General features: G+C 40.0%; 9 protein-coding genes across 12 annotated transcripts in view; 4 read left to right on the top strand and 5 right to left on the bottom strand.

The window, feature by feature from the left end:
• The first annotated feature begins 10304 nt into the window (after positions 1-10304).
• Positions 10305-17632, top strand: ptgs1 (prostaglandin-endoperoxide synthase 1). 2 transcript variants are annotated; one of them, XM_080499521.1, is made up of 12 exons: positions 10305-10411; positions 11858-11917; positions 12016-12081; positions 12830-12946; positions 13314-13454; positions 13962-14105; positions 14177-14358; positions 14487-14570; positions 14787-15033; positions 16017-16303; positions 16670-16817; positions 17117-17632. In XM_080499521.1, the coding sequence occupies exons 2-12, from the start codon at positions 11911-11913 to the stop codon at positions 17464-17466; spliced, it is 1773 nt and encodes a 590-aa protein (XP_080355647.1). In that variant the 5' UTR covers positions 10305-10411; positions 11858-11910; the 3' UTR covers positions 17467-17632. The 2 variants fall into 2 exon arrangements, with proteins under 2 accessions (XP_080355647.1, XP_080355648.1); XM_080499522.1 differs by lacking the exon at positions 10305-10411 and having other exon boundaries at positions 11710-11917.
• A 1817-nt stretch (positions 17633-19449) lies between these two features.
• On the bottom strand, positions 19450-27903 carry LOC308132768 (prostaglandin G/H synthase 1-like; the record flags this gene model as incomplete). The annotated part of the gene is made up of 11 exons (XM_080499950.1): positions 19450-19799; positions 20109-20256; positions 20764-21050; positions 21800-22046; positions 22857-22940; positions 23201-23382; positions 23460-23603; positions 24336-24476; positions 24899-25015; positions 27722-27796; positions 27897-27903. The coding sequence occupies 11 exons, from the start codon at positions 27901-27903 to the stop codon at positions 19450-19452; spliced, it is 1782 nt and encodes a 593-aa protein (XP_080356076.1).
• Positions 27904-46420: 18517 nt separating this feature from the next.
• On the top strand, positions 46421-52513 carry pmpca (peptidase, mitochondrial processing subunit alpha). Of its 2 annotated transcripts, XM_080500074.1 has the most exons (14): positions 46440-46503; positions 47488-47690; positions 47789-47868; positions 47956-48038; positions 48142-48236; positions 48327-48427; positions 48582-48845; positions 48976-49068; positions 49145-49263; positions 49644-49734; positions 50215-50277; positions 50728-50872; positions 50950-51075; positions 51880-52513. In XM_080500074.1, the coding sequence occupies exons 1-14, from the start codon at positions 46457-46459 to the stop codon at positions 51954-51956; spliced, it is 1587 nt and encodes a 528-aa protein (XP_080356200.1). In that variant the 5' UTR covers positions 46440-46456; the 3' UTR covers positions 51957-52513. The 2 variants fall into 2 exon arrangements, with proteins under 2 accessions (XP_080356201.1, XP_080356200.1); XM_080500075.1 differs by having other exon boundaries at positions 46421-46503; positions 50950-52513.
• A 358-nt stretch (positions 52514-52871) lies between these two features.
• On the bottom strand, positions 52872-58114 carry inpp5e (inositol polyphosphate-5-phosphatase E; the record flags this gene model as incomplete). The annotated part of the gene is made up of 10 exons (XM_080499951.1): positions 52872-53565; positions 54278-54414; positions 54574-54689; positions 54768-54929; positions 55429-55536; positions 55687-55806; positions 56246-56370; positions 56441-56538; positions 56616-56739; positions 57306-58114. 10 exons carry the CDS (start codon positions 58112-58114, stop codon positions 53433-53435), a joined length of 1932 nt encoding a protein of 643 aa, XP_080356077.1. The 3' UTR covers positions 52872-53432.
• A 1993-nt stretch (positions 58115-60107) lies between these two features.
• LOC308131953 (gamma-crystallin M2-like) lies at positions 60108-61323 on the top strand (the record flags this gene model as incomplete). The annotated part of the gene is made up of 3 exons (XM_080498862.1): positions 60108-60140; positions 60716-60958; positions 61045-61323. The coding sequence occupies 3 exons, from the start codon at positions 60108-60110 to the stop codon at positions 61321-61323; spliced, it is 555 nt and encodes a 184-aa protein (XP_080354988.1).
• A 2180-nt stretch (positions 61324-63503) lies between these two features.
• Positions 63504-64604, bottom strand: LOC308132134 (gamma-crystallin M2-like; the record flags this gene model as incomplete). The annotated part of the gene is made up of 3 exons (XM_080499107.1): positions 63504-63791; positions 63878-64120; positions 64572-64604. 3 exons carry the CDS (start codon positions 64602-64604, stop codon positions 63504-63506), a joined length of 564 nt encoding a protein of 187 aa, XP_080355233.1.
• A 3288-nt stretch (positions 64605-67892) lies between these two features.
• On the bottom strand, positions 67893-69472 carry LOC308132135 (gamma-crystallin M3-like; the record flags this gene model as incomplete). Its single annotated transcript, XM_080499108.1, has 3 exons — positions 67893-68171; positions 68258-68500; positions 69440-69472. 3 exons carry the CDS (start codon positions 69470-69472, stop codon positions 67893-67895), a joined length of 555 nt encoding a protein of 184 aa, XP_080355234.1.
• Positions 69473-73098: 3626 nt separating this feature from the next.
• On the bottom strand, positions 73099-74031 carry LOC308132353 (gamma-crystallin M3-like; the record flags this gene model as incomplete). The annotated part of the gene is made up of 3 exons (XM_080499422.1): positions 73099-73377; positions 73464-73706; positions 73999-74031. 3 exons carry the CDS (start codon positions 74029-74031, stop codon positions 73099-73101), a joined length of 555 nt encoding a protein of 184 aa, XP_080355548.1.
• A 41739-nt stretch (positions 74032-115770) lies between these two features.
• The window catches only part of notch1b (notch receptor 1b), a 48773-nt gene continuing 45023 nt past the window's right edge, over positions 115771-119520 (top strand). For both annotated transcript variants that reach the window (XM_080500104.1, XM_080500105.1), the window contains exons 1-2: positions 115771-116039; positions 116594-116669. In XM_080500104.1, coding sequence (XP_080356230.1) covers positions 115982-116039; positions 116594-116669 — 134 coding nt within the window. In that variant the 5' untranslated portion in view covers positions 115771-115981. The remainder of the gene's footprint in view (positions 116040-116593; positions 116670-119520) is intronic.

Raw genomic sequence — 119520 nt, forward strand, 5'->3', positions numbered from 1 at the left:
CTGTAGCCAAGGTTTTCAGGAATTGTGGTTTTTGGTGAGTCGTAGGCCACGTTTACATGTATCCGGGTTTGTAAAAAAGATTTGGATATTTCCTCCTCTACGTTTAAAATAGAATCATGATTTACATGGACCGCATTTACACCTGGTTCAGAGCTGCTATGAGCATGCCAAACCTGTAGGGGTCAGTGTAGGGAGTAGCATGAAGCCATGATAGCCAATCACAATCCTGGAAAAAAACAGTCACGGATGTTGACGTTAAAGTTTGTTGTTAAAGTTTTCAAGAATCATCGTCTGTGGTGAGTCGTAGCTGCATTTATGCCCAAACAGAGCAATGTCACATTGACACAATGCAGTCATTTCCAAAACATTAAATCAATAAATCCAGTGATAAATCTTCACATATCCACGTGGAAAACTCTGGAAGGTTCCACAAAATGGTAATTGAGCTCATCAAGAGCAGTGTGTCAGACACAAAAGGCTGTGATCAGCCGCTAAATGGCAGATGTTTAAATCGGTCTCCGTGACGTGTGCGAGAAAATTAAAGGAGGGAGAAACTGCCGGGGATGTGATGATCCATGAAGAGAACCAGAAGAAGTGAGACCCCTGTTCCTCCGCCAGCTTGTTGTGGATCAGCGTGACGCTTGAAGACTCACCGTCCAGCAGCGTCCAACGTTCAACTGGCTGCATGTTGCCGGAGATCAAGATCGTCTAGATTACAGTCCTGCAGCCAAGCTTTCAACAAACAAAGGAAACGGCACATTACACCATCCCTCTCTGTGAAAAATTGCAGAGAGAGAGAGCGAGAGTGAGAGAGAGAGAGAGAGAGAGAGAGAGAGAGAGAGAGAGAGAGAGAGAGAGAGAGAGAGAGAGAGAGAAAACCCTAACCCTTTGCAGTTATTTAACAAATACAAGTTTATTTGAAGTACAGACAAGGAAAAATGAAGCACTTTTTCTGGACTTGCACTCCATATGACAGCAATTTGGGAGTATTGTGTACTTTGGCCCAAGCGTGTGGTCTATGATAGATGACAGGAGAGAAAATCACAAGCCGCTGGCTCGAGCACAGACATGCAAATTGCTTTCAGCTGATTGCCTTATTCTCCTTGATATTTATCAAGTGCATTACAGTATGCCTCTTTATTTACAGGCAGGAAGCAGCTGATCGATTCCACCATGTTTTCCCCTCCCCTGGGTTAAAGTACGAACCCATCAAGTGGTCAGTGAGCGCCGTAACATTAAATGCATATTCTCTTATGCATCTTGTTTCACCACAGCAAATAACATCCAGACACAGATGTAGCAGAAGGATTCCAAAAATATTATCGAATTTACAAAAACACATTTTAGGGGATTAGTATAAGCAGCTGTTACAGTAAACACACAATTTCTATTTACACACCCAACACACCAAGGAAAACATTTAATTTAGTTTTTGGGCATGTTAGTCCATTTGAAGAGGGCTGCAGTATGTTCGCTCTATGTTAGCTCAGTTTAAGTGTGTTTGACGGTGCACTTGTCGTTTAGTGTATTTGGAGGTTAAATGACTAAACTTCAAATAAGATGTCTTTTTTCGTGCTTGACATGGTGGTGGAAAGACTCTGCAGCATAAAGTCTGAATTTCATCCATCCTAGTCTAATTCATCTGCTGGTGTGAGGACAAACTGACTCACTCCACCTTCATGTGGCAGCAAGTGGTATGACACAGCCTTTAAACAGGTTGGTCAGCGAGCTATAGCGTAATAGATTTTTCACAAATGATTAAAACGTAGTTGTCTATTTGGCAGAACCAAAGTGGAACCTGATTAAACCACATTTTGAGATCCAAATTTGACCCAATTGAATAAATGCCAGTGCTGTGGAAGTATGGAAACGTATATATATATATATATATATATATAATAATGTATCCTACTAGATTGCGAATTTTATGCAGAAGAAAGAAAAAGATTTAGAGTTAAAGTCAGATAAATGAAATGGGATTGACGGGTATTTTGCAATCAGTAAGAGAAATATGGGGCCCAATTTTAATTCCTAAAATTGATAATGAATGATAAATCTGATCAACAGAATATGCAACACTGGGAATTTATGTTTTCATGTGTATTTTAAATGTGGACTTCTTTGACAGAACGAACAAAAAAGCAGGGAGATCAGAAACCTCTACTGCTCTTATTCTCTGAGTTTACTTGTCATGAAGGGTGATTTAAGTTTATAATGGCAGTTCTGACACCCGAGAGGGTTTTGCTGAATCCTGGGGAACTGACCTCATTGATATCATCAAGTTTTGGCTTCAGCTTTCAAAAAGCTGGCTTATCCATTAGGAGGACGTTGAGGATTTTTCTGGGCTCTTGATGAATCTGACCTACAACCTCCTTTTATAGCACTTAAGTGAGTTTGACCCTTCACCTCCCAGAAGTGAGTTTCTTTGAACGGCTTGTTATTTTGTATGTTGTCCTCCCTGCTGGAAATGACAAACACATGTACACATATCTATGTGAGGGAGAAGAGAAGTTCCTTTTCCTTACTGCCAGTTTGTCATGACATGAAATGAGCCTCGAACAGAGAACTGGTTTACAATGTAGTCCAGGGAAGGATTTCGAGGTGTAATAACTCCACATCTCTCTATGTAACATGGAAAATATACCAATTATAAAATAAACGCTCAATTTCACAAGTACAACAGATTTAATTTCTCTCTGATCAGGGTCCAGCTCTTTTCCTCGGCTCTGGATAGGTTTGCAGACTCAGGTCAGTGTCAGAGATCAGCTACTTACCCAATCAGGTAACCAGCTCCGGGAGGAAAATTACTTCCTTCCGACCACTTGCGCTCACCTGTAGTGACCCGGAGCAATCAGAGGTGAACAGTGCTCCTAATCATGTAAAATAAAAAAATAAAAAATAAAAACCTCTTTAGGTCAGCACACGCACACGCTCACCCACGGCCCACCCAGCACTCCTCCAACGACAGGCCAGCACTCCAGTTCGAGTGTTTAAGCTGTCACATCAAATAGGCTCAATGCAGAGATTACTTGTGCAGGACGCATTGAGTGTTTAGTTTGATGCCGACTGCAATATCCTGCTGTGGCGCTGATCCCAGCGACTCCGGGTGCGGGGCGGCACAGCCAGGCTGTGTCAAGTCGAGGTTGAGCGCTGATCAGCCCAGGGGATGTATGAGAGGTCAGAAAGGAAACCGGGGAGAGTTTCAGCAAAGACCACTGGCATGGACCTCTACCTCGGTGTTTGTTTTGGTAGCTGCGCGTGTTCAATGTGCAAGAGGAGACATTCTGAACTTGCAGCTGAAATCCCACAACGCTACACCGTGCAAAGTGTAAATAAAAGAAACTGTTATCATAGCGAGACCGTTTAAACAAACTATTTAACTGAAAATGGTAGAAGATTCAATATGACTTCCAGTGTCATTTTGCAATGGATATATAATGCAAGCTGAAGAAAAGGGAAAATACAGCATATCAAACACTGAAGCAGAGACTTTGTTTGAAAATTATGGGCCGATTTTCGGATTTCATGTTGGAAACAAGATTCTTGATGTGTTTGTTTTAAAAATGAAACATCTTCTCATGCTTGCATGAAGGCAATTCTTGACGGATCTGAACTCGCTGGCAGGCCAATTTTGGCACCCGGACTCCTCAAACTTGGAGCAACGGTGTTGTGATACGTGCAAAATGTGGTTTGGCATTGTATTGCTGAAATAAAAATTAAGCCTTTGTTGAATTTGTTTGAATGGCAGTATGCTGCTTCAAAACCTTTGAGTATTGTTCGACATTGACCGACTTCCAGTCAAAAAGTTTGCCAAGTGTATGTGTGAGACTTTCCTCACTCTGATAAGTTCAGTTTTTACCCAAAAATGTTTTTATACTGTGCGACTGTGAGTTTCTAGTTAATAAATGTACTGATTTAATACAGGTATTGTTTGTCCACAGGTTTGCAGCTGTTGTGGCCAATTCATTGACAGATTGATTGTCGTAATTGACCAAAATCACAAGCCGTGGGGATTAAGGCAAAAAGTTTCATATATAAATATGAATAAGTTGTGAATACACAGAAAACACTAAATCTTTTTTGAAGCTTTGACACCAGAAAACAAACCAGTCAATATGTCCACTCTCCTATGGAAACAATGAACTCTAATGACGTTGGTAGAATTGTTGAATTGTTTCAGAATGACAACAACAAATCTTAAGTGTTTACTTGGCCTCCAAATTCCCCAGGTTTCTTTATAATCATCTTTCGGATGAGCCCAATAAATGGTCTTATTAAGGAGTCCATGTCTCAACAGGTTAGAGCTGTTTTGACCGACACAATATTACGCAGGTGGTCATACTGTTGTGGCAGATGATCATGTGTTTCATGAGAACACTTCAGAAGCTGTTTTCTCTTCGCACTGCAGAGTTTACCATCTCAAAGTGTCCTAAGTGAAAACGGTTGAAACATCAAATCATCTGTGGGTGTCGATGAGGCCGAGCGACCAGCCAACCAGCGTCTGCACCACAGCCACAAAACGACTTTCTGTTTCACAGGGATGATCGATACGAAAAAGAATGAGGCGCATGAGGAACTAATTATCAAAACATTTTCTTGCCTTACAAGTGGCCGAAAAGCCTCCGATCTGCGCATGGCCTGTGGAAGTGCCGCTGGTTGCCATGGCGCTCGCTGCCGGGGCCGAGGCTTGCCGCTTCCGATAGACGAGCATCTGATCTCAATTACCAGGAATTTGTGAGTGGGACCTGGGCCGGGAGTAACCTGGAAGCATTTATTTTATGGAGGAGATGTTTAGTTAAGCCATGCTCCTGCTCTGAATGAGCCGCGGTCCGGCTCCGGTGATGAATACGACTGGTGAAAGCACTGAAGGCCCGTTCCTGACTTCTTCCTTCCCTCCTGGTTCAGGTTACAGATTAGCAGACTTCCTGTCCAGTTGTGGAACGAGCCAATCCGGCTGACGGAGCAGTGATAGGTGCGCGGTGTGAGGGGCATCATGTGTTATCTCGGATGGGGCCTGCGACAGAGCCACACGGCGGTGGTCCTCTGAAGGGTCATTTGTTAAAGCTGTGAGGTGACGCAGCTGATTGTGAAGAAGCACAGACCTCCTCTGGAAACATCTGGTGGTCCTACTCTAAAATAAAAACCTACAGTGTTTAAAGCTCCTGTAATTTTGTGGCCGTAAACAATAAAGGAAATGACAATATTTAATGAACAAGATATATAATAACGTGTTACCATTATGCCTCTATTGGCAGGAACATCCTAAATATTCAGAAAATAGTCCCATAATTACTGAATTTCACAGACAACTTAATATTGCTGTCGGTGAATATCTGTACAGTAACCCGAGCGCATAAAATATTTGACTTCATGTACCTGGAACTGAAAAGTATAATAGGCTAGTTCATCTCATGGTCAGAGAAACTGGCAAAAATAGATTTAATGTTGACACATTTCTACATCTGTGTAGAAACCCTGATCACCTGAATTGACTCGTCACAAAACTATACAGACTAAAGTGCGCCCCTGGTGGTTAACAGTATGTATTGCGCCTAATGCAAAATTTCTCACTGGCAAATGTCATCTTGTAGCCCATATTGGACTCTGGTGGGCCGTATATTTGACACCCCTGCTTTAAATGGATTAAATGTTTTATTGGAGGTCTTTTGAAATAAATCTGATGTCTAATACCCTACATGTTGGTTCATTATTTCTATGTTTATAACATGTTTATATTTATTCTTATTTTGTATGTCTGTGCAAAGTGGATCTGCTGCAAATAATGAATTGATGATTAATAAAGTAGTCTTAGTACCTTAAAAAGGTACATTTTAAAGAAACAAGAAAAAATCATGAAGATTTAATAATATATCTTTATTTTCCATTAACTATAGATGTTACAGTACTTTTTTGAAAAAAAGAAAAAAAAAGTCACAGTTTTATTTAAATACTTATTGTCGCTGCCCTTGAAGGAAGATAATCTGGCTCCACTTCATCAAACACGTTCTGATGTGAATGTATATATATGTACCTTTGCCAAGCGTTCGGAGCTCATGACGAGTTGTGATGTTGTGAGAGGGTCTGACAATGACGATGCTAATCACAGGGCCACAGAGTACGTGTCTCCCTGCGAGCCCAGCAGGGCTTTTTACTCTCTACCACATGTGAGCCCATTGTGTCATTGTCTAATATAATAAAGACCTCAATGGTCCCGAACCCAAACTATGTTTGCCCGTTGCTTCAGGCGTTTAAAAGTGAAAATCTAAAGGCTGAAGTAAATTTGTAGCTTTGTGTTGTCTTCGTGCCTCTGAACATGTGTTTGTTTGATAGAAGTGAACCAGCATTCAAGATCCTCCCCTCCACTGATGGTTTCCCAACAAAAAACTGTTTTTATACATTTGCATGGGAGTTGTCCCAGAGTTGTGTGTTGTGTGTGTCTCTCTTGTTCAGGCGGGCAACCCTGAAGCAGGTTTAATGCATACCATGCAAGCCATCTCAAGTTTTATATGTTTTTTAGACAATTTAAGCCTAATAGGTCACACATTTAATGGATGGCACTTAGTGAAAAGTCAAGAGACGGAAAAAAAGGTTTGATCAAAATCAAGGAAAACTTAGTCCACATCAAGAACAAATCTAAAACTGAAGAAACGATTATCGAGAAGAAGAGGTAATAATACTCAAGAGAAGACAAATGGCACTGTTGCTACACTTATATAGTCAGGGCTGCTTGTTGTTATGATACAAATCATGTGTAAACACACAGAGCTGATTTGCTGCAATTCTATATAAAACATGCAGAATTGCATTCTCATGCAAATACAGTATGTCATGCATCTCATCGCAATGAGAGCAGCATCTCTGGAAAAAGCCAGACCTGTTCAACACCTCCTTCCAAAAACAAAACAAAACACACAGTCATAAACAACATAAATGTTTTCAGATGTTGTAAATCACATGAATCTACAAGCATGAACTCTTTACAGTATTCTGTACAATATGTAGTAATATTAATTGTGTTATTTTGTGTTTGCTATCATCAGTGAGTGATGTTAATTTGCGTCAATCTTTCGTAGAACAAAAATGTATCACTTAATGATGCATGAAATCTAATAAAGTTACGCAGTGACAAAAGTTCAGATTCAAGTGTGGCTGTAAATATTGAGCTCAATTAATCGGTTTCTGCCTCTGAGATCCATCAGTTGGAACCAAACTGAAATATAAAGACTAGCTAGTTTTTATACAGGTAAGTTTGCCGGTTCAAAACCTGGTGGCTTGTTGTTATCAGTACCTGAGGTCAGCTTCTCTTGTAATCACAGTGGATAAAACATGTTGGTCACATGATTTTCGTCAGCACCATAAGCCCTTTGTCTCAAATACATCCCCAAACACACCTACTTAAAAAAAAATTAAGTAAAAACCGCAAGACTCAACATAATTTAAACATGTACTGGTGTATTATCATGTGTTGCACAATATATAATCCCCCACCCCCCCTTTTTACATTATAATGGGGGAATTTCAGTTAAAAACAGTATCATCATAATTAACTATGTTATTGGAGCCAAACGTGTGTGAGTCAGGCTTAGGTGCTCCCAGTGCTCTGGCCTTTTTACACTATATGCCCAAATGGTCTGAGATCTGTGGGAGGGGCCAGATGTGGAGTCATCCATCAGCTGTCAGGAAGCTGGCACAGTTCAACTTAGAAAAACACAGTGAGTCCCCTCACTATAATGTAATCGCTCTGCACGCAGACCACATTTAAAGTGTTTGGAGTTTCACGTGAGACAGACTCGCCCTGAGCGTTCAGGCTGCGTCAAAAACAAGCAACATTCATCACTTCAGCAGAAGCTATTATCATGCAATCACAAAGAAGATGCAATGTTGTGTCAGACATAGATGATCAAGTGCAAATTATATGAAAGTTATATTTGACCAGAAGCTGTACAACGTCGACTTGTGTAGTATTGAAACCAGAACTAACAAACAATGCAAATGTTGTAACACGCTCTTGAGAATTGAGCCATAGGCTTCCTCACAACTGAAAATCAAGTTTGGTCACTTTGTTTCGCAATGGCGTTCTTTTTAATATATGCATGAAACTTCCTGTATATTTTGCACGTGAGTGATGGATGCTGGTTTGCAGGCTGAAGCACATGTTGTGGCTGTGTGTATTTCCTCGATATTCTGCTGAGACTCACGTTTCCTCCAACAATATTGCCAATGTGACTTTTTTCATTGTACGTTAATCATCCAACAGGAGTTTAAAGCACAGAAAATATGTTTGGCATTGGCTGAAAGGTGCACACAGCACATACTCAGCTCTGATGCTCATACTACAAATCCATAGTCCTAACAAATGTGATCACATTTAAGATAATCTACCAAACACAGATGTCCTGTGTGAATTTATGAAATCAATCAGAAGTGCCTGCTTCAGACAAAGCACCATTTAAATCACAGTGAATTCATATTTAAATAATTATAACCTCATTTGAGTAGATCACTAACACATTTTGCATAATTTTTTTTTATTTTTTATAAACCAACAGAAACTGACTGGGCTCCCCCTGCTCATTACAATGGTTTAGTCTGAGAGTTCAAAAGCAGCTGGTCTGATCTGTCTCACTCTTTTGTCCCTGAGGTCGACTGAAGAAATAAGTGAGGCCTGATTACAGACATTTCATTTGTAGTCTTCACATTGTGCTGCTGGTGCAATTACAGAAGACTTTTAAGGTCAAGTTTCCCTGAAGGTGATTCTCTGTTTCGAATGTTTCGATACAGTTTAAATAGTGACATCAGCTGGTTGGCTTAGATACTGCAGGTGAAGAAAAGACCACACAATAGTTTTAATGGAAAATCTGTAATATTCCGTTCTTATCAACTGGATAAAATGTTGTATATGTATATAATGACTTAAATGAGGCCTAACCTTATGCAACAAGAATATTGTTTATTGAGGGACAAGGTGCAACCACCAGTAATGTAACAATTTCGGCCTTTTCAATGCAGTAAAACCCATCAAAACAATACATTTCCAATAGTGTAATAAAGTATTCAAACCTTTATCTGAATATCAGTTTGCCAATAATGCAAAACACCATTACATGATTCATGACTGATGTGGTGTCAACAAAATCCTCAGAACTAACAAAAATAGGTGCAGTGGACGAGATAGCCTTCATATTCATTCATTGAGGATACAAACTCTGCAACACTCTGTTATGGTTGTAAACAATAATCTACTATTTTACAATTATCGACTACTTTAGCACACAGTGATTAAGATGTGAAAATTGTCCTAAAATATTCCTGGACGTTTGTCTCCACTGTTTTGTTGCTGCTTCTAATAACATTAAAAAAAAACCATAAAACTGGCTGACGTGCAGATTTTGGAACATCTTGTTCCCATTAGCTGATGTAACTTTAGCTGGACTTGATGACAGCTGTGCTAATGTGTCACAACACAACTTCATTCACACAGTTATGTGCACATAAAAAATATCCTTCTGGGATTGCTAAAGTATTGATATTCTATTCTATTCTATTCACAAGGCAGGTATAACAGTGAATAACACAAGTCAAGTGGTTTTACAAATGAAGCACTTTACATTCGTGACTTTTTTCCCCCCAAATGGTATTTCTATGTAATCAAAACTGTTGATAAATGTGAAACTGACTAAAATTACATCGCCTTTCACGACGTATAATTTCTTTTCTTTTTTTTTAAACCAATGAAAGGTCTTCAAAAAAGCTTTCATAATCTTGCAAGAAAATTAGTTTTGATCAGAATTATGATATGTTTAACACCACTTGTCCAGACAAACCATACCTGATCTCCATGACCGTCTGTTTAAAGCGGTGCCGCTGTGATGAATGAATGGATGATTAATAAAGTTTGTGTTTATGCTGAATCTCTGTGTATTTTGGGTAGCAACAAAAGCACAGATTTGACACACGACATTTTCAGGTCAAGTTAAAAGTGCTCTAGAGTCATCTCCAAATTGGAAGGAAGGTTGCAGGTTCGATTCCCATCTCCACCTGCCCACTTGAGCAAGACACGTGAGAAAGGAATTGCGACAGCGCCTGGCATGGCCGCACCTTCCAATGGCATGAGAATGGGTGAACATGATGCACCATGTAATGATGGGCTGTTTGCATGGTAATAAATTCACTAGTCACTATTTCCCTAACAGGTAAACATTGACGCAATACATTACCACTCCACCCGATTCCTGAGAACCGCTCCACAATTGTCTAATGGCACGAGGCCGAGGCTGTTCCATAAATGGGATCTTTTTACAAGGATCAAACCACAGCCTGTTGATATTCCCCTCACTGACATTGTGTCGAGAAGACGGTTCTCAGGATTAACATCACTACTTTCAACTGGTTCTTTTTTCTTTTTCACCAGGTATGGTTGTCAGCTCTGTTCTCCTCACTTTACCTGGATTAGCACCTGTGAGTTAATCCTGTTTAAATAACTAGGAATCAAACGATGTACAGGTTTCCAGAGCGTTACATGCCTTGGCATTAATCTGATAGTTGGTCGTTTAATCCCCATTATGTAAAAAACAGGTGAACACCTTCTGTTCTGTATTGTATTGAATTGTTTTGTTACATACTTTTACAATAATTGAAGTAAATTAAACTAAACTAAATCTACAGACACCAACAATTTCCAGTCTAGTTGTAAAATTCCAATTTTGAATGTATGTGGATATTTTCTCTCTCTCTCTCTCTTTATCCATATATATATATACACACACACCTTCTTGAACTCCATCAGTTCAAGAGGTTCAAGAGGCTCTGAGGTGATTAATGTGAGTAGAAAGAAAAGGCACAAATCAGATGTAAATCTGTTTTGAGCCCCCCCCCCCCCCCCCCCCCCCCCCCCCCCCCCTCCAATCTGTGATTTCTGGAGAGATATTGACTTCTTTGAAGATTGAAATGAAACCACATGAGAAGTTTAGAGGGGGAAAGCATCAGTATTTGTCCAAGGAGTGAACAGCTCACAGACTGAAACATGACCCTGAGTGCAAAATGTTACTTGGAGATGTCAGAAGCGTGAAAAGATAATAAACCTGTGATATAAATCTATATTTAAAAGAACACGCAGGTTATGTCAGCCATTGCGTTGAACTCTTCATTATTAAACTATTTTAGAAGCAATTCAAGGTGTGAAATGAGGAACATTACTTCCTGCTCAAATGTGGCAAAATAAAGTACATAAATTCTTAATTCACATCTCTGTTAACAAACATTTCAGGTTTGTACAATTGAGTAAGTTCAAATTAATAATGAGGAATGTTGATGAGGTCCGTGATGTTTTCCATTTATTGGTGTAGATAGAATTTGCAACGCAAGCTCTCTTAAGTCAACGTGTAAGTGTAGTTACGTCAATATACCAGCAGGAGGAGGTGATGTTCTTTGAAAAGGCCACTCAGCCTTAACTTGTTTCCTTTGTCGTCAGCCATCAAAATGTAATATAAAAACAATGCTCATGATTTAATTTATTTTTTAATCTCACCAATAAAAGAAAACTGGGTATATTGAATGAATCAATCAATCAATCTCTTGAAATAAAGATAGAAATAGAAAAAAAAGAAAAAGAAAAAAGAAACATTAACATGAATAAAACAGAAAAAAGAAAAATTAACATGAATAAAACAAAATCAAAGAAACAACACAACTTACTTGATCTACATTTGTATGAATGAAAAGGAGAAGAAAGAAGTAAAAACGTATTTATTCCTACCTGTCTTATTGAACAGTTGACAACAGCTTCCTTGGCTGAAATGATCAGATTTTAATAGGTTACCTCTGAATATCTCTGATGTTGTCTCAACTGCCTCTGCAGAAACAGAGTGACACTGTGAAGTCCTTCTATATATGACCCTAATCTGAGGGACGATGAAAGGTGAGTCCTGAAATAAATGTAACAAAGTGTTTATCGAATCTGATGTTTTCACCTGAAGTTACAGTGATATTGTGATGAGTTTTGTCTTTTGTTATTAGCGTTATTCATTTGGGGGATCCTGTTGCTGCTAAAAAGCTCATCATGTGCACGTGATTCAAAAGTTGGTGAGTGGTTTTCTCATAACAATAGAGCACATGTTGATGACTTTAACTGGTTTTATGATAATCTTATTAGTTTAGACATTTTGCAAATGATTTTTTTTTAAGTCACAAACAATTCTTCATTGATCACAGTGATCATAAAACAATGAAAGAGTTGTGTTCTTGAGGAAACAATTGATGTAGAACTTTGAATGTTCTCCCTCGGACTGTCTTCATGTTGTTCATGATGCAGTATTGTACTTTGAGGGGTAAATGTCAGCTGTGTGTTCAGCACTGACACTCCCACATCACCTGATTTGAATTTCCAGAATAAAGTCAAAATATGAGGATTGGGTATAAGGTATTAGATCTTGTCACAGAGAGAGTAAATTATTTGAAATGTCTCTGTGAATAGATGTGTGATGACACATTGGATTGAGTTGAAATAAACTACATAGAGAATTAGCATGTATTATATATTTCTTTGAATGAAGGGTAGAGTGTGTATCAAAAAGAAATACACTCTAATCAAAAGGTTATTTTAAGAACCATGAATAGTACATATAGCTTGTCACATGAGAAACCTAAATCTATTTGATTTTCTTGTTGGAGAGGCTGCTGCAGATACACCAAACTGAAAAAGTCACTTCACTGTCTGTACAGAGACTGTATTCTGGATGAAGAAAACTCATGCATGTTCAGGGACAATATGCGAATGCCACACCCCAACATGAGACCTCAAATGAATTATAATTATCATTCTGTTTTTCAGTGAATCCATGTTGTTACTACCCTTGTCAGAACTCAGGAGTGTGTGTGCGGTTTGGTAACACTTCCTTCAAATGTGACTGCACACGTACTGGCTTCTATGGAGACAACTGCACTATCTGTAAGTATGGCCACATTTCTGACTTTACGGCATATTATGGCTTCTGCATTTTTACAACAACATTAATTCAGTTTCTAATTAAAAAAAAAAAAGAATTCTGTTTAGATTACACCTATAGCTGCCACATGTTACAGACGAGACTCAACAGATTCATTATTAGAAGACAGTCGCTTCAATTTCTAAAGTATATGAAGAATCATTCACATTGTATTAAAGTTGTCAAGTTTTCTGTTTGTGCACAAAACATTGCACTAAATATTGAATTTCCCACATAGAAATCTCAATTAGTCAACATTACAATCCCACTGAAAATATACGTTTCCTTAAGATGTTACAAAAGTCTTGAGTTTACCTTTTTTTGGAGCAGTGGAGATCGGGACCAGATTTCGTCTCATGGTGAAGCCAAGCCCTACGACAGTCCAGTTCTTCCTCACCCATTTCTACTGGTTCTGGGACATGGTCAACAACTCTTTCCTGAGAGACGTATTCATGAGATTGGTGCTGACAGGTAGGTCAAATCATTGAAACCACGAGGATCAGCACATTCACAGTGTAAAATAAACAGTTCAACATGTTGACAGTGTTTACTTCAAGGAGGGTATTGAAATAGATCGTCCAGAAGTCTAAACCAATAGCAGAACAAATAAGAAAATACTCCTGGGTGACAAAGATGGTTCAAGATATAAACATTATGGGAGTTGTGAAAGTAGAGGCAGATGGGTGAGTCGAGTTGAGAGTCCTTATTTGTCCACACACAGACTGTCATGCCAAACATTCCACAGGTGTGCTGCACTTCCTCTTACGTAACCTCCCAAGTCAGTGCAGTGCACACCACAACATTATCAAATAAGAAAATTCAAAGACATGTTCAACACACCCTAACCTCTATCACTGAAGGAATCAGGGGCAGCCTTGTACAGATTCATATCCCTTCGTAACTAAGAATCCCTGCACTTTAAAAAGAAACCTTTTAAGATCATCATGAAATTTGTTGACTTTCACCTTCTTCCCAAAGTTAGGACTTCCCTTATTCCAAGCCCTCCGACCTACAATACCAAATATGGATACCTCAACTGGGAATCGTACTACAACACCTCCTACTACACCCGGATCCTCCCTCCTGTACCTGAAGACTGCCCTTTACCCATGGGCACTAAAGGTGAGACCCACGCCAACGAGTATCCATGAGTCTGGGTTCGAGAAAAGCGTCACACCTGTCTTTCCCTGCAGGTAAAGCTGTTCTCCCTGAACCAAAAGTGTTGGTCAAGAGGTTTTTCAAAAGAGAGAAGTTCAGACCGGACCCCCAGGGAACCAACTTGATGTTTGCCTTTATGGCTCAACACTTCACTCACCAGTTTTTCAAGACAGACCAACAAGTGGAAGGAGGTTTCACTAAAGCTTTAGGACATGGGGTGAGAGACACAATACTTAGTGGACACACAGTGAACAAATAAAGCTTAACTGGAGAACAATGAGCAGTGACTGACAACACATTTCTTGGAAACCTTTGAAACTTTGTGGTTTTTCCTAAATTTCTCAGGTAGATGCAAGTAACATCTACGGAGACAATCTTGTGAGACAGCATCAACTCCGTCTCCATGTTGATGGAAAACTGAAATATCAGGTAATTAAATCATTTTTACAATATTAAAAAAAAAAAATTAGGGCATGATTTACTTAAGATGTGAATGAAAAGAAACAGGTGCATTTTAAAAAAATTTTAATTACAGGCACAAACAGATCTATCAAAGCATGGAATTGAGGATTGCATTGGACAGATGTGGATAATAGAACACACTGTCAATTTTGGGATATTTATCAATATCTTCTTCTTCTACAGCTGATAAATGGTGAAATATTCCCACCTACAGCAGACAAGGTCCCTGTGTACATGCAGTATCCCAAAAGTGTGCCCCCTGAGCAGCGCCTGGCCATTGGTGACGAGTCATTTGGTCGCCTGCCCGGTCTCACCATGTACGCCACGATCTGGATCAGGGAGCACAACAGGGTCTGTGACATCCTGAAGGCTGAGCATCCCACCTGGGATGATGAGCAGCTCTTCCAGACCACTCGGCTCATTGTCATCGGTGAGCGGGTTTGATAATGGAAAATGTTGGAAATCGTGATGTCTTGAGGTAAATTGCAAGAACAACATCTGTAAGGTTTTGAGAGACTAAATACATTATATGTTATGATTAAAAAAAAGGGGACTAGGGAGGAGTTGGGTAATCACATGGAAGGAAGGCAGACAGGAACCCGAAATGAGACATGTGAGTTTCAAAATAAAATGAAAAGTGCTCAAACTGAAAAAAAACAAAACAAGACAGGTAAGAAACATAAACTTCACACAGGCTTGAGTGAGTCCTGACCAGGGCAGGCAGAACTCTAACCTCAGACTCCAAGGATGCAAAACAAGGATGGGTGGTATCCTACGATGCTCTGAAAGGGGGTAGTCCGGTGGAGGAGCATGATAGAGAATTGTGGACGAACTCGACCCACAGCAGCTGTTTGGACCAGAAAGTGGGGTTTCAATATCTTCTTCAAGCTTGTCCGGCATTCGATTTTCAGGCCGATCGAAGATATTCAGAGCTCTTTTGATCCGCTCAGATGATGACGGGATAATCAGTTCCCACCCGAGACAATGTCTCCGTTCCTCCAACACAACTTTCTGTGACAATAGTTCTCTGTTACCGATCTCATAATTCCGTTCAAATAACTTTTGGAGAAGGTTTTCTGGAGAAATAAGCACAGAGATGAATGTGGCTGTCCTTGGTGCTGTGCTGGGGGAGCAGCTCGTCAAGCTCGAAGTGAAAAAGATGATCCAGGTATCGTAGAACAACTTAACCAGAGCTAGCGCAAGTCCTGACAAATTCCATCCAATAGCTTCTTCAAAAAACGTTTCTATTTGTCAGTACCGTGCCGAGCAGCACACAATACTGTTTTTTTATGCAGTCATTAATCAGAGCCATCTGACAGATTTCCACCCCGAACTCCACCGAACACGTCACATTAAATGGCACTAGATGTTAACTGATGTTTCATTAATGACGTCAACCAATTTTACCAACAGGTGAGATGATGAAGATCATCATTGAGGAGTATGTGCAGCAACTGAGTGGCTACAGACTGAAACTTAAGTTCGATCCTACGCTGCTGTTCGAGGAGCAGTTCCAGTATGGTAATCGCATCGCCCTGGAGTTCAACCATCTCTACCACTGGCACTCGCTCATGCCCGACAGCTTCCTCATCGACGGCACAGAATTCACCTACTCACAGTTTTTGTTCAATACCTCCATCCTCACGCATTACGGTGTGGAGAAACTGGTGGAAGCTTTCTCTCGACAACCTGCAGGACAGGTAATGCTATACAGACGTCCACTATTAGGAGTTTGGATCTGCTCTTCTAAATGGGTACAATCATGCCACAGATAACAGATGAGAAGCAGTACAATTGTGTCAGACTTGACACTCAATATAATAACTGTAAAAATGCCCATGGTGTAACAAATGTTATTTGCTGGGTTAGCTTGGATGCGCTGCATCACAATAATAGAATAAAAATGGAATGAATGATGAGGTGAATGCTAGAGAGTGATACAAATTATTTTAAGCTCTTATTTCAAGTGATTGGCATGAAACATTTTAGTACATCTCCCACAAACAGCTGTTGAGTCATGGTGCTGGTATTCTAGGTGTGCTTCACACTGATTTCATGTTTTGCAGATTGGAGGAGGTCGCAACTTTCATGAATCGCTGCTTATCATATCAGAGAAGGTCATTGAAGAGTCCAGAATGACTCGCATCCAGCCTTTCAATGAATACAGAAAGAAGTTTAATTTGAAGCCTTATGCATCCTTCTCTGAATTCACCGGTGAGCTGCGATCACATGATGCTTGTTCTTTTGTTAGGTTATACTGTACACATATGTAAGGTACAGAGGATATTAAAATATCTGCAATGATTTAATTTTTTGGGAAATTCTGTGTGGCAAATGATTAATTATAAAATGCTTGATGGCTGATTTTCTGAGATCTCCCTGAATCAACATGGCTCATCTCGCATGTGTACTTTTGTCTTGTATTTCACAGTCATTTAACTCATGACACCGTTCAAAGGACAATCAAAGTGAAATGATCTTATTACTTATTGTTTTTACTTTTTTCCAAACAGATGATGTGGAAATGGCTCGAGGTTTAGAGGAGCTCTATGGCGACATAGACGCTCTGGAGTTTTACCCCGGCCTTCTGTTGGAGAAAACTCAACCCGGCAGTATATTCGGACCGAGCATGATAGAGATGGGTGCCCCCTTCTCCCTGAAGGGCTTGCTCGGAAACCCCATTTGCGCCCCTGATTACTGGAAGCCCAGCACTTTTGGAGGAGAGACGGGATTTAACATTATCAAAACATCCACTCTGAAGAAGTTGGTGTGTCTCAACACGAAGTGGTGTCCCTTTGTCGAATTCCACGTCCCTCCTAATGAAGAGCCTGGAGAACAGAGTACTCCATCCACTGAGCTGTGATTACCTGTTAATTACACCTTAATGCGTGACTACAGAAATATGGTCAAATGAGTGGGTCCAAAAAGGATTCCACTCTAATGGTGAAAACTATGGTGTCATTAATGGGATCAATAAATGGGATACTTTTGGAATATTGCACTTATTTTATCCATGTCAATTTTATTGAAGCAAGTATAGGCTGTACTTGACTATTTTTGACTTGAAATGATTAAAAAGACAGCAAATATTATGATTGTCTTGTCTTGGCTTGTCTTGGTAGAGAACGTTAGCCCCGTGGTTAAATAAATTAGATTTATTTAATGAATATCACTTACCAAGTGTTAGAGAAGGTGACTGATAAGACTGGTTTAAATATACAACAGAAGCCAGAAGGCATTGATTCCAGCTTAGCAAAACTAACTGAGGCAGTCAAGCCCTGTTCAAATATTGACACCAGAGATGTACATGGACAATCAGGAAGCGGGGAATGAATCCAGTACCTCTCGTCAACAAAACATCTTATTTCCAAAATGTGAAGCTCGTCTTCAGCCTCATCACACCGGCTAATATATATAAACACACAGATATTTACTTAATTTTTTGATCATTGACTTCACAGATTATATTAATCTAAATTTCTCTCTCAGTTGTATATTTTTTTTAAGAGCACGTCAACATAGAAGACAAATTCTAAAAACAATCCTGTTTGTATTGAGGAGAATGGTGTTAGTAAAAAGTATCCTCACTGTGGTGTTGTTATGATGAAGTTCTATATATAGTACTGTATATCTGACGTCAGGAAGGAAGAGCCCCCATAGAACGGAATGGAAATGTGTACAAGTCAAATACTCCCATATGTGAGAATTATCAAGTGCCTTCAGATTGGCTGATCTAGAAGCAATGTAAGCTGCAGCCTCCTGTATAACAGAAAAAAATATATTCTACAAAACTTTTAGTAAAGGTCACAAACGTCAGAATACCAAAATAAGTATTATTAATGTCACACCATTTAATATTACGTATACATCATTCACAACACTGATGAGAAGAGCAACATGTCATCAAACCTTGAATGAATGTGCCATTGACACGATGCATAATTATGTTGAGACTGTTTTGCTTTAAAATAAACCACAGTGACACATTAAAACACATATTGCAGAATGTGAATGTTATTTTATTCAGTTGTTTGTTTACTGTCTTTTGCACTATGACATGACAGTATGTGATTATAAAGAACATGAAAGCCACCATTTTGAGAGCGAACACACCAAGCAGTAGTGACAGTTACAGCTGGAGCTCGGGACAGAGTCGCTGTGTATCATCAGCAGGGGGAGGCAGTTACATATTATTTGCCCTGCAGCATATGCAGGACATATTTTAGATGCCATGAGGAGTTTCAGCTAATGGGACTTTGCAAAGTGTGCTTCTTCTCAAGGTTAACCACAAACGCCTCGCTTTGAGGACGACGGCTGTTTTGGAAAAGGCCTTATGCATTATTATGAGACTGGCCACATAAAAAAAACACACACACACACACACACACACACACACACACACACACACACACACACACACACACACACACACACACACACACACACACACACACACACACACACACACACACACACACACACACACACACACACACACACACACACACACACACACGTGAAACCTGTGCATTTAAATGCATTTTAATACATTTTTGTTTTGCACCAATATAGCAATGCACCAAGTCATAAAGTCTTCACGAAATGTGACAAACATTGCATCGAGCTTCTAGCTTTAGAGGAGCTGCCTTTTGAAATGCCAATAGTCAACACTTTATTCAACCAATTTAGCTTGGGGTGGAACTGCTCTCATGTGCAGGACCTCAATAACTGCAGGCAGGATTTATATGCACTGAATTCCAATTGTTATGATTAAAGCTGATTTTATTTTTTGTCCTGAGTCATAGTACAATTATTCTGATGACACACATTAATGTCAAACAGGTGGTTAGAGTTCAGGGGGTGGGGTACTCTGTTGTCCAGGCTCTTCATTAGGAGGGACGTGGAAGTCGACAAAGGGACACCACTTCGTGTTGAGACACACCAACTTCTTCAGAGTGGACGTTTTGATAATGTTAAAGCCCGTCTCTCCTCCAAAGGTGCTGGGCTTCCAGTAATCAGGGGCGCAAATGGGGTTCCCTAGTAAGCCCTTCAGGGAGAAGGGGGCACCCATCTCTATCATGCTCGGTCCGAATATACTGCCGGGTTGAGTTTTCTCCAACAGAATGCCGGGGTAAAACTCCAGAGCATCGATGTTGCCATAGAGCTCCTCTAAACCTCGAGCCATTTCCACATCATCTGTTTGGAAAAAAGTAAAAACAGATAAATGATCAAAGGGTTACAATTAAACTATGTTTTCTAATCCAGTGTGTACACTAATGTGGTCATATACCGCATGATTTCTAAAAAATAAAAACCTTACATTTGTGAGCTTAGCCCTGGATTCAGAGAGATTTCATTAAATCAGCCATTAAGCATTTTATAATTCATAATATCTAAAAAAAAAAAAAAAAAAAAAGATTGCTGATATTCTTATATCCTCTGCACCTTATGTAGGTGTACAACATAACCTAAGAAAAGAACAAGCATCATGAGATCGCAGCTCACCGGTGAATTCGGAGAAGGATGCATAAGGCTTCAAATTAAACTTCTTTCTGTATTCATTGAAAGGCTGGATGCGAGTCATTCTGGACTCTTCAATGACCTTCTCTGATACGATAAGCAGCGATTCATGGGAGTTACGACCTCCTCCAATCTGCAAAACATGAAAACAGTGTGAAGCACACCGAGAAGCTTGTAGGAACAAATTTGATTGTAATTACTTTTTTTGCACCAATATAACAATATAATTTAGTGATCTGGATCTGGACTCCTTGCAAACATTAATAAGACTATGCACGCCGTTCATGATGCTGAAAGATTGTATCTGAGAATATTGGCACTCATTTAGGAAGTATTGAGAGTGGAAGTCTTCATTGGCGTCATTTAACCTGCTCTTTGGCGGTTAACAGAATGGGTCATGTTGCATACGACTGACATCACGAAAACAAGTTGGACTTCCCTTAAACTATAGGCAGCACTCAAGCAGGGAAATGCTGAATCTTTACCTACAGCACTAAACTGAGCATCTTGTCTTCAATTACAGATTTATGCATGATACACCATGTCAAGTCTTACCTAATTATACTACGTCTCATCTGTTATCTGTGGCATGATCATCCATTTAGATGAGCTGTCATAGTGGACGTCTGTATAGCATTACCTGTCCTGCAGGTTGTCGAGAGAAAGCTTCCACCAGTTTCTCCACACCGTAATGCGTGAGGATGGAGGTATTGAACAAAAACTGTGAGTAGGTGAATTCTGTGTCGTCGATGAGGAAGCTGTCGGGCATGAGCGAGTGCCAGTGGTAGAGATGGTTGAACTCCAGGGCGATGCGATTACCGTACTGGAACTGCTCCTCGAACAGCAGCGTAGGATCGAACTTAAGTTTCAGTCTGTAGCCACTCAGTTGTTGCACATACTCCTCAATGATGATCTTCATAATCTCACCTGTTGGTAAAATTGGTTGACGTCATTAATGAAACATTATTTGTCTCATGTTCAGAAGTCAGTGATTGTTTAACATATTGTACAAATGCAAAGAAGTTATGGTGCAAATATCACAAGAAAGCTGAAGTTCATGTAGCTGAGAAAAACCTAAGTGACTGTGTGCTTTAGTTTACCTGAAATGGTGTCAATTGTTGACATTTTCGTTGTTTTTCTCTAATACTGTATGTGAGGTTTGTGTGAATGAATATAGAAAAATTTGTGAATGTCTCTGGTTATTGAGTATTTTATACAAGTGTTACACATATTTCGATAATTAAACAGAAGCCAGCATGTATATCATATTTATTATCACAAAGTATCAGAGACAGGAGAAGTATCCTCATCTGCTAATACATTTAAATACAAATTTAACATTTTGCTGGACTTATTCACTGTGAAAAAGCAGAAAATGCTCTCAAGCCAAAGCTTGAATAGGAACTAATAACAGTCATTATTAGTTTGTTGTGTTATTGTTCCTGATGTAATTTACAATGTACCTTGCAGTCACATTGTCTCATTAGAGCGTCGCAATAATTTAAAGAAAAACATTTACGTTTTTGCAATATGCACCATAGCATGCTCATTATTATAGCATGTAATGTATTTAGTTTCTCAACTCCTGACTGATTTTTTTTCATGTTGTTCCTGCAATTTACTTCACATGAGATGTCACAATTTCCAACATTTTCCACTCCCAAACATGTACTCACCGATGACAATGAGCCGAGTGGTCTGGAAAAGCTGCTCATCATCCCAAGTGGGATGCTCAGCCTTCAGGATGTCACAGACCCTGTTGTGCTCCCTCAGCCAGATCGTGGCGTACATGGTGAGACCCGGCAGGAGGCCAAATGACTCGTGGCCGATGGCCAGGCGCTGCTCAGGGGGAAGACTTTTGGGGTACTGCATGTACACGGGGACCTTGTCTGTTGTAGGTGGAAATATTTCACCATTTATCAGCTGTGGAAGAAGAACAAGAATGAAGATCAATTTCATCTTCATCTGCAGGACATCCGTGCTGGATTTTTATGAGGTACTGTTGCTCTGTGTCCCTTTTTGTCAGAATCTCAGTCTTTAACTAGAAATCCTAATTAGATTTTTCTCAATTTTGAATTCAGTAAATAAGTATATAAAAACAATACTTCTTCATTAATTAGCTTCGTTTCCACCATGAACACCAATTTTTGCAAGGAAACAAATGCCAGTTCTGCTAGCCAAGGTGCTAGATAACATTAAAAATGTAACAATGATCAAAAATATCAAACAATATAACTATTTTAGGGATAATAAAACCAATAATAACAGTGAATTTAATTTCATTCAAAATTTGCCAGTGACACACTGGGGGCCAGTCAGCAGAGCTAAATGTTTGCCATAGAGTGAATGAATGGAGCACTGATCCTCCACAAACTCAACATGACACGACACCATGTGCTGGTGGAGGAAGTTATCGAATTTAAAATAAAGCACACTTTGAAGATTATGGTGTTTGAGGAAAAAACACCATGCTCTCTTACAAAGTCAACCTCTCGGAAAATGAAAAGCACCAGATCAAATTCAGAAAGAATACAAGACCTTTAAAGGGGTACAGTACAATAAACATTTTCAAAATAAAGTTCACATGTCACATGCGAATGTTTTCTGTATCTGTCCAATATAATCCCCAATTCCACCAGTTGGTAGATCTGTGTTTGTGTGTGTAATAAAAAAAAAAAAGTAAATCATACCCCAAGTGTTTTTAAAAGTATTGGGAAAAAATGATTTAATTACCTGATATTTCAGTTTTCCATCGACATGAAGACGGAGTTGATGCTGTCTCACAAGATTGTCACCATAGATGTTACTTGCATCTACCTGAGCAATTGAGAAAAAAAGTTTCATTACTGTCGTCTGTACTGCCGAGTCAGGCTGGGCCGTACTTAAATTGCTGGGAAAAGAAGCACCACCAATGATACTACCTACAATTTGCATAAACAAAGCCTGGTTTGTTCAAGTTGGCAATATTATATAAGACTTGGGATAAATGTTTCCAAGAAATGTGTTAGTCACTGCTCATTGGTCTCAAGTTAAGCTTTATTTTTTTCACTGTGTCCACTAAGTATTGTGTCTCTCACCCCATGTCCTAAAGCTTTAGTGAAACCTCCTTCCACTTGTTGGTCTGTCTTGAAAAACTGGTGAGTGAAGTGTTGAGCCATAAAGGCAAACATCAAGTTGGTTCCCTGGGGGTCCGGTCTGAACTTATCTCTTTTGAAAAACCTCTTGACCAACACTTTTGGTTCAGGGAGAACAGCTTTACCTGCAGAGAGAGAGAAAAACATGTGTGACGCTTTCCTCGAATCCAGACTCATGGATACTCGTTGGCGTGGGTCTCACCTTTAGTGCCCATGGGTAAAGGGCAGTCTTCAGGTACAGGAGGGAGGATCCGGGTGTAGTAGGAGGTGTTGTAGTACGACTCCCAATTGAGGTATCCATATTTAGTATTGTAGGTTGGAGGGCTTGGAATAAGGGTGCTCCTGACTTTAGGAAGATGATGAACGTTAACAAATTTCATGATGATTTCAAAAGTTTTATTTCCATAGTACAAGGACTGTTATGCTATGACGGTGCCAATGTGATATTAGTCTATGTACACGGCTGTCCCTGATTCCTTCTGTGTTTGAGTTAGGGTGTGTTGAACATCTCTCAGTTAGGGAGGCTAAAATATTCTCCACTTTCAAAATCAGATTTAAATTTTCCTATTTGTTAACATTTATATTTCAAACTACCTCAGTCACCCAGGAGCATTTGCTCAGTCTGCTATAGGTTTAGACTTCTGGAAGATCAAATTCAATTCCCTCTTCTCTTCACTCCTTATATCTCACTTTTGTCAATAAGAGTGTCAATAAGTTTTTGTCTCACTCTCTCCTCTAGTATCCATAACTCTAGACCTGGGACTTTGAAATCTATTGTCTCACACGTAATTGACGTGATATAAATATAACTAAATCGGACTGAACCAAACTGATTTAATCTAACTGATTCCCAATTTATTGCATTGACCTGAATTGAAAAAAGCCAGACTTGCATGGCCTTTTCTTATCAATTCCTGGACAAGTTCAGCTGTTCAACATATTGAAGTACATTCACATGTACCTTCATGTGTATCAGCTAATCAATGACAAACCTGAAGTAAACACTGTCAATACTGTTTATTTTGCACTGTGAATGTGCTGATTGGGGAATCCTCATGGTTTGAATGATTTCACCTACCTGTCAGCACTAATCTCATCAATACGTCTCTCAGGAAAGAGTTGTTGACCATGTCCCAGAACCAGTAGAAATGACTGAGAATGTACTGGACTGTTGTCGAGCTTGGCTTCATGGAGAGATAAACTCTCGTCCCGAACCCCGCTGGTCAGAACAGGCCAAAATAAACACATTTATAACATCTTAAGGTAACACATATAAGTATTATACAATTTCAAAATTCAGTGAATTTGTTTTCTTGATTTACTGAGACTTTTATCTGTGGATTTCAATATTTAGTACAATGTTTTGTGCACTAACAACACACTTGACAACTTTATTACAATGTGAATGACTCTTCATATACTTTTCAAATTAAACCCATAATTGTATACCAAAATGTGTATTAATTTAATCAATGGCTATGTTATTAAAAAAAGTAAACTGAAACAATCAATGTTGATGCAAAAATGCAGAAGCACGGGCACTGGTTGACAAAAATAAAACATGAAGACCAGCAGGTTCAACTGGAGGAGTGTGGTATTTAGGTTAATAGGCCATAAAGTCAGAAATGTGCCCATGCTTACGGGTAGTGCAGTTGTCGCCATAGAAGCCAGTATGTGTGCAGTCACATTTGAAGGAGGTGTTCCCGAACCGTACACACACTCCTGAGTTCTGACAAGGGTAGTAACAACATGGATTCACTGAAAAACAGAAATATAATCATAATTTATATGAGGTCTCATGTTGGTGTGTAGCGTTTGGCACATTGTCCCTGAACATGCATGACTTTTCTCCTGCAGCCTAAAGACATGTGCTTTGTGAAATCGCTTCACATGCACAGGCTTCACCTGTGTGTGTGTGTGTGTGTGTGTGTGTGTGTGTGTGTGTGTGTGTGTGTGTGTGTGTGTGTGTGTGTGTGTGTGTGTGTTCGTAATTTACAATGATTTCTTCTTAAAATGTTAAAGATGCAATGTTTCACAATGTGAAAATGTAATAATTCCCCTCATCTAAATATTTTGCACGTGTCATGTCACTATTTTCTGTTGTACTCAAGTACATGTCTGAACTTGAAATTTCCCCTTCACTTAAGTAAAAGAGTCAATGTGAGTCTACCCCTGTGTGTCTGGCCTCATGTGTCCAATTAACCAATGATCTTCTCCGCCTGTGTTCACCCGATGTGTTCCACCTGTGTCCACCCCTTCCCAATGTATTTAAACCCTCTCTCTCTCTTGTCTTGTCAACACGTCGCTCCTCTTGTTACCTGTCTTTCCTATTTTTTTTGTGTTCCCTGGTCATTTCCATCAATGAACTCTGTGTGTCTGCGTTTGGGTCTACCTGCAATCCCCGACAGTCAAATCATTTTTTTAATGTTTTGCTAATTTGCGTAAAGAATTGGAGTACTCTGACAGTGCTCTGTCATGTTGCTAGAATAATTACTCAATCTTTGTTCCTGTAAGTGTGTTGATGGCTGTTAGGTTGTCTAAACCACTTAGATGGAAGCCAAATGGCAAGTAAATAAACTGAAGTTCAGAAAAGGATACCTAAAGCATTGGGTTAAAGAACTATGGAGTGACCGCAAAATATTCCATTGTGATTCAAAACACAAAACTACCCTGAAAAGCAAGGGAAGCTACAAAAACTCCACTTGCAAATCTAAAACAAATACAATGTGAACTGCAAGAATGGAATATATGAAATTACTTTAATGAGGTAGCACTGAAACATCTGCAAAAAAAACAACCAGATGAATAATAAGGTGAAGAGAGTGATTATAAAGAAACACAGTTGCACTGTGTGAGTGTCCGGTTTCAAGTTTTGCACCTTGCAGATGTGAATGTGCCCGTTAGGCTCCGGTTCCAAAAAAATGGAGGTTCGAGTGGATGTGTCCCCTTTAACTCACAATATTGTCTCTTTACAGAAAGACACTTATATTTGAGGTCAGAGTGTCTGCAGCAGCCAGCCCAGTCTCCTCCCCATATCTTCAACAAGAAGCTGTAATAAAACTTCCTGTGCACTCTTCACACACGCACATAAAAACACTGAGATAATGCAACACTGCAGTGTTTTCCTCTTTGTGAGCCTTGCAAAATGAGATAGATAAGGATTCTCACTCAGCTGGAAAAACAAATAGATTTAGGTTTCTCATGGTTTCTCAAATGCATAAATTGATACTTCTTAAAGGAGACATCACCTGGAAATTAAACGTTTCCTTGTTAAAATGTATATTGGTGTTGCACCTCAGTTGAAATTTGAACATTGTTTGGGCTCTTTCTTTCTCAAACTGGTATCGCCCACGAGAGCGTGCACCCCAAAACAGGAGATTTGGATTGTTGAGGTTACCTCCTACCACTGTTAAATTTAGCGTTGCTTGCCGCTATCGGTTCTCTGGTTCATTTGGACAGTTCTGGATAAACCAGACAGCACAGGCCAGCACCCAGTGTCTGGCCTCATCACCGGTGAAGAACCAGCCCACGTTTTGCCTGGGAGCCAAGAACGACACACACAATCTCTTTCTCTTCTACACAGCAAATTTCATCCACATTTCTTCAGACTTTACTATTAATTTTGTTAATTGTATTTAGTTGAACAATTCATTAAAATTCCAAATTAGTAGTTTAGGACATTTTATGAGACTGATATAAACACATTTCTAACAATTTCCTGTTAAACAGGTGGTGCCTGATGAATGAAATGCTTTTTTTTGGATTATTAATTAGTAACTATATAAATAATTATTACTGATAATTATTAATCATTATTGAGAGTGAAACTGCTTATGAAGACGTTCCCAACACAATGGTATCCTGATGCCCAACCACAGTTCACCACACAATATATGGGAGAGACGATCATAATTAAAATGTCCAGATATTTGATCCAACCAGTGACCTGCGTAGTGCCAATCTCATGCATCAGTCTGCGCATGTCTGTACAGTTATCTGTATTTAATCCTACTGCCTGAATCCATCATCCAGTAGTTTGGATGACCCTGATAGTGAGCCCCACCCTGCCTCGATAAACAGTACAAATATTCCATCAGTTAGTCATTGCACACATACTACACAGTTTGTCTGTGTTCAGTGTTTGCAGTTGTCACGTTTACAAGTGAAGGAGTGTGTCAATAATCCTGAACATAATTAGTCAGGACAGCAGCATGAAAAATGTATCGACTGTAGATTTGATCCATTTGACTTCCATTTGACGTCTTGGCAGCTTTGTCATTCGTAACACAGGAGTTGCTTTCTCAAATTATCAGTGACTATTTTGTGGTAAGGAGTAAAATAACTCTTTAATTTTCCATGTAACTGGGATCAATTAATGATTTTCTGTGACTTCCATTTGTAATGTTTGTTTAGTAAATGTCCAAACTTATAAAATGATCATAAAACCAGTCGGAGTCAACTTACCGACTTTTGAATTATTTGCACACGATAAGCTCTCCAGCAGCGAGAGGATGACCCAAAGGAAGAAGAAGTCAAACACTATTGACAAAAAAATACCCGAAAGTAATCACAATCTCACTGTAACTTCAGGTGAAAACATCAGAACTTGTCAATAGATGAGAATTATTTCAGAACTCACCTTTCATCCTGAGTCAGATTAGAGTGATCTATAGAAGGACTTCACAGTGTCATTCTGTTTCTGCAGAGACAGTTGAGCAGCAGCCGTCCTCTCTCCACAGCAACCCTCCTGATGTGTTTTGACAGGCTCTTGTCACAAACTATTGAGAAGAGCCGGAAACTTTGCTTCCTCAACTTCCTCCATTTAGACTTGAGGCGAATGCATGCTAACCCTCTGCAGCTGGCTTTCAAATGTTTTCATTTCATCTTTTCAGATGTGGTGATGACATTTTTGCAAATTAAGCAATTAATCTTATGAGACAGAAACTGTATAGCTGATTATTGTTTGTGATTGGCTTATTTTTTGATATTTTTGATATATATTGTTTTCCTTCTAAATTGTCTTTTGTCTGCATCATAAATACAATTAAATTGTTCTGATTTGGATTTTCAGGGAAGGTGTGAGAAGACAGTTCCTGATGTCAAATCAGTCCCGTTGATTTGATCAAAGTGAAGAGATTTTCACAGTGTGCCAAAAAGCATAACACACAAGTATAGAGTGCTGCTTTTTTATTGTCAATGGATCCCAACAGCTGTTAACAGAAATGTGTTTTAATGTGGTGAAAAAGACAAAACAAAAATAAAATAAAAAAAAACACGTGAAGATGCCTAGCATTGAACACTTTTATCGTTAAATTCTACTGATTACTGACTACTGATCGTCCTTTGGTTTCAGTAAAGGTGTAACAGTCCTTATAAGTAGCAGTGACATTTGATACATGCTGCGTATAGGCAGTCACATAAATTGCACGTGGTATCCTTGGCTGTTTTACTAAAGAAGACACACATTTAAATCATTTCACTTAAACTTACCTAGAAACAGTTACACTAACTGAAGGTCGACACAAATTACAACACGTATTAATAAAAGTCACCTGACATCAAATGTATCTTTCATATTTCAATAATAAAATAAAAATAAAGTGAAACACAAAAAACTGTGACCAGAACAGGAAGTAATACAGAAAGTGCCGTGCTAAAGCTATGAAATACACCTTAACAAAGATATGTCGATATTTGTTGAGAATGTTAGCTCCGTGGTTAAATGAATTAATTGAATTTGATGAACTATCACTTTCCAACTATTAGAGGTGACTGATAAGGCTGTTGTAAGTATGCAACCAAAGCCAGAAAGCAGTTATCCCAGATTAGCAAAACTGACTGAGGCAATCCAGCCCTGCTCAAATGTTGAACACAAATTATAGTAGACTGAGATGTACGTCGACATGCAGGGAGCAGGAATCAAATTCTGTATCTCTCATCAAGAAAACATCACTTTTCCAAAATGTTAAACTGCTTTCTCACATCAAGCGATGGTTGATGACACTACATCTTACTTTGAAGACTGAAACCTGGCGGTCGACTGGTCATTCTCCTGACTGTTGACTAACGGTGGACTGAACAGCGGCGCTGTCATTGAAGTAGAGTTCGAGGCCGAGCTTATGCGAGCGCTGCTTCCCACCGCCATGGAAGCAGCGGCTGCTGGGTAGAAGTGGACATCAACAGCGATGGTGGTGAGGCCCATGGAGACGTGGTGGGACAGCAGCAGCGGAGGGTTGCCCCTCGAGATGCTGAGGCTGTGGTGGATGGGCGCTACGCACGGCTCGGCACTGTGCAGGGTTAAGGAGGAGCGCAGCCCCTCCTCGCGTCTCGACGGCGGAGACGGGGACGGAGAACGGGAGGGCAAGGACGAGGGAGGAGGCAAAGTGTGGCAGGGACTGTGGTTCTCGTCTCGGCTGCTGCCCCAGTCCTCAGCGCAGTGCAGCTGGATGCTGGGCTGGGAGAGACTGCAGCCCTTCTCCTCCTCCAGGACCGGGTCGATCTATGAGAAGAACACACTTCTTGAAGGCAACTAACATATACTTTATCCACATTTATCAGACAGAATTACACTGGAGTTATAATATTAAAATCATAAAGATTATTATCCATGCATAATCTATGGGTGCACAATGACCTCTTGAGGGTTCCTGAAGCAGGGAATCTGTCAGTTTGTGGAGACAGGGGAAGAAAACATAGAAACTGTAAGTAGGAACACCGAACACCATCACAAATACTTGATATGAAGCAGGAAGTAATATGGAGATTGAACAAGTCTAAAGAACATACATGAAGAGGCTCAGACAGATGATATATTAACTATTAACAGATTAAAAAACTTTGGAAATCGTATGATTTTGCTATTCATTTCAGTATGATATATATACTGATCAAACCTCCCTCTCATAAGTAACATGACACAAAATAGTCATTATGTGTTAAGCCACTCATTTTACTGAAAAAAACAAACACAGCGATTATCTTCATTGTTTAACCTTGGTGTCAGCAATGGGCTCTGGATGAGTCTCTACAGTGACAGAGCGGTTGTCCAGAGCGGGCTGTATCTCTTTGTGATGATCCTCAAAGGTGGGCTCCATCTGCACCGTGACCAGGCTGGGTCCCGGAGGTCTCGCTCGGGTGTCTGACGTGTTGGGACTCTGCTCAATGACTGCAACACACTCATCATCTTCAAAAGCTCTGGATGAAACAAATCACGTGGAGACAAACATATCAGCGCAAAAGCTCTTGCTTTTGTACTGGTTTGTGTAGTAGTGTGAGTACCTGTTTTCATATGTCCGTCCTGCAGTCCATCGGTCAGCGTGCCGTTTGGGGACTCCGAGATGCCTCTGGGCTGTACAGGACAGGTAATGTGATTATTGGTTTAATAGTCTCATAGTTTGACATGCAGATACAAGTATCAGAATGATAGGAGATCACTAACTTTGTAAGCATGAGCCCAGTTGATCTAGTTCATTGTCACCTTTATAACCAAGAGAGGTGTTTTTGTCACTTTCCACCAAATCAAATTTAACTGTTGCCACAAAACATTTCCAACCTTTAAAGTGGGGCTAACAGAGCTTAAAAAGTTCCATTGACAGTTTTGATATATCAACATAAACTGTGTCTTATGTTACATTTTTTCCAAGTTAAACTACAATTTAGCATGTAAAGATTTCATTACATTTTCTGCTGTTTTTGCACTTAATTTCTTTAGCAATTTCAGCCTTCTTTTTCAGCATTTGCAGCACAGAGGATTCCTTACCTGCTCTACAGGTTGGTGCAGGCTCATTTTTCTGTACAACAGAATAAAAGGAAACTGTAACAAAGATGAAGGCCAGAGATACACCAACTCCCACCACAATGGGGATGTCATGTTTCTCCAGCACAGGCAGCCATGAGGGCGACTGCTGCGTAACTCTGGAAAACAAAACAAACAAACAAACAAACAACCAAACAAAAAGATAAAACACTTCTCATTTCTATGCTTTGCCAGATTTGGATTTTACCGACCTGGGATCATTGCTGGTCATGGGTGATTGTGAGGTGTTCCTCTTCAGCAAGTCTGTGAGCTCTGTGTCATTGGCTGATTTAACCGACTGTATCGGGTGACCTTTCCGAGTAACATTTAGCTGATCGGACCTGGTAACCTGATGGGTAATCTCAGAGGGCAGTGTTGAGGAACTGGGTGTCTCGTCTGGAGAATGAGTGGTGGAGAATGACAGCCGTGACTTTTGCGTTGGAGAAGATGTTCTTCGGGTTCGCGGCAGTGCAGAACTGGAAGATGTCGATGAAAGTGCCCTGTGACCTTTGGACGGTGGAGGTTTGGTGATTGGAGACTGTGTAGGTTTAATGGAAGGCAGATGTTGCTGGATTGTTGAAAGCTCAGGATGAAACTTTGGTATGAAATTTAAAGTAAAGGGTTGTTGAGCATGTGTTTGAGATGCTTGGGATGAGGGCGCCAATGGCAAGAGATGAGTTTCCTGGGTGGGAGGAGACTGGATCAAGGATGTGTCATGGTTCGATGGAGAAAAATATGTTTCTTTCACTTTAGATGGGTATGATTCATCTTGTGTGGTGTCTAAAATTGAATATCCCATTGAAGTGTTGGATACAGTGCTCTGTTTTGTTGACATAGTATACGAATCCACCTTACGGAACCTATAGGGTCCATCAACTGGAAGCATCAATGAGGATTCTGTGATTTGACTGACACTTGAGCTGTGAGAATCACCTTCTGTGAAGAATTTCTCACTAGTCTGGTGCTGGGTTTGTAAACCTAAAGACTTTAATGTCAAATGAGATTGACTTTCAGCGTATGGCGACTGAAAGGTTGAGCTCGAATCTTCCTTTGTGACGACGGATCTTGGACTGTTTATTACCGGTGGTTGAGTACTTGGTGCCAGCTTGGAGTAGAGATCTACTAACTGGAAGTTGGGATGGGGAGGAGGTGGCAATATAGGAGGTTGCATCTGTGTAATTAATGGCTGAGTTGGACTGGTGGTTGTTGTTCGATTTGGGCGGTGGTGTAAAGCATGGCTGAGAGACCCTGATGGCATCCTCAGTTCAGCAACATCTTTTCCTGAAAATGGGGGAAAACTACTTGCTCTGATGTGGGAAGAGCCTGGAATAGAAATGAAAAGAAGAATGAAAAGAAGTAATGATTTAATGTCGATATAAAGCCATTAATTTTATGAATTACCATTGTGCACCTCTTGAAATATTTTCCCATATAGATAAATTGGTAATAAAAATAGAACTATTGCGCACCATGTCAAAAATGCAAGGTGGAGTCATTTAGTAAACTTGGATTTAGGGTTAGGGTTAGGTTTAGATTTAGGGTTATTTGATTAGGTTTAGAAAATATCTTGGTCATTATTTTGATCACTACATTGATAGAGCAGCATAAAGATGAAGATCCAGTGATTAAAGTGAAGAAGACATTTCCTCACGTTGTGCCTGTGCATATGGATGTTTCGTCTTCAGATGTTGTTTCGCCAACGAGTCACTGAGCTGGGATATTGGAGGGCCTTTGCTCACAATAGTGGTCTGTAAAACATCAACAGGTTCAAACAGCCTATTTTGATGCTGTCAGATATTAAGTAGGCCGTAAAACAAATGATATGTAGGTAATAAGCCACAAATGAGAAATGACAATGTAAAGTTTGCATTGAACTGACGGAACACAACAAATGACAAAGAGATGTAGCTCGTCCAAAGACTGATTTGAAAACAAAACAGCTTCACAAACCACAGCAGAGATATTAATCATGGTATTGCTCACAGCAGACAGAATCACTCCCCTCTGGTCGCTTCTATCAGCTGGATGGTCTTCAGTTTAGGACAGGGAAGAGCAGGGGTGAGAGTTGGCAGGAGAAAAAGAAATCAAGTGAACAAGAAAAATGAATTGAACACATTATCTATACAAACACAGAAGCTTAAACAAATAGGAGCGGTTATTAAAACCAACACATTTTCATATCATCTGTGTGAAGTTATCCAGAGAAACAATTTATACCTGCATGGATGCAGATCCTGACACTACTTGTATTTATACATTTAATGTTACTTCATTTGAACCAAACATACATAATTCATGGTGTCTCCCATTTGTTTCAGTGTTTAAGATTAGCGTTGGAGTCGCAGTTGGAATTCAGAGGCAAAAAAAGCATAACTCCATTTAGTTACATTTAATGTAGAATATCTTGTATGTCGGCGATAATTTTCTTGATTTAGAAACTAACGCCTAGTTTACCATTTTAATTAATCCTCATTATAGGTCTAATTGAAAAAAGAACTACCAAAAACATCAGTTTGACACTCTCCTTGGTAATTTTTGATCTGATTTTTTTCCCCACCTCCTTAACCCTTAAATTTTTTTTTATCTCTAATGTCCTCCAGGGCTGATTAATCCCACACTTTGAAGCCTGCTTAAGGAAATGTCAAGACGTGACAACAAGCCCAGATGAGGGTTACCTGTGATGGTGAGAAGGGTTCGTCTCTGATGTCGTCCAGCTCGGTTCTCTGCTGTACAGTAATACTCTCCTGCGTCAGAGAGCTGGACACTGGAAATGTGCAAGGCTCCATCCGCTACACATGAAGTCACAGCGTTGAGGCAATCAGTTCAGTTCATTTCAGTTCCCATGTGTCTCCGTCTACATATATCAAGAACTTCAAGAACTTTGTGCATATTAAAATTGGCATAAAACATTTGGGAGATGATCTATTTAGATAGAGGTCACACTGAGGAGTGTGTCTCACAGATACATAATATTGGCTCTTGTGGTGAGTCATTTTCTCAGCTGACACACCATGATTTTTATTAGAGGACTATAATGAGATATTTTCAATGTTCTACTTAAAACATCTCAAAAACACAACTCATATTGAGGGATTTTCGAACCGAATTTTAATATTTGCATTAACGATTGAATATGTTTGCATGTTGAATGTCCACTTCCGTGTTGTCATCATCACCAACAACTGAAAGAATACCGTTTCAAGCAGATTGTTCTTGCATCAACAGAGCCCCATGCGTGCAAAACCCTCATTTAAATACTTCAGTTTGTGTTTCACTCATAGCATCATTTGTAGTAATTCACCCAAGAAACATAAATATGTTTGCGTTAACATGCAGTTTAAGTAAATTAATCTCTCATTGAGAACCTACTGTCTATTTCTGATGATCACTTGACCCACCGTCAATGACTCTGTGTTCCGTAGGGGTGACGGGGGACTGTGTATCCACCCTGGTCCAGGTATATGTGATTGGCTGAATCCCCATGGCTCTGCAAGGCAGCACCACTGAAGCCTCGAGCCTGCAGTTGACCTGGCCTACGAAGGTCACTATTACTGGGCTAACTGATGAGGGAAAGACACATGATGAAGGAAACATTAATGAACATCATCTTGACAGTGTCTAATTTGATTTTCATCTTCACAATCAGTTCAGTGCTTGTTTTTACTTTCCATAGAACAGTGTTGTCCTGTGTGGTTTCTAAAGTTCACTCCGACACATCTTTTTTGTAATGTGTGGTTGTGATCAGGGTTTTTGCAAAGCTGAAGATGTAATAGTGTTGTAGCAGTGACACATAAAAAAATATGCAGGACTTCAGTGGAGACCTGCGAGTAGACAAATCAAGCTCAACTTTAAATACCCGTCCTGTCACTTTGACAATTTTATAACTTCATTCTTAAATCTTTTATTAATTAGTTAGAAAATTATTATTTTACTGAAGGTTAAATAGTCTATTACTTTCGATTTACTATTTGATCCAAATCATTTAGCAAACGATGTATTGCTTTCATTGATGCAAAGTATGTCAAATATATTGATTACCTTTTCAAACTTTTTTTTGATCATTTATGATGTGGCATTTCACTTATATCAACTCAACTAATTTCTCACAGTTTGTTACTTTAAGTTAACCATTCACTGCTTTTTTGCTGATCAACAGCTTAACAATTTAATATGTTCAATGTGTCAGACTTGTTTTTTTATTAGCTCTTTGCACTATTTATTACCTGCATATTACAATTGTGTCTTTTCTTTTTAAGGCATTATATTTAGCTAATAATTTATTCATTAAAGCTTTCATGTTTTGGTAATTACTTACATGTAACTAAATTTAATAATCCATTAACTACCAATTTGGATTTCTTCGGGTTTTAAAGCCTGATTTTACTAAATACACTCTAAATCCCCACATTTACACTTGAAACACTGAAAAAGCTAATAAACACAAGCCAGGCCAGTTGTCTACATCATCACGGCAACAAACGTGATGCACGTTCTTGACTTGCCCTCAACTCTCGTGTATATTTTTGTACACACTAAACTACAGTCAGGTTGCGACATGAATTACCAGCGACTCTCAGCACTGCTGTGCTGCGACTTTGTCCCAGGGTGTTGGAGGCTTCGCACACGTAGACGCCCTCATCATAACTCCTGGCTGACTGAATGTAGAGAGTGGCATTTCTCGCGCTGACGGAGAAAGACGGAAAAGAGTCACGTCGCAGTTATTGTAGCAAAGCTAAGTTATCGTTTAGGAAATTACCCTGATGTTATCTTTCCTCCAGTCTGCTTGGAGTAGCCTCTCTTCACCCAGGTGATGGAGGGTTTAGGGTGACCGGACACTTGACACTCCAGGACCACCCGAGCACCCACAGGTACCGTTAATGTCTGGGGCCACAGCTTCACTTCTGGAAGGGCTAGAAAATGACCAGTGTGGTTGACCTTGGGGGTCATTGAGAGAAATTGTCTATGCTGTTTTGCTCAGCTGTAACATCGTACCCAGAACTGTCAGTGTCGCTGTCTGAGAGGTCAGAAATCTCTGAAGGTGGATGTTGGAGGCCCTGCAGAAGTAGCTGCCGCTGTCATCCTCCTGGACACTGCAGACAAAATAGGCATATTACAAGAACAATCCTATTTTCTGAAGCTAATATCAGCTAAAGACAGGTGATGGAGATGAGAAGTGAGATGATCATGATGTAAAAAGTCAGAAAATAATGACACATTCTGTTGAAAGTTTGGCTTACAAACTATTATTTCACGTCAGTGACTGAAACCTCAAAAAATTAATGTCCTGATCAGGAGTCGCTGAGAGAGAGCGCAGAAACATGTCAAGTCATTTTAGAGCGTTGTTCTTTCATTTCCCCAAGTGCATCACATCATATAATCATGTGTTGATAAAAACACAAACCTCTGCAAGGAAAGGTCTCCGCTGGGAAGTACAGTTGTGTGAGTTGTGAGGGTGAGCAGCTGGTTGTTTCTGAACCAGGACACCAGAGCTGCTGGTCTGCTGGAAGGAGGTCTGCAGATGATTGTAACATTGTCTCCTCTCGTCACTGTCATATTCACAGGCTGCTGAACAAAACTCCAGTCCATGTCTGAAAACACAACACCCAGCACTGCTTAAATGTTCCAACTTTTACACAAGAGCATGTCAAAGGAGTGTGTGATAAAGGATTCTCTTATTAAGAAACTTCACATGGTGCCATATCGTACCGGCTGGATGTAGGAAAGCTGGCGGTGACTTGATTGTCTCCTCCTGGTTGGAGGCTTCACAGTGATACAAGCCCTCGTCATCTCTGGTCACATTTCTGAAAAAGACAGTTAGAAGTAAGAGTTTAAAGCTACACCTTGATAAACCCAGTGGTACAGAAGGAATGACTGTCAAACATTATAGTTTGGTAGAAAAACAAACATATGGTGTCGTTCCAACACAGTGAAGAATGAATGTGCCTGTTGCACGTGCTGTGGGACCTGAACGTGAGCAGCTGTCCATTGTTCTGCAGGCTGAATGAGGCCGAGCAGTTTGTCAGGTGGCAGCCGTCTTTGAACCAGTGCACCATGGGAACAGGGAAGCCGCGGACGGCGCATCGTATGGAGACCTCTGTTCCCACGGCAACAGTGATGTTGTCAGGGCCGTGGATGATCTGCAGCCTCCTCGGGACCCCTGCATGACATTGGTTAGAAATGAGACAGGAAAAGGATCGTTCCTGTGTTTCTCAATGATCAATCAGAAAGAAAAAACAACACCTGCTTGGTTTCAGTGCTATCATAAAATACAGAAAGAACTAGAACTCTATCAGGACAAAAATGTATTTTTTTTTAAATGCAAATATAATTGTACAAAATAAATCATGTGTATGTACACACCTTGCACGGTTAGCGTAGCTGGGTTGCTCTTCTTGCTGAAATTCATCAAAGCGTTGTGCGTGACACAAATATAGATCCCGTCATCCTCTAACGTTACATTGAGAAGATGCAGAGTGGCTGAAGTTTTCTTCTGGTGACCTCCGCCGTACTCACCCTGCAACAATAAACAGCAAGACGGCAAGGGCATGAAACTCCAAAGTCTAAAGCTGCAATGGTATACTTTCTCTTTCCTGTTAGTACTGCTTCAAAACTAGACTACACAGCATATGATAGCTGTAGTGAAGAGCACGCTCAATACTGACGCGGCTTACGCGGACATTTAATTCTAATGAGGTTCTAAGAGTCCTCTCAGTTAAAAACCAAAGCAAAACAAATATTTATCTCCTAATATATCTCCCCTAAAATAGTTGAGAACTGCGTCATTGATTAGTGCCCTTGTCTCATAGATAAAATTCCAACAAGTCAGTGTACATGAAAAAAAATCCTTATGAATGCTTGTTCTATCACAAGTGTTAACACCACTCAAGGATGATAGAGATGTATTTCTGACTTGGTTGTCATTAATTGGGAGTGGCAGCAGAGAGCTACCCTCTCACAAGGTTGTGTGTTCTTTAAAGGAGTAATTTGGTGTCTTTTCACACAGTTTTTGCTGTGATTCACCTGAATCTGTCGGCCTTTTGTGACCACAATTCCATCTTTGAGCCAGGTGATGTTTGCAGGAGGTGAGCTCTCCCCCGAAACACACTGCAGGAAAACTGCCTCTCCTTCACTGACTGTCTGATCCTGAGGACTGAAGAAAACATCTTCCAAACCTGGAACACATGTCAGAAATATTTAACAATAAATATTGTGCTTTGTGTGGCTGCATCATACACTCATTCATTGCTATGCACACTGTTTCAAGCTTTGAGTAAATGCTGGAAAGAAGAAGTTAGAAAGAAGAAAACATACCGGAATTTCATGACTATAAAATCTGATGAAATATAACTCAATAAACCTAACAGATAAACGAGTACCTCTCATTATTTAAATGAGATCAATGAGTTCAAGCTTCAAACTTTTTCTTGAGCTCAGTTCCACAGTATTGTTTTTTCTGCTTCCAGTGCAGTTATTATTGTGCAATGCTTTGTGCGTCCTGAGCTGACTCTGTATCTTGAGGTCGCAGTGACAACGAGAGACTCGCGAACACACCCAGTTGGGATGACGCTGTCAAACCAGACAGGATGAGCAGGCAGATGTGGGAAGTCATCAGTGGGAGTGAACAGTTGGAGACGCACACTCGCATGCTACTGCAGAGCTCCCTTCTGTGTGGCGCGAGGAAACCGGCGTCCGACTTCACCCATGCTGTCAGCTGGGAAAAGTAATTAACAGTTGGTAAGGAGTTTTAATGGGCTTGTTGAAAACAGGCACAGAGCTGCTTAATTTTGCTGTATTGTTCTCATACAGTTAGCATTTGACGCTTTGGTTTGCACTGAAGAGCAGCTTTGTTACTATTTGACTAAAATCTTGCTTTGAGATGAAGGAGCCCCTCATGATTCCTGAATCGACTTTGAATCTCAACTGAAATTTTACTTATGTAGAGCCTGTCTGCATGTTGGTAGTTCATCTAAACTAATGGTGTCAAACACATTTTAGTTCAGGGGCTACGAATAGACCAATTTCATCTTGAGAGGGTCAGACTGGTAAAATAGTGCCATGATAACATTTAAATTTAAACATTTAGGTTTTTCTGAGTTGTGACGACAGAGTATAGGTCATGCAAACGTTGTCATGTAAATGAAAAATACTACACTATAAACCCAACACCAATTTTAATGATACTTTATGGCACAAAATACAGTGAAATGTCAAAACAATGTGTTCTATCATTGCAAGAATTTACATGTATTGCGTTCACAGAGCATCTTCCTCTCTGTAAGTGATGTAACCCTTATCTGACTTGAATGTGTCAGAACTACCCTTCCATCATGCAGCCTGGTGCACATTAATAAGACATTAGACATCCGTTTTATGTGAAGAGAAGCACACTTGGGATCAGAAGATTGTAGGGTCGAATCCCACTGCTGGCATGTTAGCTCTATGTGTCACTGAACAAGACTTTTGACCCCCGCTGTTGCCCAGACACACCGTGGCAGCCCACTGGCCCCAGCCTATGTATTTAAGACTAAAGAAATCAGCCATTAGGATCAAAGCCATGGCAAATTTTGATGAATCAAGACAAAAAGAAGTGCTTTTTTGCCATATTTTGGCTCTCATGCGACTGGCAACTGTCTGAATTTTTACCTTCTTTATCTTCTCAGAGGCAAATACAGAAGGGTTTTCAAAGTAACAACAAACTATGCATATAATTGGAAAGTATAACTGTTGTGCTTTCCAGACATAGGTTACTTTATATCAGGATATTCTTTTTTTCCCTGAAAAACTTTGTTTTGTCTGGTGAAGTTTTGCTCTATTCTGTAACAATGAAACTGTAACAAGGCCATTTCTTCACCACGAACCCCGATCTCACTGTATGCACACATCCACTTATGATCAGTCTCCAAATGTATTCAACAAATGCATTTAACTCGTCCGCCTCGTGCCCTGCCCTCCTCCTCCTCCTCCTCCTCCTCTCTCCCCTTGGCTTCATTCCTATTTTGGTTGTGTCACCACAGAGAGCTCAGCTTTGTCCTCTTTAGTTCATTGAATAGGGCCAGCCACTTTATAGAGCTTGCACCGTGGCCCTCCACTCAATGAAAGTGACATGAAAAGAGGCTGCGGAGCTTTGTACTGTGAAGATCAGTTATTGGTCTGCGTGCGGGCAGATCACTTGTCTGATCATATGGCTTTCATGATCCTCAATATGGCCATGTAAGGCCTGATGTTTCACTGTTTGGATGCATCGTGAAATCTCGCTAATGCACTGCTGAAGTTGCAGAAGTGCAACACTCATTTGATCTTGAAAGGCTTGATAAACTGGAGAGGCAGTGATGGGGGGTAAAGAGCAGCACTGTGATTCCTGTAGAGTGAGAACGGTGACAAATTCTAATGTTTTTATAAGGATTAAAACTGTTTCATCCCAATGTATGCACCCTGCTGAGCAATAATAGGCATGTCAGTACAATGAAGTTGTTATTGTAATGAACATTTTGTCAGGTATTGCGACCGAACCTCAGCTGAATCTCAAGCAAATATCAGTCACAATTCTTAGCAGGAATTGTTGGACCAACGTACGATGGATCACCTGTTTATAATAGCTGATCATTATAACATGAATATCGGGGAGAGATGGATCAAGTAAAATTTTAAAGCCATTATAAGAACTAATTCATATGAAAGGGAGCTAATTAAACCCAAACTCCCTGGACTCTGTGCTGCTGGATGGAGTGGGGTTTATTTTTTCTCTGGCCTGAGATTTTATGCAGCAGGAGAAATTGTTGTTTGCAGCAAAGTGAAATGGCTAAGTTGGGCTTGAGACATGACAGGGAGTGAACTGTTGATTCATGGTGGGAGTACACATGATAACCTGAGTAGTTTATGCATTTTGCCCAAATTCAATGAGAAACAGATTAAAAAAAAAAAAAATTTCAATGAAAGGAACAATATATATGTAATAAATATCCCATTAGTGTTGGGAGTGTGACATATTTTTTCCAAATTTGAGCTTAATTTATTAGTTGTACTGAGCTGAATATTTCCCAGAACCCTTATTTTGCCAATGCCTTTACTGGAGCTGATCTTCACTTTCAGCTTTTCTCTCTTGCCAGAATGAGGACAGATTAGAGTGATTTATAAAACCACCTTAGTTGACAAAGTGGTGCAACATGACTGAATTGGGTGAGGCTCATTACTTCATTGATGTCACAATGCTGGAAAATATCAAAAGTGATGTTAACTGGCATTTAGTTTAGTAGTTTTCCAAAATCAGATTTACATTTTCATTCTAGATTTGTTCCACTCAGACAGATGGATGGGCCTCTACTGCAGTTCTGCACTGCCAGGTCCTTGAAAGTAGATGATAAGGTGATAGTGTAACCCATTTTACCAGAACTCCAGATGCTTCTTGAGCTACCCTAAACATAAAGAATGTTTTTCCCTGGAAATAATAAAACTTTTAGTCCATAAAATTCAGGATTCTTCAAATTGAAATCCCAACTTGGAAATACATGAAGTTACTATAATTTCAATACAGTCACTGTCCCAGCTTATTGATAAAAGTCCAAATTATACAACATAATAGATAATACATGTGGCACACCACCAGTGTATGGAAAAGACAGGCTTTTGTTTCTATGGTTTATAACAAAACAACTAACCCTGCTTCATATTATCAATAAAAAGTTCTGGAATCAAACAATGTGATCAAATTACATTTGAAAATTGTTCGCAGGCCCCCAACAACATACCTCTGCAGAGGACAAAAGACATGGCCTGTTATGATGTGCTTGAGCCCGTGACTAAACCAGACCGGTACATTAGTGGTTGATTTATACTCACAGAATGCCAAGAGGCCAGGGGTGTGAATCTGTCTGACTCACACCAGATCATTTACACTGTTTAGCATGTCATTAAGATGTTTGTAGCCCACACAACCACTTCTATGCTTTTCTTTTTTTCTTTTTCTCGAATGGACCAATCGTCAACCATGATATTCATGGTTGAGAATCACAATATTACTTTTTTGTTCTTTAATTTGGAATGTGCATAACCTGAATCACAAGCTACAAACTCCTGGGAACTTACGATACTTTAGATAAAGAGCTTTGAGAAGATGGATGAATCAATGGCTCCGATAATGAGAGTTTCACATGGGTGACACTTATTTTCTATTGTTTTACTTGTTGCTGGTTAGAATAACAACAGCTGCTGATCAAAGTGGTGTTCAATCACACGGTCAAATAAAGCTACTACAATAAAATTATAATGACAGCAAGAATGAAGAAACTAAGCAATTCTTGCGAAGAGTTAAAACCAAAAAAATAATGTTTACTGATTAAATGACCTATAATTACAACTCTATTTGTTTTTCTTCATTTAAGTGTTCTTTGATGAAGAATAGATAATCAATTCAGAAATAAATGCACAGTTAATTTGCACTGCTAATGGATTTGCAAACCGGTTGTGAGCTAAAATATGAATGTAATGATGGTTACTTCCTGCACACCTTGATTAATATACAACAAATCATAGTATCTGCAATACAAAACACTGTCAGTTGCATTTGAGCTGCAGTTTAAAGGTACAAGCAGTAAAAAAAATAAATGCATCTTTCACAAGACTTGAAATGATTTAAAACATTGATACTTACTCTACAGTAGTCCAAGGATTGTCTTAGTGTTGGTTTAATCAATCCATTCAGTCAGAAGTGCATCTGCTGTGAGCTCCCCTCTGGATCTGCATGTGCACACTGGGCTTCTAGAGAATGAACAACAGCCACACGTGTACAGCACCCCCCCCCCCCCCCCCCCCCCCCCCCCCCCCCCCCCCCCCCCCACACACACACACACACACACACACACACACACACACACACACACACGCGCAGGGCTTTCTCATTCAAAGCCAGCAGCTGTAATGAAGCACAAAACCCCTTCATGTCCTTTATGTAAACAGAAAACTAACTGATCCATGCTCTTTTTAGCGAAACATTAAATTACATAATAAACCCAAATGTTCACAGATGATAGCCTCAGACAGACTGAATGCATAACTATACTTTGTCCATTACAGTAAGGAAACAAGTGTTTAAAATTGCATGTGTCTGTTTGATGAATTTGAACTGGGTACGAGTTGATATTTTTAGAAGCTTGAGTCTTAGGGGATCTTAGACTTTGCCTGCTCTGAGGTTGGTAGAAATGAGTTGTACATGTCAATAAAACCACTGAAACACCTTTGGTACATCATTGGGACTGGATGTGTCCACCTGTATACCAACACCACTGGTCCAGTCAACATATGGCACCAAATAACTGTAATTTGACACCAGCCTCAACATTCAACCTCTTTATAAGCCTGGAATGAGCTAAACTCACAAAGAAGCTCATTCGTCAGACAGATAGAGTCACTATTTGAGACTTTGGTGATATTTTGTCCAACATTCAAAAGTTATTTTGAATATATTATGAATCATGTTTTTGTGAGTTAATACTCCTTTTAAATGCATTCGCTATACTAAGGCAAATAAAGAACAAGAGCTCAATAGGTCCACTCTGGCTATGACACATTCAATTCTATTGTTTGTGAGCAGCAGATGTACAACACAAGTGAGCCAGACATCAAGATTTTTCATCATCATGTTTCTGTAAATGAGTATGAATACTATCAGCTCTAGTTCTGAGATTCAAATTTCATTTGAGAATTCATTCCAATTCTCAAAATTATTATTATATGTTGATTTTGGTCTATTGTGCAATCATCTGTTATGTGTAATCCTCTGCTGCTAAATATGCAATTAGATTAACTATGAAGAGAATCAGGTTTGGATGTAGATGTGATAGTATCATCACCATCAACTAAGAAATTATCTATACCCAGATTAGAAAAGAAGTGGTGATGTGCTGGCTGATGCATATAAGACCTACTTTATTGTTCTTGTAAGACAACAAGTCATGAAGAAATTAAATCCACCACATGAGCAAATTATAAAATATGCCTAGAGTGTAAATAGTGTAAAAAGCGTAATAGCAGATAATGATTTTGTTTTGACTAAATGATGGATTTTTTTAATAAAAGTGATTGATCGCTGGGTGCTATGGACCATCCAAATGAAAGATTTGAGTGATGAAGTTACGTCACTGGATAGTGGAGGCCTGAAGGTGAGTTATTGACTAAAAAGATCAGAGTTCAAACACTGCAACCCTTAAAACGTTTCATACCCATATAAGTGAGGTTTTGCTTAATCTTGATGCTTTCCTAAAGAGAACATAACCCCCCCTGCACACACACACACACACACACACACACACACACACACACACACACACACACACACACACACACACACACACACACACACACACACACACACACACACACACACACACACACACACACACACACACAGCCAGCATACTACAGGGGCCAGACAAAGTCCTTACAAATGTAAATTGACAGTCCGTTCAGCATAATCAAATGGAAATTAAAGTACAAATGCACCGATTTATAATCTATGCAGGAGGGGTCATTTTAATTAAGCAGACAAAGCAGGCGAAATGTAACATTGTTGGATTCAGAACAACATCAAACACAGAATCCACCAAAGGCTGTGCAGAGTGCAGGTCCCCCCCCCCCCCCCCACCCCACACACACATACACCCGGAAAAAAAAATCTGTATGTGAGCGCAGTTTAACGTAAATACTGGAAGACCCAATGACTTCTGTGTTTGTGCTAAGAAATGGAGCAATGCGTAATCAAATTCATCATGTGGATTAACCGGTGGAGGTTATTCACTTGTTTTTAATCCATCTTTGTCTTTGGAAAGAGTTCAAAGGGTCACAGTCTCTTTTCATCCATTTTGATCACAAGAAAGGCTGTTAAAATACTAAAGTTGTATATTTTGAACCACATACATGAATTACTTCACAACATTGTGAAGATTTACAGTAAGAGTTCCTTTCTTTCAGTACAAATGCTGAAAATGCTTCATAACATTGGCCATTTGCACCTTTAATCAAATTAATCGTCAAATCAAGTAGATCGCATGTTATGCAGTGGATGCTACCAGCCAATACTCAACAGATAAATGGTGTGTTTTGGGATTAATATTCATACTGAGTTCATATACTGGAAGCTGTAAGGGAAGAAGTGTTTATTGAACACTTTCTCCCTTAAAGATTGAAGAATTACAAGCTCCAATCAAAAAGTCATGGCTGTAGCAAGAATGGGAGGAACAAGAAGTGAGAGGATGATGATGCCTGGGGTGATGAAGCTGGACTGTGCTGCATTGTGGAGCTCAGTAAAACAGAGGGCTTGTTCCAGCATTTGATGAGTCTCAGCACTGATACCTGGAAGATACAAGAGTGATCGCTGTAGAGACGAACACATCCGGGCTGCTTCTGTTTAAAGTTGAGATCTCACCGTGTTGGGACCATTCCCTCCAGGCATGTCGATAGTCAGGATCATATTCCCGCCCAGAAGCTGGAGGGAAAAAAAAAATCACTTATTATGAATATTTCTACAATTTCTTTCAGGGAAAATAAGCTCTTTCCTACCTCTGGAGTACCCCATCAGAAGATGCTTCAGGTCCCTGATGGCTCGGGTCAGGTTCTCCAGGCGCTGCTGCAGGTGGAGGTTCTCTTCCTTCAAAGTGTGGATGGTGTCCTGGAGCTCATAAGCTGAGCCGCTGGGCGAAAGCTGAGGAATCAGCCAAAGCAGCAGAGTGAAATGTATATCGGGGAACATTGTGGCAACAGCTGAGGGTCCATCCGTCACACTGATGGTCGGTGCCTGGGTAAACTCTTCTACATGTAGCTTCACTGTGTTTCACTGTCAGGTGGACGTGTCTCTGTGATGCACACACTGCCCTGTTTCTGTGTCAGAATTGATCCACTGATGGGTGACTAAGTGCTTTTCGCCCTATGACCCCAAACTAATGGATCGATTGTTCTGTTTGAGATCTCAGAGAAACACAAAGTTGTTTTGGAAGTACTAAATCTTTACTGGAGAATACAAAATGTAATACTGATAAGAGGTCAAGGACATATGAAATATTAGTCAGATTCAATTGGAACACAACTTTATTGGAGATTAAAGCTATTTGAGGTACTTTAAATATAACCAATGAGCTCATAGTATGCGACTTCAGTATATACATGTCTGTGTGTGTGTGTATATATATATAAAATATTTTTGGGTTGTTTTTTTTTTATATTGCGTACAATATACCAGATAAAATAGTTTCTATCTAGAAAAAAAAATTCCCAAACAATTTTCCATGATCCCCTGCTCATTGTTGCCCGGTCCAATATGGCGGAGGCGAGCTCGTATGGGGACCTGTCTATTGCGGAACCACTCAATGGGACAGTCTTCTTCTTCCGGGTTCACTTCCGCTCACAGACTTTCCAAGATGGCGACTCACATGTCGAAGTGCAGAAGCCTGAGTCGGGCTCAAAGGTAACACGTTTACTATGAAATTTTCTTCATGGACATCCAACCTGGGCACCGCACAGAGATACTCCACACTTAGTACACCCAGCGCCGTCCATGTCAAGCGTCTCACTTGCTCGTGCGACCTTAGTGCGACTCCATTAGCAGAGATTAGCTTCTTCAGTTAGCATGCTGCTAAGTGTTGGGTTAATGTTACATCATGACTCGGGCATCAGACTTAACAGGACAGCCGCCTTGGTTAAATTGATGTAGGCATACAAATCCTAGCAGTTCCAAGACAGAAATTAAGCTGTTTTCAAGTGTAAGTGGTTTCCCAGCTCAGGGCAATTAAGTCGTTATCACTTGTATATTCACAGTTGGAAGCACATTTGATATATTTTATTGTAAGCAAAACGCATGAAGCCAAGTTGGACGTCAAAAACGCTTTCATCCTGCCATCGATCCCTTAGATGTTATATATGCTATTTAAAAAGACATCAGAACAATCTTATTTTTTAGTTGTTATTGCTATGTTATTCATTATATTCCTGAGCAGTATCTGATATATTGTAAACTTTATTTGCAAGGGACTGTTAGCAGTGTTTGTCTTATTTGAATTTCTTGCTGGTACACTACTCAATGTGAAATGATGCAGCAGGTTTTATATTCTATGTTTTGCTGCTCATAATTTTCGGTGAAACCTACATCATCCCTCTTTGACCCTCACCATCATCCGGCACCTTAAGCTGTTTGCCCCTCCCAAAATCTGGAAATGACTGCCACCCAATATTCAAAATGTTCAATATCTAGACTCCTCCAGAAAATCTCAACTTAAAACATAGCTTTTTTAACAAACATATTCGTGTTAAACAAGTGTTGTTGTTTTTTATGTTGTTAATATGTTTACTTGTTCTTCAATTCTATCTTAGCATGCTCATTTTGTAACGTCCGTGTCCTGAAAGGCGCTGATGAATAAAATCTATTATTATTATCACATTCCTGTTGTCCAAGGTTTGGGATCGCAGCGTACAGGAAGTACAGCAGTGGCAGCGGATACCCAAACATCTCCCTCTCTACACCTCTGCCTGGGATCCCTAAACCAGTGTTTGCCTCCGTGGATGGCCAAGTAAAATATGAGACCAAGATAACAACACTAGAGAACGGCCTCAAAGTTGCCTCTCAAAACAAGTTTGGTCAATTCTGCACAGTTGGAAGTGAGTTACAGCTTTTAATATGCGAATCACGATGATTGTATCATTGTCATCTTTTGAGTGAATGAAACGTGAGTGTCTTCTTTCTTTGTTTCTTTCAGTTTTAGTGAATTCAGGATCCAGGCATGAAACAAAGTACCCAAGTGGAATAACACATTTTTTAGAGAAACTCTCATTTTCTGTAAGTCGAACCACTTGAATCGCAACAGGTTCAAGTCTCAGGAGGTGGAGACGTTTGAAGCAACACTGACAATATGTTCCTTATCAGTCCACAGCACAGTACGGGAGTAAAGACGAAATTCTGCTCACGTTGGAAAAACATGGGGGCATCTGTGACTCCCAGACTTCAAGGTATTTGCACAGCTCCCGTCTCATGTAATGATTGTTTACTAAAACCTGTGTGACGTGAACTCAGCTGGTTGTCTGTGTGTGTGGTTACTGTCCCGCCATGCAGAGACACCACCATGTATGCAGTGTCCGCTGAAGTGAAAGGCCTGGACACCGTGGTCAGCCTTCTCTCGGATGCTGTATTGCAGCCGCGCCTGCTGGGTAAGTTGGTCCCACCTCACAGGTGAAACCATCAGGATCTCCCGGAGGCGTCTCCATCAAGTGACCTGTCCCGTGTTTGTTCACACGCAGATGATGAGATCGAGATGACCAGAATGACCGTGCGCTTTGAGCTAGAAGATCTAAACATGAGGCCGGATCCTGAACCGTTACTGACCGAGATGATCCACGCTGTGAGTCGACGTTTATGCCTCTTTATCAGTCTGTTTGAACATGAAGCTTTTTTTTTTTTAACGATTTTAATGTCTCTATCAAATCTGGATAGATTTAGGCTTTTGAGGCTCAGTCCAGGTCCAGTCCTGTTGACCTTGCACGCTCTGCCTCCAGGCTGCGTATCGAGGAAACACGGTGGGGCTGCCGCGCTTCTGTCCCGCAGACAACGTGGACAAGATCGACAAGGCGGTGCTTCACAGCTACCTGCGTAACTACTACACCCCACAGCGCATGGTGCTGGCCGGGGTGGGCATCGAGCACGAGCAGCTGGTGGACTGTGCCAGGAAGTACCTGCTGGACGTGAAGCCGGTGTGGGGGGCGAGCACAGCGACCGACGTGGACCTCTCGGTGGCGCAGTACACCGGCGGCATCATCAAGGTCTTGAAGGCTTTTTTTTTTTTTTATATGAGAAAGGAAAACGTTTACTCCATGTTTATCTCAAATTAAGAACTAAAGTATTTAAGCACTTCACAGCTTGTTTGAAAGGTGAGACCTTTTATGTTGCTAGATGGAGAAGGATATGTCTGACGTGAGCCTCGGCCCCACCCCGATCCCCGAGCTCACCCACATCATGATCGGCCTGGAGAGCTGCTCCTACCTGGTGGGTCCACGCACCGTCTGGACGAGCGACACGACGCTGAAATGTCCGATTTATAAACAAAACATTCCCTCTCCAGGAAGAAGACTTCATCCCGTTCGCAGTCCTCAACATGATGATGGGTGGAGGCGGCTCGTTCTCTGCAGGGGGGCCGGGGAAAGGCATGTTCACCCGCCTGTACCTGAACGTGCTCAACAGGTGAAAACCTCTCGAGTTAAAAGATGCTTTTAACTACTTCGGGTCAAATGTGGACACATTTTTGAACTTTGACATTTATTTGTTACTATTGATGCAAACGTTTGTGTGGATATTTTTTTCTGTTATCTCAATCACACTTTCATGATCATGGAATCTGTGACTTTACATTCATATTTATTTTTAAGTCGACTTTTATCAATCTAAAGGAGTTCTTTCTTGTCTGTTTGAGTCCAAAGTAAAGTAACAAATCCTTTGAGAAGTAATGTGTTGAAGTCAAGTTACCTCTGAATTGTATTTTGCGGTCAGGAAAAGATCAAAAGTTTAGTTTTTGGACAATCGGTCTTAAAAATCAGCAATTGTTGTACTGTTTGTGGTTTCAGGCATCACTGGATGTACAACGCCACCGCGTACCATCACAGCTACGAGGACAGCGGGCTGCTGTGCATCCACGCCAGCGCAGACCCCCGGCAGGTCGGCACCGTCGTTCACATCATCGCCATCAGAGAGGGTTCTGTTAGCTCAGTCCCTTCAAAGCCGCCACATTTGATAGATTGCGCCGTATTTATGGGATTCTCTTGATGTGTGTTTGTGGAATTTACCACTGGCAGACCGATCACTGGTGTCACCCAGATACTCAGCTGTGCTGCTCATCTCACATAATGCATGCTTCATTGATACTTGGGGTCACTTAAAAGTGAGAAAACACGGATTTCCAGTGGCATGAAATGCTTTTCCAAAAGACATTGACGCAAGAAAGAAATAATCTATCAAACACATATTTCTTCGTTTTTCTAGATTCATTGCCTAAAAAGCTTTGAATTTAAATGATACTGTTATTGACTCGTTTTGTTTTTATTGCTTTGGTTTGTAGAGTGTTTTTAAAAAGAATTCCTCCTCCGGTAAAATAGTGATGTGGCTCACGTGCTCCCTGCTCTCGCTGTTCCTCCTCAGGTGCGGGAAATGGTGGAAATAATCACCAGAGAGTTTATTCAGATGGCTGGAAATGCAGGAGAGGTAAAATATGGTCACGCATTAGAAAGTGAATTAAGGATAATGTTATGTAGCTTGTGTTTAAATCTAATATAAGAGCCTCCTTTTAAACCAGGCTTTTAAGTGATTTTTTTTAAAATTGTATTTATTTTTTGTACTTTTGTGTTGTTCAGTAATCACTTTGTTCAATATTTAAAAAGTTTTTGTTTTAATTCCTCGTTTGAGTATTTTAAAATTCTAAATCATTTTTCCTTTTTAAATAACTGTGAAATCTTTATCTTTAATTGATGTTTAGATGTCTTATATTCGTTTGAAATGTTTTCTTTATCGAGTGGCTCATTCTGGCTCTAGTGCTTCCTCATTTTAGAAGAGCAATAACTCTTATTTCTCTTTGATGCTTTGATTTTAAATGTCGTCCTTGTGTTTGTGGAGTTTTCCTATTTGGTCACAATCTTTGCCGCCCTGCATTTCCAGATGGAGCTGGAACGAGCCAAGACTCAGCTGAAGTCCATGCTGATGATGAACCTGGAGGCCCGGCCGGTTATTTTCGAAGACGTCGGCCGCCAGGTTCTCTCCACGGGAAAGAGGAAGCTGCCACATGAGCTGTGTGAACTTATAAGTGAGTCCTGGAGGAAAAGCTGGTGTTGTTTCACACTGATGCGTGGAATTATATCGACCGCTTTGACTCGTTTCCAGGCAACGTGACGGCCGGCGACATCAAGAGAGTGAGCACCAAGATGCTGCGCAGCAAGCCCGCCGTGGCGGCCCTCGGCGACCTGACAGAGCTGCCGTCCTACGAACACATCCAGGCCGCCCTGTCCAGTAAGGACGGACGTCTGCCCCGCATGTACCGCCTCTTCCGATAAGCTCACACCCCACCCACCAAAAAAACCCCAACAAACTGGACTCTTTTACACCAGTGTTCCCTCCTGAAACAGAAGAGGCCCTCTGTGGGAAGGGAACCAGCAACCCAGGCTCTGACCCAGATCCTCCTGAAAGAGGGGAAGTCTCACACACATAACCACATCATAGTCTGCAGAACACCTGGACACTCGGTATTTATTGTTAATGAGCAGAAGCCAGGATGGAGTGTGGATTTGACGTGACGGTTCGCCTCAGAATAGAAGTTACTGTCCCCTTCAAATAACAGCTTGTTTTCATGTTACATAAGATCCCAACAACGTTACTCCCCTCCCTTTACTTTCCTGCTAAAATATCTGAACATTGATACGGTAGCGCATCATGCCGCAGGAGAAGAACCCACACTTCACAGAATAATAATTAAAATTAAAATAAAAAACTTGTGATCATGATCTGTGACCCAACTTCCTGGTTTAGTTTGACTCAAATTCTGATTTCTATAATGTGAAAGCCTCAGACTGGCGACAAGGAGAGTCGGAGGTCAATTGAAGTCACGTTCCGACAGGCAGCGAGATGAGAAGATCGATTAAGTTCTTCACGATTAGTTTCAGTCCGTATCCTGTTAAGCTTTTTTCTCCCTGAATGAATGAAAGCGAGCACTGCCATGTTAAAAGCTACACGTTTGTGAATGTCGCAGTAAGAAGAGACGAATTCACTAGATTGTTTTATCAGATGCACTTTTCTTTGTGTCTCACTTCTATTCAGGAACGATTCACATCCTGTTCTGTGACCTGCCACTAGAGGGTGATTTGAGTTTCCGCGTTGCACCAACAGCTTGTTGAGCGAACAGAATATTATGAACACATTACTAAGAAGCTGCGGAGGGTTTTTTTGTTTGTTTTTACTGAGAATCAGAACTTTCAGTGACAACTACTTGTCCACTACACAAGCATCTTCTCATCTCACTTTCTGCCTGAATAAAAACCACAAAAATGTTTTTTTTTTCTTTTCTTCCTAAGAAAAGTATTTCTTTGTCTGATTAAGTATTCACATGTTTTTAGCAGCTTTTATTTTCCAAAACGAAGCGTGTAATTCTGCCTAAGACCGTTCAGAGTGGTGGGCCACTTTGGAGAGCTTCGTGGGGGGGATGAATGACTCAATCCTTTAAATTACTGAGAAGAAATTCTGCTGTAAACTACAGATAGTTTCAGTAAAACACATTTGAGACACGTTATAAATGTAAAACAGGCTGTAGTGCAAAAATCATGCGTTGCATGTGTGCAGACTATACTAGACGATGTATATGTTCAAAAACATCACAAAATCTGGCAACACACTCTGAAAACCTGTGGTCCTGACTTATATTCTGTGTGTTAACATCCTTGTATCAACCGGTGAATACGTGAGAATAAAAATCTATATTTTAAAAAGAAATGCTTTTTTTTTTGTTTTGATGGACAAAAAGTTTGACAGCAAGTTTCAGTTTTTTTTTAATTATTATTATTATTATGATTATGGGATGTTACGCCTTTGGTCACATAGAAAGTTGCAGATAACAACGAGAGGTCCTGGTGACATGGAGACAAGACCTACAGGCACTTCTTTAGGAGACGACCGCGCCTCATGCTGGGAATGTGAGTTCATTCATTAATGTGCTACACGCATACAGTACATGGACGGTTTCTATGGGTTCACTCAGCAGTCATGAGAGGTAAGGCATTAAGATTCTGTTGCAAAGGATCACTTGGCCTAATAAGAGCAGACATAATTCATTTTATAGTATAAATAAAAATTTCCCGCAAGAGGAAGATAAAAAAAACAAAAAAAAAACGTTCCTTTTAGGATTAGTTTAGTGAAAATGCATTTGATCTCCCTGAAGTCAAGTTGTAACCTCATTTCCTTTGTGCTGCTTTTGGTCTTGTGGCAGAAAACAAACATGATGAAAGCACCTCGTCCCTCAAACACTCGGCCGAGAGCCGATTCAAGTCAGTCGCAGACGTCTAAATGTTCTCATGATTTAAAAAAAATCCACAAGGCATGTCAACACTGATGTAGCATTCAGACAACATTAAAAGTTCAGGAAGCTTCATAAAATGCCTATAAAAAATAAACAGAAGCGCGCTGTTAGGAGTCTTTAAGGTTACGTGGGTCCACACTGGAGAATCGGCCCGTCTGACCTCAAGGTCCCCGCCCTCAGGTCCGGCCAGCTTCACTGGGACTCGGCCTCCGCCCTCCACGTGGTTAAGAGTTAAGACACCTCGGGTTTCCTCTGTTTGGTCCTCGGCCCGGCTGCTTGTGGCACAAGTCGGACTTCCTCCTCAGGAGACGGAGCAGATGGTGCTGCTGCTTTGGTTCTTCATGGCCTCCCTCCTCTTCAGCTCCCTGGTGATCCTCCTCCTGATGCCCTCCAGGTACAAGCCTCGGTCAAACTGCCCCGCACCGAGAGGAATGCTGACCAACACACCGGGGGGAAAAAAACAATACTGCATAAATATACTTCCAGCCTTTTTTTTCTTCTTTTTTTTTCATTGTATACACCATGCATGTAAAGTTGAGCCTCACTGGCCTTCATTGTATCGCTAACATTCACTATCTGGCTAAAGAAAGCCTAATAGTGATTTTTTTTTACAATGAGATAATTAAGTGCTTATTTAGTGAAGTGAAAGGATTATATTGCAGACAGCAGATCAATGTATACAACTTGAATTTCCAATTATAGATAAAACAAAAATTGGCCTGATGCAAAGCAGGAAACGTAAATATTGAGCAGAATGAAATCAAAGTTATTGTTTGGCCCCATGTAAAATAAAATTGCCCGCTCCTGCTCTATGATGGATGATGGATGATGGATGATGATTGACAACGAGTGAAGCATCTCTAGTACTGCAGGTTTTATGAGGGTTTGTTTTTTTCAGCCAGATTCCGTCAGAGGCGGTCTGAGGAAGGAAAACGATGAACCAGCAATGACGTCACTGATAGGCAAGGCTCACTAATGTGAACGTTAATTCTGGTTCTGATGATGCTGGAAAACACTGCATTGCGCCGCTGTGCACCGAGCAATAGAAGAGGCCACATGGTATGAGTCATAATGTTATGGTTATATATATATTTTTTGCTTTTCTCATCGAGTTCATTCGATATCATCGTGCGTGAGGAGACTTACTTGTCTCTTCCCGGCCTGAGTTTGACCTGGAAGACTCCGACGACGGGCCGGTGGTCCGAGGTCTTGATGTTGGAGCAGCTGGTGTACTTCACCACTTTGATGTCGTCGGCCTGTCGGTTCCTGAACAGGATCCTGTCCTTTGAACACATGAGGCCATGAAGTAAAACGTAAAAAAAAAACGGTTGCATTCTGCAAGTTTTCACAAACTCACACTAACTTTGATGCCAATGCTGGTTTCGTGTTCACTACTTTTAAGTAATTTGTTAAAAAAAAACAACAACTATGCATGTTCTCACTGTGTATGAAGGAGTTCTCTGTTTGGACGTGGTGTCGTAGATATCGCAGCCAATATCAAACTTGTACGTGGGGAAAAAATGGATCTGAGCCTCTTGGAAGCCCCTGAAGATGGAACCTGAGGGGAAAAGATCCACAGCGTGAGGATCGATGGCTTCTGGAAGACCTCTGCTCGCTTTTCAGGTTGCAGTCATACCATCCTTCATTTCCCTGGAGAGCTGGTCGTGCTCCAACAGAGGACCCATGTTTCCTCCCACTGTGCGATTCAGCAAGGTTTCGACGTCGGCCCGGTCTTTACTCAGCCGGAAATTAAAATCTCCAAACCAGAAGACCTGATCAAATCTCGTGGTGACGTCAGCTACAGATGAAGAACAAATTGAGGCGGTGAGGAGACTTTAATGACAATTGAGTTACAAAAAAAAATCGCATAAGCATTGATCTATATTAAAGAGGATCTATTATACTTTTCTGTTTTGAATGTTGCACATATAATAGTCATGGTGCGGCAGATTGTGAACTAAAAGTATCAGATAGTGACTATAACTGCCTGTTTTAGTGTCTCAGACTGTTTTCTGGCCAAAGCAGCTTTTAGTGAATGTAATGACGTAAGCAGCAAGCAGTACAATGAAGCCAATGTCAAACTGCTCACATGCTACAGGGTGCAGGCCTGACTTCATTAAAAACTTTTTTTTTTTTAATTTAAAGCTGGCGAAGCAGAAAAATAGAAAAAAAATTCAAGGGAACAAAAAAACATCTGCAAATACAGGTAACATTTCCACTAAAGTGTAAAAATAGGTCTTTGCATGGTCAAACTGATTTCCACAGATTTAATAGAAAGTTGATTGAAAAGATCTCACATGGCGTGGAGCGGTATGGGTTGGTGTCTGGAAGGCCTTTCGGAAGAGCCAGCGCCTCCACGATCTTGTTGTAATCCAGGATTCTCTCATAAACTTTGGCATCTCCAGCTAGAAGACGAACACAGTGACACATCAGGATCAAACAGGGTTTGTGTATTTAACAGTGTTTTCTTTTCACTGGGTTCACTGTCTTGTTAAAATACATTCTGACACATAAGACACGATGAGACGGGGGATTAAAAACACAAAGTGACTCACAGGTAAAATGGGAAGTGATGAAGAGAAAGGAAGTGCCAAAAAAAGTGAAGGCGACGCCCACAGCTCCTTTGGTCTTGATCTGAGAGATGATCCTGGTCGTGACTGTGGCGTGCTCCACCTCTGTGAGAGGCGGACAAAAAAAAACCAAAACAAAGTATGGTGAAATGCACCAGGCATGTGAAACTCAGGGATCAGATTTTTCAAATATAAATATCGGAAAAGTGCAGAATAAAGTCGATCCAATGAAAAAGATGAGTTATTGTGAAGTATATTTTTACATCTCCGCTCAAGGTGTTAATGTGTAAAGCAGAAAATGAATTAATATTAGGCCTTCATGAGAGTTGTGTTTTTCTCATTGGCTTTAACCGCTGAAAATAACAATAAAAGGCATTAAAGTTTGTTAGCTATGTTAGTTTTATTTTGGAGGTTTAACTAATTATCTTTAGTTGGACGAGGCAGATAAATGTTCTGGATCCAGTGAAGTTCTTGTTTTCACAAATAATAATGACACTTTATTGAAGGTTGTGTCCCAGACCTTTAAAAAAACTTCTCAACTCACCTGAGCAGAACCAGATCAGGTCTCTTCTGACAAACATGGTGAGATATAAGACACCGTGCGAAGCTGCATATAGCATGACGAAGTAAGGTCCCAGAGTCTCCTGAAGACGGACCTCCCACTCCCTCCTGCCCACAAAAAAGTCAAACTGAGCTTAAAGCAGTAATAGCGTTCATTTCACTTCAAACTTTAACCTACCTGTCAGGACAGCCTTCCTGGACTCCAATTATATAAAAATCCTGTGCAAATTCAGAGTCTGTTGGAAGGAGGAGATCATCCAAATTGGTTGGAAGGCCCTAAAAATACACAAGTACACAGTGAACAGCCTGAGACTGGTATGTCAAAAATGGCAGCAGTCTTAACTCCCTCCCACCTTTTCTCCCTGCATGTTCCACGTGGTGATGTAGATTCCCACTCTCCGGTCGGGGAAGTAACGGTCCAGCTCCTCAGCTCCGAGCAGAGCGCCGCTTCCCATCACGCTGCCCTCCAGAAAGCTCCTGTAAGAGCCCAAACAGAAAGAAACATGACGATTCAGATTTTTCCCGAAGCACTGTGCATCAAAACGACTGACAGAGATCTACGTTTGTCCCCCCTCCTCCTGTCATATTGCAGAACAATCAAAACAATGTCTTATTATCCTTGGTTAATGATCCTTCACATTGTGGTGCTCATCTTTGGCATCTTTCTACATGCAGAGTGAGTCAAAGTCTTACATAGATGAACAGTCCCTCTTGCGTGTGAACAACACTCCAGATGTGCAAAGTCATCAGCACAACCAAGCGGGCAGAGCAGAGACTGTAGAGTTCAACTAATTCCAATGCTTACAGGTCACCAAAGTTACAAGCAGTGGAGCAGCTGTGATTCTGATCAAATCAGCCACACTTTTCCTGACTTGAACACAGTTCAGAAAACCTGAAATGAATAAATTCATCTCAGAAATTTCAAAGTTTGTGCTTGCTGTCTTGATTGTATCCATTTCTAAGAGACCAGCAGCCACAAGCCCATGAAAGCTTCTGAAAAGGACTCCATGTGTATCATCTCTGCTGTACGAGTCATACTGTACCTGTTCCGTACATCCTGAGGTCGTATGGGGCTCAGCACGCTGTAGGTGGATCTCATGGAGTTGACAGAGGTGTTATCAGACCCCATGTTGTCCAGAAGCCGGCTGTCGCTCAGGTTCCTGTGCAGCCTCTCCCCGAGCTTTGCTCTGGTCAGCACGGCATAATCCAAGCAATCTCTGTCAATCCTATTAGCTGGCCTCAAAGTGGCTGACACAAAGCTCTTCTCCAGTGCAGGCAGTGGCCCCGTGGGCTGCACCGGGGACAGGCGCACCTTGGAGGATCTCTCCCAGTGATCCGTGGGGTCACTATGCTGGCTGTGGGGCCTCCTCTCATAATCGGAGAGACTGCTCCCTCTGTCACGGAAGACTGGGGATCCTGTAGAAGCAGCAGCAGAGGTGGGCCTCACGATGGAGCTCTGGTTGCACCTGACGGTGGAGGCAGCAGTGTCAAGAACACAGCCACTGGGAGCTGTAATAGGCTGGTCCTCTCTCAGCGAGTCTGTGGAGGAGCCGGTCTCAGCCGGGTCGCTCAGGCTCTCCTGGCTGTTCCTCAGTCTCCTGCTCCTGGCGGTCTCCTCCACTGAGCCACTTTTACTTGACAGTCTGGGGATCAGGGGAGGACGAGGCTGGTACGGACTGATCTCCCCCCGCACGTGTCTGGGAGCAGGTTTGAGCCCATCTTCACGTTCGTTGCTGGATTTGATACCTGTGAAGGAGGTCTTGAGTGGCTTGCTGTCAGGAACAACTGAGCCTTGTTTAACAGGAACATCACCGGCGTGATGGAGGAGGCAGTCCTGGTCATTCTCAGTCATCCTCTCCTCATGTCTGAGAGCAGCTAAGGGCAACCTGCAGACATACAACAGTGTGTTTCACTCAGTTTCAATCTGGAGCTTTTCAGTGAAGCATGACGCACAGTTGATGGCACTTTGACCTCAAAAACACCGCAGATAACAAAGCTAACTCAGTTCAACGTGGCTCCAGCTAATCAAAATCAATTTAGCTCTAAACGTTATAATACACAAAGAAACCTCCTGGCAGCAAATTACGTTTAAATGACTTAATTTGCAAATAGCGAAGTTTAAAAACAGCAACAACAAAAACAACAACAGAGTAGCTTTATCAAAGCTAGCCGAGCTAACGGACGCCAGCATTTTTAATGACTCGCGCGCGCACACTGTTGTTAGTTTCTGTCCACAGGCGGTGGACATTTTCCACCCTTATCACGCTGAAACACCGTTACCTGTGGGGAAATTTGCTGTTTGGAGTACGATGGAGTGTATAATCTGACTGTAGCTCTGTTACTTCCTTAGCAACGTTTGACAACACTGATTCTGTTGCCAAGAGAGTCAAACTGTGATTGGAGCGCGTGTCACAGCTCCGCTCTGTGGTCTGAGGGTGGTATTACACCTACACTTCAACCGATACCCTCAACATTGTGCTCGAGGCCAAAACCACGTTCAACCAACAATGTTCTTCACCAAATGCTTTGGGCTCAGTACTTTCATGTGCTAATTATTAGTTGGGAATCATCCATTCAGGGGGACGCAGGGGAAATTTATCTTGGCAGATATGACTAAATGACTCACTGAATTTTTCAAGCGTTGCCGACACAATGTTATTCATGCCAACATCCAAGAACATAGACTGATGCGAATCTGTTGGAGAACCAGTCGGTCTAAGTGGCAGTATCTCATCTACAGTCCCTGCCTAGAATGAGTCACTTTTTCAAAATCAGTTTCACAAAGAAATCAGTAGCCTACAAGACACGTGTGAATGGATTACAATCGAGAGTACAGATAAACACATGAAACGTCTCAGAAATGTAGTAACATTACTTCTTCAAAAGATTATTAATATTATAGTCGATTTAATGATGGACATTAATGTTTCTAGCTTGAGATTTCTTTAATAATAACTTTATAACCAAGGCAGTTATCCTCATATCCATTTGTTGTTGTTGTTGTTGTTGTTGTTATTTTAACTTTTTATGTTTTGTTTATTGTTTTAACATCTTATTGTTTTTATTGTTTTAATGTTTTTATTTTGCGACTTATATTTTTATTTACAATGTACAGCACTTTGTTTCAGCTGCGGCTGCTTAAAAGCGCTTTATAAATAAAGTTGATTGATTGATTGATTGATTGATTAAAAACCGACATTAAATACTGTGAACTACCAGAAAAAGTTAAAGTATGTGCTTTCTAAACAGATGTAAGCCGGATGAATCTCATCGACTATAATTCACTTCCCAAATTCCCTATTCATTCTTTACTATTTTATTTGAAGATGTTAATCATTTGTTAATTGTTTTTGTGCTTCGGTTTTCAATAAAATCAACTTTCTAATAAATCTTGTTTGTGTTGCAAGTGTGTTTTAATGCTCTATTTTGCCGAGTCTCAGAAAAACGACAAAGGATTTGTTCTCTAACATGCTCGGGTCAGTGGTTTTACAAATGACACAAAATTGTTGCTGCAAACACACACAAAAAATGTATGCCCCACTGAATCAACAGTGTCAAGTTGTGACCTCTGATTGTTACCTCTTTTCACCAGGCTGTGACCACTGCGTTGTGCGAGAAACAGCCACTGAAAAGGACTTCAGAGCTCACTGGCCCCTGGAAATGTAGACAATCCCTCTGTTTTCGGTGCATTTCTGTGACGTTGTTGCTGAGTCAGAGGGTTTGGAACAAAGAGACAATCTGTGGGTCTGGTATAAAAGGAAAGGGTTAAACCAGGTAGAGGTACAGTTCAGTGCAAGAGCAAGAACAGCAGCAGCAGCAGCAGCAGCAACCAACTGACCAGCAACATGACTTCCAGTGGAATGAACATGATGAGCAAGGTAGGAGTCCATTTCTTTAATCCAGACTATTGCTGGGTTTTCTAGTCCAATTCAGTGCTAGAATTATACATGTGAAAAAGTGATATTTAAATGTGTTACTTTACTTGGGAATAATTAGGAACTTCAAAGAAGAACAAACCAACATATTTGGAGTGAAACAGAACTCTGTTAAAAACACATGTAGTTCAGTTGTACCTCTCAGCTTTGTAGGGTCTGACAGCATGTTCCTTATGTGTTGTTTCACTGTTTTAGTTTCAGGTACTTGCAATACCCAACAAAAACAAAAACAACCAAATACATTTTTTTTTTTTTCAAACCTTTCAAAATTTTACCTTCCATAAACTGTTTAATTTGTTCAAGATAAGTTGATGAGTATTTTTCAATTCAAGAAGAAGAATAGATACAGATTCTGATTGATGGTAAATATAACACAATAATCTGTACTGAGGGCAGGTTTGGAGCTTGGTTTTGCTCAAATCTTGAAATAAAAAAAAAAGACTGAACGTTTCAGTTGAAAAAAAAAACCCAAAAGTGAACATGTAGGCCAACCAGTGTTTCGTGTCTCTCCCCCTCAGATCATCTTCTACGAGGAGAGGAACTTCCAGGGTCGCTCCTATGAGTGCATGAGCGACTGCCCCGACATGTCCTCCTACCTGAACAGGTGCCACTCCTGCAGGGTGGAGAGGGGCTGCTTCATGGTGTACGACCGCACCAACTTCCAGGGCAACCAGTACTTCATGAGGAGGGGCGAGTACTCCGACTACATGAGCATGATGGGCATGAGCGACTGCATCAAGTCCTGCCGCATGATCCCCATGGTGAGACCTCAGGCCTGGAGAGATTTGCTTTGAGTGATGTCTGTGAATTGCTGTGACATAAAACCTCCTTGTGTTTGGCACCACAGCACAGGGGATCCTTCAGGATGAGGATCTACGAGAGGGAGAACTTCGGAGGTCAGATGCACGAGCTGATGGATGACTGCGACAACATCATGGAGCGTTTCCGCATGTCCAACTGCATGTCCTGCAACGTGATGGAGGGCCACTGGCTGATGTACGAGCAGCCCCAGTACAGAGGCAGGATGATGTACATGAGGCCCGGCGAGTACAGGAACTTCATGAACATGGGCATGAGCGGCATGAGGTTCATGAGCATGAAGCGCATCACCGACTCCTGCTATTAGACCTGAGCAGACTTTGCACTAAATAAAGCTGTCACAAACTGAGCTACTGCTGTGTTTGACTCACTGTCTCCTCTCTCTCACCACATATTAACTGCTTTTAGAGAGATGTGCACACAGGAGAGGTGGCGCCTCACCCGTTATCATGGAAAGAAAAAAAAAGTATACAATCAACAAATAAATTAAATAGTTATATTTATGCAATGGTTTAAACTATAAATTTAAACGGTTAAACGCTACCGATCAAATGAATGCCACTGATTGAGTCATAAGCCTTCTTGTAATCAACCCAGGTGGTACGCAGGTTAGACTGTCTGTACTTGCAGTCTATGAAAACTGCTCTGTCAACAAGTTGGTGTTTGGCTCCTCTGGTATTCATTACCAGCTGGTTCATTTCTGCTGCCAGTCTCTCTGGGAGCGAAATCAGCTTCTTCAGCCAGGATGTGTGGATCATATTGGGGCCAAGTGAAGTCCAACTCTTCATCTCAGATACTCTTACTTGGATCTCTGCCACAGATGTTAACTGGTTCTTGCTCTGGGAGGTTATTGCGGTCAGTTCTCATATCCTCGAGCCAGTGGGCATCAGTGTTGTGTGATGCTTCATTTTCCCAGATGCTTTCCCAAAGTGTTTCCATCCCATTGCTTGGTGAGTCTGACCTGCAGCTGTTATTATTTCCCTGTGATTGAGGATTTGCCTTGGGTCAATGGAGAACATCATGTTTATTGTCACGGCTTCAACCTCTTTGGTGTATCTCCTTCGCCAGGTGGCTAGAGCCGTTAACCCGTTTAGCAGCTACAAGTGCCTCTGGGATGAAGAGCTGGTTGTATGTTTTAAGTACTTTATTCACCAAGTTCTCTTAATGATCCCTGCCAGCTGGCACAATTCTGTTCGTGCTGCCTTTATCTTAGCCTCGTGTGATCTTAGGTTGTTAGGTACCGTGTCCGTCTTGTATCCAAGGTCCTCTTGTCCTGCTCCTGGTGTCAATTTTACCATATTATTTCCAATAATATGAAATTTGTTACTGTTTGTATTTTATATTTCATTACAATTCATAAGATTCCTAACATTTTAGAGAAGGACCCAGCATATACTGAAAAAAAACACAAACTTCATATTCAGTATTAGCATAGCATAGCATAGCATAGCATAGCATAGCATAGCATAGCATAGACCAGTTAGGCTTCTGATACATTAGAGCCATGTTTGAGTCGCACAAAAATCAGTCAAATTAGGGATCCATCAATGAGTCAGGCCTGTTAGAGCCTGATATGTAACAATGACCCAAATTGTTCTGAAATATAATGTAATAAAACCCAAAATGTAATAACTGGTTGATTGTGTAACAAAAGTGCTCAGCCTGATAAATCATTAAAAAAAAAAAAAAGTAAATAGACCCAAAATGTAATAACTGGATAACAAGACCCTGAGCCCAAAACCTACAAACTTTTCATATTATTTTATGGAGCAGGTCAAATATTTCCCCTCTAATAGTGTAATAATTTTATGACATTGCAAGGTGAGTTCATTATTTTTGGTTTGGACTTGAACTTGAACTGCTTCAATTTGAATAACACTGAAAGAATGACTGAACTGACCTGAAGTTTGGACTATTTGTTTGTACGTCTATCTGGACACAGTTTATGGTATTTATGCATGATTGCTGTTGCCCAAGTAACTCTTCTGCTCTCTGTAATCTGTAATTTATTTCTCCAATCATCAGTACAACATGATGTATAAGAATTAAGCATAATAAAATCATTTAAATTCTTGTAAAACATTTTTTACATTATTGGGGTTTGTTAAATTTTTTAAATTACAATTTGAACTCAGCACATTAGGGACCAAGTCCAAAAGGCCAAGACCCTATTGTTACTTTTTGGGTTTTATTATATTACATATTAAAAGTTTGGGTCGTTGTTACATATCGGGGTCCAATAAGGCCTGCAATGAATTTCTGTGAAACTGAGCAGTTTTAGAGTGTTAATGAATTTTGAGATGCAGTGCTTGAGTAAATACAGCATCAAAACCTTCAATTGTAGTGTTTCCCTGGTGAGAAGTCTACCTTTCCCCATCTTTTCTTGGTATAAGCAGTTAATATGTGGTGAGAGAGAGGAGGCAGTGAGTCAAACACACCAGTAGTTCAGTTTGTGACAGCTTTATTTAGTGCAAAGTCTGCTCAGGTCTAATAGCAGGAGTCGGTGATGCGCCTCATGCTCATGAACCTCATGCCGCTCATGCTGCTCATGCCCATGGTCATGAAGTTCCTGTACTCGCCGGGCCTCATGTACATCATCCTGCCTCTGTACTGGGGCTGCTCGTACATCAGCCAGTGGCCCTCCATCACGTTGCAGGACATGCAGTTGGACATGCGGAAACGGTCCATGACGTTGTCGCAGTCGTCCATCAGCTCGTGCATCTGACCTCCGAAGTTCTCCCTCTCGTAGATCTTCATCCTGTAGGATCCCCTGTGCTGTGGTGCCAAACACAAGGAAGTTTTATGTCACAGCAATTCACAGACATCACTCAAAGCAAATCTCTCCAGGCCTGAGGTCTCACCATGGGGATCATGCGGCAGGACTTGATGCAGTCGCTCATGCCCATCATGCTCATGTAGTCGGAGTACTCGCCCCTCCTCATGAAGTACTGGTTGCCCTGGTAGTTGGTGCGGTCGTACACCATGAAGCAGCCCCTCTCCACCCTGCAGGAGTGGCACCTGTTCAGGTAGGAGGACATGTCGGAGCAGTCGCTCATGCACTCATAGGACCGACCCTGGAAGTTCCTCTCCTCGTAGAAGATGATCTGAGGGGGAGAGACACGGAAACACTGGTTGGCCTACATGTTCACCTATATGATCACTTATTTCTTTCAACAGATACTCTCAAAACTTTGTTTTTCATCTTTCTCTTCTCATATTTCACCCATGTGTATTTAATGTCCATCTAGCAGCTGCGATATTGTGTAACAAATGACATGTTAATATGCTGTTGAAGTCACTGTTAGTTCAAAACTTTAACAGTGAACCACAAACTAAAGTACAAGCTGAAAAACCCTCAAATTCTTAGGATTACAGCTCAATCACTATTTTTTAAATGGATTTGTTTGACCTAAAATGGGATCACTTGTTGTCCTTATAAGTTCTGAAGTAGTCCTACTAAAACCAACAATTTCAAATATAATTCTTTCACATGTATAAATCTGACACTGGATCGTACCAATAAGTCCAGAGATATAAAAAAAAATGGACTATTACCTTGCTCATCATGTTCATTCCACTGGAAGTCATTTTGCTGGTCAGTTGGTTGCTGCTGCTGCTGCTGCTGCTCTTGCTCTTGCACTGAACTGTACCTCTACCTGGTTTAACCCTTTCCTTTTATACCAGACCCACAGATTGTCTCTTTGTTGCAAACCTCCTGAGCCAGCAACAACGTCACAGAAAAGCACAGAAAACAGAGGGATTCTCTACATTTCCAGGGGCCAGTGAGCTCATAATGATAATAATAAAGACAATATGAGACCATGATAGAAGACAATTGCAAGCATACGTAAATGGAGCAATCAACTTCTGCTTTAAAATTTGAACCAACTGTGCCACGCGTATTAGTGTTAAAACATCTTTTTTATTTGATCCAACAGAGCAACTTTATTTGTTGTAAATTTACAGAGGACGTCCAACATCAACTAAAATGTGCTACTTAGCTTGAGAGAAAGAACTCAATGTGTGTGATAGTTGAGCTGAAAGTGAGAGTGTTTCTGTTGATGGAAGAGAATGACAGTCTTCATTTACTTGGATCTTGAAATACTGTTTTTATTCGTCTTGTCCGGTGAAGAAGCTGTACAAAACTGTAACTTCAACTTCAATATTATCTAAAGATATCAGGATGCGATTTATTCTGTAGCAGTGGGCCTGGTCCTGTGAGAGTGTTAAACTCCTGCTGATTTTGAGATGCAATGATTGAGCAGATATGACATTAAGATTTAAATCACATTGTTTCCCTATTTTTTTTAAAGTCTGCTTTTCCCATTTATGTCTGGTGACAGCTGTTAATGTGTGTTATGACAGAGTGGAAACAATGACCTATGGACAAAAATACACTTGAAAAAGTAAATTACACAAGGAATTTATTGGAAAAAGAAAAGATGTACAAATTAAATACAAAAAGATAATTAACCAATAAACAAAGATTATAAGGGTTAACAGGAATGAATACTATTGGTGAAATGATAAATAATAGCAAAAGTTATATGAAAGAAATATTGGATCTATTAAATAACATGATTTTAACGGGCTCTTGACATCATTATCCACAGTATGTCTTCAATCAAAACTTTAAAAGCGACATTATGGATATAATTGGTATTATAGGCCATTGTTATAATAAATGTTTCATCAGTGTTGAACCAAATGTGGCAGAAGAAATCTCTGATCCGTCTCCATCTCAGGCCTGGAATAAGCTCATATAAAGAAACCAGAGCTCAATGTTCCTCACGGCAGTGGGAGAATAATATATCATTAATGCTGTAAACAATTGTAAAGAGAAGACATCTACTGATTGTAATAACTTTGATATGAAAATGTGAAAAAGGTCATTGAGGGAAATTCCAAACCTCTCACTTTCATCTGGAACTTGTCATTCCAAACTGGTACAGCTCCAAACAAAAATAAAAATAGCTCAAGTTATGTCACTGTGTACAACTGGGTCTAAACACATACCGGTACTTCACAAACACCAGGCCTGTTTCTTCATTACCTCAATTTCAAAAGTTTCTAAAAAAAAAAATATTCAGGAGGAGAGTAGACAAATTCATACAAAAACAAGTTACTGTTTGACAGCCAGTATGGATTCAGATCAAACAGCAGAACATCAATTGCATTAATGGAATCAGTTGTGGAAATAACAAACTCCATGGATCACAAACTGTACACAATTGGAATATTCATTGGCCTACCAAAAAGCTTTCAATACAATCAACTATAACATATTAATGAACAAACTGGAACCTTATCAGATCAGGGGAATAGATTTACACTCTGTACCAAGTTATTTAAAAGACAGAAGACAGTTTGTGAAGCTGGGAAACTTTACTTTTTCATGTTTGGCAATTGTTTGTGGCGTCCCCCAGGGGTCAGTATAAAACAGTAACAGTACAGTAACAACTGAAGACAACACCTGGAGAAACGTGTTAAAAAAATAAGAAATAAATGATTTAACAGGAATAAATAATCACTCGATCGCCACAAAACTGAAAGTATACTATTTGGGAATTGTCAAATGAATACTAATGCAACTATACAGATAGATGGGATCGACATTGTGGGAACTTGCAAAATCATTTTTCATTTATGTAATTACTGGATGAACAAATAAATTGGGAAAACTCAGGTTAAACTTGTACACAACAAACTGTCACAAAGCATTTTGTAATGACAATTTCCCAGTGTTCAATCATTGTGATTAATGCACAGGCGGTATGGCATGAACCAATACAGACTCAAACAGGATTCCCAATCGGTCTTTATGTCTTTTAAGCATTTTTATATGTCTATTTATTCTTTTAAATTGTTGTATTCTTATTTGTAGTTTTTTAATGTGTTTGTAGTTTTTAATCTGTTTTTATTTTTATTTTATGTTTTTTTTTTTTTAGTGTTGGACTGTTTAGTTTAGTTGTTTTTTTTTATGTGCAGTCACATGTGCAGCACTTTGGGAACACGTTGTTGTTAAAATGTGCTATATAAATAAAAGTGGATTGGATTGGATTGGATGTAGTTGAGTTGACTCTTTATTTGTTGAAAAAGAAAATAAAAGATGAATATAGCAGGTTTTACTCGAGAAAGTTGTAAATGTTTTTCCTCGTTTTCTGTTGGTTGGTTCCTGTTTGGTTTGTCGGTCTGGTGAGAGCTGTTTGCTCTCCCCTTACCTGTGCCCTCCTCCGACCTTTGCCCTCTAATATATGCAACCTGTGCCCAACTACTGCTAACAAGTGTCCAAATTATGCAACAGCAAATTCTAATTATGATTTATATACTGCAAAAAAGGGCCATAAGCATTGTATACAACACTGCTTACATAAATCACATCAATACACCATTATTACAGTCAATTCTCACAAACTGTACAAAGCTTCAAACAGCTCACACCCAGGGACCATCCAAAACCGTTTGTTAAAAGAGAGAGGATAAATTGAGGGGAGAACTATATGTACTTGCCTTCTTTGCTTTGCTCTGTGGTTATTTAAGTTGGCAAGTGTGTAATTGGCTGAAATTATTAATAACAGAATGCAAGCAGATGGACTGGAGTGTGAATAGAATTTATTAAGCTTATGTTTCTTCCGACTGCTTTTTCCAGCATGTCAACTGTTCTTTTCATTGGATTGTTTTGTTTTTATTTAGAATGTTTAAAAAAAAAAATCAGACAAACAAACCAAAAATATTGTTTCCCTGGTGGGAAAACTACTTTTTCTATCTTTTCTTGGTATAACCAGTTAATATGTGGTGAGAGAGAGGAGACAGTGAGTCAAACACACCAGTAGTTCAGTTTGTGACAGCTTTATTTAGTGCAAAGTCTGCTCAGGTCTAGTAGCAGGAGTCGGTGATGCGCTTCATGCTCATGAACCTCATGTTGCTCATGCCCATGTTCATGAAGTTCCTGTACTCGCCGGGCCTCATGTACATCATCCTGCCTCTGTACTGGGGCTGCTCGTACATCAGCCAGTGGCCCTCCATCACGTTGCAGGACATGCAGTTGGACATGCGGTAACGGTCCATGACGTTGTCGCAGTCCTCCATCAGCTCGTGCATCTGACCTCCGAAGTTCTCCCTCTCGTACATCTTCATCCTGTAGGATCCCCTGTGCTGTGGTGCCAAACACAAGGAGGTTTTATGTCACAGCAATTCACAGACGTCACTCAAAGCAAATCTCTCCAGGCCTGAGGTCTCACCATGGGGATCATGCGGCAGGACCTGATGCAGTCGCTCATGCCCATCATGCTTGTGTAGTCGGAGTACTCGCCCCTCCTCATGAAGTACTGGTTGCCCTGGTAGTTGGTGCGGTCGTACACCATGAAGCAGCCCCTCTCCACCCTGCAGGAGTGGCACCTGTTCAGGTAGGAGGACATGTCGGAGCAGTCGCTCATGCACTCATAGGAGCGACCCTGGAAGTTCCTCTCCTCGTAGAAGATGATCTGAGGGGGAGAGACACGGAAACACTGGTTGGCCTACATGTTCACTTTTGGTTAAACTGAAATATTTATAGTTTTGGTTTCTTTCAATTTTATTCAAAACCAAAGCTTGCCCTCAGTTGCATGTTATTGGATTCACCATTTCGTCAATTGGACCCCGCATCACTTAATCTTGATATCAGACTCATCACCCATCTTGTGATACAAATTGGTATTGCTGAACAAATAGATTACTTATTCTGCTAACTAAATGTATCAGACTGAGGAACATCTTTGAGGTATTGATTGTTTCAAATGACTGTTTTGTGAATTGAAGCTGCATAAATATTAGTTTTAATGTGCAGTAGCTCATTTGTGAGCATTGTAGTGACACATGAACGCATGGCTGACATATTAACTCACTGAAATTGTATTTAGAGTAGTGTTTGAGGTTACCTAAAAAGGTATATTGGATATTCTCATTCAGTGCCAGTGTATATTTTTGTGTGCACCTTGCAGCTCAATACCACCCTGTGTAACAACTTACATGCTAGTTTCCTGTTGACGAATATGGAAGGTACCATTTGGATTATTTATTTATTTATTATATTTCGTTTGTTGTTGTTACTTCGAGACACCTCAAACTAGTGTCAGACAGTGACTGACTGACAAAATAAAACATAAGCTGAGAAACCCTCTAAAGCAGAGAACTACAGTTGAAATATGTTTGTTTTTAACATGATTTGGTTTTACTCTAAACAATACTAATGATTTGTTGATCCTACAATTTCTTTACCTACTTTAACCAACAATTCCAAATATAATTATTTCACATATATGTAATTCTGGCACTTTTAAAGTGTCACAATTTTAAATATACATTTTTTTTCACATGTATAATTCTGACACTGGATTGGCCCAATAAACCCAGAGATAGTCCGGATTATAGAAATGGACTCTTACCTTGCTCATCATGTTCATTCCACTGGAAGTCATGTTGCTGGTTAGTGGGCTGCTGCTGCTGCTGTTCTTGCTCTTGCACCAAACTGTACCTCTACCTGGTTTAACCCTTTCCTTTTATACTAGACCAATGCATTGTCTCTTTGTTCCAAATCCCCTGAGCCAGCACAGTCAGAGAAAAGCACAGAAACCAGAGGGATTCTCTACATTTCCAGGGGCCAGTGAGCTCGTAATAATAATAATAATAATTAAAAAAGACAAATTAAGGCCAAGAGAGAAGATTGTTGTAGACATACAGTATATTAAAATGACCAAATTCCTTTAGTTGTTTCATCAGTGTTTGGAGTGTCAGTGTGTATGTTATATTTACCAGTTGTTATTATTATTATTGTTACTATAATAATAATAATAATAATAATAATAATAATAATAATAATAATTATTATTATTATTATTATTATTATTATTATTATTATTATTATTATTATTATTATTATAACAACCTCTTTACATTTTGAAAAAAAAATGCAAGCGCTACAAGTGAGCATAAGGACAGAAAAGTAGTAGGAGTTTATTGAGTCCATCAGATACATAATGCAACAAAACAGAAAAGGAAAACAAAACAAAAACAAACAAAAGAACGTACAATTTCTGTCAGCTTGTTTTTTTAATGTCACAACATCCTTCTTAAACTTTGGGACTGACAGTTAAACTTATTTTGTCTAACTCTGATACAAGTAAACCTTCAACAATGTAAAGCAACAAAGCAGAAACAATTAATTAAATTAAAATTAAACCGTCCTTTAAGGGAACAAGGTGGATTTTTTTTGGGTGATTCCGAAGTCGATATTTTTAAATTATTCTCCAGGTTGTTCCCATAAATGAATCCCTTTTTACAGAAACATATCTACTTTATATTTATTCATTCTTGCCTAATTTTTAACCAAAATCCCAGTATCCTTGAGGTTATATTGACTCTCTCTATATTCAAACATCTTCTGGATATAAGGTGGAAGATTCTGCTTATAAAATTATACATTACAGCTAATGTGTTGACAATATTGTGTATTTTTAAAGTCTTTAACCTCAAAAATAGGATTCGTTGGGAGTTATGATTCTAATGGCCTTATTCTGAAGTCAAAAAAATTGGGTCAATGTTTGTTCTATCATTTTAATTTCTTCCCATATTTGAATACATATTTTATTGAATCGTATAAGTATGAATATGAATATTGAATCCAATTGATTATTTCCTCACATTGCCACACCATAGCTCAGATATGGAAGAATGAGGACATTATATAATAAGTAGTACTAGTCTGATTTGACACATTATTCCAGTATTTCTTATTCATTTTGACTTAAAGATATTAATGTGTGGCTTCCCACTAAGTTTTTCAAAACCATACTGATATGTTTTACTCATAAAAACATACCGATAAAATAAAAGTTAAAATCAGATAAAAGTGGGCAGCAAAAAGACTGGTAAAACAAAACATTAAGGGATAGAAGACTTAAACGTCATAGGCCCTTGCAAATACCAACGTCTGTATCATCAACAGATAGGGCCTGTTTTTGCTCCCTTGGTTTCATAGGGCATTCTGAAATTGACGATAATTTGTTTATTGACTCAATTGTTTCCCGAATAACACATCATTTGTGTACAGGCACATTTTGTGATTTATATTTGATGTTTCTATTCCTTTTATATGTTATTGTTCTGTCTGATGGCTCCTGCTCGTGGTTTGATGAAAATTGCAACCAGAGACGGAGAGCGTGAACACTCACTTATGACATCTCCATGCATTGTAAGTGGAGTACAAGCCTTTAATGAACCCAGTGTAAGGTCTCTCTGTCTGCCGCTGCCCCTGTGTGTCTCACCTCGCACTTCCAATTATCTCATTCCCTTCTCCTCCTTGCCAGCACTCATGTGCAGCACCTGTTGTCTCCCCTCCTTACCTGTGTATTTAAACCCATCTGCCTCACTTGTCTGTGTCAGCTTGTCTCATCTCGTCTCTTTCTCGACACCTCAGGATTATCCTTGTGTTCCATGGACTGTAGTTTATGGTTTTTGTTTTTCATGCAGCTAGTGAGTCTTGCTTTTGGGTCCACATCTGATTTGTGACACCCAGTCTGGTCGGGGTGTGTGATGTGTCTTGTAATTTTCTTCTATTCTGCTTGATAGGGCTTTACTGATTATTTGGAACAAATGTCTATTTGAGATTCCCGTGGATTTTATTTAGTTTTTATCCTTCTTTACATCTGACCTGTGCCTAATCCATGGGTTCAATGAACAAGGCAAAGAAGAGCAGTGAAACGCAATATACGTGTGATTCCCCTTTCCAAAATAAATGAATAGGTTCTGTCTTCAGTGATTCAAGCTGGGTGTTACTCTTCATGCCGTAGAATTGACAGCCCTGCTTTACTTTTTTAACTTGTTTTGTACAGTGAATACAATTTAATCACATTCATAGAGAAATATATTTCATTACCAGATGCAATGAAAAGGCACTCCGGAGAGGACTAATAAATTGACCAGAAGCACGTGCCTACAAATGGAATCCTGCATGCATATACTGAAAAAGCAGAAATTTCAATATATTATATTGTGCCAATTTATTCTGTAGCAGAGGGGCGAGCTCTGTGGAAGTGTCAAACAATAGAATATAGTATGACCCAGTTATGCGTGTGAAACCTTAGAATCCTGCTTCAGTTTATGCAATCCTCAGTCAGATAAGGAATTTATCAATACATCAGGCCTGAACAATTCATTACACTTTACTATGGACAAACAACCAGAACATCTCACTCCACGATTCACAGAAACTGTGCCATCTCGAAAAGATTCTCCACCTCTGCAGAAACAGCCTTTTCATATAAATGCTCTGGAACCAGTTTCCAGACACTCTGAAGTTGTTTGCAGACTGGAATACCTTTTCTCCGAACCTGAACAAGCACATTATGGAAAACCAGCTGTGACAGAAATAGTCTATTTAAATAATTTGTTTGTTTGTTGTTTAATGTATTTTATTATCCTGTATGAGTTTTAGGAATCCAGTTGATGAATTCTAATGGTTATTACTGATGCTAATGATAATGTTACTAATTTTACTGTCACTGATATTTATCACGTGTCTTCTAATGTTTGTTGCACAAGATTTTTTTCCATATTAATTCTATGAAAGCAGGTGATACATTTGAATGGTTATCGCTAATTGTTACTAATTTCTATTGTTGGTTGTATTTGTAATATGTATTATGTTGTAGGCATGCAGATGTAAAACCAGCCATGGCTAAATCTGGTACAAAGCATATTTTCTTTAAGATTAAAGTTTTCTTGTATATGGTCCCTGAAAAAATGAAAAAACAAAAAAAAAATACAAAAAACCTTGACAATTAAGTTCTATGAAACTCAGAACATTGTTGGAAAAACTGACATGAGCAGAGGTCTGAAGTGTTGCTGATTTTGAGATGTTGGAGTTGACCAAATACTGTGAGACATTATCGCCTTCATTGTAGTGTTTCCCTGGTGAGAAGTCTACCTTTCCCCATCTTTTCTTGGTATAAGCAGTTAATATGTGGTGAGAGAGAGGAGACAGTGAGTCAAACCCACCAGTAGCTCAGTTTGTGACAGCTTTATTTAGTGCAAAGTCTGCTCAGGTCTAATAGCAGGAGTCGGTGATGCGCTTCATGCTCATGAACCTCATGTTGCTCATGCCCATGGTCATGAAGTTCCTGTACTCGCCGGGCCTCATGTACATCATCCTGCCTCTGTACTGGGGCTGCTCGTACATCAGCCAGTGGCCCTCCATCACGTTGCAGGACATGCAGTTGGACATGCGGAAACGGTCCATGACGTTGTCGCAGTCATCCATCAGCTCGTGCATCTGACCTCCGAAGTTCTCCCTCTCGTAGATCTTCATCCTGTAGGATCCCCTGTGCTGTGGTGCCAAACACAAGGAGGTTTTATGACACAGCAATTCACAGACATCACTCAAAGCAAATCTCTCCAGGCCTGAGGTCTCACCATGGGGATCATGCGGCAGGACTTGATGCAGTCGCTCATGCCCATCATGCTCATGTAGTCGGAGTACTCGCCCCTCCTCATGAAGTACTGGTTGCCCTGGTAGTTGGTGCGGTCATACACCATGAAGCAGCCCCTCTCCACCCTGCAGGAGTGGCACCTGTTCAGGTAGGAGGACATGTCGGAGCAGTCGCTCATGCACTCATAGGAGCGACCCTGGAAGTTCCTCTCCTCGTAGAAGATGATCTGAGGGGGAGAGACACGGAAACACTGGTTGGCCTACATGTTCACTTTTGTTTAAACTGAAACATTTGTTGTAAACAGTGAACCAAAAAGTACAAGCTGCGAAACCCTAAAAAGCGGAAAAATACAGTATTATTATTTTTTCAAAATTCCAAATATGTTGGTTTGTTGATCTCAAAACTTTGAAGTATTCCTACTCAAAGAAACAATTTTAATTGTTTCATATGTATAATTCTAACACTGGATTGTACCAATAAGCCCAGAGATAGTCTGGATTAAAGAAATGGACTGCTACCTTGCTCATCATGTTCATTCCACTGGAAGTCATGTTGCTGGTCAGTTGGTTGCTGCTGCTGCTGCTGCTCTTGCTCTTGCACTGAACTGTACCTCTACCTGGTTTAACCCTTTCCTTTTATACCAGACCCACAGACTGTCTCTTTGTTGCAAACCTCCTGAGCCAGCAGCAACGTCACAGAAAAGCACAGAAAACAGAGGGATTCTCTACATTTCCAGGGGCCAGTGAGCTTGTACTCACTCTCTGATCCTTTTTTATGCGCCAGCAACAAATTTCCTATAGTTAATTAAGAAAATATGTTTCTAAGGTATCTGCGTTATTGTCTATCCCTTTCTCTGTCTGAGACTTTTCTAGAAGCAGGATGGATGTTTATTATTCCTCAACTTCTTCAATCATAGATATTTTTAATGTGGCTTTTTTTGACTTTATGTTGTATTTGACAGTTTTTAAACACTCGGGAGACTGTAAAATAAACTTTAAAAGAAGATCTAGAATAATTGTTAGAGTACACTCTACACCACCTACAGGAAGCACATGTTATCCATCCATCTATACATTAATCACAACTGACTATGGGCAAAGGCAGGCTACAAACTCCACAGACTGCTGGTTCATCAGACATTCACACAGCTTCAAATTCCAAGGCGGGAGAAACAATACATAGAAAATATTAGGAGAATTTGGTCTGATTTCTTTTGCGAAGAATATATAAATATGCAGAGACACGTATGGTTGTTGCATAATTGACTGTGACTCCATGAAATAGAACTGATCATTCATTTGAGGTACAGCAGTTATACCATCTGTAAGAGTTTTGTCTTTCAACTGCACAAGCTAATGCCCTGCTGTAATGTCTGAACCGACAATTTCCCGTGGTAAAAAAAAAAGACTTGTCTGCTGAAATTGTTGCTTCAAACTGGAGGAAGTTTAGTCTCGATCTGAGAGGTTTAAATATTTCAATATTTGTGTCTTGGACATTGTCACATATTGTAAACTGTGGAATAGCTGAGAGTCTTGGCTTTTAAAGAGTTAGTGCTTTTGCCATTTGGCTTCAGACTTGCTCAGAGCTTGTATGACATCCCAATGTTTTTGTATGACCATTTGTCTCCAAGCAACTGTATTCATCGTACAATCTTGTGAAGAAACCCAGAAACAAAATCTAGCATGGAAAAATATATTAATGAAAGAGGTTTATCAAATGGGCTCTTATAGCTGTACAGTTGCTCTATTGTCAGTGTGGTTGAAAATCCAGAGTTTGTGCAGACATGTATGATGTCTTTACGATGAATTTTACTGAACTGAAATGTTTCTGATATAGTGCTACATTCCAACAATTACACTGTATATGGGTATTAATCTGAATGATCAACTCATTTAAATTGAATACATTCCTTATATTGGATACATGCAGTTAGAAGTTTCATGTGGTCGGGAGATGGTCACACTAAATGATCTATGGAGGTGATTCAGATTTTTCACTCGGCTCAACAGTTTTAAATCATTATTAGCATTAAGGATTCATTGTTGCATTGTTCTAGCTGGGTGACTAATTTTTGCCACTGTGACATCAGTATCTTCATTCTAAGGAGAGAACTATATTTTATGGATTTTCTAATAGTCTTTGAGGAAACTGTTATCCAAAGTGTCATATGCATGAATGGATCAATCAGATATCAATAATTTAACATTGTTTTATTTGACCTTTGTTTAATTTGGGGGGAAAAAACATTGTTGAGATTAAAAATCTCATTTTCAAGAGTGTCCTGGCATTGTGTGCATATGGTATGCAAAATAACGTTTTTCTCTTATATTTTGCTGATATCTTCCTTACCAAAGTCACAGTTCTATGCCTTAAAGTCCTGAGTTCAAAAATAATCGTTGTCTGACAATAATTTCCTTCCTTCCTTGTCTCTTCAGTCTCTTCTGCTTTTCATCTGGAGATGTACATTTTCATCAAACACAATTGAGTTCATCTCATGGCTCTGCCTTTCTTGAACCCCTACAATTTCAACTTGTCCTCAGGAGAAATAATTCCTCACATCTGGTCTAAGAAGTCTGCTCGTGTAATTTTGTTCCATAAACCCAAATAATTGGAATTTTGAAGCATTTTTCAGAGCCAACCCTGTCCTTATTCTCTTATAATGTCATGGCTGTACCTTCTTCTTCTTCATACTTCATCTTTTGCCTCTCTGTATTGCTACTGTCATGGCTGCCATGGTCGCGAGAGGTCAGACGATGGCTTAATATCTATTTTTTATAAAACCAACAAGCAATGACATTAACACGACAATAGTTGAAGCAGTGGTAACTGAAAAGCTGTCAGAATGTCTGTTGCCCCTAAATATTGAAGTTAAGAGCAGATATTCGAGGTTGAATGAGGATATACTCAGATTTTCAGGACACGCGGCTTCCTCTGTTTTCGGTTTAAGAACTATCGTGAAATTCTATACAAAAGACGCATGCCAATCTCATTTATATGTACATAGTGTTCATGCTTTAGTAGAGCATATTAGGAGCACATGTCTTCCTCTCTTTCCTCTCTCTCCTCCTCTTCCTCCAGAGAGCAGCCGATCCAGAGAGTGAGCAGGGGAATCGATGCCCTGATACAAGATTCAGCCTAATGAGGATCAGAAACATCTTAATAAAGACCCATAATCCTCCACTTAATCCCTCATTACAGAATCATCTGCATTCTCTGGTCCCGCTCCATACCGCCGCAGTGACGGCACATCCAGGTCCATTGTTCTGCCTCGCTTCATCTCATACCCAGGGCCCCGGCTCCCTTTGTCTCCCCGCGGTGTCAGTTATATTTGATCTGCTCTCATTAGACTTTCAGACGAGATGAGCAGAAGAGACTGAAAATAGTGCTTTTGTGTGCACTTCTCTGCTATCTCTTGTCTGAAATGGAAAATGAGACATATGCTTAATGAGGAGGGGATGACTGGGACCTGGGTCCGACGGCAAAGATACGTAGGTGCCGTGACCGAGACTGTTAAAGGACACACACACACACACACACACACACACACACACACACACACACACACACACACACACACACACACACACACACACACACACACACGAGGCGATGTCTGTGTTAGTAATTATGACTTCTAAGAGTGTGAAAATTACTCTGAAGTGGGACAGATGGATTAAAGTTTAATGCTGAGCCCCGAAGAGACTCTGTGTTTTTACTTTAGCGCAGCATTAACACAAAAGTTAGCAAAGTTTCAAGTTTGAAAAAAAGTATCCTGACACTAGTAAATTTTATGAAAGCATTCTTGCATAACTTTTATTGTGTATCCTGCCATTAATTTGTCATAAGGATCTACACCATGAAAACGTATTTGACTACCAACATGTAAATAATATGTTTTCATATAAAGTTCCACAGTATTCGCTTGCTTTCAAAGGTGAGTTTACGTTGTGTGATTTTGGGGAAAGTTAAGTGATCGTGGCGAAAACTTGTTTGTTTTAAAATCTGATTGTTGCATAAAGCTTGTGTGAGGGGTTTTTAAGGACGGCTGCTGTCACTGTCTTGTGACCACAGATCTCAGACCTTGTTTACATTTCAAGGCAAAGCTCATCGTGTTTGTGTTTTTGTTCAGAAAAGTTTTGCAGTAACACGACAGCGCTGTTCATTTATATGGAAAGGGTAAAAATGCAGAAAACAATGTCGTTAGCATGCAAGGCCACACATTAGCTCTATTGTTTGTTGCGGTAATGAAACCACACATACACATGCGTGCAGAAAACAATATGCTATAAGCATTGGAAAATGGTGAGTATGCGGACATTCGTATGCACAGATGACAAATTCGGATTACTATTCCAAGTCCGAGGAGAATATGGACTGGGAGTCATCGAAACTCTGGAGGCAAACATTGTTGTTGTTTATCTACTTGTGCATGTGCAGAAAATGTATTGATTGTGGTGTGCATGCACAGTAGCAGCGTTTCAAAAAAGTTGTCTTTTCCAACTATTTACATGGAGACCGATCCAAAGCGAAAAAGTCCACCTTGGGAGCTGTTTTCAAAAAGTTGCATTTTCGGTTACTCTGGGCACCGATGTCACGTAATGCAACACTCAAAACACAACAAAGGTTTTCTGTTTTCACTTTGAAAATGTTGTCGTGGAAACAGAGCCTCAGATAATGCCTCACTACATCATGTACTAAGGTGACTTATAGAAAACTGTTATTCTAGCATAGTACTAGTGAGCAACATCTTGAAGTCAACTTTATTGTCATACACGAGTTGGGAGTTGAATTGCACTTATCATTTTTTTATTCAGTGCTTTAAACACGTTGTGCATCAAATTTCTCAAATATCTCACAAATGTTGGCATTTTTGATATTAATTTACTGACTACCAATCAGTGCATCTGACTGTCTTTAATGTTGATCATGAGATCATGTAGGATACCTAACTTTATTTATATTACACCAAATACAACGCAGTCATTTCTAGGTGCTTTTACAGAGAGACACCCAACAAATCCACATGAGCAAGCAAGCAAGCATAAGCAACTGTGGATAGGAAAAACTCTTACACAAGGATTTACAACACACACACACACACACACACACACACACACACACACACACACACACACACACACACACACACACACACACACACACACACACACACATATATATATTCCATTCAAATAGTGTTTAAGGCCATAATTTGCAGAATAAGTGTGATTCTGTTTATTATTATTAATAATATTGTTTAATTTTCTGAAGGCTATATGAAATATGTGTACAAAAGATATTTTAAAAAAGGAATTGTAAAATCAACTTCAATAACATCCCTGGGATGAACTTTACTATTCACAATTATTTCAATGAACATGCCATAAAGGTTTAAAGAGGAAAAATGTCTTGTGGATGGGAATAGTTTGCATCAAACTGCTCCATCCTCAATAACAATAAGCATGCAAACAGACGTGCACCAATTTAGACTAACGAGGCAGATATAGAATCATGTGTCCGAAGGGGAGGGGAAATCTCTCGCTTTAGGTAAAATTGTGAGATGATCCTCAGTAGGATTGGATAATTAGCTCACAAAGGTGTAGAAATGGATGAGTCTTAGCGAGTGCCCCCTCCTCCTTCATCATTATTGTGTGCTGAGGTGAGTGGGAGTTGGAGGGGGGATAAAGCAAAAACAAATAAAACTCATCAAAGGTGCCCGCGTGGCTACGAATCCTCCTCTGCAGTGTGTTAACGCACCGCACACATCATTAGCTCTGGCCAAAGGAGTCATCGTTATTCAGCCTGGATATGAACTCAGATCAAAGCCTGCTATACTTCATAGTCTTTTAACCTGAGGCAGGATTCTCCAAATCAGAGCCTCGTGTTTGGCTGGTTTCCATTTTTCCAGCCTGTTGACAGCCTGTGGAGAAAATCACTCGACACACAGAGAGTAAATCTTGATGTGAAAAAAAAATCTAAATGTTTTCTTCAATGATGGCCTCTCGCATTTTGCTATTGTGAAGTACTGAGGTAATCTATAAATATGCAAAATAGATGAGGACTTTTAGTGGATTTCTAAAGCGAGCCTGCCACATCTTCAAATAAAGTAGTTTTCATGGCAAATCCAGCTTCCAAGGGCCTGGTCTTCCATTAATTGTAATACAAAATACTCACGCAATTATTGCTCTAACTTTTTTTTTTTTTTTGCACGGCAAGTGGTCAATTAGATATGTGGCTTTGATATCTCTTAAAAAAAAACAGATTGTGAGGGATCTGTAATCACATCATGTCACAGAACTGTTTATACATAAATGCAAATTCTCATCCGTCTAGGTCGGAGGCAATACAAGTTCTCTCTCAATGCAAATTGAATCAGGCCAACTGGATCTGCCAATCTACTGTAATGAGCAGTATGAACTGATGAAGCTGTTTACATAAGGGGTGAAATGCCCTCTGAGAAATATGACCAAGTCCAGTTGACCTGATTCAATTTCCATTGGGATGAGCTCCTACATTTGTTTTTGTTGTCTGGGTCTGCCTTGTTTAGTCAGTTGTACACTATAATTGCACTTCAAAACCCAGATCAAATCAAATCATGTCACATCACTCAGTTTTGTTCAAGATCTTTTTTTTTTTAACTTGCTTGATGCCTCAACCAACATATAAACGGTATTTTAAAAGCGTCGAGTTTCAATCTGCCTCATGTACAAACTCCTCCCTTGTTGCTGGAGTCTAATGGTCATGTGCACTCTTTTGCACGTCACTTCTAACACGTCAACATGTCTTTAATCTATCAACCACCGGGACTCGCTAATAATTCAAACAAGGGAGGGGAAACAGAGTAATTGTCAGGGAGGTGGAATACCAAAATGATATTGTTTTGCTCCAACATGCAGTGTGTAATCCACACTAATCTCCCGCCTCATTTCAGACACATTTGCATCAGTGAACCCTCTGATCTCACAAGTCTAATCGGCATAGTGCAACCCCTTCTCTTCAGGTACCATGGCCTCAGTGGGCCCTGACAACTTGATCCCATCCCAAAAAAATTATCTCCATTTTCTCCCTCCACACACATCCTGTTTACATGAGGCAGAAACCGGGGCAGGTGCAGTGGTTTTCTCCTCGGGGCAGCTCAGAGCTGGGGTGACTATAACTGCTATCAGACAGAGAGAACATGTGCCAGCAAACACAGCGTTCAGTAATTACACATGATAGCATCTCCAGCCAACAGACAGCAGGCACACGTTACAGGCCTCAGGCACTGAGGCTGCGGGCTCAATGAACAACTGCACAAAACACAGACAGACTACAAATGTGACCGTGATCTCACGGAAGGACAATTCGCTATGAGTGAGAGAGTTTCATCAAGTGCAACATACAAGAACAATCAATTTGACTGTGAATTGTATATTTTCAGAATAAAGGCAGGCAAAAAAATGGAGAAAACAATCGAAAAACAAGATAAGCTTCATAGTATTTTATTTAAGGTAAGTAGGAAGTTTGCATTCCTGAAAAAAATAGGCTTATCTTTCTGGAAATAAAACCTCAAACATATTAAATAATATAAAGTAATATGAAATATTTAAGAACATTTGGACCTTTGATCAATGGTCGGATTTTCTAAAATCCATCTTTGTGTAGGAAAGCCAAGTTGTCTTTTGTAATGAAGCACTTAACTGATATCATGATTAAAGAAACCAGTGTGGCAGTTAATTGACTTTATTTGTTTCTCAACCATCGCTCTCAAACCTGAACATAGTAAATGTTTTGACACCAAACAATGCATAGAGCCTCATAGTGAAACTGAAACTGCCATCATGCATGTAACTTTTATCTTGGTCTTGTCGCTCACTTCTTGCTATCAGAAGTCTTGTTACATCATGAAATGCATGTTTAAGGCAAATATTCTGAATTTGTGGAGGTTATATGTGGAAGTCTATGTATTGCTATGCACTGACTTCTACCAGCACTCACACAAGTCCTGACCTCAGCCTCATCCTGTGAGACGTGCAGACTGCATCTTAAACCTCACATCCCTGGTTGACCTCAGCGACACTCTCAAAGCTGAACGAGCACAAATCCTTTCTTCCAGTCCACTAAAGCTCGTGAAATACCTTTTCAGAAAAGCAAGAGGCTGTCACAGCAGCATGATGATGCAGAAGATTTACCATCTTGTAACTACTCTTATGACTTATCACTTGGTATTGTTACATGTACGATTATGTGAATATTAGCAGCTAGTTTTAGGAATGAGGTGACCTCAAAGTGACACCTGCAAAAACACCTGCTTCTTTTGATATATAACTTATAAAACCACTCTTTGCTGCACATTTGAGATGCTGAGCATGTTAAATGGATAAGGAATGAAAGTAAAATACCCACTAACCTAAAAATATGCTTCACTGCAGTGCTTGTAAATGGATCACAGTGGAATTGCAACTGAGTGAAAGTTGAGTTTGGGTCAATTTTGGTCATGCTACTCAGAGAACATTTTCTTTTCTTTAGCCAGTTTCCTGATCGTCCCAGAGCCATGTTGTCCAGTGCTGATAACAGTTCGTGTCTGCAGGGGTGGGGGTGGTGGGGGTGCGTGTGTGAGCTCTGGCACTATGTGCTTCCCTTCGCGTGTTTGTCCATGTCAGCCTTGTCCGCATGTTTGTAGCCGTTGGAAAATCTGTAGAGAAACAAACACTGAAGTCCAGTCTGCTCATAACACCAGATGCCCAGGAAGCAGTGAATGGACAGTGAATGGACAGTGAATGTCGCAGTAAAAAGGACAAAGCTGTGACTGTTTTTTCCTATTGTATATACTACAAAGCCCCTCCTTGGTGTGTAAAAACACTGCACTGGATGGCTTTGGCCAGGTCAAACACTAAACTTTGACCTCAGATGGGGTCATGTGTGGTGTCAGCATTTACATGGACAGCACTGGAGGCTTTAATGTCTAGAAATATAATTAAATTTGTTGCATTTCTACCCAAATATTGGGGCAAAAGTTATTCAGGATACATGTATAAAGCAATGTTTGCATAACCTTAACTTTTTCCATGATACAACAGTGTTCACAAGTAAAGTCATTTTGATCTGAGTTTGCAGTCCAAGTTGGTCGTGCCTTGCTGAGACGGCCAATGTCCAACAAATTGTCATTGCCTGCTACCACTCCCCTCCACCCCCACTGGTCTCCACTCACAGGACCCGCCCACCGGTGTTGAGGAGGAGAACAAGTCTACTTCTTCTACTCAAGTTTAGTACTGCGGTAGACGTGTGTTTACAATCTACTACATTTCATTCCATTGTTATAAATAAGGATGGTCAAAACTGGGCAGGAATGCTAAAATGAAAGCAGAGTAGCTTTTAAATAATCACAAGTGAGCATGCCTGTTTCCACAAGTTCACCTTAATGACTTTGATGGTAATACTATGTTAGCACCACCTGCATGTGACGCCCCTCCAATCACCGAAAAAAGATAAGCAAAAGCAGCTACTTTCATTCAATGGTTGCAGTTTGTGTCTTTTTCTTGAACGCCCCTCCTCCTGCGAGCTCCACAATGCTAAATCCATAGGTTCACTGAACAGAACTTCCAACTCCTTGTGGAAACTTCAATAACTACATAAGCAAAAGAAGCTCATCTTTCCTTAAGGCTGCTAATGATAATCCACAATCTACTTATTTTCACATGGGGATGGTGCACGTCTACTTCAACACTGTAAATACTGGATTTAAATATCTATACATTGTGGGGTTACTACATTATCTTTGGTATTGCTGTGATCCTTTATTAAACATGAGGTGTCGTATTGACTTCTCACATCATAGCCGAGGTGGAGGAACGCCAGAGGAGATGGCGATCTCCTACCGAGCCGCCATCCAGGAGTTAATGGGCAGAAGGAGAAGCTGTGGCTGAACCCTCTGCACAGTGCAGTTCAACAGCACACACACACACACACACACACACACACACACACACACACACACACGCACACACACACGCGCGCGCGCACACGTGGCTATGGGGCCATGCAGTATCCTGAGAGCCCACACCCAGGACACTGTGTCTGCTGTCCTCTGCAGGAGAGTCAGGGTACTGAAGTCACCAGTGTTGCCACCTTGAAAAAGTAATATGATCCCTGATTACTAGTTACTCCTTTGAAAAGTAACTTAGTTACCTTCCTGATTACTTATTTTTTTTTAATAAACAAGTTAGATTGCAAGTTTCTATTTAGTGACTTTCAGCAGCTGTCGACAACACCCCCCCCCCCCCCCCCCCCCCCCCCCCCCCCCGGTCTCAACATAAAAATGACAACCGGTTTTGCCTGAAACTCTGTGCTGATCTTGCATTTTGGAGAAGCTATCTCCTCTGAGAGAAATGAATTTGCTTAAATGCTCACCAAATTTGGAACACTCATACAGACTGGTCAAAAATATAAGAAAATGTAAAAAATAGAAATAGAGTGCCTCACAAATGTCGGGTTCTCTCGATTTTGCTCACGTTTTATTCTTTGTAAATATAAACAAGCGACAGCGCCCTACCATGGCCTGTTATACTCACTACGTCGTTGTCAGTGTGTCCGCTGCAGCAGTGGAAACACACCACTTTTTTTTTCTTTAATGAATTAGGTGTTATCACATGCAACACTGTTGTTTAAGCGGGTTTGAAAAATAATGCAATTAACTTTAAATAGCAGTACAGATAGCTAGTTCAACATCTCTGCCTATGTAATTGAGATCTTTGTTACAGTAACAAGTGTGCAAATTCATCAAATATGTTTGTGAATGTAAAAGAAAAAAGTCACATCCATGTTGCAGATAGAGGACATCCCTCAGGATCTGAGCTCCTTTCCTGTTTGTTATCCTTGATGCTATCGCCACGAATGGCCCCGCCACTTGTTTTCCAACCATCCGGGAAGTCCTCGCTTAATTTGTCGTGCCTCCATCACCTCCTCTTTCTTGTTCTTTCCTAATTCCCAGTGAAGAAAAAAACCAACACAAGTTGTTCTTATCAGTCTTGTTTATTTACAGACCATCACAGGCCTCAGAGAAAGCCAGCTGCTGCTCTTCAAACCCTGCGATCTCGTCCCTCGATGTGGCGGCGGAGGCCGCGCTCCTGCTGCCACGTTTGATGGCTGTTGACAGTCCACCGCCGGGCTTCAAAGACTAATGTGGCAGCTACAGATGTGTGACTGTTCACAGGGTCCTAATCTGCTTGGAGGGGGGGGGGGGGGGGGGCACATCCAATCCGGATCCGTTTCATCCAGCCGCACAGAGACCGGGCTTTTTCCAAGAGGCCTCCTGTAATACAGTGCATTAGTAAGATAAAGGCCTCTCCTCACAGCTGTCTCATGCTGACAGACTCTTGGAAAAACTGATCCTTTCCTTCTCTGCCGCTCTATCTCCTCCACAGGTCTTGGTCTTTGCAGCCTCACACTTCCTTTCAAACTCTTGATCTTGGCCTTCTTTTTACCCACAAATCTCTTTCATCACTGGTCTCCTTGTGGTTTTGGTTCATAACTGTGTTCTCTTCACCTTAAAGCCTCGGCCATTTTTTCCAGTTTTTCTCAGGCACAGGACTTACTGAACACTGAGAAACCTCTAAGCAAGAAAAATCTTGTTTTATCTCGTGATTCAAAACATGACTGAAAACAATCTGATTATTTTGGTAAGTGTGCACTTTTCACCAAATCCAAACAATGATTTTACATATTTGATTCCTTATTTGTCAGTTTAATAAGGTTCAACATTCTCTGACGTCTTGTCTAAATATATATGACTGAAGGAAGATTAAAAGCTTTGAGGCATGTTCTTCACACAGTTTAAAACTAGAGTTGGAAAGAATAGATTTATATAAGTGCCACTGCTGTTATTTTGCTTCAAGTTACAATAAGATGTAATGGGAATAATTACACAATAGTTATCGCCCACATTATTGTGAAATTTGGTAATTTTTATAGACACACTTTAGAAGTATTATGTGTTCAGGATCTGGACATATTTCTAAATAAATATTCTAAGTAATGATGTAGAAGTATTACTCAGCTTTGCAGGCAGTATTGGATTGTGAACTTGTCGTATTCTATTCACGTGGGTGGATTTTGTTGATCTCGGCATTACACCAATAACATCTCCATCATTTCCACAACCAGTAGAAGATCGTGATATTACACCTTTGTAAATATGTTAATTAATCGATGCCTTTGTTATTGTTGTTATTTTAAAAAAGATCTTAACTCCAATGGCGCATTATGAGGATCAAATCTAAACATTTTATTTTTCATTTAATTCTGAATGTTTGATTTATCCACTATCAAGAGATTTCAGGTCATGAAAACAACTAATCCCCCAATTTGGACAATAATTTCATTTGAAAGAAGGGAAAAAAATCAGTTTACTGTGCACCAGACGAGGGGAAATTAAAATAGTCTCTTTTTCGCACTGAACTACCCCTGACAAAACTACCAAGATTGCTGCTAATGTCACTGTCTATCTTGTGTTTTGCATGACATTTATTGTTTAACTGTGTTTTTACTGTTTTTAACTTTTTAGAGTTTTAGAGTTTCTACTGTATTCATTATGTTTTTGAAATCTTGTACCTGCTGCACAACAAATCACCCTTCAAGAAACAAACAATAACCAATCTATTTTTTTCACTTCCAGTTGTCGTTATCAATTCTCATTTCATGGAATGAAATCTTAAGTATTAAGGCCAGTATTTTTACGTATGTGATAAAGACTACGAAGTGACAGATAGGAGGCTCCTGTCTTCAGCAGACATGCAGCAGACGAACCAGAACATGAAGCGTATTCATCCAGGCCGAGGAGGAAGAGGAGGAGGAGGGATGGAGGGAGGGCCCCAGACATTACATCTGCCACCACTACTCCCCAGGGGCCTCCAGGCCATGGGAACTCTACTCTCCACCCAGCCACCCCTGTCCTCTCTCCCCTCTCCCGCCCTCTGGCTGGACCCTCTAGTGGTCTGGCTGGTCAGTTTCCCACTTCTCCCACTCATTTCCCCTCACTGTGTCACATGGCTGTCTTTGCTTTTTATATTTCTCCTGCCTCCTCGTCACTGTCTTTTTCTGTCTCTACCCCCCGCTCAGGATTTCTGCTCAGGATTTTACAATACACAATTGCGTATACTACAATTTTGCTCAGTTAGGGCTGGTCCGATCCACTGGATTGGTATCGAGTCCGATCCAGGCCAAAATGATTTGATCAGGTATCTGATTTTTCTTATTAGATCCGTCCGATCCGATCCATACGCCCGAGCTATCTCATACATCGTCAACTTCACTTTGTGTGACATGCCATAACACAGGAGAAACTCAGCTTGAAAACAACTGGATGGAGAATCTAAACTAAAAGATTGAGGTATAATGTGACTTTGCTGTTTATACACTGGGATTATTTAATGAATTTAATTTAACTTGAATATTTGCACCAAGTTGCACTTTTATTTGATTTCAACCATTTGAATGGTGCAGCTGGGTCTGTTTTTGTTGTGTTTACAAATGCTGTTAAAAGCTATCTGACCTTTAAGTATTAATAAAGCCACAGCAGTTAGAGGTCACATACAGTATTTTCCTTCTTTCTTTAGGGGACCAGAATAGTTGTTGTACAGTGAACGTGATGTTTTTAGATGTCAGTATCAAGCAAATTATATCTCCGTATTATGAACAACTTTTAGAGTGACAAAAAGAATTGGATCGGTATCAGCCGATCCTCAAGTCTGCAGTATTGGTATCGGTATCGGTTGTTTGAAAGGTTCTTGGGATTAATCTTGACTGGATCACATCCATATGTAGATCATGCAAACCAGTTGCTATCTTCTCTTTGCTCTGTTTAAATGTCCTGGGACTTCCTGTACTATTAATAACAAATATTATTGCAAAACATTTTTTTCCCCTTTTCTTCCCACAGGAACAGGATTGGTAGGAAACTATTCCGACACTCCTTCACAAGATTTATGTTTATCACTTGCAAACAAACTGTGTGACATTGTTGCAGTCACATCCCAGGTTTGACACTCAAGATTACCACGCCACATTATCTCCTCTCCCTCTGCGCGTCTGGAGTAATGCAGCACTTAAACCCCTGCCAGCTGTTAACAATGGCACGCTGTGTGTCCACGGACCTCTGCAGAAGCAGCGTGTCCGTGTCCGTGTACGTGTACGTGTGCGTACGTGTGCGTGTGCGTACGTGTGCGTGCGCGTGCGTGCGTGTGCAGCAGCTGTCGGCAGCATGTACATCTTCCAGTTAGTGTCCAGAACACCATGTCCAGCTGCTCCCAGAGCTCACAGCAAGACGGCCGCCTTCACCCGTCCAGAGCGAGCTGCCGCCGTTCTCTTAGAGCGTGTCAATATTATGACAATACACGCTCGAGAATTCACACTTCTTCACGCCAAAGATATCTTCAGACACAATGTGAGGTGGATATGCCGAGCCAAGGGGCCACGTCTCTCGGTCTTTATCTCTCACAGCTTTCAGTGTGGAAAATTAACAGGGCGTAGGAATGTTATTAGAAAGTTTGAGATAATATATGGACCCAAAAAATGTAATGCAGAGATTGGCAATTGTCAAAAACGTACGTGAACACTAAGGCCTTGTTTACTCAACAACTTCTCTGTGTGAAAACTGAAGATTTATCCACACAAAGTGAATACAAAATGTATTTAATTTCATTTATTTGGAATTCAAATTTAAATTCTGATTTTATATCACAATTTTCTTTCTGGATATTATTCTTGTCTATTCTGTGTCAATGGGGTAATTATAAAAATCACTTGTGGAGTTCCTCAAGGCTCCATCATTGAGCCTCTTTTTCTTGACATACACACATCAGAATCATGAACTCACTTCTTTGAGATCAGGTCTTAAAACACTATTATTTATCAACACATTCTATTAAATAATAGATTTGACTTGTTTCAATACCTCTATCTTTATAAAGCAGTCTACTTTGTCTACTTGTAGTTTCCTCTCTTTAATAATGAACTGAACTTTTCAAATTCTGGAGCACTTTGAGCTGCAAAGAAATAGCTTTTCACCCAACATAACTTCTTTCTAAAAAAAAAAAATATGGGAAAAGGTGTTTTCTCTTCTTTTCTTTTATTGACCAGCACGCTCCGTGTAAATATGTGAATGCACGGTGATATTCAGTTCACTGAAGCGCTGTCTCCTTGAGGTCTTCCCTGCTGTCATTCTCCCTTTGAGTCAAGTGGGAATTTCCCAAAGGGAAATAATAAATCAGAACACTGTGGGAAAATCTGCGTTTTCAGAGAACTCGGGAGAAACAGGTCTGACGTCACTCCTCAAAGTAGGTTTTTTTGGGTGAAAGTTAGAAAATGTACTTATTCAGGACATTTTTAAAAAACGGTGTTTGTTTTCCCTTACTTTGTTTGTTTTCATTGGAAAAATGATGACACCGCCTCTCACGGCTCCAGTGAAACATTTCCCATTTGTCACTTCAAAGCTTTCCTGCAACTATTATAAACTGCAAGATATGTTGACAGAAAACAAAGTAACAGCTGAGCAGCAAATGTACAGGAATGTAATGTGAAAATAAATGGTGCTTCAAGCTTCATTTCATCCCCGGCTTGGTGGATGTTTGTGATGCTGAGTTTGTTTGTCTGTTTTCTGGACTCCAACAGCAGAAATAAACCATATGCTGGAGGTGGCCATGTTTCATGTGTATTACTTTCACATGAATGCTGTTAACTGGAAACATACATTTCTCAAGTAGTATCTATCCCAGTTGCCAGCTGTATTAATAAGCAATAGTGGATATATGTGGCGGGGAAATTTTAGTGAAGATTTTCATGTTAGTCAGCTTCTTTTTCAGACTGCTAAGAGCAGTTGTTGTCTTCAGTCGGACACACAAATGATCCAATACAGACAACAGCTGACATTCTTTTCAAGTATTGTGTTTCCTTTTTAAACCCACATTAAAATAACCTCAGACACAAAAGACATACATCACTTTACTCAGGTTTCAAAAGCTCATCTGTGTCCAAGTGAGGGGAGTAAACAGGCAGTGCCTGACATAACAAAGTATTATTTTCTCACAAGTAATTACCAAAATGTCTATTTTGGTCCTCTTTGAATTGATGTTAGACTGTGATCAGTTCTTTTATTAGCTGTAATCAGGGAGACGTGTTCATCACAGACAAATTAGAGTACATTAAATCACAAATACAATTTGACGTACTGTGAGTGTGATAGACTATCGACCCGTCAAAGGTGTCCCAGTCATTTCGCGCATAATCAGCCCTTAGTTAATGTTTTTAGTGTTGCATTAAAATCAAACAAACTTTAACCTTGCTTGCTTTAAAATTGCTTTGAAATAAATGTGGGTTCTTTTTTTTCATTCATTGAAGCTTAGATGAGCAGATCGTTATATGAATAAAGCTCGAAGTTAATGAACATATTGTTTAAAATGCGATACCTCTGTTCTGTTACTCTCTTTGTAGTAGTAGCTGTTATTCACATGAAGTCTGAGTGGGACCGATGATGTGCTGAGAGATCCTAAGCCGAGTCTGAGTGCCCCTGAAAGATCAGACACATCTGACCTGACACCGTTTAGTCAGCATTACTGTTTGAGACCCAATGCATACATGTATGCACACTGCATATCCCGAGCTGCTGCTGCTGCTTTGTGGTGAGTTTTGTACACTAAAAGATTACGAGATTATCTTTCTTATCACTTATCACTTTCTTATCATCATACTAATAAGTTTCTCTCTGATATTGTTTTGAAACAAAAGTATTTCTGTTTGCTTGCACAGTCTGACTGTGACACTGAGCAATAATGTTACGATTATGATTTTAGCTTGATTCATTACCAATCTCTCTTTTGTCACTGTTTCCTGTTGAAGATACTGTTTTGCTTCTCTGAAAAATGTCCATGTTTCTGTAACATTTGCTTAAACCACATAAAAACACAAGGGGGAAAAAAAAGCATTTTAGGCAGAATTTGGCTGATTTAAAAGGAGACATACACTTAATATTTATCTAGAACTGAATTTTGGTTAGTGCAAATAGGATAGAAGAAGCTTAATACAAAACAATGCATTTCCCAGGTTTATTTTTTCTCACACAGCTATTTCTGTCTTTTAATTGTGAAAGGACTGTCAAAATTGTTTGACATACTGAAGTTGCAGTATGCTTTTCTTTATATTTAAAGCAAAAACAAAAACAGATCAATTGGAGTACATGCTTTTTGGCTTTGGGAAGAAACTCACCAGCTCTTACTCAACCTAATCTGTTTTCGGATTACTCAGATCATCTACAGTTAAATACAAAATAACGGGTGTAATTTCTTAATTATCATCAAAATTCAAACATTGTTGTAATTTTACATACTACTGCAGACAGACTACGCATTTAAAATCACACAAATCAGTGCCCTGCTTTGTCACCAGAGTTATACTGTATAAAAGTAACATCCTGGTGAAAACTCTGTGTGTAGCAGTTTGTTCTTGGTGGTTTTGCTTCTGTTGTTGTAGAGAAATCATCTGTGGCTTCCTCCCGACAAGCGGGAGCTGACTGGAGGGAACAAACTATATACTTTCCGCAGATTCTTACTCTTGTACACAATCAGGCTTAAATTACACCTTATCACTACAGGAACAATGTTCTCATTCAGGTCGCCAACATACGCGGAGCTGGTCCAGCAACAACAAGCAGGGCCACACACACACACACACACACACACACACACACACACACACTTTTCAACTGATATGAGGCTTGTGTTTAACTACATTTGTGATAATTTTTTAACGTGTGCATTCCAGTGTCTCAGTTTGTGACTAGTTTGGTGTGATTTAAGTCAACACGTCAGGCACGCCTCACATTTAGCCACTGTTGCTGCAAAAGAGTTTTGGATACAACAACAGCTACCGGTTTTATTTGCCGGTATGAATCCACTACACTAAGGGGAAATAAAACCTGTAGTTGTAATTGTATCAACCTGGGATTGACCGGCAGGCTCACTTGTTGATGACTTTTGGATTGCAGACCTTTGGTATTGTGTTTAACTTGCTATACAACCTTCATATCACTAAATAGCCCTGTAGTAATCTCTCAAAGTAAGCTTCCCAAAATCTAATTTTATATGTGTTATAAATGGTCACAATGAGTCTTTGGAGGTCAGATTGTTCTCCTCATAAAAAGTTCAATGGTGTTTATATTAAGGATGAAGTAAATACAGATGTTGTACCCTTTGCACACACGCCCAAGGAATTTGAGACAAATTGACTGACAATGGAATGAATGATTATGAAATGATTTTACAACATTATGATATAATGACATAATAAATGCTTAATAATGATTATTGAATGCTTTCCATTAGTTCATATTTTCTTTTAGCCTATTTCAAACATGAAAGCAGCTGCAAAATGCATTATAATTGAGTATTTTCATCTTCAACTATTCATGACATAAATGCCGATAAATCTGATCCTTCAGATGCAAACGGTGTCCCTCAAGGATCTTCAACAGACCCACTGCTATTAACTACCTATAATAGTTGAATCTCAAAACAGAGGTGGTTTCTCCTCCTACTCAACTGAATTCTTCTTGAGCCAAATTGTATTCCAGTTGTTTCCAGGAAATACGAAGTATTCAATGTAGGGGTTCGTGAAGACAGAGAATACAGTAGTTGTGCACTGTGTCCATTTGTCAATTTAGTCAAAAGATTAATATAAATTAGAACAGAATATTAGAAATATGGCTAAACCAGTATTTGTTCTCATATGTCCTTTGAGAATCGATAGCTTATATAATTTCTCTGCACAACAGGTAATAAACAGCAAATGCAGCGCTCAGCATAGTGTCTGGTACTTTCCTGGGTTTTAACAGGAAATGGAGCAGCTGCTCAAAACATTTCCCATGATGCTCTGTTGGCTCTGCTGGGAATCGCAGACAAATGATTGAATCTTTTCTTAACAGTGCAGTCTGTTTAATTGGCGTCATCCAGCAGATGGGCCAGATATCATTAGAAGGCAGACCTTCATGCTCTTTGCCCACACATAGGGGGACAAAGTGAGGGAAATGACAAACAAAAAAAAAGAGTAAAAATTTGCAATATAAGCTTCAAAGAATGAAGCTATGATGTGAAAGTCAGTGAAAGAGAAACTGTACGAGGGATGAGAGGAGTTGAGAAAGGTATATAGGTAAGGTGAAAACATCGAAGAGGAGCAGTCGTGATGCACTGTTTCTGCTTCCGCAGTAATCCCGGTGTTGAGCAGAGGCAGCCAGGAGATTGGCAGCTGTTCAGCAACTAACGAGCGACCGTCTCCATGACCCCGCCACATCCCTCTCGCCCTCCTTCCATCCCTCCGCTCAATAAAACCCCTTCAGTCCAAACCGGCAGCCGGCCCTCTCCTCACTCCCAGCCAGCTCTGCGCAATTAGGACAAGGACCAAACATAATTGCGATGAAAGGACGGGAGCCTGTGTGGCCCTTGTCACCAGCGGCTTGACTGTGTGAGAGCCAGGCGCCTCGACGTTCTCCACATTGTCCGTCCGCACAGTAAAGCCCTTGTTCCCAGGGGAGAGCAGATACAGAAAGAGGCAATGACCAGTTCACCCAGACCTGATGGAGGCCTGCCCTGCAGACGTCCCCACAGCTTTTCATTCTTGTGGGACTAAAACTGACCACTGGGGTCGGCGGCCAACAAACGATGACAGAAATTTAACTTTAATGAGGCGCAGCACCTAATTGTTATAGACAATATACTACCAGCAAGTAACAGTTAACATGTTTTAGAAAGTTATAAGAGCTGATCACAAAGTGTGACGCTTGAGAATTAGGCCCTGTTTATAATGACAACATGTTCAAGTGAAAATGTTGTGTTTTGGGTGTCCATTTACAGAACAACTGAGCTCGAAGCCACTGAAAATACAATGTTTTGAAAACAGAGGACCCTGGACTGGCCGGACAGGCTTTGCTCCTGTGGTTGGAATCTACAGACAAGCTGCTGCAAATCAAACTTCCTCAGAAGTTGATGATGGTTCTGTTACAAAGTTGTCACAATACAAAGTGCGTCACAGTTTGTCTCATTTTGTGGCTTAGACAGGGTGCCCTCGCTGACCCGTTGACTACTGAAAGCACCAACAATGAGCAATGAACATCAGAACTGGACCAATTTATATAATTAATTGAAGCAATGAGCAGGAGTTGGCCGGGTTTGATGAGTTTTCTGTCACATCACATGGATGACTGGACGCGTGCTGGAGAACACATGGCACCAAGATGGGAGGAAGGCCTGCCAACAGGGGCTTTGATGCTTTGAGCAATGTTCTACTGGAGAAAATTGAATCCTGCTATTCACGTGGATGTTGCTTTGACATCTATCATCTACCTCTGTGTTGTTGCAGACCTTATGTACCCATTCAAACGCACAATTCTATCACTTGGTAGAGCGCATACCTTTGGCAACATCCACAATCGTCCCCATGGAAACCAATTGATCACAATGTTAGTTAATCCACCACACCACTCCTTCCATCATTTGTCATGGTAGGTTGAATGGCTTCATGTTATGACTGTTTAAGACAGATGTACACACATTTTACAATTTCTGTGTAACCGCCCCGACCTTTGACCCCGAAAGCACTAACCAGGGTAATGACATCAATCACTGTATCATATGGCATATCAATGGATAGAGGATTGGAAATGGCACATTTTGGTGTAGGCTTGGCATCAATCAGATTAAAACTGTAAATTGAAAATTTACAGTTAATTATTGTCATTAAAAATGTTCAATTCAAAATTGTCATCATCTGCTTACCAGTGATGATGACAATTGTGCAAACAGCTTGTTGTGTTGAAAGTGATCAAGAGGAAATTAGTGCAGGTGTTGCACCTTCATATTCACAATCAAGGCCAACTGAGGAGTGATTTATGTGAATTTAGATCAAAATACCGTGGACTGATATTGATTTATTAAAAACTTTAGAATCAAAGAGAAGTATGGCATGACAACACTCATGTCAACTATCAGATTAATGCCAATTTTATCCCAAACGAAGGTAGAAACCATTTGGTTAAATCATAGGAAACACTGAGACCAATACAACTAGTAAATAAAGGTAAAATAACCCTTTTTTTCCAGTCAGCTATGGGTGCTGAATGGACGTTGTGTCCCTGTTGGACATTCCACCTCCAGTTCAGTGGATCTGAATGCAGAGACAGAGTGTAAAAATAGCTCTCTTTGTTTCTTAGTTTGTTTGCCAGCAGTGTGTCAGGACGACTTATTGTAAATCAGTAAAGATCTAGATGCAGTTTTTGTTGTTGGTACAAGAGCACACAAAAGAAACCCCCACAACATTTACACAACGGTTTCACAAGGTTCTGTTATGCAAAGTATCTGACTGTGCTTCTCGACACAGTTTAGAGGATAAACATTCTCAGGCAAAATAAAGCCAGCAGCTTGATGAGATTGTCAGTTGCCTTGTTTTGATACCACCATGCAATGCTAACAGCAGTGGATTCCGCCAAAGTACTGATATTATCTTTCTTTTCAATCTTCCCTCTCACGTGTGAAACATCCCCGCTAAATATCTGCTTGTTTGTCACAAGAAACACAGAAATGCAAATGATTTTTCTGGAGGAGAAACACTTGCCTCTGAACGCAGTGGAACTAAAAAAACGTCTATGAGAAGCCACTGTGTGAACACAAACAGCAATATTATTTCCTCATTTGAGAGTTTTTCCCAGGCTCCAAAGGAATTTTTTCCTCCTTTAAAAAAAAAAGAAAAAGAAAATTGCACCGATTGTGTGCAGGGAGAGAAAACGATACGGGCTTTTCTCAGTAAACAATAGGCAGTAACCCTCAGGCCTTTTCCCGCTTTGTGCTGGAGGAGTGGAGAGGGGAAATAAAACGTCAGCAGAGATGAAACAGGATGACAGGTGTCACATGAACAAACGGGGACTGTGTGTTGCTCTACCTGGGCTGGCAGAAGTAACCAGAAGTCCCGGCCTCTTGCGGGCTGCAAAACATTGCACAGCGTCAGCATTCGCAAACCGTTCTCAAACAGAGAGGGAACGCCATGCATGTCGGGCACAGTGTGGGAAACCGATGAATGGCCTGATAAGAGTTTGTGAGACGGCTGAAGGTGTGAATCTCAAGGTGCCCTTTTCCTGGACCTGGAAGTTTGGATTTCAGAGGATCGACATCAACATTGTGATATTACCAAATTAACACCGTGTCAGAGTAGTTCTAATTAATTAAACTGGAACTTGAACAGTTATTGATAACTTGTAGAACAGTTACTTTACGAGTTACTGGAAATGATAATGAAATAATTGCGCTTATGTTACTTTGATTGTGTTTCTCAGGTAGTTGTTTCTGAATAATATGCAGTTATTTTAATACTGTACATTAGCTGAAATACAGCTCTGGAGCTCTCCAACTGTTTTCAAATGTGATAAAATGGCATAAAAATTAAGTAGCGAGCATAACAAAATGTCTGTAATTGTATCTGTGTTCTTATTTTGATGATTGTAACATTTTATTACAACAATAATTTACTCACTGTCAAAAGTCATTTTTGTAATAAACAAAATGATATGAAAATAACAATAATTGTATTTATACCTTTAATGAATAAAAATCTACTCAAAGAGCTTCACAATTTAAAAAGAAAAACATGCATATTTAGTAACCCCAATTTGATAATATAAGACAGAAAGTTTTAAAAGCAGACTAGAACAAATTATATTAAAAAACAGACAAGAAAACAAATCACAATAATATGAGATCACAAATTAAAATCAAGATCAAAATAAATAAATCATAGACAAAGGAAGATATAAAAAGACAAGATAAGAGTTAAAGAGGATGCTAGTCCAAATAAAAAGGTGTTAAGCTGCTTCAAACTGTAAAATCTCATCATTATACCAAAGCAGTAATGGCCCTCAAGAACCAGAACTTTATTCTTTTAAAAGCAACATTGAAATCAGACATGTATAACAAAAGCACTAGAGCACATAAAATGTGTTTCCGGCAATTTTTTTCCCGCTTATTGGTTAAGATTTGAGTTTCTCGCTCGTAGAGCAGATAGGCTTGTCATTTCACCTCAGCTGAACCTCCTCCGTGCTGCTGTATGGATCAGAGATTTGCGCTGGGGAAAAACAGGCCGTTTCCTGCTTTGCAGCCCACTCCAGATATCTGTCTTCTCCTGCCAGACTTCTCCAGATGTTGCACAGCAATGCAAATCCAGTCAGCCGGGGACTTGAGGCTGTATGTGTTTATGCGTGTACTTAAGGAAGGTGTAATAGAGGAAAGAAACCATCTGTCCAGCTATGTGATTGATTGGTTGTTTGATGTGCTTACAGTGCAGGAAGCTGGATGAGTCGACGCTGTCTGATGATCTAGTGTTTGCACTGTGTTTTCTTTCTCTCTCTCTCTCTGTTTTCCTGAGTGGGAGGCCGTGTGCTGGAAGCATGGCCGGCAGATGACATGCACCCGAGTTCGTCTGATTGCATCCTACCTGATATGAAAGTACAGGATGCATCAGTTCCTCCTGATTTCTCCTCATTGCTAGAGGGATTGTGGCTTTTGTTAGGACTGTCTTTCTTTGAATTTATTCTTTCACCGATGCAATGGAAATCACTGAATGTTACTGATAAGCAAAAAAAATACTTCTGTATTTGAATCATCCTGGTTTGTATGGTCTCCCCTAATTTCACAGAAATATGAGGACAAAGTGCACAGCTTTAGGTGATGAAAGCAGGGTTTTAATCTTATAATGAGATTAATATCAGCGCGGTCATCGTGTACTGGGTTACAATTTAGGAAGGGATCTCTTTCAGATAGGGTTGAATTAATTAGTTGGTTGGTTGGTCGATCATTTCTTCAATCATTTGTTTGTTCAATTACTCATTCCTACATCTATTTAGTAAACTTTTAGTCCATTGAATGATTATCCTGTCGAAGCGTTATTTTCTAGTTAAACTTCCCCTTTCAGGCACATGTTCTCACATCTTGTGGAGGCTCCGCCACCTCAGGCAGTGGAGTAACACCAGACCCTGAACATCTCCGCCACCATACTACAGAGTGTGCTTACTGTTTCACCACACCTCATTGTGCACCTGTCGAAAACCATAATGATTTGTGTTTGTTGTGTGTGTGAGTCATGTTCACGCCCTCTCCAATGAAGTGGGGTCTTCTAAAGTGCAGTGCAGTGAGGTGATGTGAGCAGTAACTTGAGCACTGGAGTTACTTGAAGTCTATTGAAATCGTCAAGGAGCTGCCGGGGAGACTGATCATTTGAGCTCTAAACTCCACATCGTCTCTGCATGTTTGACTCATCACTGAATCATATTTCTTAAACACATTAAGACTCAAAGTTTAAATCTGTTTTGGGTGTAATTGACTTTACTACAGTTTCTCTGTGGTCGAGATCAAATGGAAGAAGAAGCATCTGAGGGATGAATGGCAGAAAGTTAACCTGAGTACCGACAGGTTCATTTATCGAATGCAATGACAGATGAGAGCCTTCATGTTGGCAAACTGCTCCTTCTTTTACAGTGATGCATTGTGGATTTTCCAGTAATGAAAAGTGATAAGTAGTTTTCAGCTATTATCAGTTAAAAGGTATAATGAGACCTTTTTGTCTCTGGAGCTTTCTCACAGCTGCAGTTTGAGGATTAATGCCACACAATTACGGAGATCAGTTGGAAAATGATTTTCCCACCATCGTAGAGTTGTCTTGTCGTGAGACCTAATCGAGGACACGCAGGTCTCTATAGGCAGACTACTGTTTTTATCTCTGTTTAGAAACGGGGGACACTCAAGAAGCCTGTGAACTGCACCGGAGTCTCAAATAGCTGTTTTCTTACAAGAGCCAGATTAGGTACACAAGCAAACAGCTACTGGGTCTGTAATTTACGTGTGTTTTTTTAATTTTTGCGGAAGTGAAAGGGAATTTTGAACAAAAGCTGAGGTCTTTGATCTGGCAGACCTGTAGGTGAGAACAGGAACAGAGGGCCTGTGTAGAACCAGAAGGTAAAGAGCTGGATTGCAGAAAACAAACATTTACATCCTCCTAAGTGTGTAGGTGCAGCTGGGAGAAGCAGCTGTCCCCAGAAATGCTGTGCACTACATGTTTGAGCACATTACTGCAGAAAGCAGTCAGCTTCGCTCCCTAGTTAAATCATTTAGCTTAATATGATGGATAATGACAAACATAAAGTGAGCTATCTTGAAAACATAAGCAGGACAGATATCTTCATGAAATGCTGCATGGCACTATGATCTGGATATCTTTCAGAATGTTTAAAAGTATCTTTAAAGCATATACATTTGCAGTGAACTAAGCCACACAAATCAGATTACATGCCATTTATCAATTCATGAACATGCAATTATTGTCAGTCGTTCCAGACATTAGGATGACAGTTGTAACTATACATTTAAAAATAAAGAAAATAAGAATGAGAAAATGAGAAAACAAAAAAATCGGAAAAAACTAAATAAGGGAAAATAAGAATAACAAATGTGTTTTGGGATTAAATATTAAGCATGATGGGACTGCTTAAGTGGTCACATATTGACTGCATGTATGTCTGATATCCATTTGATTCAGCTCAATGTTGTGAAGACGTGCTACCTAAGGGAAGTCCAGTTTTATCAATAACTACTTTTGCAATGTAATATTTTTTGATTGATCGATCAGCTCAAATACACACCCAAGGTCATAGTTTTTCCTGTGTTGTTCATAGAAATCCTCCAACTAATTGAAATACAAGATTCTTGCTGATAATAACCAACAAAGGATCCCTGTCTCATACCTGAAGTGTACTCATATAGTTATACGTAAATGACACTTGTGTGAATCAGTTCTTTCTGTCCCATCCTCAAGCTGCAGACTTCAGGTGCTTCGCTGTCCCATGTGATTCCCGGTTCCCTCGCGCTTTGTGTGGCACCGTGTCACGAGCTCCAGCATGGTTCTCATGCAGACGTTACTCTGGAACACACAGAGGAGCTCTAATCCTCACCCTTCCTCCTCTCGCACAAACGACAATTATGTCATTATGTTCACAAACAAGCAGCACACACGCTCACGCACACACACGGGAGGAAGGATCAGAGATTTATTGTCCAATATTGGGGGTTATGGAGGACACTTGCAACGTAACAATAATAAACCCGCAGAGCCTCAAATTCTCATGTAAACAGTTATTTTCCGGCAGATATTTTTTTCTCATACAGATATAGAGTGGGAAATAAGTGAAAGGGGCACAATGAGTGTTTTTTCAGAGGGACAGAAGCAGAGGAAGAAATGTTTACATAGTCCCTAATGAGAGAAAGCCCCCACCCCTTTGACCTTGCACCGGTTTAAGTCCATATCAGTGACCCCCCCCCCCCCCCCCCCAGGCTCACAAGTCTGACGTGAAGTTATTTCATTCCCATGACTGGGCCGCAGATATTTACCCACAATTCCACAGAGCCAATCTGTCCCCGCCGCATGGTGATACTTTGGCCTCTCTCATCACGTCCTTCTCATAATCACTGCTACATCAGAGCAGGGCAGATATCACTGGGGGGGGGGTTGCTCTTCAGAGGGCTGTGGCAGGTGCGGGAATAATGCAGCAACCATCTAACTTTCTGTATAAAATAATAATAGTAATGCATCCGTGAAGCTGTTTATATAATAGATTTAACATCAACGCCAGCAGGTGGATTTTACATGTAATAGTGGCTTCACATGTTGATTCAGCTCCTGAACGCGAACACAATAACAAACAAAAAGCTGACACTTTAATCCAGCTGTCTGTCTCAGCATCTCATATCTCAGGTCACAATCAAGCAGAGAGCACAATAAAGACATTTGAGGTTTTTCATATTCCTCACCACTGCTCGTGTTTTCACAGCAGTGTAATGTGTTGACCCTAATGGATTTGTAAATTTTGTGACCCTGTGCAGATATTAATGACCTCACACTAATGAAACAGCTACACTTTCTCGTAATAAATCGACTCATCCCACCCAGAATGGGTAGATTTTAAGGGGAAGAATGTTAGAAGTTGACAGGAGTTTTCCACTTTTTTGTAAAGATATTGCATTGTACATAACATTGAAGAATCCCTTGGACTCCAGCTAAGTTATGTTGAATAAAACCACAACTATACATGTCCTGGAAACTGAAGCAGATGAATTTACTGTTGATGATGATGGGTCAGAATTTATGGCTCATTGGGGGCTTCAAGAATGAGAAAGATGAGAAGCCACAGTTGTAGGTCACAGTATAAAGCATTTTCTGAGAAATGAACCGGTCAGGTGTTGCATTCAGGCCAAATTCGTCTTCAAGTGACATTGTTGAACCACACCCTAGGTCTATAAGCAGGCTGGGTTCACTGACAGCTCATGTTGTACTCTTACCTCGATTTGTTTCATTTCCTCTCTCTAATGCCACAAAAATGTGTGCCAGAGAGGGGATCGGGCTCCACAACGCCATTAAAAAGTAAAGTGGCAATGCCAGAAAACTGGAGCAAAAAATGGGCTGCAACCGGGAAAAGGTGACGCACCTCAGCATGATGTTAGATGGCGTCTGTTATTCTGCAGGAAGTGATTCAATTCTGGAGAGAGTGGTGCCCTCCAGTGACATCGAGCTCTACATCTGAGCATCGTTGGATGTGTTTTTAAAGAGTAAATGTAACTCCTTCATTTTTATTAGCAAAGAATACAAACAAATCATTGTATGTGATCTTAAAACATGCTTGTATCGTTGACTTTCTATATTTGACAGCATGTCTCTGTTTTAGTATGAGACAAAGCGACAAAGCATGCCTTTGATTGCGTGAGAATTATGGCGTATTGCAACTGCAGGCTATGTTTCTACTTCACTGGAGGTTTTTATGCTTGGTTTGCCAGAGAAAAATGGTTTTAGCTTGCTCAAGTCGCCTCTGGGAAATAAACGGGCCTGGACCTCTGACGCATGGCAGAGCCACGGGGTGTGTGGGAGTGAAACGCTCCTGGCTGGATGCTGAAATATGAAGGCAGGAAAACTGAGAATGGAAGAGGTGGAAAATAGGAAAATGGAGAAAGGGAAGAAGGAGAGAACAGATATGGACATGGTAAAGAAAAAGAGAGGCAAGAGATTCTAAGTGACATGGAGAAAGTGAGTTTGAAATGCAGACAGAGGAATGGAAGGGGAATTACACTTCCTTGGGGAATCCTAATAAGGGAAAAGGCCACAGAGTTCCCAAACTCGGCTTCTCTTCACCCAGGCTGCAATAACTTTGGGAAACTAACATTAATAGTAACTCATAATTCTCTTGAGAAGTTTGTGTATCCTCAAAACAAGGTCCTCGATGTTACTTTGTCCATTAATCTCCATGGCCATGCAGAGATTTTTTTTTTTTTTTTTTTGCATAACACTTGAGACTTCACGGGATGTAAGCAGCAGTGTTTTTTCTCAGCATGTGAAGGTAACACAGGCTGGTATGCAGAGGGAGTGAGAACTCTCACTGTGGTAATCATCAAATATTTAGGGAACAAAGGAATGGTGTTCTCTGCCTGGGAACGGCGGCTCGGAGGTGTGTCACATTGCATCTTAAGCCACAACAAGATAAATGCATTCCTTAGACAGGGGAGGAAAAAGTGGGCTGCATTGTGTGTCATAATGTTTCTTCAGTTTCTGTCATTTCAGGTTATGGCTTCTCAACTCGTCCTACAGATTATTACTGCACAGTTCAACAAGTGTACAAATGATGTGAAACCTCCACTGATCCAGTGTAATAAAGGTGCAACTTCGTAATAACTCTATACAAAAAGGGAGCTCTGATAAACTAGATAAAGGATAAATAGATAGATAGATAAGTCCATGACCAGGTCCAGATGTCTCACCAGGGTAAACAAATCCCCAGACACAGCCTCCACCCTGCAGACCACCTGCTGGGTGCGCTGCCTCCTGGGAGAAGGAGCATCAAAAGCAGAGTCAACAGTCTAAAAATACTCCCCGTTCTTCAGGCTGTTATGACTCTGAATTGGAATTCACACCTGGGTCACACACAGGAATTAATTGCAACTGCTAAATCAATTTTTTTTTATATTCATTATGTTGTTGTTTTTTTAAAGTTCAATTCATACTCTATATCAGAGGTGTCACACGTAAAGTCCATGGGCCAAAACTGACCGACTGAACTTTGACTGAAGAGGCTGCTTTGTTATGGCTCATTTACGGTTCTTATTACTGAAAGCGGGAAAAGAAAATCCACACTAGTTCGTTTGGTTGTTTGCTGAGCAGATGTTGTGGCACTCTCATTCAAACTTAACCATGTGATTTGTGTACAAGGTAACCAAGTGATTATAAGTCCTTTTTTTTTTTTTTTTTTTTTAGAAAGCAGTGTCATGCAATGGCTATTTATGTAGGTGTCTCTTTCAATTAAATCAAAGACAGAGTAAAATAAATTTATTATATAGCATGGATGATACTTCACAATAAAATACCAATCCATTTTGAAACTGTTTGATATGGTTAAGCACTTAATTTCACGTTTGAATTAAATTATGTTCTCTATTTGTTTTATCCAATTTATACTGAAAGATTTTTTTTTTAAATGTCTCTATTTTTAAAACTTTTATTGTCTTCAGATGATTAAAGGGTCCAAATGTTCAGAACATTTACTAATAAATAATAATGTCTTGTTTCTTATTTTCTTTTATCTCTAATGAGGCATAAATTGTATTGCTCTGAAACATCGCAGATCTTTGAAGTGTTAAGCACAAATCATGAATGACTGAGAGGTTATTGATGTTTTATTTGCCGTGAGATGACTGAGGAAATCAAACCAAGAAAGAAAAAAAAAAAAAAAACGTCTTTCCCTGTGAAGCAAATAGAAAGCAGGCTGAGAAACAGAAAGAGGCTCGGTAACAGAGGCGTACTGGAGCGGCAGCAGCAAACACTGCGACGACTTCAGTCTCTGGGAGTTTCGCTCAACTCCTTCTCGTAAACAAAGGGAGGAAGTGGCGCTGTGTGACTGGTTTGCAGGGACTTCCTGTTTGTGATGTTGTGTCCAAAAACAGAACCGGGGGTCTTTGGACCTCCCACGACTCCACAGCCGGGGCCCGGAGAACCACTGACCCACTGCGTCTGGCTGTCCGCACATTGTGCTCACACGGCCAGGGCGCCACAATAGTGGGAAGCAGCTGCAGCGCACATAAAGGTGACAAATGTAAGCTGGTAGTGGCTCACTACAGCTTCCATTAGCGTAATTAGCCTAATGGGCAGTAGCAGAGGAAACAGTGCTAATGGCTTTTTAAATTACTGTGTCAGTGAGTTTGACAGGTTGACTGGATCCTTATTAGATGGTCAATTTTCATTGAGATTTTGTAGTATTTCTTACTCAAGTACAAATGTGTGGATTTGTACTGTTGAGTCAATGCATTTCTCTCGTGCTCACACATTTGGAAGAAGAAGAAGAACAAAGCATATATTAAAATGCATGAAATGTCACCATGAAACATTTTGCAGTGATACAGTTTAATCTGTGACATCATACTTTTTACAAGCCGATTTCTTTGTGTGTGATATCTGCTCCAGAACAATTCTGCAACCATAAAGCCATACAGCACTGACTGTAATACAAAACAGAGCGGCATTTGTCAAACAGGAAGTTTAACAGGAAGTTTTACTCAGGAGACCAAAGTGAACAATCTAGAAAAGCTTTTTGTAAATAAACTTTTTGGTTATTTTGGACTTTGTGCAATGCATAAAGCATGTCACATATGTTTACAACCAAGGGGAAAGGTTGAAAAATCATTCATCCACGATTATTTATGCAAGGAGATGGTTGTTAGAGATATGAGATAAATGAATCATCAATAAGCATGAGCACCATGTGTGCACCGTATGTGCCTCAACTGATAATCAACTTCAAGTGACTTTACCTCAATTAGTAGGAATTAATTCGCTTCACACTTAATTGAATGAAACTTTAGATATAAGCCAAATACTAAAAATTAACCCCCAGTTTAAAGTAATACCTCTCATAATGTATGAGAATTAAGACGGTAGGGATGTATACATTCTATGGTAAAAATGCTCCTGCTTCCTTCTATGGTCAATCTGTACTTTTACCAAGGTTTTTCGTGCTGTTCAAGGATTTAATTTGCATGATTTCCACTCAGTTCTTAAAAGATGACAAAACGATTCTACTTAAAAACGACTTGGCTTGCATCTTGATGCAAAAGCTATCTGATTTCCTTTTTAAGTAAACCAATTTTACATCCACCAATGTTGATCCATAGTTGATATCAGTGGTTGTTTGTTGTGGTTGTTGATGTCTTATTGATGTATTGCATTGTCTTTGATTAAAAAACATAACAAAACAGTTCAACTGAGTCAGTAAAGGAAGGTTTGTCCCACAATGACATTATGATGTTCAGTCACTTCTATTCTCCAGACACAAATATGACAAAAATTCAGATGGTAAGCAGAAATGCAACTGAATTAATGATGTTGGTTAAAAGCGAGAGGGAAAAACTCCCTTTATCCAACAAATATCCCAGTGATGAGACATTGAAATGAGACTAACATGAGGTCACAGTGACCTTTGGCCTCTTCGGTTCATCTCTGAGAAGGAGCTTAATGCATTTAGGAAAAAATTGCTTGAACAAAATAAAAAGGCATGCGCAATTTTTTTCCCCCCCTTTTAAACCATCTCCTGGACTGTTTTAAAAATGCTTCTTTTCACTGGATACCACGCTGTGTGAAGACAGGAATCCGTTTTCCTCCCAATTCTCATTTCTAAGAACACCACTGTGTTGGGAATGAGTCGCCTACAAAAGCCCCGTCAGCTCTTTTGTCTCCGTTTCCTTTTTTCCCACTGAACCGAGCCGGTGAGTTCATGGCCGTGCGTTAAACATCAGCTCAGTCTACCTCACACCCGGCACAGACAGTCCTCACAAGCGTCGTGTCCAAAGCATACCTGAGGGAAGGAAAATAGTCCATTGTATTGCAGTCGTATTATTTCCTTAGTGTTTTAAACGTGGATTAATGCATCCTGGTGCTGCCGTATTGTTCTTATCAGGGAGGAGGGGGGGGATTTACTCACATTAACGCTGAATTGTGAAATACGTTAGCCAATGTGAGGAAATGCGGATGAGGGTCCTTGGCTCCTGCTTTCCTGCCGTAGCAAGGTTGGAGGAAGCCGAGAGTCTAGCAGCTCTCAGGTCTGGTTTAACTTCTTTGCACAAGCGACTCATTGGGAGAACTTCAGTGGCTGTTTCGTGTCGAACCAGCCACGTGTAAAGGCATCTTGATTCTTTAGTCATCATCAACATGGTAATGTAGTTCACTGCACAACATGATAATAAAGTATGTTTTACTCTCTTGTGGCTGTTTCTTCAGGGACCTTTGACAAGATTTCTGTGAAAATTAAAAATTAAAAAAAAGGAAAATTTCATCTTGATTTTTATGAATCCAACATCTCATATTAGCTAAATGCATCGTTTTTGTTTCTGAAAAGTTTTTTACAGCAACATTACACGGAAACAACACAAACACTGAAAACGAGGTAGTTTGCATGTCAAGCCAAAAGTTGCCATGTTTGTTTTTATAATGAAACCACACACACACACACACACACACACACACACGTGCACAGACAACAACACACTATGAACATTAACGAAACATAGACATTCATGTGGACAGACGACAAAGTTGAATTGTTATAACCAGTAACTACTAAGTACTAGGAGAATATTGACTGGGAGTCATGACAGTCTGCAGGCCACCATTGTTGTGATTGTCCATCTACCCACACATCTGCAGAATTTTTTTTTATTACAGCTGCATTGTGAATCACAGCAACAGCTGAGTCGTAGCATTTTGAAAAATTCCCACCATGGGAACCGTTTTCAAAAAGTTTAATTTTTAGTGACTCCAAGCACCATTGTCATGTAAACTGACACCAAAAATGCAAAGGTTTTCTGTTTTCACTTCAAAATGTTTTCATGTGAACGGAGCCTATCCACACAATAATGGCATCGCAATTTGAAATTAAGACTTAGACACATTGAACTTTTCTTTTGGAGATCTTCGTATATTCTGAAGGTTTTCATGAAGGGATTTATTTAATAAATGAGTGTTGATTTTATAGACATCAAAAGTTGAGTTGAGAAAATATGAACTTATTGAAAACATTTGACATTTACATGCAAATAGATACAACAAAAAGATTTCACCTGAGTTTACACAATATTCTGATTTCATTTTAAATATATCTGAATCAGTACATACTGATTTATGTAACCTGCAATCTTGGTATGTATATAAATATCGTAAGAAAATGCATAATAATTGTAGTAATGATTATAAACAATTATATAGTTTTAGAGGCACCTTTCAAGACACTGAAAGGCATCTTACATCCGGTAACTAACAAAACATGCAATCCAAACTAACAATCGAGTCATCATTCATCTATCCACTTCAGGGCTGCAGAGCTGATTCTAGTTAAATAATCTGATGAAGATAGTTTACATCTTGAGCAAATCACCAGTCCAGCACAGTGACTAGGAGTAATTTAGGGTCAAATACTAAGATCACATGCACGTTTTTTGACTGTGGGAAGAAGCCAAGGTACTCAGACAAAACTAATATACATACAGCCAGAATAACAGAAAACAATTGCACAAACGTTGTAAAACATTTTTTTTATGTAGTATGGCATACAAAATCTTTTTTTTTAAATGCTGGGGTTCAGTGCTTGTACATAGAGTAATGTTTTTTTTTAAAAAGGCCTGTTTGTATGTTGTTACTCGGGTTGTGTGAATGAAATGTATTTTAAAAAAATTTATCAGTTATAGTCAGAAAGAACGAGCACAAGCACAGCTTCACTGGAGCATCTGTACTCTTGCCGGACAAAAAACAGTCCAACTTATCACTAGTTATCACAGATTTATCACAGTTGTGATAAACTGGAAAGCACCTCATTTTTTCCGAGGAAATTACATCATTTTTCTGAGTTTGGAATTCACAGCACTGAGGCAACTGAAAAAACAGGAATAAAAGAAAATCTACTGAGCTTTCTACTGGGCATTTACCAGTGACATCTTCTACTTCTTTTCTTATCCTGGACTTTCTTTTGAAAACTTGCGAAACTGTATATTTCTTCTGGGAAATCTGTAATTATATAGAAAAGAGACTCAAATTAATTAGTTAAATAATGCATTAATATTGTTTTTTTTTTCTTAATTTAAATATATTTATATGATATTTACAAGCAACTTTACAGCAAAAAGGCCAGTATTGGCTGTTGGATCTAGTTATCTAACTTTCCTCTGGAGAGTTGAGGTTACAGGGCCAGTTCTTTCCCCTCGTCACCGACTTGTGAGTCGCTGAGTAAGAGAATTAAAAAAAGTTCTATAATTAGATTTTGGTTGTAGTGGTTCTCTGGAGAGAGAAAAAAAATAGACCACAGAATCTAAAAATTGCTGCTCAGGGACTGTTTGGATACGACTGAGATACTGAGTGAGGCAAAGGGGGGGGAGAGAGAGAGAGAGAGAGAGAGAGAGAGAGAGTGCCTGTGGGGGAGTTTTCCAGCTTGTCACCCATCAACTGATTCTGATCAGAGAAGAACAAACCTGTCGAGACGTTGACACAACAACATGGAGGTAACCGGCACTCAGCCCAGCTGGTCTGTCAGTGAGTGGAGGATTAGAGCGACTTGGTTTACAACACTTTCAAACACTCCTAACATGACGTGAACAGACAAACAAACGTGTGCGTGAGTGATGAAAGATAGCAATGATCTTGACAGTTTTACAGCCTGACACTAATCATTGAAGCATATCATGAAAATCCACATTTTATTGACAGTAGTTCTACAAAAAGTAAACCCACAAATCCCACTGACAGAAGGTAATAAGAGAAAACAACAAAAGCAAAAGACTGGTAAGAAGTTGACTGAAGTCAAAATGAAATAATGACACACGTGGTTGCTCAAACTTTGATGTTCTTTAACTTACACCTATCATTCTGTATTACGTTTATCGGCCTTAGAGCCCTTTTATGACCTCTAAGTGCTCTTCTCCACTGGTATTCCTCACACCAGGTTGAGAACCATGGGCCCGAGGTATGTTTTTATATAAGAACATTGGAAAAATTGTATCCCAGTGTACTGTAATCGCCTGAAAAACAGCTATTTAAATAGTTTCTTAGAAAACAATATGTGTGCATGCATGTGTGTCTTACATATGGAACTCTGTAAATGCAACAAATACAGAACAGTTATTATCTATTATAATATCTATTTACAGCCATGTATTAACATGGTTTGAAATATCTTATAACATTATTTCAAAATATATATTATACACAGATCACAAAAATAAAGAAATACAATAATTATTTGACTATCATATTTTCTCATTCTTTTTACCAACTTGTGTATATTATCTTAATAGCAACTCAAAGGAGCAACTCAGTTGACATAGTATTCTGGATTTGGACGTTTTTTTCATCGCAGTTTCCCCTCAAAATGAATCTGTGTATGACATATTTTGGTCTTGTGGATAAACACAACTGTAGCATTTAATTATTCTTGTCATACTTTGTAAATGTAGACAGAAATCTTGTACATTTGTCCTGACAGGTTGTCAACAATAACGGTTTTTAACCGTCTGTTTTGAATGTCATAATACGAAACATCTAAGATTGCCCTTGTCCTTCCAGCAGCATCATGTTCGATATGTAGATACATGTCAAACTGACTTTAACAAGGCACGGAGTTACTAAACATGCCTGGACTCGTTGCCCTCAACCACCACATCTGCTGACGCCCACCCACACTCTCCGCGAACACAAGGGCCTTTTATGAAACGCAATATTAACGTTTTACACTCTTGGCATGGAGTCGAGTGAGTTTAGATTATGTCATCACCGGCTCGCAGGGGTTAAATATTTATACGAGTGGAGAAATTCAACTTCCCACCAAAATGTGAAACCGCATTCAAGTATTTCTGGATCCCAGCTCTGTGCAGTTATAATGTGAAATAATTGCTACCATCATAATAACAGTCAAGGTGCAGAATTACTTCACACAAAGTTGGGGTTTTGTTCAATAGAATTGTTTTGGTTTATTTTAACATTTGCATGTCACAAGACAAGAAATTGATATTGTAATTGTGAGAGAGATATAATGTATAATGCATTAGCCTCATAGTAGCTGTTGACCAAGTTTTAATGCAGGTTTGAGTAAATGCATTTTAAAAAAACAACAACAAACAAACAATGTTGTTGTGAACAATGCTATTTTTGAAAACGTAGAGGGGGAAATATACATTTTTGTAAACACTATAAAATGGGATGTTTGTGTCTGCTTCGCTTGACAATCTTAAAGACTTCAACTCTCTAACACAGTTCATGTTCGATCATGTCGAGGCAAAATAAAAGTCAGTTAAAATTTTGTAAAACCACAATTTTCTTGACATACCACATATCACATTGCTTGAGTTGGAAAATCAGAATTAATTACAGTTACTTTAATTTAAGCTGGTACTTTTTTCACAGGCTTAAACAATGATGAGGCTATTTTATTGATTTTTGCTGGTTAAGGAGCTTCATGCCCATGGGTGATGCGTTCAGGTGTGTCACGTAACTCAGAAAATTCTTTAATTTGGAGGGTGTGGCTTATATTCAGGTGTGCTCAATAATTTACAGTAATTATGGTAATAATACTGTTGAAGATTTCATGTAATGTTTTCCTTAATTGTTTGTAATTGTGAATACTTTGGCAATAATTTTTCTGCATTTCCTATGTCCTGGTTGTAGGCATTGTGGATACTATTAACATACTCTATAATTTAGCCATTCAAATAGTAATAGATCCCCAGAATGACAGTAAATCCTCCCTCTAGTCTGAATTGAGATTAGTTAAAGTCTGAGGAGGATGATAGGCGTGTAATCGGTTTCGACAGTATCAGACAGACACATTTATGAGCTGCGAAATCTAAAGTTAGGGAATCACAAGAATATTTAATTGAAGAATGATCAATTATAAATAAAGCAGCAAATGTTCAAATCATTGAGTTTTGTTTGTTTTTTTTTGCTTAAAAAAGGCAAGACTGTGTAGAAAAATAGTATCACAAGCCAGATATTTTGTGAGGTAATTCAAGATTAAAACAAAGCAATATTAGACAACAAACATATCAGACTAGAATTTCATCTAGTTTTCACTTTACGCACCTCCCAGTGTTTAGATCACTCTCATTCGATTACTATCAAGACAACCTGTGTGTCTTCGGTACTACAACTATCAATCATCTTAAGTAGTGACTTTCACATGATTATTCTTATTCATTCACCACTATTATGAAATTATATCATGATGATTACCTCTGTATTAGCAACCAGATTGCCGTGCTTTAGCTTCACGATTTGATCCTGAGCAGCTGTCTCTGTTTTTTGAGGTTGATCAAGTAGAACGGGTCCTTCCATCTGTGCTCCACCGGTAGACCTCAAACCCCAGGTCAACACAATGAGAAGGAAATCAACACAAATCCTGTTTACTCGCAGTCACACAATGTGATCCCATAAACACATTTCCCCCCTCTTTTTTTTCACACAATGAACAACAAACAGCACAATAGCCAGTTGTTTGAATGAACATCAGCTTCTATAAGAACTAAGCTTGCAGGATGACGACGAGATCATTTTTTTTTTGTATTTGAGGGGCTCTCACCAGAAAGATCATATCAGAGGTAATACAACCAACCAACCAATGAACTGAGGAGGAGTTTTTTGGGCCCGGATTCATGCCGACCACCTGATCCACCACGTGAGAAAGTCAAGTCTTGAGTGGGACCAAATGCCATCTGCCCACTTTGGCAGGTGGAGACAGAAAATAGCCAGATTAGCAAAGTCAACAGGGAGGTTCAACACGGGAAAGGGTCAGTGGCTTGTTTCGAGCTGCTTCATGTGCAAGTGGATCTACTGAGAGATCCTAATTTTGCACGAAGTCTGTGGTGTTTGGGTAAATCGTCAAAGAGATTCCACTGAGCACTTCAAACCCATTGAAATCCTAAACACAGATCCAGTGTTTGCGACAGATTTTTTTTCCCCCTTTTAATTTTTAAGAATAAATGATTGTAAAATGAATTGAGACTTATACATTTTATTTTGATAATAAAGCAAGCTTTATTTCCAAAACCCATAAATGTGACAACAGTTGCACACTACATGTATATGATGGGTTTTAATGTAACCATATCTTTCTAGTAGTATAAGATTTATGCTCTTTATTGGTCATGCATCTAAAGAGCCAATTAGAGTTGTGGTTTAAGTTCTGCAAGGTGGGCTCATCCTTTTAACTGAAAAACATGATATGAAAAAGTTACATCTAACTGGATAAGTAAAAATAGATCATTTAGAACCAATATGAATGTAAAGTAATTCAGGCTTTGACATGAATTTCAAGCAGTTGGATTTTTGTGTCACTGAAGTTTAAATGCATGCTAACCAACACCAGTATCCCCGGTATATTCTAGAACTGCTTTTTGCCATCAGGTTTTGTGGGTAGTCGCTTCAGTATTTAGTCTGTCCTCAACCAAACAATAGAAGAGGCAAAAAGTTAACATCACAATGAACAAATCTCTTCAGGAAAACCAGCCACAATTAAAAGTCCAGATTGCGTTCAGACAAAGGTGTCAGTTTAATCTTAATCTGAAGGCTATTTACTGCGGAGAAATGATTGAATTAGACATTTTGATCACTAAGAGGAGCGTGCTGGGGTTAATAAAGGCTTTGAATTAGATAATCAACTGAATTCAACCTAGTTTTCCATCATACTTTACTCACAATATTCATTATTTATGAAATCGAGAATCGGCTAAAGCTGTTCATTCATGAGCTCAAATTAATTGTCTGATTGTGCTATAAAGCTATGAAGGTCAATAACCAAAAAAACCAAAGCTGATTAAGAGATTTAGCGTGGTGACGGTGGCTAATCTGAATCATTTGCATGACAATCGCCACATATTATCGCCTTAATCAGATTATCGTCAGGCTATCAGTGTTTATTCGGGCAGGCTGGTTTGAATATAGGTTGAAGACGTTTAATCCAAGTTCATCCACTGCGGCCTCCACCTCCCCCTGTAATGTTTTCTCTCTGTCACTTCTAGCCTTCCTACACTCTGTCTGCCCTCGGGGCATCAACGTCTGCCTGGTGTTTTTTTCTCACCCCAGCAGATGTTTCACCTGCAACCTCTTGGCACCGTTTCCACGGACTGCTTTTCAAACAAATGAGGCTCTGGTTGTGTTGACCGAGACAGTTACAGTCTATATAGATAGGGTGTGTTTAGAATCCAAAGTCAGCCCAAGAAGGCTTCGTCATTCAAAAGTGATTTATTGAGTAAAAGTCAGAGTAGTTGGACAACTCTGGACAACTTTTCAAAAGACTAAAAACCATACGGCTCCTTTAATGTTTATTATAGGATCAAAGTCTATGTAATGAGGCTTTTTGTGGATTAATGCACAGAAGAAAAAAAAAAAAAAAAAAAAAAGACCAGCCCGGTAATTACAGTCTAAATATTTTTAACATTCACCGCATGTCATGAGGACTGGATACTTAGTGGCAGGTTGAAAAGAAGAAAATGATGACTTGGCACTTAAAGAAACACACACACACACACACACACACACACACACACACACACACACACACACACACACACACACACACACACACACACACACACACACACACACACACACACACAAACCCCACCACGCATTAGTATGAATCACCATACTTTTCACACAAGGCTGAGAGAAGTGGCAAGTGATCTGATAACATCAATGCTAATGGAGACTTTGTGTCAGTTAAACGCTACACTTGGATAGTGAAGCATGCTGTTTTAAAGTCATATCATGACAGATGCATTTATTTGTAATTTGTCGCACAAATTTAAATGTGTGATCTCCTTTTGACTTACATTAATTTCCTGCACACTTTCTACAAACCCATGTACTAACTGCATAACTGCAATCTGTAAAATTGAGACTATCTTTAAAGACTCTTCAACACAAGGACAGAGCCGGATTAAATCACAAATCTTAAGATGAGAGAACATCTCCACACGCTTCCTTGTCCGAGTAACTCGAGAGTTAATGTGTGAGGACAGATGAGAATATGATCTCATGTATTTGAAGGTTTATCATAGGAAAAAAAAGAAGGAAAAAAAAATATTCTGGACAGAACAGAAGCCCCATCATACAAACAAGACCATCTTTATCTTCGGTCCCTCCTTCCTGGAAAACGTCTCTGTCTGAAAGTCATGTCGGGTTTCACAACACAGGCCTTTCTGTTACAAACGTACTGCCTGGAAGGCCAAACACATGTGTTTCCTTGGTTTTAACGTCGCTCCCTCCAGTCATGGATGCTACCATCATCACTTATCTCATAATAGTGTTCAATAAACTGACATTTACAAACCAACTGTTTATGCAGCTTTCCAGTGGGCTGGTACAGTGGGGATGAGAACAAATAAGACGGCAACCACATAAAAATATAAGCACTTTCCATATAGAAAACCCATAAATACCGTGCTGTGTCACATTTTATTAATGTGTTTTTAAGAGGGAAGTACAGACTGATCATTATCTATAAATGTATGACTGATTTTTATGAAAATTTGAGTTAATTCAGAAAGTAGAACTACCTGTACAGCAGTTGTTCCTGTATACATGAAAGCAGTTACCTGTGAGAAGCTTCCCAAACTCTGTTCACAAACTCTGATAGGAATCAAATCTTCCATCTGCTGAGTAAATACTTCAGCTAGTGCCTGTCAGCATTTATTTATCAGCGCTGAAGATCCTATCAGCCATCGAGCTAGTTCCCAGGATTTGTCAGGAGGCGAGAGATGGATGCAGGAACGTGGGCTGATGTGGGTTTTTAAAGACAAGCTATAAGACTGTATTTATTCCTGTATTTATAGAGCATATTCCTTATATAATCTCAAGTATTTTTACTTATCTGTTATCATGACTACGTTCTCAAACTTAGTTTTTCCCCTTCACATTACCGTGAACAATATAAAGCACTGGGCTGACCGCCAAAATAAACATTTAAAGTCTCACACATTAATGTTTTGTGGATGTTAGTCAGCTGTAAGTGCTGACACTTGAACCGTCACACACTCATAGAATGAATGATCTCTGAGGGCGGAAGGCTGCAAAGGCGCTTCAGGTTGAATAATAATTTTTATAAAGTAAGTTTTGGCATACGATATGAATTCTAAGAGTTTATTAATGCACCACTGAAACATGTTGCTCCAGAAAGACTGGACTGATAAAGGAAGTAAAGCTGGAAGTTTTTTCATTCTAATGAAGAAACCAACAAAAAAAAGTCAATAATAAAAATGACTTTAAATTTAAAGAAAGTATAAGAACACTGAATTTAATTGAAAATGTTAAATCAAATATAACCGTAAGCAGATGTTTGAGGTTTCTCTATTATTTTAAAGACATTGTAGAATTTTTCAAGTTGAAGGTGGAGCAATTGTAAGTTATATATTTTTAGTCGAAGGAGTTAGGTCTCTTCATTCATCTTCTTTAATACTTTTTCCATCTTAGGGACTGGCACAATAAAATAAAAAAAGCAATAAGTACAAGTAAAATCTGGAAAAATAGCTAAAACCACAAAAATTGGTGGAAAAATGATAAAGTTGCTTAGAAGTCCTGAAATGATTCGTATTCCTGGAACAAAAAATAAAATAAAAAATGGTTAAAAAAAATATCATGCAAAACTTTAAAAAAAATAAAAAAAGAGCCAAAATGGCAAAAAGGAAAGAGCTTGAATTTCAAAATAGTCTACAAAAAGCTTACAAGAAAGAGGACTCTCTTGGTCATAAAGGTTGCAGAATTTGATCAACTAAAAAACCCAGAGGAGAACATGCAAACTCAACTTAGAAAAACCAACCATTTTTAATAACAACATTAAAATGTTGAAAAGACACTGTTTTGTTTGATCAAGGCAGTCACGACTGTAGGTTTTTTTTCCTGTATTTATGTAAGCATATTGAGAGGAACCATTAATCCAGCACAGTTAATTAAAGACAAAGTGGCTGTTGAAAACTAACCGGAGCAGTAAAAACAAACTTCTGCACTATCTCATCTCTCCGTGAAGTCCCGCAGCTTGTGCCTGTCTGAGGAACCAACCACGTGCGTGTGCGTGTGCTCGCGCCGAGGAGAATCCGCCCCTCGAGCGCAGCGCGCGTCTGCGGATGGAGACGCGCGTCCCTCAGATCATTTCCAACTCGGGACCTGAAGTGACAACATCTCACGCTCGGAGTTGTTTCCCTCCTGTAACTTTCTGTGGATCTACTACGGGATGAACTGAAGGGGGATTGGGTTTTTCGTTGTTGTTGCTGTTGTTGTTTTTAAAAAAAAAAAGTTTTTCACCAGTCGAAGAGGAAGACACCAGAACGGATCTATGAAAAAACCCACGTGGATTTGCATTTTAATCATTTTAAAGCAGGAGGAATGCATATTTTGTTAGTGAAACTAACTTTCTTGTTGTCGCTGATAGGACTAGCACGAGGTGAGTGGATTCATGCTCCTGTATAGTTTTTGCTTCAACTTGTTGCATTCGGTTTTTCTGTTTGTTTGTTTTGTTTTGCAAGCTGCAACACTTGAAGTGGAACTTTCTTTCCAAACTTTCTTGCACGTTTTCTTACATGAATCCTTCGCTTTTAAAACTTCCCACACCTGCTCAACAGTTTTGTCCACAAAATACTCAACTTTTTTTTTTTTTTTTCACACTTGTGTGCAAACGTACGCCTTTGCAGTTTGGACTGTGAGTCTGGGGATTTCTTTAAAACACATAATTGCGAAGCTGTGTAAATCTCCAAATGGCACACACTGTTTTAGGGGGGGAACAGCTGCAGAAGAGACAAACTGGTGTCAAGACCCACTTCTGAACCACCAAAGAAAACTCCACTTCAGGGTGGCAAGAGTCACACTAACATGTCACATTTGTGCAAGTCGCACCTGAGTCATTTGTAAAGCACCCTGAGAGAAACAAATATTTGCAAGCTGAAGTTATGTGAAGAGTCTTTTCCCTTCTTTTCTGTTATTGAAACTTTGCTTTTGCAGGTCTAAGATGCTCCACGGAGTCATGTTTGAACCAGGGGAGATGTGAAGCCACTCCAGATGGCAATGGAGAGTGCAAGTGAGTTCATCCTTGTTTTGTTTTGGCTTTTTTTGTTGTTGTTTTTTGTTGTTTTTTTTTACCTGTGCATTTTTGTGGAAAATGTGAGTGTCAGTTGGCATGTGTGCAGTTCTAATAAAAGTGGGCGGGAAATCCCTCCCATTGGTCACTGTTGCTATTTCTGGGAGGCAAATGGTCAGAGAGAGGAGACAAAAATGAGTGGACATTGATGAGGACAGGGGTCACTGTGTGCCAGACTGTGTGTGTGTGTGCGTGTGTGCATGTGTGCGCGTGTGTGAGTGACTGCCACCACACTCTCCCCTCTGCAGCCAAACTCTCGCAGCCCCTAAATCTTGTTTTTCTTTTCTTTCACGGAGCGACAGCTGGGGTTGCCAGAAGCCCGGCGACCATTGTTCTCCGCTGCGATTAATTCTGTGTGACTAATCTGGGTGAGGCTTCCCAGAGAGACCCTCAAACCCTGTCCTTCTACCACCCTGCCCCACCCCACCGCAGCCGCCCCCCACCCTCTCCTGGGATTTTGTCCCACTCCTCAATGGCCCTCAGTACTCTCCCTCTCTCTCTCCTCTCTTGCTCTCACTCTCTCATTCCCTCAGACAGATGGCAGAGGCTACATCTTCCCCCCCTCTATTCTGCTAATAAAGTGGAGACAAGTTCTGTACTTTGTCCTCCTGAGTTTTTCTATCAAGGCTTTGTTTTCAGTTCACATGTAGAGCAACAAGCTCTTTGCCCTACACAGAGTTTTTCTTTTTCTTTTTCTTTTACCACAATTGTCTTCTTTAGCACTTGGCTCTATTTCTAACCTGGCATGAGCAGCACCTGCCAGTGTCACCTTACTGTCGCAGATCCTGGTGACCCGACCGGTCCAAGCCGGTCCTGGGGACTGCAAGACGTGGGCAGTGAACTTGCCCCCATCCCAAGCACCCCATTACCCCAGAAGCCACAACTTAATTTGGTCTTGTTGTGTATTCACCCCTTAAAACCAGCCCCCCACCCCCACCACCACCACCACCACCCCGCCACCTCCTCCCTGCGCCACAAAGCCATCATTGTGCCCCTTGGCTGTCCTCCTCCTCCTCTTCAGACTTCCTCCAATTAAACACGGAGGTGGGCATCCTCGCGAGTTTTGAATAAAGTTTGAGCGGGCGCACAGAACACGCCACATTTCTCTCATTGTTTCAGTCATTAATCTGCCACTGAAAAAACTTCTCAGGGTCCGCGAAATTGATGCAGGTTGGGGAAAAAAAAAAAAGTTTTTAAAAACTGGGACAGTCGAGAGGAAAACCCATTTTAAAATCAAAATTGTTCATAAAGCTGAATGGTTTTGAAAGGTAATGCTTTGTTGGTTTGATTGGGTTGTGTCTTGTTTTAAAGATTTTGTTTCCATTAGGGAATCGTATTGCTGCATCACAAGGTTCAAGATAAATTCACTCCCAAGTGAGTTGAGAGTTTGTGCTTTTAAAGTTGCGGTCTACTTTCTCAGCACAGAGTGGTGATTGCATCTGCATTTTAAAAGTGAGATATGGATTTAAGGTTCATCAGGTGTGTGATTTGATCTGTTTTTGAGTTCAAATACAGTTTTTTTCTTGAATTGATTCACTGTGGCAGAAAGTTTAAACTTGATGATCAGATAAAAGGTCAGAGTGACATTCGGAGAGGGCCATGGAATTTTTGTTCAGTTAATTCTCCTGAAAAAAAATCCAACTGTGTAAGCCAGGTTACATTACCCATTAGCAGATTGTAAGCTCTGACAAACCGAGTTTCACTGTCGTCACTTATTCTCCACGAACCTCCTGAAAATCACTTTCCAACATCGACGACTTTCACAGTAAGAGCGCACACATAGCGAGAGCTGTAACTCTGGTAAACGCTGGGGTATAATTGCCGCCAGGTGGATCCTGTTTGAAGCATAACGTCAGAGGAAAATATCCAAGTGTCATATTTGACTAACATGCACAGTTTAAGATCAGACGACTATTTCCAGTTCCCCGCTTGAGATGGTGAAAGATAAAGGCTGACAGTTGTGGAGAATTTCCTAATGAGAAAAGGCAGAGGGTTTTTTTTTTTTTCTTCTTCTTCCCATGAGCCTCTCTTCATCCTTGACAGAATTACGATTGGAGTTCGCCTCAATCAAACCGCCGGCACTCTTGAACTCGAGTGTTATGTTGAGGTCAAGCAAGTGGCATAGGATTCTTCAGTTGAATATAGTCTGTCGAAGGTGCCTACTTGACATGCCATCCCATAAATACCACGTCCTCCTCATATCTGGCCTGACCGAATGACTGAAGTTTATCTTCAGAGAGAGCCTCCTGAAGGCCTCTCGTTCACTACGGTGGGATGTAGAAAGCAGCAACATAGTGGGAGAAGCAGCGCAGACAAGGAAGAATAACTTTCAACGGGGGGGGGGGGGGGGGGGGGGTTCAAAAGGGACGCCTCTGAGAGATCACATACCTTCATCATTATAATGTCAGAGCAATTTAAAAAAAATGCGGTGACGTTTTGACAACCTGTTGATAGCAGCGTGATGTGAGGACTCAATGGTAGGATTTGTGTTCTGGATGAAAGACTGGCCAGGCTGGCAAGACTCCAGCATACAAGCATGGAACAATAAAAGGACTGGTTCTAGTCCTGAGGCTGTATAACATCAGATCCTTTGAATACAGGTGGCATTGAGAGCCAAAGAGCTCATAGCTTGATTCTCAAGGATGTTGCAAAAGAACAAAAATGTAAAAATTCAAAGTTCAGAAATCACATTCATTTTAAGACTTAAAATTGTTTGATTTAAGGTCTTTCCAAATGGTGATGCAATATCCGATTTCACATTTCACTGTGTAGGCAATACTCTTTTATTTAA

This window comes from Blennius ocellaris (assembly GCF_963422515.1).
Source record: "Blennius ocellaris genome assembly, chromosome: 7".
Classification (NCBI taxonomy): Eukaryota; Metazoa; Chordata; class Actinopteri; order Blenniiformes; family Blenniidae; genus Blennius; species Blennius ocellaris.

Bases quoted from the DNA above. Each gene is read 5' to 3' on its own strand.
- ptgs1 (XM_080499521.1), top strand. The intron at 12,082-12,829 runs GTGAGTGGTTTT...TCTGTTTTTCAG, and splicing joins TGCACGTGATTCAAAAGTTG to TGAATCCATGTTGTTACTAC. The intron at 12,947-13,313 runs GTAAGTATGGCC...TTTTTGGAGCAG, and splicing joins TGGAGACAACTGCACTATCT to TGGAGATCGGGACCAGATTT.
- pmpca (XM_080500074.1), top strand. From the start codon at position 46,457: ATGGCGACTCACATGTCGAAGTGCAGAAGCCTGAGTCGGGCTCAAAG. The intron at 47,691-47,788 runs GTGAGTTACAGC...TGTTTCTTTCAG, and splicing joins TCAATTCTGCACAGTTGGAA to TTTTAGTGAATTCAGGATCC. The intron at 48,846-48,975 runs GTCTTGAAGGCT...TTATGTTGCTAG, and splicing joins ACACCGGCGGCATCATCAAG to ATGGAGAAGGATATGTCTGA.